Here is a 144179-nt window from a genome sequence, read left to right as displayed (position 1 = left end):
GAAAGGATTCTGAGGGGCAGAGGTGGGAGCCAATTGTGTCCTTGCTTCTCCCATTCAGAATCCTGTATATTTCAGAAGCTTCAATTCTGTGAGTCTGGTTAAAAGGAGTATGAACTGTTCTTCTGCTGTGCATGTTCTTGGAATACAATCTGTTACCTTTATCCCACTTTGGATTCTATTCCTTGGATTGTATGCCTAATTATGGTGTGCTCAAGGACATGACTCTCTAATATTAATGTCTTTTTAAAACTCAACAGACCTTCCAGGTGATGGCCCAAGCCTGTAAGCCCAGCAGCTCAGGAGACTGAGGCAGGAGGATGACAAGTTCAAAGCTAGCCTCAGCAAAAGTGAGGAGCTAAGCAGCTCAGTGAGACCCCGTTTCTAAAATAAAATACAAAATAGGGTTGGGGATGTGGCTAAGTGGCCGAGTGCCTCTTAGTTCAATCCCTGTTACAGCCACCACCCCCACCAAAAAAAAAAAAAAAAAAACAAAAAAACAACTCAACAGACCCACCAGCAGGTAGGATCCTGCCCATCACTCCCACACTCTGATTTGGTAGATATTCCTTTTACATACACACTGGGTAATTCTGAGGCTTGTGGTCTATGCTTTGAGAAACTGTTGAAATAGATACAACTTTTCAATAAATAGCAGGTCTAGTTTTGCTTCTTTCAATCTAGACGTGTGTATCTCAAAGAAAGAAGGCTGAATTAAAAATTGAGACAAGTCACTTGTGAATGTTTTTTTATTCCATATTTAAAAGGATGTATGGGTGCACACCCATGTCCATAGCAGTCCTATTTACAGTAGCCAAGAGGAAGAAATAATTTAAGTGTCCACTGAGGCATGAATAAGCAACATAGGTGGATACACACAATAGAATATTATTCAGTCTTAAAAAAGGAGACCCCATCACATGCTACAATCTGGGTGGACCTTGAGGATATTACGTTAAGCCAATCACAACAGGGCAAACATATATGAGATATCTATAGAGAAATATAGACATAGATATAGATATAAATATAGATATCAGAAAGAGAAAGTAGAATGGTGGTTACCAAGAGTTGGGGGAAGAGGAAGCAGGAGTTGTTCAATGGGTGCAGTTTCAGTTTTATAAGATGAAAAATTTTAGAGGTCTGATGCCCCGTGGGAAAATACTGTTGCCGAACTGTTTCCTTAAAAGCAGTTCGATGGTAATTTTTATGTCTTTTTTAAAAATGTTTTTTTAGTTGGTGATGACCTTTATTATTTATTTATTTACATGTGGTGCTGACATCGAACCCAGTGCCTCTCACATACCAGACAAGTGCTCTACCACTGAGCCACAGTCCCAGCCCCATGTCTTTTTTTTTTTTTTTTTTTTTTTTTTAACTGTAATTTAAAACATCATGGTGAGGTTTTGGGGGAGGGAGGGAAGGATGTATTGACAGGATAGATGGAAGTTCTGATTAAAAATGGGGAATTTGCAAGTTTTTATGCATGTGAGACAACACATACATGATCAGTAAAAACAATGATCACTTTAGAAACATGGTTAGCTCTAGGAAAGTAGGCCTTTGATAAAATTGAACATACAAGAGCTGCAGATGGGTTGCAGCTTGAAATCTCTAAACTAAGGAGTTATTCTCCCCCTGCTGGCCAGACTTGGAATTTGCAGTTTGACATTTCCTTTCTTAGAATTCACAAAGAAGTCATTTCATCACACAGAAGCACACAATTAATTGTCAAAGATCATTCTTTCTTTACTCTGGTGCTGGATTTTTTGAATCAGGCCTTTCATTTGAAATAATTTCAGATCCAGAGTTGCAGAGAGAGCGCAGAGGGGGCCTGTGTTCCCTTCACACAGTTACCCTGGCAATGACGTCTTCAAACCAGAAACTAGACAATGGGATAAAACGGGTGCACAGTTCTGTCTTTTTATCTTATGTTTAGGTTTGGTGAGCACCACCACAATCAAGATAGAAAATTATTCCCTCATCACGAAGGTCTCCTGGTGTGGCGCCCTTATCATCATAGTCTCCTCCTCCCTCTGCCATCCCTAAGCCCCTAAAGCTGACAGTCTGTCAGATGCCTTTGGCAGAGGAGCATGGTGGTGGGGGTGGGGTGGGGGGTGGAGTGGAAGCTGGGGCCCAAGAATTGAAAGTTCAAAGCCTTAACAATTTTAGCGAGGCCCTAAACAACTTATAGAGGCCCTGTCTAAAAAAATAATGAATGAATGAATGAATGAATGAATGAATGAATGAATGAATGAATGAATAGATCAGAGATGTGGTTCAGTGGTTAAGCGGCCCTGGGTTCAATTCCCAGCAGCAGCACCACCACTCCGCTAAAATACCATTAGCTCCAGAAATGACATCTAACTAGGAGATATAAAGATGTAAATTAAATGCAGAAAACACACTAAGGTACCTTGTGGAAAGGATGTTATATAAATGGAATGTTATGTAATTGGAATTATTTGCATGTAACCCTTTGAGATCACCCCTCACACACACACACCCACACTCAAGGCGCTTTCCTCATGATCAATCCAAGTCATTTTATGTATCAAGTTTGTTGCTGTTTTATTGCTGATCAATATTCTTGGTATGGATATATACAGTTTATTTAATCATTTACTTCTTATAGGACATTTTGGGTTATTTCCAGTTTTTATTTATTACATATAGAACTACTATGAAAAATTGTGTGCCAGTTTGGGTGTGGATGTAAAATTTTCCTTTCTGTGGGTTTAATGACCAGGAAGGCAATTGCTGGGTTGTACGATAAGTGTATTTTTAGTTTTTTATTTTTGAGAAACTACCAGACTATTTTCCAGAATGGCTGTAACATTTCACACTGCTATATATTGTTTTCATTTTTTATTTTCACTTTTTGATAGGTTTGCAGAGATACATTGATCTTACTTTGCATTCATTTGTTAATCACATTGAACGTTTTATGTGCTTATTTGCAATATGCCCATCCTCTTCAGTGAAAAAATAAATCTCATTATGTCTTTTAACTGTTTTCTAAGGGAATGGCTTATTTTTTTTTACTGTTACTTTGAGTTTTTACAAATTCTAAATATGAGTCCTTTATCATGTGCATATCTGGCAAATAAAATTCCAGACACTTCGGTTTGTCTTTTTCACCCTCTTAATAGGATCTAAAGCAGAACAAACGTTTGCAATTTTAATAAAGTCTAACCTGGGTTTTTTATTTGTTTGTTATTGTTTTTTAATTAATCATGCTATTGGAGTCAGTTCTAAGAATTCTTCACCAAACCTTAGGTCCTAAAGAGTTTCACTTGTTTTTAATATTTTTAAAATTTCTTTATCATATTATACCTTCCCTTTGAATCTGTAATCAGAATTGTGGGTTAATGTTTGCACAATGCTTGTGGCTTAGGTCAAGGTTCACGTTTTTGCCTGTGAGTATCCAATAGTTCCAGCACCATACACTGGAAATGCTTCCTCTCCTCCAGCACCTACTTTTGGACCTTTGTCAAAAATCAGTTGAGTGTACTTTTGTGGGTATTTCTGGGTTTTCAACTGAGTATGACTGATCTGTATTTCTATCCCTTCCATACTGTAGTCTGTTTACCTACCTGTATGGTAAATCTCCAAAACAGGTAGAATGAATCCTCCCAATTTATTCTTTTCATATTTGTCTTAACCATTCTAGATTTTTTTTTAGTTTTATTGATTTTATTATTTTTAAATGCACAACAGTGGAATGCATTACAATTCTTATTACACATATGGAGTACAATTTTTCATATCTTTGTATATAGAGTATGTTCACGCCAATTCATGCCTTTATACATGTACTTTGTTGGTTTTTTTTTTTTTGCATTACAATTCCTATTACACATATATACCACAATTTTCATATCTGTTTATATATAAAGTATGTTGACACGCAATTTGTGTCTTCATATTTGTACTTTGGATAATGATGTCCATCACATTCCATCATCCTTGCTAATCCCCCGCCCTCTCCCTTTCCCTCCCATCCCTCTTCCCTATCTAGAATTTATCTATTCCTCCCATGCTCTCTTCCCTACCAACTATGGGTCAGCCTCCTTATATCAGGAAAAACATTTGGCACTTGATTTTTGGGATTGGCTAACTTCATTTAGTATTATCTTCTCCAATGCCATCCATTTACCTGCAAATGCCATGATTTTATTCTCTTTTATTGCTGAGTAAAATTTCATTGTGTATATTTGCCACATTTTTAATCCATTCATCCACTGAAAGGCATCTAAGGTGGCTCCACAGTTCAGCTATTGTGAATTGTGCTGTTATAAACATTAACTATCCTTATAAATTTTTAAATAATCATGTCCTTATCAAAATATCTTTCTTGGATTTTGAAAGGAATTGCAGTAAACCTACAAATCAACTCTGGAAGAATTGACATCTTTATTATATTTACTTGCAATCTATGACTATTCATATCTTTTTATTTATATCTTTAAATCTTTCATCAGTGTTTTTCAGTTTTTAGTATATTTTCTTAGTTTTTTTAAAATCTAAAGTTATTTTTGCAATTATAAATGATATTATATTTTTATTTTGGTTTTCAAATGGTCATTTAATATGCTGAAACACAACTAATTTTTATATACTGATCTTATATCTTGAACCTTGCTGCATTATTTTATTAGCTTTAGTTTTGTGTTTTATTTCTTTGTTTTTGTTTTTTGGTACATTCCTTGGGATTTTTGAACATAGAAAATCATGTCATCTTTTCCAATTACCATGACTTTTTTCTTCTTCTTGCTCTACTGCACTGTCTTGAACTTACAGTACCATGTTAAAAGCAGTAGGGAGTGAACATCTTTGCCTTGCTTCTGATCCTAGCAGGGACACAATGTCTTTCATCCTGAAAATGTAGGGTTTTTTTTTTTCCTCCCTTGTATTCTCTGTTGGTAGAAGGAAATGTAACATTTTAATTTACCCATCATTGTGAGGCATAAGAAACACTTTTAATTGTCTCTTAATGATGAGCTTCCATTTCTTCATGTAATAATAGTAGTTGCTTTTTTAAAAACACTTAGAACAAATAATAAATAACATAAGAAGTAATAATACAAAGAAAATAGAACAGAAAAGAACTTTTACTCTTGGTAAAATTTTATAATAATCATATGAGCATTGTCATAAATAACTTTAAATTTTTACCTTGTCATTGTATGCAAAGCAGCAATCACATTAATAATTAACTTAATAAAGACTCTAAAATATCTTTTGTGCCTTCTCATTATAAAGTGTTCACCCTTGTAAATTAAAGAGAAGTAAATGTCACCAATTATGATTGGCTCTTGCAATTGTTTTATGTAGAATTGAAAAGCTATAATCACTTTGCCAAAAAACTTAGCTGTCATCTTACTGACAGGATAAAAATGGATACCCTAAAATCTTTTTCAGTATTTTAAATATCAGTAAAATATCAGTCTCAAACATGTTTAGCTTAGGAAATATTAGGGGCATTTGAAATGGAGTGATCATGAGCTAGACACACAGATGCTGTGGGAATTCCCTGGGAACCAAGGTCTGGGCCTCTCCAACTGGAGCATCCACTGAGCGTGCTCAACACAGTCAGGCGCTTCCTATGGGCAGAAGTTCCTTTCTTTGTTTCTCCAGGGTCACTGAATGTAGTATCAACTGCTGGAGTGACTTCGCAGTACTTCCCATGCCCTCCCCTCCTTCCTCTGGAGTCCCTTCCTTTACTCTGTTGGTCTCCTTTCTATTTTTGTGAAATTCCTCTTTTATCCTTTCTCCTGTCTCTTTAGCTTCCACATATGGGTCAGAACCTCACTTAGATATACAATTATAATGCACTAATTAAAATGATAATGATAATAACAGAAAGGAGATCAGGAAAGTTGAGCAAGCAGATGGGGGAGGGAGGAGGAAAAGGGGAAAGTTCCAGGGAATGAGATTGATCAAATTATCTTAAGTGCATACATGAATATGACCTAATGAATCCCAATATTATGTTAATTATAGTGTACCAATAAAAAGTTTCAAAAAATTAAACTTTAATAATAATAATAATAACAATAATAATAATAATCATAATAAAAGGTCACTGGAGTCTGGGCCAATGAGTGGGACATTCACCAGGTAAACGAAAGCTCTCAGAATGACTGGCAGTAGCAGGATGTTTCTCGGAATTGTCTAGACTGTTCTATTTTTAATAGGCTTCCTTTGTAACAACTACAGAAACTCCAGAGGACAAAGAACTGGAAGTTTTTGCTGCTTAGGCTTATTGGTTCTTAATAGATTTCACCCTTAAGTGCTACCTCGCTCTACCCAGCAGGTGGCAGTAAGCCATTATGAGATATACTGGGACACACACACACAAAAGTAAGGGACCTTGGAGCTGGTTTACTTAGGGCTGCTTGGAAAAGCAGCTCCAAGAGCATACTGGATAGACTGTGAATCTGAAGCTAGCTTTTAATCCAGAGGGCAAATGAACTACTGTTTTATTTGGTGCTTCTAAACTGACGAAGCTGTACCTACTGTTTGAGAATAAACAAATTTACAGTAAGTTTGCTCTTGTTCAATAGGGCCTTGAGGCCTGTGCCGACCTCTCCTCAAAGTGTTGCCTTTTGAGATTTTGAAACAGACCCTGCTTTGGCTCAGATTGTTACTGGGACAACAGACATGTGACTCTTCCTAGTCACCCCCACTCCGATGTCTGGCAGTTATCTCAAATTCAACACATTCAAAGCAAGTCGAGGTGTTGGAGCCTGCCTCTACCAGCTCCCAAGAGCCTGTTGATAAATTGTCAAAGATGTTGTGAACTGATTGACTTACAATTGCTAGTTTGAAACTGGCCATGGCAGAAGCATTTGCCATAGAAATCAAAAGCTGCAAACCAAGAGCTTCCTCCATTTTTAGCTGGTTAGGAAATATTTACCAATATATTCTACTGACCCAAGCACATGGGCTTTCTCCCTTAAGAATACCCCCTTTACAGCCCACACTTCCCATCCACACCCCAGACTCTCACTATCTCACTACAAAATCCAGTCCTAATTCACATCCCCCTGCTGTGGTCCTGGATGTGCCTAGCCTGCATTCCTTCTTCTTCCCTGCCCTCTTGCTTCCCAAAGCCCTTTGTTTATGACACAAGGTAAAATGCTCATTTCATAATGTGTGTTTCTCTAGACAGGACACTATTTGTTCCAAGAGGGAGCTTTGAACCCTGTGTCTGAGGCTTCATGGTAACCTTACTTGCTGTGGTAGATCTCGGTACACAGTAGATGCTCAATAAATGACTGTGGTTTGGGTTCTTATGTTAGAGTAACTTTCTAGTTCATTTATGTTCCCCCCGTCTGCCCCCAGCCAACCTATTAATGTTATTTTTTATTTATCCTCTTCATTCATCTGGTTATATTTAATGTTCTTGATTCCAGCCATGACCCTTGGCATGCCCCACATCTACCCCACATCTTCTCCATCTTTGTGTGTGCTCTTCCTTCCCCAAGGAGTACTTTCCCCATTTCCTTCAAGGTCTTGCTCAAAGTGCCATTTTCTCTGTGGAGCTATTTGCTCCTGATCCTTTCAATCCTGCCAGTCTAAAGAATCTGATCTCTCAACAGCGTGAGTCTTTGAATTTACCCACTAACTTCTAAATTTCCATTAAAAGGGGAAACTGAACTAATCCGCTGTGGCTGAGGAGACCGCAAGGAGGAATGCCAGAGTTCATGAAGAATATTCTGAGACCCGTGCCAGAGTCACTCCCTTGTCCAGACCAAACACAGAGTGTGAATGATGGATAGAGATTTCGGATGTGGGGTATGATGAAGGGTGGAGGGGGCTAGGCTGGTGGGCTGGAGTCTCTCTATTTAAAGTGGCTGCCAACATGTTTGGCCTGCTCCCTGGAGGTGAGAGGGCTGTTTGTGTTCTGGTCCATATCAAAGGTGCCGTTAACACCCCTATAGTCCAGGTCTGTTAGCTCTCCTCGTAAAACAGTGTTTGGAGAAATATCTCCTGGGAGAGAATTTGGGTTTGAAACTGGAAGAAAGAAAGCTTGAAACTTAATTGGGAAGTAAGAGATATATCAAGGAGGAAAAAGTAAGAATTTTGAAGTGGAAAACACCTTGTGAAGAGTAAAAATAGTGTCTTTTAGGTGGCATATGAGGTGGTTCAGCTGCTAACCCTTTCATTAGCTGACTTCCTGTGCTCCACTGGGAAGGTCCTCTGAGGGCTGATTGCCACCCCTGGTGCCTCTAACCAGCTGGTGTCACCTCTCATGCCTCTGATTCCAGGAAGACAGGTTGCTTAGCAAACAGTAAGCGATGTTACATTTCGGGAAAGGTGACCTATCCGTCATCAAGAATTTATTGAGCACCTTTCATGTACCAAGAATGGTAACAGGTGCTGGGGTGGGGACGGTGGGGGGGGTGGTTAGATATAAAGAGAAACACATGACATCATTTTGTTGTTGTTTTTGTACTTTGGGTAAAGTACAAAATCATGTGATTTTCATTTGTTTGGGGAGACTGACAAGAGAGATTAAAAAAAATGAGCAAACCCTTTCAGTAGGAAGGAATACTATATGGTCATAGGCTCTTCCACTGAGCCATTGAACCTGGGTACTCTCAGGACATAGCTCTGGGAGCCACTACTGGTCATTTCCCATTAGTGCAAAGCACAGACCTAGTTCTCACCCCATTCTCATCCCTAATTTATATTCTGCTTCACCTTTATATTAGCTCTTGGGATGGTGGTCTAATATTCCTGTGTTTTATGTCTGAACAGACTCTCATGAAAGATTATTTTAAAATATGCTTTGTAATTTTGATTTGTGAACTTATATTATGCCCTATCTGGGGAAATTCTCCACTACCTGCCTCTCGAAAAATTTCCATTGCTTCAGTCAGGCACACTGGAGAGACTAGCGTCTCTGGACTAACTTCTATAATCACCTTCTGCCTTGAGGTTCCCAGACTAGATAGGTGGTGGTGCTTCAAACCTCCAACTGCATTGTGGGAAGGCACAGCTATAAATTCCAGTGGAATTTTTTCCCCCTATCTAAGCAGATGAGACTATTTCTCCATGTATTTGTGGGTGGATTTTTTTCTAGTCCACCCCTTTAACAAAGGTGTATGTTAGTGAGTGTCCTAGGTTTATAGGGAGGGTGAGTAAGGGGTAACGTTTATAATTGCATTTCTATCAGCTGGGTTTGGAGTTTCATATGTCCTGTTCATGAAGGTGCTAAGATCCTAGACTACTGATTATGGGAAATGGAACCTTCTTCCCTTCCAGGCAGCCTCAGTGTTATTATTTACCACTTATGGCTGTAATTTTTAAGTTCTTGTTATGTGAAAGTTCTATAGAATCCCCCATTTTTCTTGAAAGCTCAACAACACATTTTAAAGAATGTTGACCATATTTTACTGATAACTTTAACAAAGATTGCTGGTCTCCATCCTCAGAGTTTGTAATTTGAGGCAAAACCTGATCATTTACTTTTAATGTTGAGCATATTTCTAGGTTTGTGGAAGGAGAATGTTTATCTACAGCCCATGAACAGAAATGTATACAGCAAATCTTAATGTTGAAAATAATTCAGGCAGTCCTTAGCATCTACAGACACTGTTGCAGAGCAGGACCCCATGATAGCTGCTTCTTCTCTGGCTCTTTGGACCTTACATCAATCTCAAGAAAGAAGGTTGAATCCTGTCTGATTCCCCATGGCAGAAATAAATTATATATTAGAGACATGCCCCATATCACCATTTTTTTAGTGAGCAAATATGTTTATCCTTCTTTATTTTCCTGTGTAACATCTTTAAGTCCATCTAACAGTTTTGAGGCCCCATTTTTTCCTCATGATTGCTCACTATGAAGGAAAACCTCTTCCAAGCCCCGCTGTTGTCTCTCAGTGCAGCTGTACCAGCCACTGCCACATGGAGGCGCTGCTAAACACAGCAGCCTTCTGGTCCAGGTTGTTTGGTGCTCCCTGGTAATCTCATTTGGACAGCAAGCTCGCAACTCTGCAAGGCACTCCAGATTTGCAGCAATCCTACTATAAAGCTATGATGACGCAGTGGCTGGTCCTGATGGCCTGTTAGCCTCAGCCAACTGCTGTTTCAAAGGAATTCATTCTCACTCTCCTGTCCTGCATTGCAATAGTGTTCAGACTGCATATATTTCCTTCAAGGATACTAGGCTTCCCACATCCTTTTTGTTTCTCACTTAAAACTAATAATGATACTCACTTTCATGGATAAAATGACTGTGCATCTAAAAATTGTGCATCAAAATTCACGTATGTAGGCTAGGCATGGTAGCACATGCCTGTAATCCCTGCAACTCAGGAGGTTTGAGGTAGGAGGATGATATGTTCAAAGCCAGCCTCAGCAATTTTGAAAGACTCTCAGCAACTTAAATAAAATCCTATCTCAAAATAAAAATACACTAGAGGACTGGGAATATAACTTAGTGGTGACGGCCCATGGGTAATAAATGCCCACTACAAAAAACAAAACACAATATAACCACCCACCACCAACAACACTCTATTTCCCTTGTCAATGGTCTGAGATTCTGAGCTAACTGATCAAGATCTGGATTCTACCAAGTGCTAATGCACAGTAGTTCTCAATGAGTCGATGGACCAGGAATGTCAGCACTACTAACAGACTTGTAAGAAATGCACATTTTCAGATTCCACCTCAGAGCCATAGAGTCAAACTCTGGAGGTGGGATCAGCAATCTTTGTTTAAACAAACGCTGCAATGATCACTCAAGTTTGAGAAGCCCTTCCATCCAACACATATACCATTTTATCTACTAGGTTCTCTGGATTGTGTGCCTGGAGATTTTTGAAGACCTACAAAAATGAGTGCCATTTGGAAAACAGTTTTGTCTCCAAGTCAAAATGTGGAAATACTAAACTGTTTTTCAAAACAAATAAATGTTTTATTATCCACAGTACAAAACAAAATGTCAATTAATTCAATTAATCTGAATTTTTATAATTATCTCTACAGTATGTTCAAAGTCTCAAAAAGTCAGTGTATATTTGAGTCTTGATTTGTTACTTAATTATTGAATACAGAGACTCAACTTCTCTTATGGCATCTCTGCAGATGAAGGTTAAAAATGTGAGAATGACAAGGGTCAATTTCCAGGGCTATCTTCAGATGACCATAAGATGTCGATGTTATCTAAATGAAAGAGGAAAGGACTATATTGTAGTGGGCTTCCATTAAAAAGCCTTTAATGTATCTCTAAGCCATGTACAACAACAAGAATGAAAAATTATACTCTGTGTATGTATAATATGTCAAAATACACTCTACTGTCATGTATATCTAAAAAGAACAAATTAAAAAAAAAGTTACCTAGGGCCTCACTACGTTGCTGAGGATGGCTTTAAACTTGCGATCCTCTTGCCTTGCCTCCTGAGCTGCTGGGATTACAGGTCTGCACCACCATGCCTGCAACATAATTAATATTGCACTCTTAAAACAGTACAACAGTTTTAAGAGTGCAATATTAGAAACTAATTGTTTAGTAATAACAAACTATGTTAATAAATTGTAAAAAAAAACCTGAAAAATGCCTTTAAAATTAAATCTGTGTAGGTAAATGAAATAAGAAAGATACCTTCCAAAAATACATAATCCTATTAGTTTGTTATATCAGGATGTCATGTTTCATTTCTGTTTTCTTCCTATCTCTTCTCTTTTACCTGTGAACTCTGTAATGTAATCAGGTTAGATGTTTCAGTAACATAAGGTGGAAAAGAATAATAATTAAAAAGGTTTACTAAGTGTTCATTATATACCAGCTAGTGTGTGTCTAGCACAACAATATTTAAAAGAATGCATTGAATCAAATACTAAACTTTTTATGCACATTGACACAAAAGGCATTTGTTATTGTTTTCTTTTACAGATGGGCAAACAGGAGAGACTTAGGAAGGCTAAATTACATTCTAAGGTCATGCAGCTACTCAATGTGAATCTAGGATTCAAGTGCAGGTCTTCGTACACCAAAAACCTAATATCACGCCTCCTCTCTGAGAAGGCATTACTTGGGGATATTGTCTCAGGACAGTTTTGACTATGCAAGGAGTTTCATTAACTATTTCTCAGGGATCTAGAAAGTTGTGAAATAATTTAGCTTTTCTGCCAGTCTATATAGGCCTGTGTACAATAAAAGTATTCCTTGAGGATGAAAAGCCCAGATTTGCTATATTTGAACTGAATTTCAAAAGTGGATTTTAAAGGAAAAGTTTTAGTAAGGCAGCCTATTTTGGAGACTTTATTACTCCCGCTTCTCTTATAAGACTTTAAGAGCAGCAGGTCCCATCAATCTGTTTTGTGTTGGTTGCTTAGAGGCTATCTGTGGCTACTGCCTGATTTGTCAACTATACAGTCACCTCCTAAAAATAGTATTTATTGCCTGATCATAAGTCTGTATGAGAGACTAGCCCACGGATACTAATGACAGATGATTGTCTGTTATTGTTACTGCAACTAGGGCAAATATGAAAGGTTTAGCTCACAAACACTCCTTTCATCCAAGTCCCTACTCAGATTCTTGGAAACATGTCTCATCCAATGGTCCAGGGTACCCCACCTGCTAGTTCTCTGCACTTGGTATTTTAGGAAAAAGTCTAAGAAATGGAACTCTAACACATACAATCTGCTCGCAGTTAAGCTGATTCCAGGAAATAAGGATCTCTCATTGATTTTAGTCCTTATGAGGCTGTAGATGAGTATCAGATGTAGCAAGACGCTCTTGATACATTGAGAAGTGAAACAATGGTTACCAAATATTTGTAGGGTATTTGAGCATTAATATTATAAATTATGTTACTTGTAAATATGATTTATAAGTGTAATCTAACAAATTATGTTTGTTAAATGATCTAGAAGAATGTATACACCTACATGTAATAGAGTAGTGCTGTCCAAAAGAAATATATATGTCACATAGGTAATTAATTTTTTCTATGAGTCTCATTAAAAGAATAAAGAGAAGCAGGTAAAACTAGTTTTGATGGTATATTAATATATTCTTATTACATGAAAGTATGCATTTATATATTCTCATGTACTTGAATATATACATTTACATATCTATATTTAAATATAAAGTCTATTGATAATATATTTTAACACCACATTATTGCTAATGCTAAATAATAAAATAAGTTAGTGATATTTTACTTAAACCAATATAATATTATTCTTTCAACATATAATCAACATGAAATTATTGATATATTTTGTACCTCTTTCGATTTTCATCTTTGAAATTAGGCATGTATTTTACACACACAATGCATCTAAATTTGTACACTAAATTTTCATGCAAAGTATTTGATATGTGTTTAGATCTCATAAAATTTATGGCAGAAAAAGAGATTCAAATACCTCTCATTCTAGTCCTATATAAAACTTTTTCAGTAACTTACATCACTTTTTAAAACTAAATGAATTAAAATTAAATATAATTTAAAAATCAGTTCCTTAGTTATTCCAGACACATTTGAGATGCTCAGTAGCAACATGTCACTAGAGGTGATGGCTTTGGACCATTGAGTAGAAAAGTATTTACATGAAATCTCAAATCGCGTGACCACGAATAGAACCCAGCAATGGCTTTTCCTGCTCCTGCTTGCCTGATCCGTTCCCAACACCCTTGTCTCTGTCATTAGGCTCAGATCCCTGCATAAGATTTCCCATGTACAGTGACACAGGTGGCACACTTTGTAATTTCAGTGGACACCACTCACTGTGTGCTATGGCCTCCAGATAGTAGTGCTGCCCTGCTATGTCCAGCATCCAGCACCCTCAGTGCCAGGCCTCTTCCTCCATCAGCCTTTGCCATGATGGACTCTGTGTGATTTCCTCAACCTCCTTCCAGATCTGCTCAGGACAGAGTGGACACCCATGTGTCCTTTGGTGAAACTTCTCTCCAAAAGAGCTCTTCACCAAGAACTAAAACCTTCCATTAAGTGCTATGATCAGAGACTACTTGAGAAAGTGTCCTGTCAGTTTTCATGATCAAGAGATGAGAACAGGCCTGAGGGTCAGACTTTAGATTTTGGTCCTTGTCCATTAGGGCATCATTACTAAGAGTGAAAGTATATTTTTATTAAAAAACAAAATAGTAACTAAATTCTGAAAGTTCTCTTCTTGGATTGGGTGTAGACATACCTGAGTTTATCATTAGGGAAAGCTATGGAAACAATTTTACTGGCTGTTATTGTTACTGCAACATTATATATGGTATAACAGTGGCGTCTGCTTCAAAATCAAATGGAGCCAGGAGCGGTGGCACATACCTGTCATCCCAGCAGCTCAAGAGGTTGAGGCAGGAGGATTGTGAGTTCAAAGCCAGCTTCAGCAAAAGTAGGTGATAAGTGACTCAGTGAGACCCTGTCTCTAAATAAAATACAAAACAGGGCTGGGGATGTGGCTCAGTGGTTGAGTGCCCCTGAGTTCAATACCTGATACCTGTCCCTCCGCCCCCCCCCCAAAAAAAAGAAAGCCTTCAATCAATAAGGTCATCAGACTCTAAGCATCATAGGATCAGAAGTGCAAGTGTAAAGAGAATAGATGTGGAAATCACTTTGAATCCCGGGCAATGTAGCTTGATTTAAGGAACCTGCCATAACAATTAGACAATTTGCTTTGGACAAATCAGGTCAAGAAGAAAGAGACACATTCGGAAGGATACAGGTCTCTCATGGCATGAGAGTCAGAGCCCCTTCACTAAAAGTTCAGTTTAGAACAGTTTAATGTCTTGGGGCCACTAAGGGAAGAAAGAGTCTCATGCAAGGAGCTGTCATGGGAGCTGCAGAGGCCTCTGGGAGGACATGAGTCTGAAGAAAATTTTGTTGTCTTGGGGTGGGGATGTGGTAGACTTATTTGGAGTCACAAAGTAAAAGCACATTTCTGGCCCTAGATCACCACAACAATGTGCTGTTTGATAAAATCAGCTCTTCAACAAGTCCCACGTCCAAGAGGCCTTGAGGGGTGCTGATGTGTACACCTTAGTACCCGAGCACCTGTATTCCTTCCTATTCTTCCTCCCTTCCCATATTCCTCACTTCAGACTCAAGTTCCTGGCTTTCCCCCCCATGTCTCACATTCTTCACTCTTTGCACAACATGAGTTCTGTTCTTTTTTTGAGGGAATCTCACTATGTTGCCCCAGCAGCTCTTCATCACCTGGATTTCAAGGAAGATTCCCATCTCAGCCTCCAGGGTCATCTACAGGTGTACACCTCTGTGCCTGGATAATACTAGACTTGTTTTTTTTTTTTTTTTTTTTTGGTGCTTGTGGATTGAACTCAGAGACATTCAACCACTGAGCCACATCCCCAGCCCCTTTTCTGTATTTTATTTACAGACAGGGTCTCACTGAATTTTATGGTTTGGATGTGAGGTGTCCCCAAAAGCTCATGTGTAAGACAATGCAAGAAGGTTCAGAGAAGAAATGATTGGACTGTAAGAGTCTTAACTCAATCAGTGATTTAATCCCTGAGACGGATCGACTTTAACTGAGTGGTTACTGAAGTGGTAGGATATGGCTGGAGGAGGTGGGAATTAGGGTGTGGCCTTGGGGGTATATATTTGTATCTGGAAAGTGTAGTTTCTCTCTGCTTCCTGATCACTGTGATGTAAACCACTTCCCTCCATCACACTCTTCCACCATGATGTTTAGCCTCATTTTGAGTTCTGGGGAATGGTGCTGGCCTTCTATGGAACTTTAAGACCTCTGAAACTGCGAGCCCTCAAATCAACTCTTCCTTCTCTGTAGTTGTTCAGGTCAGATCCCTTAGTCACAGCAACGAAAAAGCTGACTAAAACACTAAGTTGCTTAGTCCCTTGCTAAGTTGCTGAGACTAGTTTTGAATCCTTGATCCTCCTGCTTCAGATTCCCAAGCCATTGGGATTACAGTGCACCACCATGACTGGCTAATACTAGACTTTTAATTTCAGTTTCTTCTTAAAGCTTTGTTTCTGGACTCCATATTTTAGGAAGCATTTTTCCTCACCCAGAACAGCTCTGAGATAAAGCATCTTCAGGCCTATTTTATCCATTGGGCAGTAGATGCACATATTCTGGAATCCATGAGTTTTTCAGAGGGCTATGAAAATATTTCAGTTCTGAAAAAAACATGTATTGGCTCAAAATAATATGAGAAAACTGAAAAGCTGAATGTAATAAAAGTTCAATTAAAATCTACATATATAACACTGTCAGCTATATTAATTGCCAAATTTAATATTTCTACAAATTTCATCACTTTTGAAAATAACTTTGGAAGCAGAAACTTCTTATTTTGAAAGAATTCCTAAGCATACATGGTAATAGCTAACAGATCATGGCCAATCATAAATCAAAAGCTACTTGTAGCCAAATAATTTGAAAAGCAAAATTATTAACATCCTTTCAAAAAAATTGACAGCCAAAAGCTATATATAAAGTGAGGTGAGGGTTTGTTTTGATATATTTTATATGATATAGAGTGGGACTTCATCATAAAAGTACTCAGGGCCCACCAAGGCCTTAAAATAGCCCTGACAACTCATTTCCACCCATCCCATACCTGGTTTCCTTTCTGGGTAGGGCAATTCCACATAGTAGGCAGTGTGGTGTGTTGGAAAGAGTCAGGAGAGTATCACTGGACATATTAGCTTCTAGCTAGCAGTGAGAATTTTGATTTTCCAATCTTTTCATTTGTTTAAATACACAAATATTCCTGGAAAGATTATGGAAGATGTCGAATGGGTCTGGTAACTAGTAGATGGGTAATGTCTGAGAAAGAGAGAAGATGGGTTAAATCCTTGTATCCTGGGGAGAATATCACTGAACTCAGAACTGAGGACTTAACTCGGGAGTTAAGAACTGTAGGAGGTTTCAGAACCTCATATCTTATAAATGTCAGTAACATCTATCAGAGGAAGGATGTACTTAGGATGAACATATTGACTGGGTCTTGTGGTATAGATCATATTGCTATTCCCAGAGATTGACTCCCTTCTGCAGGGCAATTACACATTCTCTCCCATTGCCCTGAGAAATGCAAAGTCCCATTTCTACCAAGTCCACTTCTGCTCTGTACCAGCTTGGCCATGTGATTTGCATCAGCTAATGGAAGTGCAGTGTTGCACCTCCAAGCCTCCACTTGAAGGACAATTGTGAGATGTCGCTCTGCCTCTTACTCTTTCCTCCCTGCCTCAAGCATGATGTTGTGTCCCCAAGGGGGGCTGTTCTCATAGTGTGGTTCCTGGAAAGAGAAGCTACCTGGAGCAAAGCCACAGCAAAAAAAAGGACAGCTGCTAGCATGTAACTGGGTGAGCAATAAACTTAACAAGTCACAGAGATTTGAGTGTTGTTTGTTACCATGGAAAAGCTGATTCGTATAGGTTCAGGAGAAAACCTCACCCAAGTGAGGGGATTATTCTCATAGTTCTTTTATTGATCTAATCTGAAAGAGACTATCTCATGCATTAATCAGCAATAAAGAAAACCAGCATGTTGACTTTCCCCAAAACAGTGTTTTGCATACTTGATGGCAACCAGCATTTAACAGAATTAGAAAGTCAACCTAAAGTTAATCCCTGTGCCACCCTGCCACAAGGTCCCATGACAGGATTGTGGGAGAAAGTTTCTGGGACATCAGGAGATAGATTCTAAGTGGCCAGTAAAGTTACTTAAGTTATTTGCCCCTAATGACATCTTCTGGGATTTACTGAAGTAGGCATTTCACCCTTTTCAATTACAAGCGTGACATTTTCTTATTGCCAATTTTGCTGGAGTTAAAAATTCTTTGCAAGGTACTTTCTGTACTTCATAGAAAAATCAGTGTTAAATAAATCAAGTCATTTCCCAGTGGTTTAATTTAGCACACCACTTATTTCCACGTGGTGCAAAGCTGTTGTTTCTTCTCTGAGCACTGGGTAAACGAAGTGCTTTGACTTAGACGAACGTTAACCTTTTCCAGCATTTCTGCATTATCCTGCTGTCTGTATCTGCTCTCTTATTTGTCTTAACACATAGGTCTCATTCATTCGTTCAGCAAATATTCATTCAAGCCTACTATGTATCCAGTGGTGTTCTGTACCCTACAGATAGAGTGAAAAACAAGAGAAACAACCATATCTTGTGCTCTCAGATTTAACCTTCTTAGAAATTCTTAGGAAAAAAGATGAGACTAGGAAAAAGGAGTAGAAAGCCTGAGAGCCATGAGGCAGGCCTGAGCTTGGAGTACTCAAAGAAGACCTGGAAGGCCATATTGCTGACCAGGATTTCTGAAGTTAGATGAGGTGGGAGGATGGAAGGAGCCTAAATGACGGGGCCTTGTGAGCCACACTAAGGAGACTGGATTTTGTTCTAAACCTAATAACAAGCTACAGAGTGATTTATATTTTAGAAAGTTTGTTTCAGCTGCTGAATGGAGCATTCTCCATTACACAGAGAAGTCAGGGGAAGGAGGGACTGTGGGGAGGCTGTTAAAGAAGTCCAGTAGAGGGACCTGGTGACCCGGACTCTAACTGTACTCTTGGAGGTGGGGAGAAGTGTCGTGTTCATTAGGAAGGTTGCACATGAAACTTGCTAACAGGTTGATTGTGGATGAGCAAAACAAAATCAAGGATGTCATCTCAGCTTTTGGCCTGAATGACTGGAAAATGTGTGGTTTGGTGTGGTGCTATTGGGCTTGGGAAAGACTGGGGAAATAACAGACTATTTTGGAAGTGGGGAGGGAGAATATGTATCTTGACATGTGAAGGTGTTATGACCACAGGCAAATTATTGATGCCAGGGCTGCCATCACCCACAGTTTTGTTCCCATGAAGGCTGACACCTTTCCTCCTGTATTTCAAGCATTTGCCACCTGGACACTTCGGAGGCCACTTAAATTTGAGGCCAAATGAACTCTGGAGAAAAGTAGCCCAATGAAAGTCTTCATTGTGGTTCTTATGATAGAGAGGGAAAGATCTGGGCTGAGGATGTGGCTCAAGCTGTAGCGCGCTCGCCTGGCATGCGTGCGACCCAGGTTCGATCCCCAGCACCACATACCAACAAAGATGTTGTGTCCGCCGAGAACTAAAAAAATAAATATTAAAAATTCTCTCTCTCTCTCTCCTCTCTTACTCTCTCTTAAAAAAAAAAAAGAGAGAGGGAAAGATCTAAAGAGCCACAGAAGCACTCATATCTACATTGTATTACCCATGAACACTTGCTTCTTTTGGTTTTTATTGCCTGATTGCATTTCTGATAACTCTCCTTAATTTCTCTTTAGTGCAGCAGTTGGCAAACTATGGCCTTTTGGCAAAAACTAACCTTCCTCCTGACTTTTGAAGTTTTATTGTTATACATCTATGCCCATTTGTTGATGGATTGCCCATGGCTACTTTTGAGCTGCAAAGTTGATCAGAGACAGTACAGCCTGCAAAGGCTAAAGTACATATTATGGGTCCTTCACAGAATAAGGTGGCAGATCCCTGCTCTGGTGGAACTGACACGCCCAAGCTTTCAGCTCCTGTGCTGTAAGTAAAGCTGACCCCACCCAGGGGTTTCAGGGGTCACCTGGATTAAATCATTCTGCCCCTTACCTCCCACTGGCATAGCTGATTGGTTCAGGGGTAAGCATTGGTCCCAGCTTGTCTAATCTACAAAAGCTCAAGAATTGTGTTTGGAATTCTGGCTTTTCATACGGGTTCTGCTTTTAGAAAAATGTAGTCCTGGGAGTGCCTGCCGTCACCTTGGGACAGACAGATATCCTCACTTAACTTTTGAGACTGATGTTAACACAAGGCAGAAAGTAGAGCAGTGCAGAGAGACAGAGAGGGCAAAATCCTGGTGAGGTATTGTGAATTCCTTTATCTTAGCTGGAATCAGACCACCTTAGGACTTTCAGTTAAATTCCATTTTTCCCAATAAATTCCTTCTCCAGGTCAGACTGATTTTTTAAAAAAAATCATTTTCAATAGAGTCCCAAAGAACAAAAGTGGATATAATGCTGGATTGTAATGTATGATCTACGGGAAATGGAGATGAAATTAGGACATGCATGCCTTTTGGTATTATCTTTCCTACAAATCCTAGCTCAAATGGTTCTTTTTCATAAAGTCTAAGCTGAAAGTGGGTTTTCTTTCTTTTACCCTCCTATGGGATATTTTCCCTCCATAAAACTCCTAAGATATTTAACATGTTTTACCTTATTTCATGATGATTCGAGGGAACTATTTCTGTAGTAAGATTTGTGAGCGCACAAATGACGTCTTACCTGACTTTACATCTCTCCTTGTACCTAACATGCATTGACTCACCATCATACGGACTAAAACTGTGACCAGCAAATGATTCAGAGTGCCTTGGTAACAGCTAAATTTGAAAGCACAAATGAAAGATGTGTCAACATGAGGGAGAACAAGGGGAGTGAAAGGAGAGACTAGTCCCCTCCCCAACTTTCCATCCTCACTTCCCTGAACTGAGGGAGGAGAAATTATTTAAATTAATGCAAGGTTCAATTTTTGATTTATATTGGACTATATTTTAAAAGTGTCTAAATGTGAAAACATTATAATAGCCAAAAATAATCTAAAAGTCATGGGATGTGCCCCAAATGTTTCCAGAAATGGGATTGGCAGATGTAGCAAAACATGCTTAATGTCTCGGGTTGGGCATGAGTGAGAAATAACATCAGTATCCTTAACTATAGTCTAACAAATATGGTCCTTTCCATAAACTATTTAGCCATATTCTATAGCTAATTGCTTTGTCTTATACTTGTGGCTTTGGAATTTAAATACAAAACATCAACTTGCTGAAAAAGTTTTTCAGTTCTTCAAGTAATCTACGAGGTATGTTAGATCTGGTAGATTAATGATTTAAAGAGACTACCCATCTATTCATGTGATAGCAAAATTAAATAAGCTGTTTATTGAGAATCTTCCACCTATAGGTTTCTGAGCTTAAGAACTTTGGCCCTGAAAGGGAGAGGAATAACATAAATTCATAATGAAGTAGAATAATGTTTTCAAGTCTAACTTTCTGTGATGACAAAATGTTCAGGATCTATGCCATGCAACACAGAAGCCACTAGTTGCATCTTGTGACTAAGCTTTTGAAATATTCCTAGTGTGCAGGGAAGCTAAATTTTACATTTTATTTCCATTTTAATGCATTTAAATTTAATGAGCACATTTGTCTGTTGGCTACTCGGGATAAAAAAATTAGATTGTGAATATAACTGATATTAAGTGATAAAATAAAGTTATAAATAGAAGTTTTGTTAGAGCACTTGAAAAGAAAGAGGGCTGCTATTAGGTTGGGGGATCAGGAGATAATTCAAGTATTCTTGGAAGTAGCTTCTGGGAAGGGCTTTAAAGGGCCTTTGATGAAAGTATGCACATTCTCATACACATACACACGTAAGGAAATCAGCAGGGGAAGAATTCTGCAGGCCAAAGTACTATGTTGGAGGTAAAATGTGGAATATATTTGAGAAAGATGAGAAAGTCCAGTTTGATTTTGGCTTCAGAAGTATGCGCTGGAGTAATTCGAGGTTATTCTAAGTCCTTTGAGGCCATGTTGCAGAAGATCTTGAACACCAGGAATGCTGAATGGATAGTATTTACCTTGACAATATTTAAGAGAGCCAATATTTAAGGTTGCTTTCTTTTTAAGCAACAAACTTAAGTGATCCGAGTTATGAATCTGGAGGCAGCAATTAAGAAGGAGACTTGAGGTGGAACAGGAAAGCTAATTAGAAGACTCATAGCAATCCTGCAGTCAAAAATAGAAATACCTGCAATAAGAATTATGGAAATGGAAAGTTGGAGGTGGTTTAGAAGAGATTTTCTGAGTTTAGAGTCATGTGAATGTACTTGTTACTTGTCTAGACGTTTATGAAGATGGGATGGCTGGCTGTACCAGAACAGCAAGAAAAGACTTTGGCACCTGGGAATAAGATGGAAAACTCTGAACCATTTGAGTTTTATGAAGTTTATTGAGAAAAGGAAAGAAGGCCTCAGCACTTCGATTTCTCATGGAAGCATATTGGAGGTCAGAGGAGCACAGAAGTGATGGAACCCTCTGGTGGCCACCTGATACTCTTAGGAAGCCATTCTTAGGAAGCCATACTGAGAGGAGGTGGGCTGTCTGGGTAGTTAGTGGGGTGAAAGAGAGGCATAACCTTCCATGGAGGGTTTCTCAATGATGGAAGAGACTGAACATCAATCAACTCAAGGAGAGTAACCCAATGTCTATGCAAAGTCTCATCAGCAGGAGTCATTAACAGCAGTATGTGGTCCCAATAGAAATCAGGGATACCTTCGTTCCCTGTGACAGATGAGCATCTATGGGAGTCAAATTTTCTTATGCCTCCAGTACCTTCCTTCAACCCTAGCAATGAGATGCAGAAAAAGACCAGGTGAACAGTAACCATCTGCCTGGGGGATAGGGGTTAGCGATGTGTTCTTCACAGACCTTTTGCCTCCTTCCAACTGCTCTGTTGGTACCACTGCCTGTGTGAACACTTTTTTTTTTTAATTGATAAACTTTATTTTTCAAGATTACTTTTGCATGATATCATCCAGGAAGTGATAAAGTGTGATTTTGAAAATGCACCTGAATTAGTTGTCAATATATATTGCAAATTCTAGCTCAACCACTAAATTAAAAAAAGAAAAGAAAAGAAAAGAAATATAAAGAAAGGAGTGAACTCCCTCAGTCTTTGCCCTGGGTAGTGGCAGCGGTGCTAGGGTGCACTCCATGGTGGTAGTGAGTCTGAATACAGTGTGGGAGGCCATGGATGTTCTACATGATATTTCAAGAATTTTGAGTACTGGCTTAGATATGGAAACACTGTCTATTTATGTATGGTGTTGTGAATAAGGAATTAACCCAGAGGCTTTTTCATCCATTATTAAGGAACTTCTCAAGGCTACTGAAGCACTAAGGCTGCTGAAAATATGACAAGCTGGCTTTCTGGAGAGATCCTGATGAGATATGTCAAAGTCCTCAAGAGAATTTGAAGGTTGCTTTTTAGTAAAGAATATGCAGTGAAATTACTTCATGCAGCAGTTTTAGAGGAATTTTCCTTTTAAAAAGAATTAGAAAACATTGCTTTATAAATCAGTGGAAAGTGGCTTACAGAGACCTATCAAATGTGTTTGCATTGCATATTATTCACTTTTTTTAATGGCCCTAATGTTTTAGCATTGTTATGTTTATATTTATGTATTTCTTATTTATAGCTCTGAATTTATTTATTTCTTCTTATTTATAGCTTTAATTTTCTAAGCAGTCTATCAGATATGCACATCTGCTATGCATCCTTGAAGTAAAATGGAACCCATCAGTTGAAATGTGTAGTAGTTATAACTTGTTGACATTTCTATTATAAACTTTAATTTTGAATTATTTATGCATAATAACTGTTGATCTATGTTGAATTAGGTTGAAAGTTGACAGGATTTTAGCCAGCAGGTATGAATTTATATTTAAATTCCTTATCTATATCAGAAATATTTTCCATGCTCTTATTTTTTTAAACAAGAGTTTTAAAAAGTAGTTTTAGAATCTGCTTTTTAACAAAGAATATTTAGGTTTTTAAACAATTTTGGGGCAGTTAATGGTGTGGCTAGATCATTTTGTTTTGACTGAAAAATAAAATTTCTAAAAACTTAGATTTTAAAACTAATAATAGCGCTTAGCTTAGTATTGTTTGTAGTTTGAGTCATTTACATCTAATGAGAATATTAACTGAGAATGTTATTCTAAGTTTTATATCCTACAAATAAAGGCCTAAAAATAATGTGTAAAATGACACAGAGCCAACATGCAAAATTCCTGTTTACTTTTATTACATAAAAGTAATGGGAATGTTTATCTAATAAATATAATGTGTGTATATATATATATATATAATAAATCATTATGTAGGTGGTGTGTTTCAATGAATATGTAATATTTTCTGAAGAAATAAGGATTTCTAGTAATTAAACAAAAACCAATGAAATATGTATCAAGAATTATAAATATGTCTTTCTGAAATTACAAAAAAGAAAGGAATGAAAACGGAATCATACAAAATGTTCAACTAGTGCCATAAAAATGTGAAGGACAAAAAAAGGCAACAAAGAAGAAGGTTATTACATAGAGAATAGTAATACATAAAGTAGATATTAATGAACGATGTCAAAAATCACTTTAAATATCAGTAGTCTCAATATAGCAATTATGAGGAGATTGTCAGAATATATTTTTTTTAAAAAAGAAAAAGAAACAAATAAACAAGAAGTGTAGATCCACTGTCCACAAGAGATCAACTTTCTTGATTGATCAAATAGGTAACATATTGAAAAACCCCAATAGGTTAGGTTCTGGTAAAACAGTTGCTCTGAGGGCAGGAAGAAGAACAGAATGCTATGATGTATTTCTTCCTTTCCCCTTGCCTGAAGTCAGAGGAGATTTTTCTCCAACATTCATTGTGAGGACCTGGTGGAGTTCCTGGAGATAGAAATCCCCAAAGTCTGTGTGTAAATTAGGGATGAAGGAGGTATGATTGGGTCTTGGACTACTTGATACAAATTAATTTCTAAAGCACAGTTAAAATATTTGATTCTGGGTAAGAGAAAAACAGAGGAGTCAACAATAATGAAGTATTTCCACTTGCACAACCAGTAGATTAATACTGCTATTCATAGAAATGCAGGAGCACATGGAGAAGCTGGCATAAAAGAAAATTATGTTCTCTCAGTGTAGTGGGTAATAAGACTCACAGTCTTTCTCTTTTTCTCCAGGATCAAAAATGATTCATTTAAGCATATTTAAACGGAATAACAACTTCAAGAAAAACACCCTCCACCCAAAAACTGTTCAAGTAGCTGATCCACAGACCTAATTCTCTGCTAGATACACCCACTGTTGCTTCCAGTCAATAGCTCCCCGTGGATCCTCTTGGCCCGTGGGTCTGGCAATGGCAACTTCCACCAGTTACTACTTCCAGCCACCGTTAGCATGGGTTGCCATAACAACAGCTCTGGTAGTCACTCCCATTGGCTTGCATCCTTCCCAGCACCACCTCTCAGCAGCTGTTTCTGCTGGTGAATGCTGCTCCAAATGATTACCAGCAGCTCCTGACTTTTATGTCCCTGAAATTCTATCAGTTTCTAAAAGGTTCCACTTTATAGGACCTCAATCCCAGATATCTTCTCAAAAAATCTTGTGGATTCCCTCAATGGCTATAGGGAGTATAAGGCTCCCCACTGAACCCTTTAGGGGCAATTTCAATGCCACACTGCTCTGTCAAAATCCTTTATATCTCCATTGGCTGCTCTACATATCTCTGGTAGAAATTTTGCTTAGACAGAGATCATGTGCTTCCATCTTGAAAGATTAATGATTATTTTCTCATCATGGGGTACTCCATCAGCTGAGCAATTTGTGTGTGTGGGAGGTCACTAAATAACCATGTCTGGAAGCAGTGCAACAGAGACTATTATAATAGATAGTAGAATAAAAATACTCATGCTGAAAAGAGGGAAAGCCATCAAGAATTGTATGAATGACCTGTGGATATTTGTACATCCCACCCTACTTGCCTTTCTGACTTCTTGCTGTTTCCCAAGGCTAAATGCAGGATTTTCCCAGTACACACACCAGACTCCCATCCTTTCTACAAGTTGTCTTCCAAAGGTCACGTAGAAGCATGTAACTTCTCCCCTGAAATATCCAAATCTAGGAAACCATAGTGTTGGACAAAACCCCCACATGCCTCTCTCTATCTCACCACATCTGGTATTGTGGCATCTATGCAAACAGAGTTCTGGGAAGTGCCTCTGAACTTCTGGAACTCTTTAACATAAATTTGTAAACTTACCCAATAACCCTGGGTTTAAGATGATGAGTGACATGACATACTCTTTTGCACTGGGATTCACCAGCCCAAAAAGATGGGTGAAGTTTAAAAACAAACAAATAAAATGAGAGAAAAAAAAAAGAGTTGTAGAAACTTCCTAAGACCTTGATTTAATGTCATTTTCATTACTTGATGGTTCCTCCCTAGAGAGGGTATAACAAAAACTGAACAAGGATGACATAGACTAGAAGGAATTTAGCCAGGGAGGAATTCAGATTGAGATGAAAAATAAGGAATTGGGCCTACTCACATTAAAAAACAATCCCTCTGGAATGACATAAAAGAACATTTTTTTAAAAAAAAACATTAAAAGAAGAACACTTAATTTTTAAAATATTTCTAATGCTAAGGGGATTCAATTCTAAAAGACTTCAATCTCAAACATAGAATAAATCAATATAAGTTGGACTGCAAACTAGAGAACATTCAACATTGCTAACAATGAATGAAGATTTATAAGTTCAAAATGTGGATCAAAATTTCCCCATTCAAATTACTTTTCTGATCTTGGATTACATATGGTTTGTGTTAAATCTGTCTGTATTTCCTAAGTTCAAATTTCTTGCATAGCACCCACCATGTTGGCAGTTAAATTGGGGTATTTTATATGATTTTATGTATTATTTTCATAAAGATGATGATAGATTTGAGGTTACTTTAAAATACTAGATAATGAATACAAGGTGGTTCTCAACCAATTAGATTCATGAGCCTTATTATCATTTACTTTATTACATGTGGATTAAAAATGTAACTATTATAATATATTTTTATAGCCCAATCTTTGCAGTGAATGATTCCCTCTGTGATATTCATCAAATCTGGTTTCTTGTATACAGAGTAAAGAAAAAAATTAGATCAAACATCTGGGTTTTATTTGAAACATTTATTTACCTCCTCACCTCATTTGGTTCAGGATGCTTCTATGTTTGGGCTTTGCTAGTTGTTGTATTTTTTTTTTTTAAACTTAGGTATGGGTGGAATGAATGATCAGTTTTTTTTTTTTGTTATTTGTAAATGTGGTATTTTCTATTCATTTTCCCGCTAATATCCTGCTGAAATGTACATATATTGATGAAATGTGCTTCTTACCCTTACTGCTAACATGGAACATACAAAGTGAGATGTTATTTTCTACTTGGTACTCCAGGAACCTTAAAATCTTGTTGCACTATATAAAAAATTATGTTTACTGAGATACATTAAATATACATCAAGTATATAATTTCACAGTTTCTACTTATTAGTTACATTTTTGGAATTACATTTTATTGAATGAACCTGTTGAGAAGTTAATGCAAAATCAGTGACTATAATCCAAGGATGAGGTCGACTTGTACTGTGAGATTTAATTAAAAATTGGTACAAGTCCATCTAATGTTAAAGGGAAACTCAATACCTCCTTAAAATATTTGTGTATTTGGGGGACTTTCTTCTCATAGGTACTTTCAGCTTTGAGCTTCTACCCTCCTCAAATGGTCCCTTTCATTTTCCATACATATGAAGCTCTAGTTAATTATGCAAAGAGGCTTGTTATATGTATTATCTTTCAGGAGCTCATCATCTGAAATGTTAAAAATAAGTTCATTTTTGTGATCATAAAGTAATAACTATTCTTTGTAAATAACTTGGAAAATATAAAATATGAAGATAAAAAACTCTCTGATAATTCTTTTTATAATAAGGCATAATTCTTTCTAAAAAGTGCTTGAATTTATTTGTTTATTTTTAAACCTTTAATACACAGTAAATGCATTTAATAATATGGCCCAATTTCTCTCATGTCCCCACCTCCAGAATAATCACTGTTCTTACCTCTATCACTGTTGATTAGTTTTACCTATCTTCATTCTCATACAGATCATACAAATGAATTGTTCAGAATATACAATTTTGAGCCTGGCTTTTTTTTTTGCTCAACATAATAGCAATTCTTTCTTTCTTTTTTAAAAATCAGTGTATAGGGGCTGGGGATGTGGCTCAAGCGATAGCACACTTGCCTAGAATACGTGAGGCACTGGGTTCAATTCTCAGCACCACATAAAAATAAAATAAAGATATTGTGTCCACCGAAAACTAAAAAATAAATATTAAAAAAAATCAATGTACAGTATTCCCATTGTGTAAATATTCTCCTCTATCCATTCTTCTATTGTTAGACACGTGGATTGTTTTTATTATGAAGATGGGCAAAATTGCTTTGAAAATTTCATACATGTTTTTTTCTCATTCCTTTTGGATATATAACAAGGAATAGAAATTTGATGTCATAGGTATGTGTTTAACTTTTAGTAAATACTACCAAATTTTCCTGAAATTGTGTATTTATATAGACTATAAACGTTAATTGTGCTGACAAAAAGAGTTTATTGACCTGATGTAAGTCTTAACATGTTTTATATTCTTGAGATGTAAATGCTAGTGAATCAATGATAGTTAACATTTCTTACTAATTCTTCTTTGACTATCTTTTAAACATCTAATATAGAAGATAGGTCTACATGTCTATTGCTGTGGATCCTATATTTAGATTTGGAATCTGACTTAGTATTTTAAGAATACATTTTACTTTGTTTACTTAATTCTTAGTCATAGTAAAAGTTTATATATAATAAGTATGATTCATGAGGTTAAGAATAGTTATAGACTTGTGGACTAAAATCTTCCACAATTCTATTTATGGCATGGGCAAATGGGATAAGAGAATTCATCGGATATACAGTGAATGTCTGAACTCCATAGAGATTGTTATGTGTGCTGTACACACTGCACATGGTTAATTAAGGTTCAGTAGCTTAATAGCTAAGCTATTTCTTTGTGTATTATGAAATATTTATCAAAATTTTATGAAAAATTTATCAAATCATGGACAATCCTAACAATTTTGGCATATTTGCTATTTTAATCAGAAGGTGTAATATTCTCCATTCTTTCCTTCACATTTTATGACTGTATACCACTCCTTTCGAGCAGAGAATGACACCACTGTATCCAGTACTTTCTCTGTTTGAACCTTCTTTTCACCTGGGTTGTGAAGATAGAATCAGTGCTAAACACCAGTCCTTGTGTTAATGTGTCTCACCTTTCTCAGGACCAGTATGTCCTGAGTTCTTTTATGTTTTCAACAGCTTGACTTTATTCTTTGTTTTTCTTCTTAAAAGTCATTTTGGAAAAGTACAATTCTTTGGCTCACATTTTCTTTCCTTGGTTATCCCAAATGTGCTATTTTTTTTTTTAGCATTAAAGTATTGCTATCAAAAGTCTGACAATGAACTCACTATCATGTTCTTTTTGTCTATATGTCCAAGTGCTTGTTCCTCTTCTTCAAATTCCAGCAATTTTGCTAGGACATTACTTGGTGATGCATTGGTTTTATTCGGTAGACAGTATGTTCTTTCAATATGTACTTTCCATTTTTTTAATTTTCTTGATTTATAATTTTTTCTCCAAGAGCTCCCACTATCCGTATATTGTATCTTCTTTGTCTACTTACAATATTTGTCACTTTTTCTCAAAGTATTTTTATTCCTTATATTTCTATTTAATTTTTTTCCATTAGTCTGTTATGGTTAATCACTATTAAGTTCCTTCTAGTGCATTATCTTTCCTTCATTTCCAATTCCTTCATCTCATAGTTAAGTTTTACCAATTCTGATTTATGTTGCTATTTTATATCATTGGTTGTTTTCTTATCATCATTTCTGTATTGTATGATTTTCTTAATTTTCTTTTGGAATAAGAAGTTTTAGCTTTGCAATGTTTTATGGACGCATATTTCTTAGATGTTTTTGTTATATGTAGAGATGTTTTTCTGCCCTCTATTTTCTCTTTTTCATGTGGTAACTTTGTGTGGGATTTAGCTTCGATAATTTTGTTTTCCTAATTTATATGGAATCAACTTCTCTTAACTTTGTCTAGTAAGGAAGCTTGCTATAGATAGCTCTTTTAAATTCACAGAGACGCCTCTTTTGTTGCAGTATTTAAAAAAAAAAAACATGGCTGTTTAGTGGGCGTGGTGGTATGCACCTATAATTCCAGTGACTTGGGAGACAGAGGCAGGAGGATCCCAAGTTAGAGGCCAGTCTCAGCATTTTAGTGAAACCCTGTCTCAATCAATCAATCAATCAATCAATAAAAAGGACTGGGGACATAGTTCAGTGGTAAAGCACCCCTGGGTTCAATCCCCAGTACTAGGGTTGGGGGAGATTTTAAACTTCTGTTCTTATTTTTATCTGAATCATTTTTCTCAATGTCTGCTCTCTCTGACCTGCTTAATTTTAATTCTACTCATAAGAGTTGTGGGTATCCTCTCGTGGAAGAAGCTCTGACTTAAATGTTTTGTTGGAAATGTCAAACTCCTACTGGTTTCAGTGCTGTTCTCAAACTGGCCACCTGTACTTGTATTGAATACTTGCTGGCTGCTTTGGGGACTCTCATTTTTTAGAAGCATCAGATACCCTGTGTGTCCTCTGCTCTTCCTCACACACATGCTGACACAGTGCAGGCCTTTGGTGGTTGATTGTCTTCATTCCAGGGGGTGTCTTATCTCCTAATTGCATTGTAAATATTGCTTATGGGATTTTGGTTATGCAATCTGGTTACCCTGTTTTTAGGTGGGGGTTTGGAAAATCTGAATTCTATGCTTCCAATACTGCTTCTATGTTTCCAGAATTCTCTGATTTCTTTTGGAATAGTTGGGCTCATTTACCACAACCCTTCATTTTTGCAGCTAGTAATCAACAGAAAGGAAATGTGAACTAACAATGTACTCTGTGTGTGTGTGTGTGTGTGTGTGTGTGTGCGCATGTAGGTTTATTTGGGGAAGGAGTTCTGCTGCTGACAGCATTGCTATATACACATGTGGTTGTACCCTGAAAACCCAGTGTTGTAACCAGAAATACCTTTTGCATTTTGAACAAGGGAAGTTTTTCCTTTGGTTTGTGCTGTGGTCATTATTTGTAGAACTAGTCTTTATTTTCAGGTGTATTTTTGTCTCTCAGAATGACTACAACATTGCTAATTACCCTGGGACAGTTAGTCTGTCTCCAATTTTTTTTTCCCCCTTCCTCCCTGGAATCCACAGCTAGTCTTATCTGAAAAAAGAATTGGACTCCTGGTTGCCTTTGAAGCATTTCTTTAGTTTGCATTCACTTTGGTTCCTCTTTCAGTAGAGGCCTGGGTAGATCCAATACAGTTTTTATGTTAGGGTTCTTGAATAATTTCATTTTATCTCTTATAAACCATTTGGTAATGTAGGATACATTGATCTGGAGGTCTGATAAAGTCAAAGACTTGGGCAAATTAAGAAATTGCTCTTAAATGAAGACAAATTTTAACTAATGTTAATGAATGAAGACTGACTTTTCCTTTTTTACATTTATGCCATTATTTGTAATTGGTTACCAGGACAGCTGGAAACATAATTATGCAAGATGACTTATTAAATGTCTCCATTTTAATATATATTTCGTAGTGTATTTTAAATATTTAAGAGTAAGATATTAAAATTCATAAGTAAACCCACAGTAGAGCATACAATTTAGGAAAATATCTTAATATTTCCATATGCAAGGCAAACTAGTTTATAATATGGAATTATTCCACAATAATCAGAGACATACTAAATGCAAAAAGGACCAGTTATAATACCACAAGGATTAGAGGAGACTAAAGTCATCCATAAAGAATTGAATTTAAACTGTTCATGATGTACTGTGGAAATAAAAAACAAACAAAAAAAGCCTGTGTCCTCAATATGATGTGTGTAACTGCAAGCCTGTGAAACTTGACTGAGTCTGAAGTATTTTTGTTCACAATTCTATTGATTAACCAATTTATTATTATATGTGATAAAAGGTATTTAGAAAATTTTTGGATAATTTTGTTATCTTAAGATAAACCAAAATTGCCCATTTATACTCAAGAAAATTCAGAACCATTTCCAAGAATAAACCAAGAGCCAAGTCCTTTGTAGAAAAAATATATACTTTATTTTCAACTGGAAAGGTGCAAACATGTAACTTTTGGTCACACTCTCAACAAATAAACTGTCCAAAAAACAGTCATAGTCAAAATAACAAATGCTTCTAGGTGGAAAACTGACCTATAGAATTATATAGAGTCAGTCATTTTCCAATAAAGGCCATTGGTCACTGAAAGTGAGGCTACCACATTTCCTGTCTAGAAACCAGATTTCTAAGGACATTGCTACCTCACCTTCAGCAAACCATCTGTTTTGATGGACTGCCACTCTAACTGATTACAATTTCCACTTTAATATTCATTTCAGGCTTTGAATTATCAGATAAGCTTCACGTCCTACCTATGGTGATCAGAACTTGAGACTAACATTTGAAATATCAAAGCATTAAAACAAAAACAAAAAGGCACGAACAACTTTAAATTAACTTAGATAACTGTACAAATATATATATATAATATATATATCCACAATATTTACAGTATCAATAAAAAAAAAATCTGGCTTGTTACAGGCAAATTAACTTGCCACAAGCTGTCCAGTCTAATAGACAGGTTTCTGATTCCTAAACACTGTCATTTGAATCAGAATGTCGGGGCTGAATCTGCTATTCTGACTTAAAGAACAACTTGACTCAGCCTCATAATGGCTGGAGAATGCAGATCCTAGCTGTTGCTGGAGCTACAGGCAGGTCAGCAAGTATGCTAAAATTTTCCTTCTCAATTACATTCCAAGTTGCAGGCACATTACAACTTTAAGATGCAATCTGATAGTACTAGGCTTCCTACTGGTGTCTCCACATCTCCTGAAGCCACCCTTTAGTGTACATTCAGGCACTGTGTGCTACTGCAGTCCTACTGTCAAGTCTTAACTTTCTTCAAACCAGTGTCTAGGGTTGAGAGACTATTTGTATGACATGGCACAATATTTTGAATTTGGTGGGAATTTTTCTCCCCCACTTAGAAAAACAGATTTAAATTAACTTGTGCTACTGAAATCATTTTACATAAAAATGAGATGTGAATCAGTTCAAGTTACAGTCGAATGAGTTCATGTCTTTCACTCTCTGGCTTTACGCCATGTCTCCATACATCTTCCTGTAGTACAGTGACTCAAAGATGTCATTGTCTCCAGGGCAGTTGTAATGGCAGGCACAAGTCTTGATGAACATCATGCTCTTCTTCATGATCTCACCATCAGGACACTTGAACTCCACAGGCAGGGTGGTGGTTCTGTGAGGGGTGCAGCATCGACCATCTGTGCACACACCACAGAATTTGGCCCTGTATGTCTTCACACTGGTGCAGCCAGAAAGCTCAAACTTGACAGGCTTGGAGATTTTGGGGGTACGGATGCACTTTTTGCCCTTCTATGGAAGACAAGGAAGAGAAGAAACATCATTACTACAGGAAGAGTGGCTTTCCTCAACCCTGTGTTCTAGCCTTAAGTTGTCTGAACTTATGTTTATATTTGAGGACAGAAACTTTGAGTTTCATTTGCCAGTTTTCCAAAAATAGTCATGGAGTCTCTTGGAATGTCTTGAATTAACTAACACTGGGGAGGTTTTTGTAGTGGAAAACTGGCGGCTCCTATTACACAATCTCTCATTCCAGCAAAACAGCTCCATGGTTAGATATTTTTGGAGATAACAGATCTATAATAACAAGGGTGGCAAGAGACCTAACTTTGGTCCCCTTCACTGTCATTCCATGAAAACGAGCTAACAGGAACAGAAAACAAACCTTGATGTTCTCTTCTAGGTCAGCTTCACAAGGCCTGACCATGCAGAGGCGACTCTGCTTCTCTAGCCTGCAGAAGGCGTTGTCATTGGTAACCCGGGTGGAGATGCCCATCCCACAGGTCTTGGAACAGGCGCTCCACTCTGTGGTCTGGACCAGGCAGTTGGCTCGCATCATAGTTGGGTCTGGGCCAAAGGTGTCTTCCAGACGGTAGGCTGTGAAAGTAGAGCACACAAACACAAGGTAAAATGCCCGGATAAGACAATTTCCCCCTTTTCTTGGCATTGTCAGCATTCAGCCCTGGAGGAGAATGACAACACTGACTTAGAGGAAGATTCAACTCACCAGCCAAGGCAGGGCCAACCACGGTGTGGTCCTTGGGCTCATCACACACCCACTCCTCACAGCACTTCCCAGGCAGCTTGACCCTTCTTGGGAAGGGGCAGTCAGGGCTGGGCAGGCGAACATCCATACTGCACAGGGGCACGCAGCCCACCGCTCCATCTAGGCAAGTGCACTGGTACTTGCAGCTGCTCTGGAAGGACTCTCCACTCCTGTACACAGTCCCGCCGAAGACGCATGGGGCACCATCTTTGGCTGCAGAGAGCAAGGGGGAAAAAGCAATGGAGGTGAGAGGTCAGGCTTCAGCTCCAGGTGCTCTAACAGTAAGCCCATCAGGGCTGCATGGGGCGGGCTGCAGAAAAAACTGGGTTGGAGCGGATTCTTTTTCCAGCAGGCGGGTGGGAGTTAAGGAAAGCCCACTACCCGCGGTCAAGGAAAGGGGCGGGGGCTGCGGATCTTACCGGTGCACACGCCAATCTTGCGGTTGGCTGGGGAACCAAAGTCACAGAAGAGGCCCTTGTGCGGGTCGCAGGGGTCGCGTTCGGTGCACAGTTCGCCCAGCTGCTTAGCGCAGACTCGGCAGCAGCCGCAGCCGTCCAACACAAGGCTCACGCCGGCGGGGCAGCGAGGCGCCGGCGCTGTCCCGCACTGGCACTGCCCACCGCAGTCCTGGCCGGTGGCCGGCTGCAGGGAGAAAGGGGCGGTCAGCCGGTGCTTTCTCGCTCGCTGGGTGCGCACGCCCTCGGCGCCACGGGGCCGGCCCTCCTCCCTCCATCCTTCCCTACCCAGCCGTCCGACGCCCTCCCCAGCAGCCGCGGCAGGGACTCCCGGTGCTTACCCGGCTGCACAGGGCGAGGAGGAGCACGAAGGCGAAGCGGACCGGTCCCACAGCGGCGGCCATGGTCAGGGCGCTGCGATCGGAGCGGGCGGCGGGACGCAGTGCGCGGCGACGGCGAGGGGCGCGGTGGGCCGGAGCCGGGAGCGAGCTCTGAGCGCAGGTGGGTGCCTGGACGCGCCGGCTGTGGTCTCTGGAGCTGTCGGCCGGGGCGGCTGCCGTCGGGCTGGAGGCGGTGGGTCGCCTGAGGTTGGAGTTGCACTGGCTGCCTCCTCTCAGTGGGGAAGAGTTGTTGTGTGAGATTGGGGCGGGCGGCCCGAGGCTTTTATACGCTCAGGACGGCCCTGCTCGCCAATGAGCTGAATGGAGTCCTACACAAACAGGGACATTCCTCGCATTCCTCCCCACCTTCCTGCCTCATCAACTCACACCGGATTGATCCTGACCCCTTGACACTCAGCATTCCTCCGTCTGAAAAAGCTGGCACACTTCAGCTCACCAGAAAAAAAAAAAAAAAGTATTTCCAGCACCAAATAGGATTTTTTCCCCGATCCTTTTCGCACCACTCCTGACTTGTATATCATTTAAAAACACAAGGGCTGTTATTTTTATGCCTTAAAGAAATTTGGCTTAAGAAATTTGCCCTATACTATCCACTAATATAAATCCTTTTTAGAAGGTAGGTAACTGAAAAAGTAAACACCAGGGATTCAAAAAAAAAAAAAATTCAAAAGAGTTTTCTTTCTCTTTTTTTTTTGCTGTTTTTTTTTTTAATAATGATTTATGTTTAAGAGGCTGTAGGCTCTTGAAACTCTATAGAGAGCAGAAAGTTGCTTCTAATCATTTGAAATCCCCAAGTTGCCTACCTGCAAAACCCTGAATTCTTTATCTAAAATAGAGGAATTTGATCCTTTGTAACTCCAGATAATAGTTTGGTGGCCCACAGCCAGACAAGAATAACAAAGCCAGGGGTCTGAGTAAGGATGCAAGTTCATGGGGGAGATTTTCAGCACTCTGACTTGATTTTCTCTTAATACATGCAGAAGTGTTTTTTTTTTTTTTTTTTTTGGTGGGAGGTAGAGAGGGAAAGGGGTTGATGGGCATGGGTATTTCCAGAAAAATGGGTCTATTGTTATATTAGAGAAAGGATTATGTGTTGGGTAGGTAGAAGCTCTGAGTGTTAGGAAGGGATGGGAGGTGAGAGAAGCAGACAGGAGGAGGCCAGCCAGAAGCTTGGAGTTCATTTGGGGCATCTTAAACACAGCTGTGCTGAAGTCTTGGAGAAGGGATGATTTTACTTACACTAAAACCTGTAATCTTCAAATGTGAGTTGGACTTGGTTTGTCTAGAAGCAAGAAAATTGATTATGTAACAAGAACACTGATCCCTCTTGTGTCTGGCTATAAACTGTCAGTGAATAATATATTTTTAGTGACTCCCCTCACATCTGTGACTAAGTGATTGTGACCTCTAATAGAGCGTGGCCTAATGCAGCAAGGTAAAATTATAGAAGGAATAAGTCTTATTTCTTCTGTTGTATGCAGATGTCAAACTTATCTCTGTTTCTTGATATTGCTGCTTAGCTTCAGTAAGGATCCAATTAACTGTGTATTCATTTAGAATTTATTTTGTTTCCTGGCTTTTTTGTTAATAGCTCCAATTACCATTTTATGTAAAGAGTGTGATTCTGGGGCCCTGCCATATCACTTCACATTGGTGTTATCAATGAGTGGATTTCTTTCAGTTGACGATGCTTCAGAATATAGGTGTAAGGTTAAGTACACCTATATTCTGTTTCTGATGCAAAGACATACTTTAGAAACAACACATGATAGAATTATAATTTGAAAGCAGCCTGTTTAAACTGGCCAATTATTTATTTATTTATTTATTTTTTTCACTTCATTCTATTGAAAAATAGCCAAGGGTTGGTTGGGGGAGGGCACTTCAACTTGAGCACATACCACATCATCTGTGCTCAATTACCTCGTTAAGCAAGCCACATGTTGTACAGTGCAGTTGCATGTCAACAGTGTGAATGGCCAGCAAGGGGCCTCTGAAGCTCAGGAAGAATTTTCATCATTGTCATTTAATGTTCTTTCCAAGCATTCCTCAAAGAGAAAAGGCCTGCTAGTTCCTATTTAAAGAAGGAACATTCCAAGTTATGTTAATAGCCACATGTGTATTAAAGGCAACTTGGCCCCCAACTTTTTCTTCCCTTGTGGATGATTTTAAAAGTTTGAAATATGTGGGAAGCCACAGTGAAATCTTTCAAGGCCTAAACCCCCAATTATATGTACCACTAATGGTTGGAAAGGTGGGGTGGACGGGGGAAAGGGAGGGATGTGAAGCTGTAGCCTCACCTAACATGGGATGTGGGCTTTGTGGTGAGCTCTCTAGCTTGCAGTGTAAGGGAGATGGGAAAGCAGTTGGGGAATATTTGAAACCTCAGGAGAGTCTGAGAGCCACCTCCAGTAGTTTCATGCACACAGCAGGAGACTCATTTATGAATGGGATAAGTTGCTGGACTGGGTTATAGGTGGGTGACTTGGGTGGTATTCTTGGACCTGCCATTCACTAGTCTGAGAGAAGTCACAACAAGTTTCCCTTTATAAAATGAAGGTAGTAAAAAATTTTTAATTTTTTAGGGTTCAATGAGAGTTAAATAGATTAAAATTCTTGAGATTAAAATTCTCAAGGAATTGATACAAATTTGCTTATTTTTATCTTTCTTAATTCTCTCTCTACACACATAAGTATGTTACCATTCTGCACCATTGTTAAAAATATCAAGACATTATAAAAAATTTGGTTTTACTACAAAATTCAAGTTGCCTCTCAAAGTCTCAATAAGTCTGTAGTGAGCTTCGGACTTATATAATACTGGCTAAGAGAAACTATGTATATTGAAATGTAGAGAACATGTGAAATTTCAGAATAAAATATAGATTGAGGCTTTATGATCGAAATTCATTTGAAAAGCGTTGATAGAAGAGATCATTATTAAGAAAGTCACAGAGAGACAGACGCACACACACCTAGAGAGAGAAAGAATGAGAGAAGACACTCAAGACATTCACAGACTAGAAAGTATGTTTTTATTGTGTTACAGACCATTGGGTGCCAGGAAACTCAGAGGGAAAGGCGGACACTCCGTCCTCAATTCATGCCATGGCATCTGAATTCTTGCACTATTATAAATGACTCAGCAAATGTTTGTGTGCGCCTGGGCGGTAAAGTGGAAATAGTGGCTTCTTATAACTTCGTCCAACTCTGACTTATCCCAACCCTTTTGAGTGACAGTAGGTCAGAATGGGAGAGAAAAAGCTCTTTGAATTTGGGTGTAAAATGGTGAAGATGCACTAATTTTGACTTGTAAGCCAAGTATTTAGTAGCAGATGCTTTTTTAGAAAGAACCCCACTCCCCAACCCCGGTAAAATGAGGAATTCACTAAACTGGCCACTGAGTCGTTTACCAAACTATATAAGGTATGTGTGTGTCTACTAGGGCATGGTTGATGCATGTCATTAAGCTAAATCTTGTAAGATATTCTGCTGTGAATGTACTACATTCCTTCCCTTATGCTTTTTTTGTTTTCTCTCCCTAAAAAAAAGGTTACTTGGGCTGGGGCTGTAGCTCAGTGGCAGAGGGCTTGCCTTGCACATGTGAGGCACTGGGTTCGGTCCTCAGCACCACATAAAAATAAGCAGATAAAATAAAGGCATCCTGTCCATTAAAAAAAAAAAAAAAAAGGTTACTTGATCAGATATCAGACAGAGAGAAAACCTGGCAGGACTACAGGAAAGTGGCCAGACTTGGAGTGTTTGTGTATTTAAAGAAGGAATCTTGCACATTTTCAACTTTTACTTGTAGACATTTTCTTATAAGAGCAAGCAGGAGTTAGTGCCAGCCCTCAAAGCGGAAATCAAAGCTCCCAGGGAAACATACTGGAGGAATGTGACTCAGAGCCAAAACCTGTACGCAATGCATACACTGAGCTGTCAGACTTATAGGAAGTCTGGCCATGTAAGGGCATCTGGACAATGAGCGATTTGTCCTCAGGGTGGGCTGGGAGTGGGCTTCCGATGTTTCTAGCATGCCTCAAGTTCAATCGTATAAATGCATTCCAACCCTCCCCCCAAAAAAATTATGCCAAAGGCTTTTTGAAAAATAGTAATAAATATTATTCTAAAATCTTCAGGAACCCTAGCTTGGTTTACATGACCTTTTATTTGCTGAAGATGAAGGTTAAGGAGAGGCCATCAGCCCAGGGAGTTCAGAGGCGGGAAGGAAGGACGGATGTTTGCTATCTAAATTATATTCATTACCCTCCTGCTTTTTCTTCCTTATAATTAGTTCTTCTAAGTTTCTTAGGATATTTTCTGTTGCAAAGGTATTTGTCAAGGTATTTGAGCCATCAAGGCTCCTCTGTGTGGTTTGTGTTTTATGTTTGCCTGCCCCATACCTTGCTTGTGGGTGGAGTTGGGGGCCAGAGGAATGAGAAAGGAAGCTTTGTTTTATAATAGGATATTTCCTACAGCTTACCATTTGTTTCACTTATTTGTTGGTTTAATTTGTTCTGTTAGTTGACTTAGGATTCATGCTGTCTCTGGTCAGCTTTTGTTAATGGGAGGAGGTGCCAGGGAGCAAAGGTGTTCCTAAAATCCATCCTGGTGGTCTCTGAGGCTTCCCTTGGCAGGTGGAAACTCAGACGCATTACAGTTTAGGAACCAGGAGTGTTTACAACCCTTTCAATCAAACTGAATGTTCAGGGTGTCCTTGATGATACTTAAGTTGATGTGTATGCCTATGTGTAGGTGTCATTTAATGGGCATGAAAGAGAGAAGGTCATTCTTTAAAATGTGTTGTTTGGGGAGATTCTTCAATAGGAGGAGAGAGTTAAGACTAGATAGTTTATACCAAAGAATGCAAATAAATGAAAGGATACATTTTGAAAGGACTGGTGTAAAAAAATTACATGATGTCCCTAGGGATTTGGCTGAGGGTGGGGTGGATGTGGGAACCTTAAGACAGGTCCATAATTCATCCTTGCAAATGTGCTCCCACCTCCAGCCAGGACACCTGAGGCCCCTACTAAGGACTCCAGGGCTCCCTGGAATACTTTTTGAAAACCATTAGATATAGACTGGAGGGAAGGCTAAGAGGCTGGGGGTGTGAGTTCCACACCTGACATTTGCGTTTCATGTGAACTTAGATAAGGCACTTATCTTCTCTGACCCCCAAATTTCCCACCTGCTCACAGTTATCATGCAACTCAAGGAGACAATATGTATGTAAGGAATTTCTTTTAAGATGTTAGTGTTTTGAAATCATCCTTCTCTTTGCTTTTTTCTTTTAGGTGGTACTGTCCAGTGAACTCAAGGCCTCTTATATCTCACATGCTAGGCAAGCACTCTAACACTGAGCTACATCCTCAGACCTCTTTCATTCTTCATTGGGGTCTCCTTCTTGCCCTTTAGACCAAGTCATACTCAGATTGATTTTAAAAACCCATCACAGTTGGGCATGGTGGTGCAGGCCTGTAATACCAGCTACTCTGAAAGCTGAGGCAGGAGAATTGAAAGTCTGAGGTCTAAATGACTTAGCAAGACCCTGTTTGAAAAAAAAAAAAAAAGTAGCTGAGGGTCTATCTCAGTGACAGCGCACCCCTGGGTTCAGTCTTCCTTAGTGCGAGTTTAGAGTGTTGGGTCGGGGGACATTAAACTCATCACAGTCTGACTTGATAACATCTCCCAATTTCACAGGAATTTGGAAGCATTGAAATTAGATGAGAGCTCAGGGAAAATGAAATGCTGCTTCTTCAATTTTTAGATTAGATGCTCAGAACTGATAAAGGTATTTAACAAATGCAACTTTGTCTTATGCTTCTTACATCCCTTAAATATGATGGAACACAGCACGGTACTTCCTGTTTCATAGTTTTCAGAATACGTGAAAGAAGCTCCCTATCCAGCTTCTCATAACCGGATAGCATCTACTCCCTTCATTTCCATTATATGATTTTCATTTGTTTTTGTGGAGAGAAGGTTAGGGAGACTCTAAATAGTCTTTTGCTTCTTAAGTGAAAATTGTAGAAGTTACACTAATAAAAATTTAGTGTGTCAATAATAAGCCTGTGTCCCTGACGTTTTCTTTAGGTTTTGTATCTCTCAGACGCCACACCGGTGCCTTTTGCTTTACAAGGTGCCAAAGACCTTACACTTGTCTTATCTTTGGGTGACAGTTTTCTTACATTTCATTTTGTAGTGTGAACTGTGCTACCATGATGGTGACAAGTAAAATTTCAAATTACAGGCAAATCCATTGCTAATATGTTTGAGAACACTGAAAACTAACTAGTTCAAGTTTTCTAAAGAGTTGCTATCTTCCTATGTGTGAATTTTTAAATAGCTGTGCCAATTGAAATCATATATTAAAATCTGAACACATGAGTCAGAATTCTTGAGAAAATATTTAATCTCTCAGATCAAAGTTTTCACCATGTATGAGGAAGATGATCACATTCTAAACTCTCGAAATCATCAAGTTTGAAGTAAAAGTGAACTATTTTTTTACTTTGACGTTAGAATGCACAGTGCTGATTTTATCTGATCAGTTTAACAGGAATTCTCCTTAGGGCTCTGTCTGAGTGCATGGAATAGAAACCTGATGTTTCTTCTGTCACCCTGCAGTTTATGTGGAAATTTTAAATTTACAGAGCCCTTTACAGACACCATCTTGCCTTCAGAACAAACTCATGAGATTTGTAGGTGAGACATTGAGGTCCAGGAATGCTAACAAAATGTAAGTGTGGTTAGAGATGGAATAGGGATGTGTGAATTTGAATTTGGTTCTTCTAAAAAGAACACCCTTGCTTTTCTTTCTAAACTTCACTGCTTTTCACTGCATACTCTCTAGATGGTTGTCTCTGAACATTGTATGTGCTTAAGAACACTTTAATCTCAGGTCTTCTTCAACTCCAAAAGTAAGACATAAAAAATGCCCCTCAGCTAATAGGTGCTTTATGTTGTGGTCTGTGATAAACATGAACTAGAAAGATAATGTTTACTGACCTGAATTAGGAGAGAAACTTGGGCTTAGAGAATTTTTTTTATTAGTGTAGAAGCTACACTAATAAAAATTTAGTGTGTCAATAATAAGCCTGTGTCCCTGATGTTTTTTTTAGGTTTTGTATTTCTCAGCAATTAAGATTTTGTGATTTTGCTATGCAGACAGATGTGTTGCTCTTTATCCACTAGTGAACTTATAAACAGCTAAAAAAGGAAAAAAATGAATCAAGATGATGCCTTGGGACTGTTCATATCAGGGCGTGCACTGCTGTGACATCAGCTTCAGCCCACACCGAAAAGTTTCTGTGTCTCGAGCTGTGTAGTCTTGTTTAGGCTGAGACTGGGACCAACCACAGACTTCATAAAAGTCTTCTTGAATAATTGCATCATTCACTGATAAGCTACCCTTATGAATAAATATCATGACACTGTAGGACAGGCTGTCAACACTGAGGCAATATCTACTATAAACCTAAGTTTTTCATGAGTGTCCTTTAACAAACACGTCCCTGTTTGTTATTGACATGGTGTTTATTTTATGGATTTGTCTTTATTGAAGATGCATTTTTCCTTAAACTAGATGCACTCCATATTCAGATTTTAGATTTCCTCATCTCTCTTTCAGGCCTGGAATGGTTTGGTTAGAATTGAATCATGACTTGTTTCATGTTGTTAATGGAATGTGATCTATGTCATAAGCACACATGGTAGGGCTTGGGAGTGTTGTCTAGGAATGGCAGGCTTTCTTACTGACTCATGCGTGTGTGTGAAAGTTGACTACTATAGCATAAAGTTTCATAGAGCTATGGACTTACTAAAGTCTGGGAATATTTCACCATCAAGCTATTTCTCATGTTAGATGTTGGATGCTTCTTTTGTCCAAATGAATGTTTTACAGCATTTTCATCATTTCAATGTCTCTATGTCAGTTCTATTAAGGTATTTTGCCCTTCTTTTTCCATAAATAGCTGATTCCTGAGGCTCCAACTGCTTGCTTTCAGCCGGGTAAGTAAGCAAGCAGACTCCCAGTCCAGCTTCAGATAGACTTTGAACCTATCTGACTTTGCAGTGAGGCTGGGCATGGCCACAGCCAGAGTATCCCCTGTTGGATCTGACAGCTTTCCAGACATGCTCCTCCCTTTACCAGTCAAGCAGATTTTTCCTGACCAGCTTCTGAAGTAGCTGTCAGAAGGGGGACTACAGCATGGGAGTACCGCTTCTGCCTCTCATGTGTTCTCATTTTCCTCACTGAAACCTGACCTTAATATAAAGCGGACTCAAGAACTCCAAACTTCTATATTTTTCATGCATCACATCCAACTTCCCAGTAAAGGAAAACGACCTTATGTTAAGCAGCCATGGCCATCTGGAAGCCATTTTGTCTACAGTAAGTGCCAAGGATGAGGGGAATTCTTAGACTGCATGTGAGGGCAGGAGACCACAAGGCAGCAGGAATGAGCCAAAGGCATTAAGAAGGCAGTCACCTGGCAGCCTTTGGAGATGTGTTGCTGGGGTCATTCTGCTAGGGGTTCCCCAGGTGTCCTAGCAGTGAGGTGATAGCAAAATGCTACTGTTTACTCTTTCAGGCAATCCAGTATTCAACCAGGATAGGCTCACGAAGGCAAAGGGGATGGAAAAAGATACCAATAGATCATTAAAAAAAAACCAAAAAAAAAAAATCAAAACAAACAAACCAAACAAAACTTTTTCAACAGTGTTTACATTTCGTTTTAAAATTTGGAGAATAAAGCCTTACTAAACTTGACTCATGTTTCATTAAAGAAGATTTTAAAAACAATTCTAGTTTGAGATTCTATTATGAAATTGTATGACTTAATAGTTCATTTTTTAGTTTAAAAGCAGTTGATAAAATTAGCCACCAATTTAGATTTAGCAAGGCCAAATTTTTATCTTTGAGTTCAAATGTTCTGTAAGATAACAAGGTAGGATGGATCTGAACATTGAATTTGCTGGATTTGCATTTCTCTTTCTCACTATTTCAGGAGAGATCTTTTTTTCTCCCCTGTTTCACTGTTTATACATATTATTCAGTGTGTGACATTAAGCAAACCACTAAGTCTCTCTAAGCCTTGTTGGTTTCTCTTAACTTTAAGATAATAATAGCACCCACTTCCTAAGATTTCATAACATTGTTTTGACAATTTAAAGGATTAAATACAAAAATCTTGTAAAAAAAACTTAGAACAATGCTTATCACAGAATAAGCACTCAATGTTCCTTAAAGATTTTTCTTTTAGTTTATCTCAGATACTCAATTTCTGCATTAGCACATTTGCCAAATATCAACCCATAGCTCAGTAGCTTTCAGATTCATAATTCATGCAGATTACATTGAAAGAATGTTGTGACAGGTCATATGACATCTTTTTTTTTCTTTCCCTAGCAAGACCCATGCCCTTGTTGTTTAACTTGCTAATGATTTATGACATGTAATTCTGTCTTTAGGATGCCCTTTTTCTATTTTTTTTATTTTTTATTTTTTGTCATCAGATTGCCACAGGGGGGAGTATAACTTCTTGAAAGCAGCAAAGCATACAGTTTAGGGGATTTTGGTGCTAGTTATTAAAAAACTTTCATCTCTAAATCATCTAAATAGATTCTGTTAATACCCATGGGAGAATACAAATATTTATGGCAAAATAGCAAATGAGGCCACTTCAATCTTAGATTTAATTATTTTGAGATAGTTACAAAAGCAATGCCCAGGAAAAAGTCTCTGCAACATGGAGGAGGGGGGTGGGGAGAGAGAGGGTGAGGGAGAGTATGGGCAGTGTTGGCACTGCAGAAGGGAGCAAAAGGAAGTTTCTAGTTTCTGCTGGTAAAATCATGAAGTGAAAGAATGAGGAGGAGGAGAGAAAGAAAGTGGGAAAGTCTATATAAAATGAGGATGAGCTTGGTTTGGATACAATGATGTCACAGTGACAGCCTCATGGTATGAATGACTTTAAACCCATTCTGTACATATGGGGATATTTAACCTTATGAAATCCAATTGCTACATAAGATAATTCCAAAATGGGAAGAACTGATAAGTGGTAATGAAAACATCCCTTTGAATAATACAGTTGTGTTTAATAGCTGCAAAAGCCATTACCTAATTTTATAATACTAATGATAACCAGAAACATGGTCATATCCTCTACCTTTCTGAAGAAAGTAAAGCACCAGAAAAGTCCTAGAGAAACTAGGAGGATTTCAAAAAATAGGCAGTTTGATTATGGTACCAACAGAATGCTTCCCTGATATTCTTACAGGGTTGGAGCTTTCTGGGAAAATGATGCAGCATGAAGACCCCCCACACCCCTCACCTCCCCGCCCGCCCACCTTTCAAACCCTGATTCTTGCAATCAGGTCAGGAAGATTTCGGACATATTGCTCAGAGTAACAGGCACTGAGTTTATTAGAAGGGATGGGCAAGGGGGAAAAAGGGACACTTCAAAGGAGAAAATGAGTCCTTTCAGAGAGGAGAGGGACAGTGTACTTCTCCTGCCTCCAGTTTTACTGGGGACCCCAGAGAAGTTTCCAGAAAATCCCACCCAGGTCCACCTCTTGACTTTTGACTGGCAGCAGGATGACATCAGACTTTCAAATCTCCATTGCCACAACAGCTCTAGGTCACTTTGGCCTATACTGTCTCTAATTGGATTCTTGGGAAGAATTTTCCTTGTCCCCCTGAGTTCTGTGTTCTGGTTTGTGGAAATGGTCACCAAAGTCTCCCCCTTCAGGGTAACTTGGTTTCCTCTTATCAACGTTATTTCAGGCCTGCATTTATCCTGCAGATAACAGGCAGTTTGCTGAGAAATGTGACATATTCTGTTCACTTCAACCAGGTTGGGCTGCAAGTAAATTGCTTCTTGGAAAAGAAATCATGTGGGAGTCAGCACAATGGACCCATTTTATGGAGTTAATTCCCTTGGCCTCCCATTCCCACCACTCACATCTGCCTGTCTTCTGTCAGTGTGAGCGGATCATCTTTGTACATGGTGATTCAGCTTGCTTGCTTTCTGCTTCTCAGCAGTCCTTCCTCAGGGCCTTCTGATCACCCTCACTCAATGCTGCGCTAGGCACATTCTTTTTCCCTTTCCTGCTTCTCTTTCCCCAGTTTGCTGTAGTGTTCTGAAGAAACCACATCCTAAGGATTCTTTTTCTTATGAAATTTCCTCACATGTCTCTTCCCTAACTGTTGGCAGCACACAAACAATTTATTTTTTGAGGGCTTCATACCTGGCTCACCTTCTTCCATAGCACCCTGGGATGGTTGATATTAAATAACTGGACTGGGTCACAGAATTCCTAGCTATTGAATTACAAGTGACTTCTGGGAGTGTCTGTAAGACTGTATCAAGAAGAGATCAGCATTTGAATTGGTGGACTGAGTAAAGAAGATCATCCCATTTAATGTGCGTGGGCATCCCGTAATCCACTGAGGGTCGGAATAGATTAAAAAGGTAGAGAAAGATTGCTCTGACCTCCCTCTGTCTGACTGCTTGAGCTGGAACATGGATCTACCTCTGCCCTGGGCCCTCCTGGATCCAGGGCTTTCAAACCCTATGGGGACTCTGTACCATGAGCTCTCTAGTTTTCAGGCCTTTGAATTACCTCATTGGCTTTTTTGGGTCTCCAGCTTGCAGAAGATGGATTGTGGGACTTCCCAACCTCCATAATAACACCAGCTGATATCTTATTATCTATCCATCTTTCTGTCCAGCTCTCTAATCTCCACTACTCACTCCCCAGCTGCCACCTTGGGTTACCCCAGTAATCACCAGAACAATCCTAAAAATTCATTCTTAATTCCTGTGGCCTGCTCCTTTTAAGCCAATCAGGACTTGCCACTGAATAGAATCGCTCCATCCCCTGGAAACTCACTTATCCTTCACTGATCTCTTGGTTACTACCTTTTATGTCAACTCTCTGACCTGTCTGAGGCTTGGAGCTCTTGCTTCCCTTCTTTCTCCTGAACACATAGCTTTGCTCCTTCTCAGGCCATGGCACAGTGTTCTATGTCATCAGGCTCTTAGCTCTTAGCACCTTTGGGACTGGGTTTCTCAAGCTTTTTTAAAGCTACCTCCTGTCTGATTTGTTTCTGCACCACAGACCCTATGTCTGCAGCCTTCCGTCTCAGCTGGGTCCTCAGTTCTGTAAGTTGTGCTTTTATTTGGTTCTGGTTAGTTATTTGAATTCCTTTTAAACCTTACTGCTCTCCTTGAGTCTCCTACCCTGTGGCTTTTCTTTCTTTCAGTGAATCAGCCTTCCACCTGCCTCAGAATGGCAAGCACTAACAACACTAGCCATCCTCCCTAGGATGGGTGGGTCTTAGCCTCTTATTTGCTCCTATAGAATTGGAGTATTCATTTTTTTTTTTTAGCCACTAGCCAATGTGGCTATTTAAATTTAAATCAATCAGAATAAAAAAAAAATAAGTCGTACCACCTGCATATACCTAGGGATTATCATACTGAATGATTTGGAGAGCCTTTCCATCACTGCAGAAAGATCTGCTGGGCAGTGCCAGTTCAGACAAACCTCCACTTGTGCTTTGGATCCAGCTTCCTTCTATCTCCCGTAGAATCAGATTCTTTTTTTCCCCCTTTCTACTGTGTTTTAACTAATTTTTCCCTCTTGGCTTCTTCTTTTTAACATATAAATGTGTCTACATTCTACAAAAGAAAAACAGCTCAACAAAGAAATGTTCCCTTTGTCTCACATATTCCTCTAGCTGTTGCTTTTTCACACCGAGTCTCCTAAAACACATCCTCACACACACAACGACATACACACACACACACACTGCTCTGTATTTTTTGACTATAAATGCTCAACTTTTAACTTGCCATCCAACCAATTGCACTGAAAATGTCACCAAATAACTTCTTCATTACCAAATCCAGTGTATTGTTCTCAGTTCTCATATATCTTATTTCTTTTTTCTTAAATTTTTAATTGATTTTTAAAAAATATATGATAGTGGAAAGCATTACAATTCCTATTACATATATACAATACAATTTTTCATATCTCTGGTTGTATATAAAGTATGTTCACACCAATTCATGTCTTTATGCATGTACTTTGGATAATGATGTCCATCACATTCTGTGTGAATTTGGTAGTTGAATCCTGTTCCCAGTCTCTTTGACCATGTCCTTTGGTCTCTTTTGCAGACTCATTTCCCTTTGCCTACCCCTTTGATGTGGATGACCCTTACTCTTTTGTCCCTGGTTCTGTTCTTAACTGTGGTGTTGATGTTTCTCTGTTCTTTGGATCATGACCAGAAACTGTTCTGAGTTCATTCATGCTGTGAATAGGACAGTAACTGGAATATCCTGCACAGATCTTAAAGTAAGCATATTCAAAACTGAGTTAATCTCCCCGCTCCCTGAGACTGTGATCTTTCTATGCACAGACTTTTAGTGTTTGGAACCACAGATTTCCAGTTACTCCACACCAAAGCCTGTGCATTATCTTCTCATTTTTCTCTTTTACTTCCTATATTTAATCAGTTATAAAGCTCTCTGGACTCTACTTCTCAATGTATCTTCCCAACATATTCCCTCAATGTCTGGTCCTGTGTTGATCTTCCTGTTATTTATTTATTTTTTTAAGAGAGAGTGAGAGACAGAGGGGGACAGAGAAAGAGAGAGAGAGAGAATTTGAACATTTATTTATTTTTTCTTAGTTCTTGGCGGACACAACATCTTTGTTGGTATGTGGTGCTGCTGAGGATCGAACCCGGGCCGCACGCATGCTAGGCGAGCGCGCTACCGCTTGAGCCACATCCCCAGCCCCCGATCTTCCTGTTATTAACTGGTGTTTTGATGTGTATTATTGCCTTCTCCATTTTATTCTGTCCACTGCTGCCTGAAGAATCTGTCAATTCGAAGTGCTTAAAATGCTTATGTACCTGCTTAAAACCTTCATGTGGCTTTCATTGCTCGTCAGATGTAACCCTTTTTCTGGTACCTGGATTCTCCATTCTTGTCCATCACTACCCACTACCCTTCCCCACACCTTGTTTTACACCTTCTATATCACTTTGGTCTGTTTAAGTAGATTATAAATTTATCATACTTTGTCCAGTCTCTATAACTTGTTTACATTGTTCTTCTAGTATTTGGAGGAGCTGTCAGAGATGTTTACACCAATTAAATTTTAGACTGTAGTTGGAAATTTGTTTTATATTTGGTCAAGTGCATATACCCTCACATGTATACACACACATACAGTATAACAAAATTTGTAAAAACACTTTTATTCTTAACTATGTGTTGATATCCTGACATTTAAAAATCTATTTTTTTTCTATTTTCTTAAAAGAAATCTAGTCTTTATCTCCAAGTTTATTTTACTGTGTCCCTGAAATCACGTGTTGAAAAAAAGATCTGTAGACATACATACCTGTACACATGCGTGTACACATACATATGTAGGTACACTCACATGTACCCGTGTGGCCTTGGAGCCCCACCTGATCAGGAGAGGCTACTTGATAAGCAATAGAGGGAGATGTGTTATAAGGATGTGAGATTTGGGGATGCTGTGGGCATTTTGGGAACATTTGTGTTTTACGAAACGAATGTGTGATGTCCAAGGCTGAAGGTACCTTAGCAAAATGCAGAGCAAAGACACAGAGAAAACCTGGGCTCTTGGGGCTATATCAAGCCTTGCCTAAAGATAGCTCCATTTCTTAACTTATCAGTGTTATGAGCTGGAATATCCCTTCATCTTTAGAAGAAATGATTTCTGGATATTGTATCATAAATAATCCTATCTGATAAGATTCACCAATGTGAGAGAAATAACACTTTATTTTTATGTTAATATTTTCTGATGTAAATACTTGATGTAAATACTTGTTTATTTCATTGTTTATTTCTAATTCTATCATAGCTTTAGGATACAGCAGTGTTTCCCAGTTCCTTTTATAAAACAGTGGAATATATAGAAAATGATAACCTTTTTTATAGCATTTTAAAGTAAAGGCTTTTTGAATGGTTTAAGACTCTGAAGGGAACGGGCATAGACATTCCTTTGGTTTAAAGATATCAAAGATCATAGGGGAGTTTATGGGAAAATTGCTGTTCTTTTTAAACTTTCTAGGTAATTTAAGGTATTTCTTGGAAGTTGACTTCTGAGTATTTGTGAATACCTCTTACACAGCATTGAATACAAACAAATCCACCACTGAATGAATACCTTATGTAAAGTTTGGGAACTAACTTGAACTTCAAAATAGTCTATAAATGTCCCAAATTTAGCTAAAATTACATAATATCCAAGGTCTCAGGAACTATGATAATTAATATTATAGCATATTTATATCAATCCAAGGGTAAATGTTTTGTATTTATTGATTATATGAGTAAAATTTCTGAGGTTTATGTAATCATACCTGAAAAGTTTATATTTTTCAGAATACTAGAGAATATAGTGTTTATATTACTTAAAACATAATTTTACTACAGTAGATAATTCTCTATAAGATTGGAGAGTGATATTAATAGGTGGTCAGGAAAAACTGCTGAACTGGCTGAATGGAACTTAGAAAGTTAATACAGTTATCAAAATTGCCTAACTTCAGTCATAAGAATATTATAGTGTGAAACTCTCAGGCTAATAAATCTATTAACATGTCCGAATTAAAAGTTAGTCATTTATTGTTGTTTACTCTCAATGAAATAAACAATTCACAAATATTTTAAGCATCGGGTGTATTCCTGACATTGTGTTAAATATGGAGGGATATAAAAGGATAACTATTCTTGCTTAGAAGGAAGTTATGATCTGTTCGCAGAAGCAAGACATATATGGATGAAAAATAAACCAGTGTCCCTCATAGTTGTATGACTTGGGAACTATAGGACACTGGAAACCCTGAAAGACTGGTTTAGTAGTATAATGCCATGACCCTGAAATGGGAAGCTTTGTGGATCTTGAGGAAAAGATTATGATGGAGCCATATGCCTTGAGCCTTGATAGCTCCTGCTCAAGGGCCAGTTGAATGGGTGGTGATCCAGCAAGTGGGCACAGAGGGATGGAGCCCTAGATGTCCCCTGAGTGGTGAGTAACCTCAAAACACCTGGTCTGGCTTTCTTCGTGGACCCAAGCTGGGTTAAAGGATGAGGAAGAGAAGAACAGCACAGGAATTCCAGACCTTAAGAATGGCAGCCATCTTGACTTTGGGAATTCTGTGGCTTATATGGAAGAGAATAGATGCACTGATTTAACCTGAGTGGATGTGGGGATGAGTTGGAAAGATTAAAGAAGATAAAAAAATTAAAGACTGTGGTGTAGGATCCAGAATCCCAATTCCAACTTCTTTCTTTCTTTTATTCTAATACTGAATATATTGATTCATTTTCAGTCCTTCAGTCATTGGGATATATGTATGTACATGTGTATGTATACATAAGTGAAAGATAGCTTTATAATAGTTTTCAGAGCTTAGCAAATGTAAAGATGTCATTTACTGATTTTGAGGGGAAAATTAAGAGGTCTTCACACTCAGAACTAGCAATGTCTAAATTTCTGTTATGCTTCTATTTCTCCTCTTTAAGAAATAGTATCTGCTATTTTTTTTTCTTTCCGTAACTGGTAAAGTTCCATTCATATGGAAAAAATACAAAGCTCAATAAATATATGTTGAATTATTACATCTTCTTGGGGTCATGGATTATATTTCTCTCTTTTTTAGAGAGAGAGAGAGAGAGAGAGAGAGAGAGAGAGAGAGAGAGAGAGAGAATTTTTAAAAATATTTATTTTTTAGTTTTCGGTGGACACAACATCTTTGTTTGTATGTAGTGCTGAGGATCGAACCCGGGCCGCACGCATGCCAGGCGAGCGCGCTACCGCTTGAGCCACATCCACAGCTCCTATATTTCTTCTTTTTATGGTTTCTCATGACTCCTAATATGTGCTTTGTACATAGTGGACATCCAATAAGTCTAAAATATTGAAAATATTAATTTTAATAAAAATTTTAATAAAATTTTAATAAAAATTTTAATGTTGAAGAACCAGCAAAGCTAAAGCCATTGCTTGGCCAAGCTGTCTCCCACATTCTTTCATCTATCTATTCACTCAATGAAGGTGCATTCGCTAGATGCTGAATTAATGTGGAGACTCAGTCTGATGGTGATTTTTAGCAAGAATGTCCTATCTCTGTGCTTTGGGGCACGCTGGCAAACTCTTACCCATTTTCCAGTTCTCAGCTCCTGGATCACCTTTTTCTTGTAGCTCTCCAGACTGTTTAAGTGTTTATCCTTCTTAGCCTTTCTTTAACCATGTGGTGATTTGTCTTGATGACTTACCAGATGGAGCTCCCTTAGAGTAGAATTAAGCCATTCATCTCTGTGTCCCTAGTGCCAAGCCCAGTTCTTTGTTTTTAGATGTCACTCGATAATTATGTGTTGAGTGTTTGTAGAACAAATATAATCTTTAATCATGGTGTTGTCAGATATGTGGCTTTGAACTGGCCACTTGACATTTAAGTATTGTGTTCTGAAAATTAACTGAGAAAAACCTCTAGACTTACAACAGTTTGGAAACAAAAGATGAGTTCAAAAGAGGTAAAACTTGAAAATTCACAAAAATGCAATGTAGAATAAAGAGGGAATGCATACTATCATAAATGAACTATTCTTATTGCGTAGGTCTATAATTTTTTATTGTGGAAAACTTACCACATGTTGATTATTTTTAGTGGAACTTTCTAGACAACCTTTGCACTATACTTTGGACTGTGAGAACAGCAGGGAAGCAGGGACCTTAGAGATCATTCAGTTCAAACACTGGTTAGTTGAGGACATTTAACTATCCATTTCAGAAGACATAGAGATAGGCAGATGTCAGAGACTCAGTTTTGTGAGTACTGCTGCAGGAAGCCCTTCTGACCACCAGTCTCCCATTTCTGGCTACTTTCCCAGCACACCAATGTGCAGTTCAGGAAACAGCTGTGGGGAGTTCTGTGGATGGCCTCACTATCCATTCACACTATTTTTCTTTAGGTATCTAAGGACACTGGAGGAAGAGGGGAGTTGCCATAGTATAGATCTACCCACAGTCTTCAAGGGTGACCCTCACCTATGCGAATGGTAATATAGATTGAACATCTCTAATCCAGAAATCCAAAATACAAAGCTCAAAATGTTCTAAAATCTGAAACTTTTTGAGCATTGACATGACACTGTAAGAGTATGGAAAGTTCCATACTGTGAAACTGTTTCTTGCATCAAATTGTTAAAAAATATTGCATAAAATTACCTCTAGATTTGTGCATAAGGTGTGTATAAAATTGTTAGGGTCTGTAAACAAGTCAAGATGGCGCCTGGCATTTTGTCAGAGGGAGTGGTTTGTGAAGTAACGCCATCGAGCCATTAAGTGTGGAGATTCCTTATTGGTTGACTGCTGTATCTAGTTTATGTTAATTAAGATAAGCTGTGTGGAATGTATATATACCCCTCCTGTCCTACAATAAATGGCTCCCACTCCTGCTATATCAATGTACACAAGTTGTTCGTCACCCCCTGGTTATTTTGCTCCAGCCGGACTGCAGCATAAAACAAATGAATTTTGTGTTTCAACTTGAGTCCTATACCCAGATATCTCATTTTGTTTATGAAAATATTCTAAGATCTGAAAAAAAAATCTGAAATCTGAAATAATTCTCATCCTACACACTTTGGATAAGGATGCTCAACCTTTAGGGTCACCATTAATTGATGGCCTGTGCTAGACTGATTACATAAGCTTAGGTCAAATCTTCAGCTAATCCTGCACCTTATAAAATTACTCCCTTTTAAGAAATGGGGGAGGGGCCTGCAGACATCATTTATGTATCTTGTATACATCTCAGAACTAATAAATCGTGAAGCCAGAATTCTCACCAGGTCTAACCTAAATTCCATAGGTTTTCCAGACACCATATCACTTTTTGTAGAGCAAAGAGTATTTGGTGGCCTATCAATGTTTGTCAGGTCATATGGTCTATAAAAAGGAAAAAAAGCATTGAAGTACCTACTTCTTGTTACATAAATGAATGGATATATGATTCTGAAAAAGAGAAAATCACTCAGTTTGTCACACACAACACAGACATAAGATCATGATAGTAAGTTAAAATTTCATGAAATTATGAAAAAGGTTGAACTCAGGAATATTTTTTGTTTTAATTTGTTTAGTAACTTTTGCCTCAATAGAGCATATTTTTTTTGTATAATAGGAAAGATTTATAATTTTCCTGGTTAAATTTACTTGGAAGAAATTATAGCAGTTGTGTAATGTATATAATACTTTCCTTTAAACCAGCATAAATGCTACCACCTCACTATTTTTCCATTAAGCTCCTTAGAGACACCTACTTTAAAAACCTAATTTAAAATAATTATGTTAATAAAGGCATGATGTTTATTCAAAATTTAAGTTAATAAAGAACTTTCTATATAAATACTTGGCTAACACTCAAAAAATTTTTATAATTTGTACTCCCAGAGCAAATAAGTGATGATTAGGTGAAGTATTTTTAGGTTAGAAATGGTGACTGATTAGTTTTAAAATGTTTTCCAAGAACTGAGCAACATTGTTTGTAACAAATACAGTGGAATGTGCCACCATTTCCGAATTCATTTGATTATGAGTTTTTCAGTCTCCTGAAGAACTTTTTGATTATACACAAAATTTTTATATAAGACAAAAATGGGACAAGTGCTTCTATGTAGTTGGTGGTTAGAAACAAGTTCACATATCTCGCTTTGGGTGATAGCAACGATGCCATTTGGTCCTCACAATGCTATTTGGAAGAGAAGTAAAATATAAAATGAGAGGGGAGACTAGTTGGTCTTAGCACAAATGGGTTTTTGTCTCAGGAGGAGATTTTTGGAGTGTATTATTTTCCCTAGAAATTCCTTAGCCTCAGCTTGAAGTTATCTTTCTTGTCTCCATGACCCTAGCAGAATGCTTAGAATCTTAGTTAAGTATGAATCGGCATGAACTGAACTTAGCTTGCAGAGATATATCATGCCTTTTCTCTATCATGTAGAACTATTTCCTACTGCATATAACTCTTGGAAATTCTCTCAGTCACAAAAGTTGGAAAGTACCTGAGTCTTACAGCAGAACTTTGCAGTCTCTTTTCTCACATCTAGCTTCTCTGTGACCCAAAATGAGAATATTAGGAGTTACATATGAACTTAAACTTTGTGCTGCAGTGCTCCTAAATTCTGCAGATTTCCTTAGGTAAATAGCTTTTTTTTTTTTAATGTGCAGTATTTATTTATGTATATGGGTAGTGGAGTCACTTTCATTGAGAACATAATAAGATAGAGGATCCTGTAACCGAGTGTTATAAAGGTAGGAGATTATTGTCAAACAAGCAGTAGAACCATAACTGGAATGGAAGATGAATGGGTAAAACAATGTAGAGTCAATGATTTGTGAGTGAATACACAAAAGACTTAGCACATTAAATTGAAAGCAAACTGAAAATTCCCTGAAATTGGTAACTCTTTTTTCTTTTAATTTTGAACTATTTGATTTGAGGACTGATCTTCAATGCTTATATTTAAACAAGAATTAAAAAAACAAATGCAAGGCTGGGGTTGTGGCTCAGTGGTTGAGTGCTTGCCTTGCATGTGTGAGGCTCTGGGTTTGATCCTCAGCACCACATAAAAGCAAACAAACAAACAAACAAAAAACAAAGATATTGTGTCCATCTACAACTAAAAAAAAAAAAGAGTAAAAAATAAGGTCAAAGTTCCACCTCCTCCCACCCAAAAGGAAGTTGGAAGTGTTTAAGAGAAAAATTTTATTGGGTTAATTTATTAAGTCAGAGTTGACATATATGGTTAAAAAGTTCTGTATATATAGATGCTAGCAGATATTATTATATGGGTAAGTCTAAATAGAAAAACAATATAATTTCAACTTTCAATATACAACTAGTTAATTTAGGAATAAGAGTTCTCTTTTTAGCTTGTTGTGAAAGTAACATCATGTACTTTGGTTTCAGGTAGTAAAAAGAAGAAGTAATGAACAGGACTTGACTTCCAAATCTGAAAAAGGTAAAATACGAAACAAACAATAATTAAAACTTTAAACATGATACACACTATATCCTATCATTTAGTATTTCCATTTGTGAACTAGATTTTTCTTGCATATAAATGCAGCAAAATTGGGGTTTTAAGCTTTATATTTCTCTTTTCTTAAAATAAAAGCCAAGGGGACTGGGGATATAGCTCAGTTGGTAAAGTGCTTGCCTTTCATGCACAAGACCTGGTTCAATCCCCAGCACCAAAAAAAAAAAAAAAAAAAAAAAAGTCACAGTATTTGTCCTATCAAATGAATACACTTTAAATGGGGTTTCTAATTACCATATCTGCTAAATTTGGCCTCTAGAGTTTATATCTTGGGGTTTTATCTTCAGGAAGCTGGAGAGTAGTGAAGGAGAAGATCAGACAGGAAACTGTCAAGTGACAGTTTATTTTTATCTATAGGGAAGTCCCATAAGACAAAGAAACCATTTCTAAACTGCCTTATGATCATTTTTTTCTTTTGTTTAAACCTTGGTTTATGACAGTGTAATAGAAATTAAATCATGACTGTTATTGGCAGTTATTCCTTGAATAACAATAATTTTAACAACATTTAGTGATGCAATTGACATAATTCCTAAAACACATGAACATTTATGTAGATAAAATTGGAGGGGTTTTCCCCCTTAAGCCTCAGGATATATATTTAAAGACTTATCTGAAGTCACAAAGCTAGTTAGTGGTAGAACTGGTGTTAAGAACAAGTCTCCTAATAATAGCTCTGTCTCTTGCTTTGTTTGTTCTTCTGTACTCTCCTCATTTATCATTTCTTTTCTAATTACATCATTGTGTCCTATTTACTGTCGAGAAATATACTCTACATAAAATAAAAATAAATGGAAAAGAGTAAATTGAATTCTAACTTTGGTTTTAGTAATTCTCCACATCTTGGATGATCTCATATTAATTGACTATAGTGAATGTGCATCGCTGGGCACAGGGGTTACAAATCTGAGCTATGGAGCCTGACCTCTTGGTGAAGCTGGTTCTGCCCCTCATTATTGTGAGAGTTTGTGTCTTAGTTGTCTCTCTGGAGTATGGGGAGTGTAGAAGACCCTACCTTTGAGGATTATTCTGAGAATTCAATGAAATGTCTTTGATTTAAAGTATTTACAATATTGTTGCTGTATGTAATAAGTATCTCCAGAATGGTAGATATTATATTTACTTTAATGGTTAATGTTATCAAGGAAGGTGAAAGATTTACTATCCCAAATTAAAAAAAAAAAAAATCAGAGCTGACATGATGGAGTGTTGGGCCTATATTTTCTTCTAGTAGGTGCAGGGTTTCTGGCCTAATCCCTAGGTCTTTGATCTACTTTGAATTGAGTTTTGTGCAGGGTGAGAGATAGGTGTTAAATTTTATTCTGCTATAATGAGATTTTCAATTTGCCTAGCACCATTTGTTGAAGAGGCTAACTTTTCTCCAGTGTATATTTATGGCATCTTTGTCTAGTATGAGATAGATGTATTTATATGGGTTTGTCTCTGTGTCTTCTATTCTATTCCATTGGTCTTCATGTTTATTTTGGTGGCAATACTATGCCAGTTTTGTTACTATATCTCTGTGGTATAATTTAAGGTCTGGTATTGTGATGCCTCATGGTTCACTTTTCTTAAGGATTTCTTTGGCTATTCTGAGCCTCTTATTTTTCCAAATGAATTTCATGGCTGCTCTTTCTATTTCTATGAAAAAGTCATTGGAATTTTACTAGGAATTGCATTAACTCTGCATAAAGCTTTTGGTATTATATTAATTCTGCCTGTCCACAAACAGGAAATCTTTTCGTCTTCTAAGTTCTTCTTCAATTTAGTTTTTTTTTTAAGTGTTCTGTAGTTTCCATTGTAGAAGTCTTTCACCTCTTTTTGTTTGATTGATTCCCAAGTATTTTATTTTATTTTGAGGTTATTGTGAATAGAATAGTTTTCCTAATTTCTCTTTCAGCTGATTCATCATCGGTATATAGGAACACAGTTGATTTATTGGTGTTAATTTTATATCCTGCTACTTTATTGAATTTGTTTAGGGTCTCTAGAAATTTTCTCATGGAGTTTTTTGGGTCTTCTAAATATAAGATCTTATTGTGGATACATAATTTGAGCCCTTCTTCTTCTTCTTTTGTTTTTCCATGTAGAATGATGTTGGCCTTGGGTTTAAATGGATGGATCTAAAGACTCTCATGCTAAGTGAAATAAGCTAATCCTAAAAATAACAAAGGTTGACTATTCTCTCTGACATGTGGATGCTAACACACAATAAGGGGCTGGGAAAGAATAGAAATTCAATAGATTATGAATGATGGAGTAAGAATGGGAAAGACAATGGAATAATGAATCTGAAACAACTTTCCCATATACATATATGAATACCCCAGGATGAATCTCTACATCATGAATAGATTTTGCTTCATCTTATCTTTTGATGGAACCTTTGACCTTTCTGGTAAAGAATTTCTGTAACTCAGCCCTTAACTGTCCAGATTTTTCTTGTTCTCTACTTTTATTAGCAAGAGGCTCTGTACATAAGCAGGTTTCTTAGGGCAAGAATTTCAAGAAGACCAACACAAAAGATTATATGGACATCCATACAGCTGATCTCAGGTTTTTGCAACCACATGGTGCTGGGGAAAGATAAGAATTCAAGTGTTACCAAGGTAGAGGACCACTGGTAAATAACCTGGCTTTCAGTACAGACCATGTCTGCCAAGCCCCAGGAGGAGGGAACATACCCAGAAAACTGAAATAGACAAGCCCTAACAGACTTTCTGATTAAGTCTAGAAAAGATCAAGGTTGTCCACCAATATTTGTTGTTTGACTTCCAGAAAGAAAATCTAATCCTCTTTTTGAAGGAAAGTATTATTCATAACCTCATAATTTTTCATCCATGATATTCATCATTCAATAAAATGTTTTAAGGTATGTTGTAAAACAGAAAGAAATGACTGAAATACAATATTAAAAGACATTAAACCCATACGTGATTTAGGTATTACAACTTTCAGATAGGGACTTGAAAATAACAATGATTAACAAGCTTGAGAATATGATGGACAAGATAGATAATATGGAGGACTTCAACAGAGAATTGTAATGACCAAATAGACATTCTAGAAGTTAAAATAGATTAATATATAAAATTAAGATACAAGGGTGAACTCAGAACACAGGATTGTGGAATTGGAAGACAGGTCAATATGAAACAGAAAAAAAAGATGGAAAAACAGAACAGAACCTGAAAAACACGTGGTACCCAAACTGACTTATGGACTCACTGTTCTCTGGACAGGATTTCATACTTGACTGTGTGACTCACTTTTTTCTAGACCATTTGATGCAATTAGAAACATACTTAGACAAATCTAATTTCAGTGCTTATTCAAAGCATTTGAGTTTTCAAGAGAATTTAGGGAAGGGAATTGATTTTTTTTTCACTTGAATTTTAATGGAAAAATTTGTTCTTTTAAGCCATATCTTTGCCAAAATTCTACAACTTCTGAAAAAAAGATTGAGAACAAGATTCTGAGGAATGGGAACAATCTGGATCAAGTTCCTAAAAGAAATAGTACAGTGTCATAAGAATTTATTCATATTTTCATGTTTTAGTTCTTTTCATTCTTATTCTTTTTTTTTAAATTTCAAAACTATTTGTAGTAGTGGCAGATCCCTGTTCCCTTCACTTTCTTCTGCTTTCTTTTTTTTCCCATCTGACCAGTGAGTACTTGTTCTTTTTCTCCTTTTACTATATTAAAAGTCTATAAGATTTTCCACTGCTGTAAAGTTAGGCAGAAATTAGAATTCTTGATCCAAATCTGTATAATTTGTAGCATGAGAACTGTTTCATCAGCTGCCATGCATCTTTTATGGGTTTTAAACTACTTCTCCTGAAACCTTTGTGGACTGCCTATAAATGCACTCTGACACTGTTGGGGAAAGATAATATACTTTGACAATAATCTCTTTGGTTTCCTAAGAAAAAGATAAAAACATGACAGTATATTTATGAAGATGCTAATAAAATGTGGATAGTATATTTTTTATCTTTCCTACTCACTGAAAAGTTAACCAAAAGCCAAGTTTGGTGTCATAAAACCTTAGCTATTTTTATGCATTTGGAAATGGCTTATGAAATACCATTTTCTTCTCCTCCCTCCCCTTTTTACCCTACAACCTCCTTCCAGATCCTTGGTGGTAAAAAAAGATTTACCTGGACATCTAATAACACAGGCATCCAATTGCAAATAACTAACCACATACAACTCTGCTTAGTGCATTGCAATGATCCAGTTTCTGAAGGTGAGACTAAATTTTCTCTGTGTCTGCACTCACAGCCATCCCTGAATGTGTGAGCAAGCTTCAGGAAATACTCATTATAGTATTAAAGTACTTTCATGATCCTTTTTTGACTATAAAATGCCTTCACTTATATTATGTCATTTGACTTTCTCTAAAACTGTGTGAGCTGTGAAGAGTGAATTGTATTATCCCTATTTCACAAGGCAGAGACTAAAGTAGAGGAAGGAGAAGTGACTTACTCAAAGCAGCAGCTAGGAAGCATTAAAGCTAGGACTCATGCCTCCATTACTATCCAGCATTAACAAGCTTACTTAGGAGGTTTGGGAGGCCTGGTAGGGGGATGCACAGAGCATCATTATTGAAATGCACTGAGTCTACAATGAGACTATGCCTAACCTCAACCCATGATAGCCATGCACCATACCTTGAAATATTATTTTAGTGCTAGTGAAAGAGAGATGTTCTCTCCTACAGAAGCCTTTTCTATCATGAATCCCAAAATTCTAAAGACAAAATTTCTGAAATTTATGATGACCTTAAAAACAAGGGAATGGATACCATAAATGGTTGAGAAGCTCAGGAAAATGTTCTTGGGAATATATGATAATGGTTTATGCTGATTAGATGAAAACCTGAATAAGAAAGGGCTTTGAAGATCCAGAGACATTCAAATTGTCTTCAGTCATGATGCCAAGCACCTGAGACCGTTCTGTGAGTGCTCCGAGTGTTTTGGTCATGTTGGCAGACAATAATCCATGGGTTTCTCACATTTTTAAATGTCTTGTTAACAGAGGAGCTAACTTTATTACATTCTATCATTTTAAGAATTTTTGTACAGTGAACATTCTAGATATAGACTCTACCTCCAGAGAAATGGACAAGCATAATTACTGCTCACCATAAAAGATTCAGATTTCCTAAATTCTGCGGATACTTCTCCTATAGTCCTTATTTTGTGTACAAATTGACCCTCTTTATGTTGCCCTGTGGGAATTAGTGTTCTAAGAACTAGTGTAAGATAATGCTGATACTCAGGCTACTGCTGTTGCTGAGTGTAATAAAGTCAATTGTCTCTGACCCAGGAATGTTATGTCTTCTTCCAGAGTCCATAGAAGTCTAGCAGGCTAATTGTTAGCTTGTAATTGGACTTCAGGATTCTTGGGAGATTGCCTTTCTCTTTTTCTAGCCTTTCACATGACATGTGGAGTCTGCGTATATGCAGTTTTCTGAGGCTTTTGTGTTAGCAGTAGGATGGTTCTGGCATTTCATAATGAACCATTTTCTATGAAAAACAGAAATTGTAGTTGGTGAAATCAGTCAGCAAATAACAATAACTGCAGACAGTTTGGGGAATTCCAGATACTTCACTGCCGATCCTCCATGGCCAGCTTCAATTTCTTTAAGCCTAACCATGAGGAGATATAGGTCTTCAGTCTGAGCATTTGGTTTTTCTTTCATATTTTATTGCTCAGCACATTATTCTTATTAGGCTGGATTTTGATTCCTAACCCAGTGCTATGTATCCATTTCTGCACAGACCTTCAGTTCATGTTTAGAAGATATTGTCAGTGTACATATGTTCTGTTCATTAATTTTTTATATGATAAACCAATAGCATATCAAACCATATTGAATGAAATTTATACTTATTTAAGACTGGGAATTTTTCTTTAGGCTTCTTGGATTAGGGTTAAACAGGGCCTGTCTTAGGTAAGAAAGTTTTCTAAGTTTGGATTTGCCTCTTGTTAAAGTTTAATGTGATTTTCTGAGACTTAACGCTGCCAAGTGACCCTGATGTTTATTTCTGCACCTGAACCCTTCAGACTTTATGGTTACTGTCCTCAGAATTTGAACCTTAGTTTGGTCCCATTAATAAGTGCTGCATTTGTTTTTCTGCAGTTCTACCCTCTCTTAGCCTGCAGTTTGTCACCCATATGAACCAGGAAGCTAGCCCTGAAACCCTAAAGAAGCTCAATAAATATTTGTAGAATGACTGAATGAAGATACTGGACTTTTTTTTTTTTTGTCATCTCCTCAGATCTCTTCAATCTAACTAGAACCTAGATTTCTTCAGTAAGAAATACATGGAAAGAGAGATATAATGATATGAGTAATACAGTAATATTGGTCATAATACCAACATTTTCTGGATTCTTACTGTATGCCAATATTTCACCAAGTGCTTTACATGTATTTTCTCATTTAATCCTCAAAAATACCCATATGATTGTTAATATTTTACAAATAAATAAGTGGGCATTGAGAGGTTATATTATTTTCCTAAAGTCACAAAATGAGTTAATAGAACTAAATTGCGCCATCTTCTAAGAGCTAGGGGCATTTGTAACACACTGCTTGGTTAAATAAGTAAATGAAAGCTTTGCTTTTAGATAAGGCTGGTTAAATTGGCTGTACAAATGTCATCTTTTTCCCAGTAATAGATGGGTCAAGCAATATATGTGATTTCTCAGAAGACCAGAGCCAAGCTTGACAACTTGAACAAGTTATTGAACACAAGTTGTGGATGTTCCAGCCCCAATCCTCATTTACAGATCCCCCCACATCAGTTGGGTGACTGATTAGTCTATTCTAAGAATATTATTGACACTTGGTTGGTGCACAACTTGGTCTCTAAGGAATTCTGACCAAGGGAAGAGAAATAATTTGCTTCAGGGGAAGGTGAACATCTCCTGTGGCCCTGCCCAAGACCAGAGTTTACTACATAAATTAGGAGGAAGAAGAGGAGGCAGAACAAGGGTGTGATGAGAGACTGGGAGCCTTTCCTAGGTGTATGCTTTTGAGAGCAGGGACCCTTCATTTTTTCTCACTGCTGCTTTAGTGCTGAGCTTCCTGCCTAACATGGCAGTTGCTTTGTTAATATAGTTGGATGAATTAAAGCAGTGGCCCTTTTGGATATTTCTTTTCGCCTTAATCATTCTCCTGGAATTCTGCTTATTAAGTTGTTGATGAGAATAATTGGATGCTGTACACTGGCTTATTATGAATATTTCTGTATTAGATTAAATGTGACTAATTTTGGTTTCTGCTTTTTCTTTTTCCTGTAACCAGAAAATAACCTCATTATTCACCAGATCTCATATTCCTTAGTATCGTATTTTGGATCAGAACAGTATTTCTCTTTTCTTACTCCCAAGGTACTGAACAATGCCATAGAAAAACTACTTACATATGGCCAAATTATTAGGTTGACCCTAATGAAATTTATGATATTTAAGAGTTTTAAACCATAAATTTTAAAAAAATCCTTTAGGCTAAAATTAATGGAACATATTTTAAGTAAATAACCTAAAATGCCTAGAAAAGAATAAATGTTTCCCCACAAACATTTCCATGGTATACGCCAGGGTTGATATTTGTGTTTTTCCATTTCCTTATCAGAATGCTTCCTAGCTGGATGGTCTGCCTCTCAAAATATTGCTTTCCCAAGCTCTGACTATTATGTGAGTATGTGCAGAATAATTTATTTCACATTATTTGAGGCCTTGTGAGTATTATTAGAATGAGAGGAAACCATGGAAATTATGGGTTCTTGGTTCACTACTAACAAATATTTGCTGAGTGCCAACAAAAACAATAATTACCATAGAACTGAAAAACAAAGGGACACAGTCCTTCCCTCCTGGGAATTGATTGTTTGGAACTTTTTCTATCAAAGAGCTCTGTAGGTGTAAACGTATAGGTGCCATGAGTGATTACAAGGAGAGGGCATGAAAGAGTGAGTACTGGGGAGACCTGGGAGGTTCTTTCAGGAAGTGGCAGCTGAGCCAAGGTTGAGCCAAGGTTAAGTGCAGCTGTTAACCTGATGAAAGGGCCAGAGGTGGGGATAGGAAGCGAGACAGTTCAGTTCAGTTCAGTGCGTGTTTATGGAACGCCTACCATATGCCAGGCACTGTGCTTAGAGGCTGGGAAATAAAAATGAAAAAGACATGGTCTTTGCCCCAGTAAATAACTCACTATAAGGGTTTCATTGTCATATAATTTATAAACTAGGAGAGGCACTTTTTATGTATTTATTCGGCTTCTGAGTAGTTTTAATTTTGTTGTCTCAGGATTCCCTCAGCAAGGCAAGTCTTCCTCAAGGAATCAAGCACAGCCCTGCACAGTTTAACAAACAAACAGACACAGTTTGCTAGATTAAAGTCCAGCCACCCTGTTCCCAGTTTTTCCATCAACTGACTGTGGTCCCACAGTGTAGCTCAGGCCTGTTTCAGAGTTTGCCATCAGCCTGGCTCCAGGAAGGAAGCCCGACTGCCACCAAACAAGAGACCCATTATTACGTTCTTTTTTAAAAAAAAAAATTAACTAAAATTGCTAAAATTTGAACCCGCCCATAAAAACAAATTGTGAACATACTGTATGTGTTCTTGATTAATCTGTTTTCTTGCTAAGCATTATTTGGACCCTGGTATAAACTCCTGGGAAAAAACACAGTGACATAAGTAGGAAGTATCAAGAGGTATAACCCAAGCAGAGATGCAGGAACTGTGGTAAAACACCCTCCAAAAAAGAACAAAATGCCCAAAAAACCTCTTGCCCCAGCCTCCAGGCTGGTCCTCATTCACTGCACCTACCAAAAGCACATTCTAGGTCTCTTATCATTACTCCCTACAAAGGTCAGTCCCTCTCATTATCTCTGTTTCTGATTCTGGTGTTGCTCCTTCATCCTAGAATTTATTTCCTTGTAGCCTCCTTGGTTGCCTGCCCAGATCTTGGTGGAGAACTTGCCAAGGCTAGTTCTGAGTTGCATACCTTCTGCTCTTTTGGTTTGTGTTTTGTGTGGGTGGCTGCACCACCAAATCCCAGACCTATAGGTTGACCAGCAGGCTGAGTGGCCTCTTCCTTCACTAGTCTTGAGAGATCTCCAAGAAGGAGTGGCTGGGGAAGCCAGTGACACCTAAATCTGTGTCTCCATTCTGCTGTCTCATTTCATTATTTTATTATTTTTTACTCTTCTTTGTAGGGGTTCGTAAATTTCCTTCAGAGGTTAGTATCAGTATAGAGTTGACCCTCCATATCCATGGATTCTGCATCTGTGGATTCAACCAACAGCAGTTAGAAAATAATCAGAAAATAATTGTGTCTATACTGAACATGTACAGACTATTTTTGCCATTATTCTCCAAACAACAGAATATAATAAACCTACTTATTAGGTTTATTATAGTAAACCTAATAATAAAATATAGTTAACCCCACTGACAGAGGGTTTATGTTGTATTTAGATATTATAAGTAATATAGAGATTATTTAAAAGTACAATGAGTTTATAAGCTAATACTACATCATTTTATATAAGATACTTGAGCATATGATGGATTTTTGGTATCTCTTGGCGCTTTCTGGAACTATACCCCCAAATACTGAGGGATGACTGAGGGATGATTGTGTATTTTAAACTTTTAGGGCTCTCTCATCTTGGCTGAAAATCCTAAACACTTGTTTTCTTTTCTTCCTGTGTTTGTTTTGAGGAGGGGAGGGTGGTGCGCTTTATCTTTGGGACTTCTGTACTGGGGAGAAAGTAGTATTACCAGGTTGTAGAAGGGGACACTCCCTTACTTCATCAGTAAGTGACTCATTCAACTTCACATTATAGCATTCATTTATGGTACATTCAAGCAATAATTCCCAAATTTGGTTCCTTAATTGAGTTTGCAGTTTTGTACAGATCTTATAAATATACTAACCAAATGGTTGAGTATTAGTGTTTTAGCTCATTGGTTAGGAAGTTTTGAGACTATTTTAAGAAACGAAGTCAAAGACAACATTCCTAAGTGGGTTTTTGGAAAATATAAAACATCCTTATAGTCACAATCTATAAAACTTTTGAGACTTTGCCTTTGAAAATTCAGTGTGTGTTCTGTTTTTAACAATTCCACACTCTTCCTGTGAAGAGTTATTATCAACCCTGTTGGTGGTAGCTGTGATTTTTGCCTAAAATTTTTAAGTGAATGTGGTGAATAACATTATCAGACTATCTGTCTAGCAGGTTGTTTGTGCTATCTCATTTCCAAATTATTTTGCAAAAAGGAATTTATGTGAGTACTTTTACCCATTAAATAACTGTTTCTACTTAATTCTTTCTGGAAATATTATTAAAAATATACTCCAGCAATGATCTAGCCCAAAATGTTCTTGTATTATTTTGGAGCAAGTAGCTAGTGACTCATAGTACATTGGGTGTCCAAGCTATGGTTAACTAGTGGTCAAGTTGGGAAATTCTGTTCCCATTAACTCTCCTTTCTTAGCCCAGAACACCTCTCTACTCAACTTTTTTTTTTTTTTCTTGTGATTCGTCACACTCACAGACTCTGGTTGGTGTTTTCAGACCAAAAGCAGAAGCGGTGACATACCATAAGAAGTATTGTTCCTATTGCATTTCCAGTTTGGCTAAAAACAGGAAGTATGGGCCATTTAGTGGAAAAGCTCGTTTTGTTATATTTCCAACCCAAGAGGTTTTGGATCAACTTTGGTTGAATGTCTGAACTTTTGGCTTCTGAGTTACAGTAAGCCTTCTAACTTCAGAATTTTAGCACAATTACTGCTTATAAGAAGATGACAGCCATATTTAGTTATGCTGACACATGAATCAGTTTGCTTTTTACTTCATATTAGGATGTAAGAGTAGCCAAAAAGGTTAAATAAGAAGACTGTGTGCATTGTAAGATAAAAAGCCCAATAGTGGGAAAAAAAAAACCACATTGTTGTTATAGTTTCAGAAACTTACCTATTTATTGCATACTTTGTCTAAAATGAATCTATTATTATGAACTTCACTCATTAAGTGAATTTTTGATGAAGAAATAGGAAAATGTAAACAATTTTAAGATAGGGAATATCAGGCCCTACCAGAAAATTAATCTAAATTGCTTTGCATTCTAATAATCATTCGGCTGACTTTTAGTAAACCTATGAGGTAGAGGGAGTTTAAAGTTAGAACTTCATATAGATTACATCTATTTTTTTTTTTTAGACCCATGCGGGTCAAAATATAATGGATGGATTAGCAAGAGTAGACAGATATGGTTACATCTGTGTGATTACAGGCAAGTAGGTGGCCTTGGACAATTCATTGTGTTAATTTTTCAGCGTCCTCTTCCTTAGTCTCTTCTATTTTGTAACTGTGTAGATTGGCCATAGTGAATTAAATGGATTATACAGTTTCAGTTGTTGTCTTCTGATTTATCCATTTAATGTGGTCCTAGGCATCATTTATCATGTTTTTCAAGCATAATAAATGGCAAATGAACTGTTATTCAAGATTAAGTTGTTTAAAAATAAATGTATTTCACTTGCCTTTGTAAGTTATGAACTGCTACTTTTTTTTAATCTCTGATTTTGTATTTAAGGCAAGTCATCTCAAGGAAGGAAGATGAAAACAAATAATGTCAAGGAGTACAGAACAGAGAGATAAGGGAAACATATTCAGAGGAATCAGAACCCTTCAGCTTTGACCCTTATTGAAGAAGGAATTTAATTCATTATTTGTTAAAGTTTTGAAATGACAGAATAGTTTTTTTTTTTCCATGTCTTTTTGCTTCCATCTAACTGGAATGTACTGGACAGGATTAGAAATGGCTGTTCTTCTAGTTTTTTATGGTTTAGACTAAAAGCAAAGTGCCAGAGTTCTTAAAAGTAATCTTTCTTTATGAGATTCCAAGCCTTCAGACCCAGAAAGTGGAGGCTTTTTGTTAAAAGAGTTTATTAAACTATCATATACTAATTTAAAACTTTTGCTTATGGTTAGTGGATGATATAGAATTCCATTTCAGGTCAGTACCCTCCCTTCAAATGAAAAAGTAAAATCCCCACCCTCTTTCAAAGCAAGAAAAACAGAGTAAAAGACAGCTAATACCTGTTAAGATGCTGCTTATGCCAAACATTTTTCTATTGTGTCTGAATCACATGATATCCATTTTCCTCCTTAATTCTTGGAATAATATCATTCATACTTTAAGATCTTACATTTCAGAGTTTTTAGCTCCAGCTGAATAATACTGGATGAGTTAAAAAGCCCTAATGGTGAATTTATAAAGAAAATGTGGACAGAGCTTGGATTCTCATAGTGCCGGTGGGTACCATGATTATAATAATGGTTTCCTTTAAAACTCTTCCATTAAATGTTCCAAATGGTGGAATCTGTAGTTTTTCCTTTGGTCCCAAGATCAAAAACATGAGCAATTTTACATTTCTAAGGTTGGATAGCATCTGTGTTTCCACAATTTCAGTGGGAAAGTCATCTACCCTTTCTCACTTTTATTAAAAACCACCATCTTGGCTCCAACATGTGCTATTACAAGCACTTTCATTATGTCTTGCATCTCCTTTTAGGAAGTAGGAGGCTGTCTGTTGCTCTCCCCACCTTTTACTTTTCTTACTGGCTTTCAAAGACTATATACAGCATATGAAAAGTGGTTTACAAGTTGAAAAGGATAATGGCAAGGTTTAAACAGATTGAATTCAAATCTTCACTGTACGACTTAGTTGCTGGGTGACTTAAATTATATAACTTCATGATTCTCTCTCTTCTTCCACCTGTCATATGTAGGTATTATTGGTATCTCCCTTAAAGGGCTTTTGTAAGAATTCAATAATGTAACACATGTGAAGCAAGTGGATCACGGCAAAATACCAATAATCAGTGCCACCATTAGATGTTTTATTTTACGTGGACAATTTGGAAATATTTTTCAGTAACAGTTATTATCTAAGACAATTATATTTTGTAGCAAGCATGTTTTGGTGTTTCCATATTAAAATAAAAGTAATTAAACTGATTCCTTCATTGGACAACTTTCTATGGAATGCCTACTACATATTTGCCAGTTGACAGCTTCTCCCACAAGGATTTTATATCCTAATTGCTGTATTTGTGCTTTGGAATCATCCTGAGGTCAGAAAGAAAGAAGTTGTAAAGATCAAGAAGAATGTGCATGAAATTTTGTTCTTTGTATTTTGCAATCTGATTCTTGAAAGCAGAATTCCATTATTTCTACTATGAAGACTATAAGGTTTAAGTTGCTGGAAAAGATTCATTTTGATTTAAAGAACTCAAATCTTAATGCAATGATTAGTGTCCTAGGTTAATAACTAACTCTTATGTTGCTTTAGAAAGTATTTTCTTTATTCACAAATAATCTTTTTTTTCTTCTTACCATGTCTACCAAAGTAAAATGTGAAGGGAATTTTTGCCTAAAATTTAAATATCTACATTTGAGAAAGGCTTCTAAATTTCTTTTCAAAAGGAAAACTGTATACATATCTATATGTATATGATTTATTGTATTGGTGCTGGGGATTGAACACTTGAGGCTCACATATGCTAGGCAAGCATCCTACCACTGAGCTAAATTTTCAGCTCAGGAAGCAATAATTTTATATGGAAAAGAACAATGTCTTCTAGGATTTGGTATTATTTAGATATTTTTCTTAAAAGAACAACTGAGGCTACAAGAGAGACCTTGTCAGCAGGGTCCTACCTTAGCCATTTTTTGTTTTTATACTCCTTTATTCTGAGATTATCTTCACTATGGATTGAGGTGACATTTTTTTTCTTTTCTTTTTTTTTTAAATAGGATAAAGTCAGGCATGGTGGTCCATACCTGTAATCCTAGCAGCTTGGGAGGCTGAGACAACAGGATTGCAAGTTCAAAGCCAGCCTCAGCAATTTAGCAAGGTTCTAAGAACCTTAATGAGACACTGTCTCAAAATAAAGAATAAAAAGGGATGGGGATGTGGCTCCATGATTAAGTGCCCTGGGTTCAATCCTTGGTACCAAAAATGAATACGTGAATCAATAAATAAAATAAATAAACAAGAAGAGTGATAAAATTAAATTGAGAATACATAACTAAATTCTTATGAGCTAAATCAATGAGTAGAATTTAAGAGAAAGGGGAAAAGAATACAATTATGCAAATTATAAGTCTGTATAGTTGTTATTGCCCTGCTTAAAAATTTTCATTTAATTGGACAAAACAATATTGGAATCACCCTGATTCCTGAGGAGGAGGATTGTAATTCTGAAGTGGTTTTTATGAAATAATACAACAGTCATTTGGAACACTACCCTGTACATAACAACTAGTTGTATTATAACATCTCTGTTGTTATTTCTCAACTCTATCTGGTTTGGTTTATTAATTAAGACATATTTTTGTATGTCTGTTGATGCAAGAAAGTGAGGGTGAGGAGTTGGTTGGCCTTTTTCTATTTCAACACAAAGTTTGATGTTTAATATAAGTTTTTTGTTAAAAGAAATCTCATATCAGATTAAGGAAATTACTGTATATTCCTTCTTTGTTAAGAGTGTTTTTCTATCATGAATGGATGTTGAATTGTATCATATTATGGGTTTTTCCGATATCTTTTGAGTTGTTGTATGCTTTTTTCTCTTTGTTTTGTCCTCCTGTAAATTGTTTAATTTTATTAATAGATTCACATATTAAATTCTTTTATTTTCTCAAAGAAACCTGTTAGAGTCTGTAAACAAGTCAAAATAACACCTGGTATTTTGCCAGGGGAATGTTAGAGTTCGTAAACAAGTCTGATTGGTGCCTGGCAAAATGCCAGAGGGAGTGGTTTGAGAAGTAACAAAAGCAAGCCATTAAGTGTGGAGATTCCTTATTGGTTGACTGATGTATCTAGTTTATGCTAATTAAGATAAGCTGTGTGAAATGTATAAATAGCTCTGTTGTCCTACAATAAACGGCTCCTACTCCTGCTGTATCAACGTACACAAATTATTCGTCTCCCCCCCCCCTCGCAGAAACCCCTCTTGGTTATGATGTTTTATTCTTTTTTTATACCTCTGAATTTTGTTTGCTCATATTTTGTGTATGAGTTTTACAAGCATGCTCATGAGACAGATTGGCTTGTGTTTCTTGTAAAATTCTTCTCATATTTTGGTATCAACATTATGTTGCCCTTATAGAGTGAGATTTGCAATATTTCCTTGTTTCTCTTCTCAGGAAGACTTTGTATAAAACTGGTGTTATTTCTTCCTTAAATATTCTGTAGGAATTACTGATGAAACCAGCTGGGTCTCAGGTTTTCTTCTTGGGAGAAAAATTACAGATTTATTTCTTGGTAAATACATCTATAATTTATTTCTTGTGTCAATTTTGCCTGCCTTCCCTTTGTTTCTCCTTTCCTTTCCTCCTTCCTCAGTTCTGTTTCTGTGGAGTGTGCCCTCACCAGACTCTAACCACAGTGGCACCTTAATTTTGGACTTCCAGCTTCTAGAAGTGTGGGAAATGCCTGTTGTTAATCCACGGTCTCTAGTGTTTTTGTTATAGCAAACTGACTAAGACAAAGGTTGATACAGGCTATGCTGTGGGCTACTAGGAAATAAACAAGAGTGATGTGATAGAGTGACTAGGATGTGAGGGGTGGGGTATTATTTCAGAGAAGGGGGACATGAAAAAGAGCCTGTCTACAGAGGTAACCTGTAAGTGGAAGGATGAGAGTGAGCCAGGCATGAAAAAGGAGAGGAATAGACCTGTGGACCCAGAGGCAGGCTAGGGCAAGAAATGAGGGCCTGAGGCAGGTGCTTGCTGTGTTAAGAAAAGAGCAGGGAGACAGCATGCTTAGAGAGGTGGGGCCTTTGCATTCAGACTCCCGCAGGCTGTAGGGCTGTTAGGGAGATAGTGGAAGGCCTGGAGCAAGTGCAGGTGGGGGTTGATTTTCCTTTTCAGAGGTCCCTTTCACTGTCATGGGAGGTGGAGTGGAAAGAGACTAGAGGAGATGCAAAGAGCCGTGAGGAGAGTTATGTTCTAGGAGAGAGTGGATGTTGATTTGGGCAACAAGGGTTTCAGAGAAAGTGGGCAACAACTGGAGATATGCAGTGGAGCAGGAACTAACAGGACTTGCTGCTGCATTATATTTAGGAAAGAAAGGAAAAGCTAGTTTCTAAGTATTTTTCCAACTTTTTAAACTTTTTTTGGGGGGGAGGGAGGGGGTACCAGGGATTGAACCCAGGGTTGCTTAACCACTGATCCATATCCCCAGCCCTTTTTCATGTTTTTATGTTGAGATAGGGCCTCCCTAAGGTGCTTAGGGCCTTGCTAAATTGCTGAGGCTGGTTTTAACTTAGGATCCTCCTACCCTCAGCCTTCAGAGCTGCTGGGATTACAGATGTGTCTAAAAATTGTGCAAGAAAGAATTTTTAAAGGAATAATCATTCCTTATTCCAGCTTAGTATTTGTCCATGAAGATTCCCACCTAAGGGAAATTCCTGCTTTTCTGGTTTACCCAGTTCAAGAAAACAAATATCCAAAAAAGGAGATATACTGATAGGATATTGTTGCTGTAGTTAGAATAAAGATGGAAATTAAAGTCTCTCTAGGCTTTCCTCACCTTCCAAAACCTTATCACTTTAAAAATAGGCTAATTATAAAAGATCCCTGATTATTTGATTATTTAAATGTTATTCTATTTAGGGTTTCAGGAAAACATTTTGAGTCAAACAAGTATACCTCTGGTTAAAAACAAGGCAGCAAAAAATGCTTCCCAGGACCTGGCAATTACTCATCTTTCTCTAACCTCCATCCATTTCTGTCTTCTACATTTTAATAGATGGTTTTATACACATAAGATATGATATGTAAACATAAATAATTCATGTGACATATTTTTAAAAAGAAAGCTTGTGAATATATCACCTCTTTAAGATTTAGAAGAATACCAACACTTTCTATTCCTTACTTAACTGTCCTGTTTTACCCCCAGGCAATCTCTATGCTAAAATTTCTAATTTGTTATTCTCTTTAAAAATATAGTTTTACTACATAGCCATAAGGATTTAATAATGTATTATGTTATTCCTTGTTTTCATATAGTATTTTTGTGCTTGGTATTGTTCCTGATACATATTGATGTCTGTTGTGGATATGTCAATATTTGTTCATTGTTTTTAAAAATAGTAATTTGATTTCCTAGGTTTTGTTGTTTTTGTTGTTATGAAATAGGTTTCTCTAAACATTCTAGGACATTATTCCTGGTGTATAAGTAAGAAGATTTTTCTAAGTTTATATCTTTTGGAATGAAACTGCTGGGCCATAAGGGAGGCAAATATTTGATCAACTTTTCAATGTATTTTACTCTTGATGTCAGTTTTATATTTCCACTGCAGTACACGAGAATTTCTAATGATCTGTATCTTGGTTTTATTGTCTTAAATTTTGTCAAAAATGAGTACAGTAGAATTTATCATTGTTATCTTAATTGAAGTTACTTGTCTATTCTTAAACTTTATCATTGTTTTTATATGTGTATTAGTATTAGTTGTTTTTCCCCTTTATGAAATCTTTGCTTATTCTTTTACTTGTTTTTCAGTTGAATTATTTTTTCTTAGTATATATGATTTTCATTTAAGGCCTTTATTATTAATAGATTTTTAAAATTACTTTCTAAGCAAAGGAAACATCTAATCCTATGTTAGATGTTAATGGGTTCTCATAGTAGAGAAAATGTATAGCTCAGATCAGCTTATCTTTCCATAATGATAACAATGATACATGCACATGCAGTATACCCACATATAGACATAATTATATACAGACACCAACACATATGTGCATAATTTAACATATGTAAAACAACTCTCTGAAGCTACTGGAGGAAAATAAAGGCAATTATGAAATACAACAACATTGACCCTTGGAAGAAGGGCATAGCACTAAATGAATGTCACGTGTTTAATACTTTTCACCTGAGAGCAGACATCACTCACCACCATATTCAGCACTTAATGTCAGACAGTAAGGATGAATATCTCAGAAAGGAGAGATCCACAGTGGAAAGAGAGGAATCTGAATTTGCCAAGTTATCTTCCTGCTAAAATAAACAATCAGTATTCTTCAGAGAAATAGAACATATTCTCTATGGAATTCAGTGTACAAAGCAAATAATAAGTATATGAAAAAAAAAACCAGGCAAATGATACCCATTCATATTCAAGAGAAAAGATAACAAGAAATTGGAATTAGCAGATAAAATTTTAAAGCAGCTGTTATAATTATTTAAAACTATAAAGAAGAATATGATCACAATACATCAGTAAAGAGAATTTCAGCCAAGAAATTGAGACTCTAAATGAACCACATGGAAATTATAGGATAGAAAAGTAAATATATGAAATTAGAAAAATTCTCTAGATGAGCTTAAGAACAGATTAAGAATGGCAGGAAGAAGAGCTTGTGAACTCAAGTTATAGGTAATAGTATTTATTCATTCTATGTAATGAATGTCTATTTGTCTTTTCCCCTTTATGATTTTTTTTTGCAGAAGATTTCAACAGAAATGAATAGAGAGAGCCCCTGTCACTTGTTGGACAATATCACATCTAACATAGATGTAGGTGAAGTCTGAAGAGGAATTAAAAGAGAAAATGAGTTGAGGAAATCATGATGTGAAACTTCTTAAATTTGGTGAAAGATCGTTGATACTGTTGCTAAATCCTGTCAGGTCTATGGCCGGAGACATCTCCAAGTCCAGCCTCTCTTCTCCACTGTAGTAGCGCCATTCATTTGGACGATGGCCACACCACCTGTCTTGTCACCTGGAGGCCTTCCCTCTTTGTGTTAGTCTAGCCTCCATATTGTCACCAGAATTACCTTGGTAAAAACCAGTCTTTGTCAAAATCAAAGTGATAATGATTTAGAAGCCAGCTTTGTATTGAATCGTGCCTTCCAAAAGTGATATGTTGAAGTTATAAGCCCCAGAACCTGTGAATGTGACCTGGTTTGGAAATAAGAGTCAGAAGATATGATCAAGTTAAGATGAAGTCATACTGGATTAGTGTGGGTTCTAATCTAATGATGAGTATTTTTATAAGACTTTTGAAAATCTTATAAAAATTAGAAATGTGGTCATCTATTTCAATGGATGGTGAAGTAATAGAAAGTAAAAGACTAAAGATATGGATATATTATCTGGCTTGATTTAACTATTCCACATAACATTCATAAATCCTAACATTACTTTGTACTTCATAAGTTTGTACATTTATAAATTGTCAAGTTAAAATTAAAGAATTAAAGATAAAATGACCCTAATAATTTACAACTCTGCACAAATGAACTGTAGTACAGTAAATTCATTTGCAGTTTATTTAATTAGCTTTTTTTTAAAAACAATTATGAATGTTATGTAAATTCATATGAATACAGATTTTACTACTAAAAAACAACTTTGGATTTGAATTCAAAATATGAACAAACTTTTAGCCACTTATGTTCTAAATTACTGCCAGATATGGAGTTGGTGCCTTAACTTTGGGTGGGATGCATATCAAGTCATCTCTGTCCCTGTGAGCTTCAAAGTTAACATTTTCCAGCTCAGTAATCCTGGGGGATGATTGTGATTCATAAGAATTTAGTGACATAGTCCGTAACTGTGGAATGACTCATGAATCTTCCTTTCTGCTTCCCTGTGAGGGTAGCTCTTAAACATCAGAGGGTTTTCTTCTATTTATTTGCTTTTTAATTTTTATGTGGGGCTATACACTTTTCTCAAATATTTACTAAACCTCTGATATTTAATGGGCATTGTTTTAGATACACGGACACAAATCAAATAGATACCCAATCCTCATTGAGCTTAGAATTTAGGAAGGCAAACAAGCCCATTTGAAATGAATACTTTTTACAAATTACTAAACAAAGAATTTGTTTAGTAAATTTATTTTTTTAAGTAAAAAACAAAGAATATATTGCAGTTGTGGCATATTCCACCAGCTGTTATTATTTATCCTGGGTGGATGTAAACATAGACACATCCTGAGATAGAGCGAAACTCTGTACTGGTGATACGTTTACCCATACATTTGAAATGTTGAGGTTCTGAACCAGCAACTAAGACACTATAATTAAGCCTAACTTTTTCATTTATTTTTAATTTAAAAGTGTTTTTGTTGCTTTTTTGTAGATTTTGTATTAAACAAAGTAAAAAAGTAGAAAGCTGTCACCATTTCTAAATATGTTACAGGATGGGCCTAACATTCTTCTGGTACATTTCTTTTGGCCACCTGAGGAAAAACAGCTCAGCCACATCACACCCCCAACCCCCACCCACCCCATGTAGGTGAGAACCAGAAAGCTCCCTAGAACTCTCAGCTGTGCATACTTGCATAAGATTTTGAAGATTATTCAGCTGAATCTGAACAGTGCCCGAGGGAGAACTTCCTGAGGGATGAAGTAAAGAGTGACGTAACGCAGGACAGGTTGTCCTAAAGGTTCAGTTTGGATGGGTCATCACTTCTGGTTATTCCTTTATTCCTTTTTGAGACTGAACTCTAATACTGGCGGAATCTGGACTCTAGAGGTTGGAGCCTGTTTTTTCCAGGCATTTGTAGAGTTTCAGGCTGCTACCTTCTGGAACCCAGCCCTCTTGTGCCTCTGTCTATCCTTAGTTTAGCAATTAGGTCACTGGATGGGCCCAAACCACTGAATGGTGACAAATGCAGCTTTTTGTCTCAAGCGATCTAGAAGCCAGCTATGTGTTTAACTGTCCCTCCTCCCACCTCTCACCTAGAAGATCCGTTGAAATTCTAACCCCAGAACCTGTGAACATGATCTTATTTGGAAATAGAGTCTTAGAAGATGTGATCAAGTTAAGATGAAGTCATGCTGGATGAGTATGGGCCCTAATCTAATGATGGGTGTCCTTACAAGAAGCGGAAGATGTGTGCACAGACACACAGGGAGAAGGCTTCATGAAGATAGGTGCAGAGATTGGAGTAATGTATCTCCAAGTCCCAATGTGTTAAGAATCGCTGTCAACCACCAGAAGCTAGAAAAGATAGGGAAGGATTCTCCCGAAAGAGGCCTTCAGAGGGAGCAAGGCCCTGTCAACACTTTGATTTTGGACTTGGACATCCAGACCCATGAGAGTATAAATTTTCATTGTTTGAACCCACAGAATTTGTTATGGCAGTCCTAGGGGACACATCAACCATTAGAGAAGGAATCATTCAACACTTATGACCCAGACAAGGAACTTTCTGCTCTCAGATCCCCTCCAGGTCTAAGCAGGAACTCTTTCTCAGGCTCTACAATAGGTATGTTTGAGGCTTCCAGGATCGCCCTTCCTGTATAGGTGTTCAAGGACAAGTCAGGTGTAGCCTGGTGGAACACCAGCAGGCAGCCTCTAGCCTGTCTTGAAGATGTCTATGGGTCTCACGAGGCAGAGTCTTCTCCATGTCCTATGGCATCTGGTCATCAGCCCCTGCAAAGCAGGCCTATGTTCCAGCTTCCCAGAGGCCTGACATCAACAGAGTCCCCACACCCCCAGCTCTTCTCATTTGCCCTCTGCAGCCAGATACCATCTCCCAGAATGCTTTTCATTGTTTCTTAAAACCCAGAAAGATTTGAGATTTCTATGTATGTAAGAATAAAATTATTGATTGAGTAGAAAGAAGGTATTTTGAGCAGTCTTGTACTTTGAGATACATAAACACACACACACACACACACACACACACCCCTATGAACATGTATGCTTATGTATATTTGACTCCCCTGTTTAAATGCATTTATTGGGCTCTCTATTCCTTGGTGAATAAAATCTAAAATAAACTTTTAGCTTAGCATTCACAACAGACTTCTCTGGCCTGACAACTCCCGTTATTTGTTCTGTCATCTAGTTGAACTCTTTATTAAGCCCTTCCCATCTGTTAAAACCCAGCCTAAGTCTCAACTCCCACAAGAAGACAGTCTTTTCTAATTTCCACATTGTTTTGAGGAACCATCATACTTTGTTTATATCTGATCACAGTATGTGTCGTGTTGTAGATTTTTGTATATTTGGTCCCCCTTTCCTGATACTACACTGTAAATGGAAGGTAGAAAGATCATTATTATTAAATACAAAATTGATAGCACAATATATTAATGAAAACCAGAAGCACAGAATTTTGGGATTGCTTCATATTTAGGAGTCTTCACTGATATTGTTGATAGCTGCTGCCACCAATAAAGACTTATTCTATGCTGGACTGTGAACTAAGCATACTGCATAAATTAATCTAAGCTATTTCATTGGTGCCTGCTGATGTTCTTATTTATCTTAGTGTCCAGCATGGTACATGGCACAAAAGTAGATATTCAACAAGTTTGCTGAAAGATGAATTTGGGAGGTAAATTCATGTAGAACTTGAGACTTTTGAACCCCCTCTTCTGATCTTAATAAATGTATCATTAATAGAAATTATGACTGAAATAATTCATAATTCCACAATAAATCTAGTATATTCTAAACAATAGAGGGTATTTATGAATCATGAAGTGTTAATGAAAAATCCTGAATCATAATTTCAAAGTGTTTCTTGTTATGTTTATGTCACACAGTGAAAAATAACATTTTGATTTTTTTAAATCATAGACCTGTATGTGACACATGAAGAAAAACATACTGAATGCAAACTTCTAAATTCAGAGCATGAGTTATCTCATAGGTTTACTCTATCATTTTATGTATCAACTTTTGGAAAAATAAACTACAAAAACTCTACAATACCACTACAGATATTTTCTGTATAAGTTGAATTTGAATGTTTAAACAACAGTGTGAAGAACTAAGTCTGTCTGATTTTTAATAATGGTTTGTTCCTATAACATCCCAGCATAGTATGCACAGTCATCGGTGATAGTATACATCTTAGCACAGCTCACAAGTGTGCCCTAAAAGTCAGGCCACCGTGTGGACTTGGCTTTCAATTGAGATGACTTTGAAAAGCAGTTCAGACCTTGTATCCTCTCCCCCGTTTCTTTCTTACTTTGTATTTCTTTCCATAAGAAAGTTGAGTCTGAGCTATTTTAAGGATTTGGCCCATGGACTTGAACTTAGTGGTTTTAGTTTCACTGTTGTTGTTTTTCTTCTTTTAGGTAAAAAAATAAAGCACAGGAGACCTACCTGCCATGACCAGAAAAGCACTAAATCTTTCTTCTTTTAATTATATACTTAAAGATGTACTGGGATAGGTGCTGCTTTGTGTTTCCTGGAAAATGTGAGGTGTTGGTTCCCCTAAGCCCTTCTAACCTTTTCCTTTAAATAACTCACTGACTTATAATGGCCCGTAAAAGATGACATCATCAAGGCACCCTAAAATTAACCTACCTCAATATTAGTTTTCATTTTGTTTGTTGGGATTTTTCTTTTTTTGTAACCACAAGAATCGTATTTTTCCCCTGGTCTTACCCTCCATCCTACTCTTTGTCTATCATAGAATGCCCTCTATCTCACTTTAGCTAAAGAAGATTGACATAAACTTCTTTACCACTCTTAAGAGGTTGATGTGAACTTGAGGGAAATCATTTGACACTGAATTTATCCCATCAGAATAAACTGATCTTCGTTTACTTTCTCCATTCTCCCAAGTCTCTTTCAAGTTCTTATTGAAGTAGGTGCAAGAAGAAATAAACATTTATGTTCAAGTGCTTTCATTACTCAAATTAATGAATACATCACCTATGTAGCCTTGACCTTGTTTTCAGGTGTGGCAGGGTTTGAAGGCTGTTAAGTTTCTTTTACCTTAAGCAGACATAGTATTTCAGTTCTGAGAATTCAGATTAGAAATATAAGGAAGACATGATAAGCAATTAAAATCTTTAATCGTCAGAACTCTAGAAATTAGGACAGATGTACCATATCAGCACTTGCAAGCTACCAAAAAATAACTACCATTACTTTTGTTCCAAAGTTTGTTTTAGAGATTCAATAGCATCCACTGAACTTTTCCCCTGACTATCTTAACACATCTTTTTCGTATTTGAGAGTCTGACCAGGATTGGAAACAGAGGTGTGAAAGAATTACAAGAGTGGTTGTTTTTGCAGTACTTTTGGCTAGCAGTAAAATAAGCAGGAAATTCTAAAATGTCTTGGGAAAGTTCATCCTCAAGAAAATTCAACTTGATTTTTTTTTAAACTAGAAGATTGAGAGAGGATAATATTTACATGAGAATAGGAACTTCTATAGACAGCAACAGTAATTGTAACTAACATCCTTAGGCCTATCCTATATGGTAGTTTCTAGGGTTCTTAACATTCCTTTACCTTTTTGTTCTCCTCTGGAGCCACAAACAGAAAAGTTTGATGGTGTTATTTTCATTTTCCAAACAAGAAAAGTTTATTTTGTCTCCTTCACCTGGTAGGTGCTCAGGCACATACTTTACAATTTCTACATCTAGTTATAGATCAAGGTTACCCTGAAAAACAACAGTTTTGAGCTGTGTTCCCATTATATTTTTGAGTCCAAATGAAGCCCCTTACTTTCTGAATAGTATTAAAAAGTATATTAAATGCTTTAATATGCATGTTGCTGCACTACCCTGTGTAGTTTTCTAGAATCAAGGTATTCAATACATTGTTCTACTCTTTTCAGGCTTTATAAGAAATTAAAATTTGATGTTTATTTGAAAGTACAGAAGCAATAGGCTAATCCCAACGGCTAGAAGAATGATTAGTTTGTGATTAAAATGAAGAATGATTTGGATTCTAGCAGTTACAGAATGCCTATAGCTGTAATAAGTACATATAAACAAAAATATATTTCTTATTATTCAGAGTTTGACTAGAATGAACTTGTTGACTTAAAATCTAGTTTGTGAAAGCTGCCTCACACATCTTTATGTGATAAAGTTTCAAAGATATTATTACAAAGTCCAAGTGATAATGCTATGTTTGAATCAGTATGATGATCCTTTCTAAATATTTAATATCACCCTCTACAAAGTGTGCACATATCACATAACTTTTACATACTTAAAATATATCTTGGGGCTGGGGATATAGCTCAGTGGTAGAATACCTTCTTAACATGTGCAAAGCCCTGGGTTCAATCCCCAGCACCAGTAATAATAACAATGTATAATAATCTTAAATAAAATTAAAACAAATATACACAAGACCCACATGAAGATGCAAATATTATATGTACTTAATAAACACAAGAGTCCCTTATAACACGTGGATAATTCTTGTTATACTTGCTGGACTGAAGCTCAATGTAAAAGGTAGAACATAGAGTATTTCAGAACTGTATAACTAAAAAAATGATGTATTCATTCTTCAGCTATAGACATATACAAATGTTTTTAAACTCATGCATTTTATTTTAATGCTTGATAAGGAAGTTGTCAAATTTTATAGTTAAATCCTGATATAGAGGCATACATAGAGTATTCCACTTTCATGGTTTATATATAAAACTTTCCAAGAGAGTTATGGTTAATTTTATATGCCAGCTTGATTGGGCTGCAGAGTGCTCAGACTAAATATTATTTTGGGGTGTTTTCATTTATGAGGGTTTCATTTATATTGGTGGACTCAGTAAAGTAGGTTAAGGGAGCACTGTCCAATCTGTTGAGTGTCTGAATAGAAAAAAAGATGAAGAAAGGAGATATTTTTCCCATTTTCTTCCTGTTTTATATGTTTGAACTTGGACATCTCATCTTCTCCTGCTCTTGGACTGGGATTTACACCATTGGCTCCATTTTTTAACTTGGAATGAAACTACACCATTGGCCCTTCTGAGTATCTAGCTTGCAGATGGCAGGCTGTGGGATTTGTCAGCCTCTGTAACTACATGAACCAATTCCATATATATATATATCATGTATATCATTCTGTTTCTCTGATGAACCCTAATACAGATACATTTCAGTTTAATGTGAGGAAGAATCTACTACTATTAAAAATAGCTACTGGAACCTTGATTGGACTCCCTGGAGAGGCAGTTTCCTGTCAATAGGGATGGTCCTGTGGATGCTGTAGTGGGGGTCTAGCATTGGATAAGTTTTGCCTAGATTATCTTGGAAATCCTTATGGTTCATTGCTGATGGATGATATAAGCTTTAAGAAAGAATCTCAGAATATTATATCTGGAAAGAACTTCAGAAAGTACTTACTCCTACTCATTCAATTTTTAAAGGAGGAAAATGAGCCTTAGAGAATGTAGAAGTCTTGTCTAAGTTCATCTAATATGTTTTAGGGAATCTGACAGGAGGATATCTATTTGTTTTTATTTAGAATGTACTATCTCATTGAACTATCTGCCTATGTAAGAAAATTAGACACCTACTGAATGCAGAGTTTTTTTTTATTTCACATTGATTAACCCTCATCTCACATGTATAACTCACAAAGAACCTGTTTTATATAGGGATAACTGGAAGTTAACTATATTTTAATTTTCTATTCCTTTGTTTCATATCTGTACATTTACAGCAACGAGAATATATCTCATGGGGTTCATCTTGTGAGTCTTCTAGGAAAAGCAAAAGGGAAAGTCAACTTTATGCTACAAATGAGAGGTAAGTATAAGAGTTCTCCATTGACTTCCCTGTATTATTACCCATTTCTTATGAGATATGAGCAGGATGAGCAGGACTGGCATTCAGTCAGTAGGCACCAGAAAATCAAGTGGGCTGGTAAAGTACTGATGAGTTCCAAGCTAAGTGGTAATTAGGCACTGCTCTGAGCCTCTGAGTAACCCTACTCTCCTCACCCCTCCCAATGTCCTGACTTCCCGACTCTTTTCCCTACATGCGTTTCTTGATATTGTATCAACTGAAGGGTTAACATTTTCTCAGTTGATTGGGTACTGGAAATTAGTTCCTAGCCAAAATGATGTAAGTTGTTTGACAAATTTCTTTAGGCCATCTGAAGCAATCTCCAGGATCTATTCTTTTAGTGAATCAGGTTATTTGGTAATGACCATGAAGTGGTAGGAAAAAAAATTTGTCTTTGCCTTTGTTGCTATACTGTTTGGGGAAATATTTTTTTTTAATATTTATTTTTCAGTTGTAGTTGAACACAATACCTTTATTTTATTTATCTATTTCTGTGTGGTGCTGAGGATCAAACCCAGAGCCTTACACATGCTGAGCCACAGCCCCAACCCTGAGGAAATCTTTATGAAGACCTTTTGTTAAGTCTTCAAACTATCTTTTATTGTATTAAAAATATTTTTAAGCATTCTCATATGTGTTCATAACCACATCATTTATTTATGAGAGGGTTTTTCTGGTTAATTTGAAGGGATGGATAAAGTTAAAATATTTTCTCTGAGCTGGGTATGGTGATTCATCCCTGTAGTTCCAACTGCTCAAGAGACTGAGGTAGCCAAATTATTTAAGTCACAAGTTAGAGATTAGCCTGAGCAAAATAACAAGACCCCATCTTAACAACAACAAAATGATATTCTCTTGAAACCTTGGATATTATAGATATAAGGTACTGAAACACTAAAATAGTCATCATTTATGGTGTGCTCATTAAGACTGTGTTTAGTCCTATACATGTATCCTCTCACTGAGTTCTTATAACAACCCTATGAAAAATGCCCTTTTATTCTTCCCATTTTAGAATTGAGGAAATTGGATGTTCAGAGCAGTGAAGTGACATATAAATAACATCAGTTTGCAAGCTGAGAACAGGATGTGACTCTCCCATCTTTTTGGTACCATCAAAGGTTGTATTGGAATCAGAAGCTAGATTTTGGCTCTGTCTTCCTAGATCACTTGGGCTCAGCTTTCATCACAGGCTGTCACCCAACCAAGGCCATCTCTAGCCCTGGACCAAGGCTATTCTTGTCATGGGACTTGTTCCTAAGATCCTTAGCTCTGTAAACTCAGCCTTGATCCAAAAAACTCCCACATTGGAGTGCTGTCTAGCAGCCACGGAGACAGGCAATAATATAGATGACACTAAGTAGAGCCTTCTGAACTGTAGAGTCCGGTAGCAGCTGTATGACTAGGGGAGAAACTTCTGCAACTCAAAGCCAGGGAAAAAAAATCTTGGCTCCATCTCACCTTCTTCATTGGCCCATCCTTTCTGTTTCCACCTGTTCCATTGTTTCATTTCTGCCTCATACACATTCTCTTCTTTTTTAAATCATTTTTCTGGATCAACATAGACATATATTATTGCAATATATAAAGCACTCTTTGAATTATGGAGCTATTAAATTATGAAAATTAATTAGGAGTGGGCATCCAATATTTTTTTTCTTTTTCTTCCTCCACAGGATTATTTCAGTACTTTGGACATAGTGGGCAATGAAAAATTTATGTAAATGAATTGATTTTATACTTTTACAAAGAAATATGTCATGGTGTGCTAGTGATGTTTAGGGAACTCTTTAGAAAAGCTTTTTGATTGAGGAAGAAGATTCTAAAATACTTAGTAGATTCATTACCAATAAGAGCAAAAATGGAAAGGAAAGCTTAACTTTGATTTAAATAATGAGAACAGGTTCTTATTCACTGGAAAACTGTATTTTGCTTCATTTCAGTTAGTATCTAAGAAGTCATTTTTTATTCCTAGGAAGCCTTAATTTACCTCTGCCATTCTGTGGTAGCCCAGGAATACAACAGATGCCAGCCAGGGTACCTGCGTGCTTGGTAGAATATTTGTTTTACATGCACTCCTGGAGGCCATGCCTTTGATCGGACTATGTGCCATTTACTTCAGTGGGCACGATTTCTGGGATTGTACTTAAGATATGTATGCTAAAACAAGTTTCCAAACCCCGACGGCTTAACACAACAAAAAAATGTATTTCTAACTCACAGCAGAACCAAAGTGGATGTTCCTTGTCAATGAGCAGTCTATCTTGTGGTCCGCAACGGACTCCAACTTTTTCTACCATCTTTTAGGGCCCAAAATCTTCTGCTGGCTCTTCCACATCCATCCAGTAATTGAGGGAATAGAAACACATGAGAGTTTTCTTAATGTTTCAGCTTGAACCATAGAATAATAGCATAATGTGGGGATCCAGTCATACAGCCACATCCAAGTGGATAAAGGCAATGTCACCCATCTGTGTGCTCAGGGGTAGAAGGAAAGAGTGTTGGTGACCACATGTCGATCTCTGCCATGTGATGGTCTGGCAGGCACCAGCCAAGCCTGTTTTTCAATAGTGTTTAGCTTTGACAATGCTTTACTTAGAGATATAAGACTTCAGAATCAAATAAAGCAGTTATCTTGTTAAGTAATTCTTTGCTAATGGTGCTATTAGTTTTCTTGTACTTTCATTATGAGTGATTTTCCTTCAACTTTGAGAGAAGAATCAAACAATTTTAGAGGATGCAATAAATGCTCTCTAAAGAAACATCCTATGTAGTTTCTTGCCAAGAAGTTTACAAAATTCAGGATTCTGGTGCCAAAAAATATACAAAAGCTCAAGTTACAAGCATTGAAAAAGTAAGAAAGTGGGATTGAGTTAGTTTATAGAGTGCCTCTTTGATTTGATTACCAAAAAAAAAAAAATAATAATGATAAAGAGGGCTTGTTTTTATTGTTTTCTTCTACAGATTTTCTTAGGAAATATACTTTAAGATGTTCTGCTTTTTACTGTCAGGCAGATCCACATTGATATCAGCAACAAGGTGCTCTAACCTGGCCATTCTCTGGGAAACAAGTCTGGTAATAAAGATTTTGCTTGGTATGGTTTCTAGAAAGAAAAAAAAAAAAATTCCAGAGATATCCAAATGGGAAATTTTGGCTTCAGAGAAACCTTAATGAGTCAGTTAAAGGAGCAAAACAGCACTATACCTAGCAACTAGCACACTTCTGGCCATATTTATTCATTTAAAATTATTTTATTAAACACTCTGTCAGGCACCATTTCAAGTGCTGGGGATGCAGCAATGAATAAAATGGACAAATATCCTTGCTTTCATGGAACTTAGCTTTGTGCATGAACTGTAAACAATATTCTGTGATGATAGGTTACAGAGAAACCCAACAAGAGGCGATTAGAAGGTTTAGAGGGCTGTACTTTAAAATAAAGGACCTACTCCTTTTTAGTGAGGACTTGAAAGAGCTGAGGTATGAGCAGTGTTTACATCTCAGATAAAGGAGGCTTCTGGCAGAGCTAATTGCGAGTGCAAAGGCCCTGATAGGAGTGAGCCTGGCTTCTTCCAGAAATAGCAAGTAGGCCAGTCTGCCTGGAGCAGTCAAGAAAGGCAAAGAATTAGGGCAGGAGGTGAGAGAGGAGACTTGGATACTGAAGGGGGCAGGACAGAGAAGTTCTTGGAAGATTATAGTAAGGACTTTTTCATTCACTTTGAGTGACACAGGGAGCTAATTAAAAATATTGGTCAGAACGTCATTTTTCAACAGGGTCAGTCTTTCAGCTAAGCTAACAATATACTGAATGAAGGGACAATGATGGAAACAGGAGTCTCCTGCAATAATCAAAATCAAAGGGATAGTGGTGTGGACCAGGGTAAGAGCCAGATTCTGGATATGTTCTGAGACTAGAGTCAGCAGGACTTTCTTATGGAATTAAAATAGGGTGGAGGGAGGTGAAGGAAAGAGAGGAGCAAAGCAAGACTCCAGGATGTATTGGCCTGAGCCAGTGAATGGACGGAGTTGTCATTTACTGCACTGGAAAAGACTACGGAAGGAGGAGTTTGGGGCAGATGGGGAGAAGCTTGGTGAAGAGCAGTTGAATTTGTGGTACCTATGAGATATCCTACTGGGGGTGGGATGTGCAGTGAGTGTGGAGGTCAGGCAAGAGGTCAGACTGAAAATATAATTCTGGGAGAGCTCAGAGGTGATGTTGAGAGCCATGAGCCTGGGTGAGATTACTAGACAGCATGCCAACTCAAAGAAGAGGTCCAATGACTGAGTCCGGAGAAACTGCTGGCTAGGAAATGTGAGGGAAACAGAAAAGGAGACTGAGACGGAGTGACAATCAGGTAGGAGGAAGGCCAGAAAAGTAGTCCTGTTTTAGAGCTACTCTAAGCTAGAAAGCCTGTTTCCTAAAGAGGTAGCCACTGTGTCAGTTGGCAACTAACCAATTAAGTGAGAATTGGGTGAGGAGCTTCTTGGTGCTCTTGCTAAAGCAACTTCTATAGTGTGCTAAAGTGTGTGTGTGTGTGTGTGTGTGTGTGTGTGTGTGTGTGTGTGTATGTGTGTAAGGGGCTCTGAAGTGAGATGGAGAGAGACTGGGTAGAGGGAATTAGAGGCAGTAAGTGCACATAATACTCAGGAGAGTTTTGTGATAGAGGCAAGAGGAAACAGGACAATACCCAGAGCAGGTAAGTGACATGAAGAAAAGGTTGTGAAAAATAATAAGAGGAGTATGTTTGCTAAAGAGTAGACTGAGAGAGAATTGAACAGTGTAGGAGAGAGGGATGATTTGGGCAAGAGGGGATGGGATCTGGGGCACAAGGGGGAGGTTTGGCATAAGACAGGGTCATAGATTCATCTCTTTTATTGGGACTGATGGCAGAGGCCTTAGGAGGCATTGAAGTTTAAGAAGAAAACTGTACAAAACAATCTTTTAGGAGAGAGAGAGAGAGAGGAGGAAAATCTACAAACTAAGGAAATGTGGATTGATTCCAGCACATTCAAGGGATTCTCGGAGTCGGACATCTTGAAAGAGTAAGCTGAATAGAGGATTATTTAGAGAATGATTATCTGCTTCCACCTGAATTGTGAGGAGAAAGGGGATTGAACATTTTCGGAGATTGGAAAGGATCAAGAGATGTTTTTGGGAAGCATATATTTGTGCAGTTAGGAGGGCGTAGGACCTTATCCAGGAAGACCAGATGAACATTGACATAGACTTCCGCACAGTATGTGGCAAGACTTAACGGTCTTGTCCAGTAGATTTTGCACTTAAAATATGAGCCGGTAAAGGGAGTGGGACTACTTGGATTAAATACAGCCCCTAGGGAGAGCTGGAGCAAGAGACCTGTGCATTATGCCTTCCAGACCTGAAACGGGAAGTCAGATTTTAATAACTTTGACTTACAAAATTAATACCCTCCAAAGAAAATTCACCTGTTGCCAAATCTAGTGCCAAGCTTTAGATGCTCACAGTTCCTCCAAGCCTCTTGTTTGTTTTTGTTTCTTTCTTCTTTTTCTTCTCTTTGCCAGTGTCTTCTGACCTTTTAGGCATGACTACTTATGGGCTTGCTATCTATCTTCTTGATGAATTATTTAATCAGAAGAGAGAAAAGGAGAGACGTTAAACATTCTGGTCTGAAACACATTTTTCTTGCTTTGAACACCCTAAATTCTTTGTGTACATATAAATACACTGTTTATGTCTCGCAATTTGGCCCACATAGTTTTGAAATCCAGCTCTTCAAAACATTCTTTTTTGGTTGGGTAAGGCTGAAAATCAGTTCTGTCAGAAGTAGTTCTGTTGACCTGAGTGTAAAGGACTTCCTTTTTCTTCCATATACCTTCATTTTTTTTGAGTTAGATACCCCAAAGTTGCTAAACTCGATCTATCTCAGAGTTAGATGTCAGTATTTAGCAAGTACTATTTCCACTAATGGTTGTTGCACTTGTGTTTTGCAAAATTTACTTTCAAATTTTATGAAGTAAACTTTTCATTCAGTATTACTGAAAGAGGCAGGAAATATAGGGATAGTTTTATTATAAAGAAAATATTAAAAAATCATACACACACACACACAGTATGGCTGGTGTTAAGAGGAAATGGTTTTAAAGAACAATTTTAAGAGTTGGCTAAAAATGTGAATGGATTTGGATGCAAAGTTGTTAAAATACATTTAATTTCATCATTATTGAATGTATTTTAAGATGAACTGTTTTCTTAAATTTATTCTATATTCCTTTGAGTTTTTTTTTGTTTTGTTTTGTTTTTGGTACTAAGAATTGAACTCAGAGGCATGCTTAACCATGGAGGCACATCCCCAGCGCCTTTTGTATTTTAATAATCTTTTTTAAAATTATTGTTTAGTTGTTTGTTAGGGTCTGTAAACAAGTCAAGATGGCGCCTGGCATTTTGCCAGAGGGAGTGGTTTGTGAAGTAACGCCAGGGAGCCATTAAGTGTGGAGATTCCTTATTGGTTGACTGCTGTATCTAGTTTATGTTAATTAGGATAAGCTGTGTGGAATGTATATATACCCCTCCTGTCCTACAATAAACGGCTCCCACTCCTGCTGTAGTTGTTAGACACAACACCTTTATTTCACTTGTTTATTTTTTTTATGTGGTGCTGAGGATGGAACCCAGGGTCTCGCATGTGTGAGGTGAGCGCTCTACCACTGAGCCACAACCCCAGCCCCCCTTTTGTATTTTACTTAGAGACAGGGCCTTACTGAGTTTCTTAGGGCCTCGCTAAGTTGCTGAGGCCAGCTTTGAACTCTGCCTCGGGCTGCTTGGATTATAGGTGTGCAAGTTTCTTTTGAGTTTAATTAAGCCTAAGAATGGAGAAGTTAAGATGTATTGTTATTATTATTATCATTTTTGATGAAGAGTTTCTTTCTACTTTTATTCTTAATCATGAATGTAATACATTAAACCATTAATTTAGAAATATAGAAATTACAAAGAATAAGTCCCTCTCACCTCCCAGAGAAAAGCAAACTTAGCTATTTAGTTGTATCCTTTCTCTCTCTCTTTCTCTGTGTGTGTATGTGTGTTGTGTGTATTGTGTGTGTATGTGTGATTATCTCTGGTTTTTAAAATATGTGAGCTCTAAAATAGTCATTTTAGCCTCTGTATTTTTAATTTTGTTAACTTGAAAATTATAAAAATATTTTAATATTTCTTTACCTCATTTATTTTGTTATATGAATGGAGATCTATTCATTTCATCAATTAAAGATCATTTAGATTTCTGGTTTTTATCATTGCAAGCAGTGCTGCTACTCACATCTCTATATATCTGTGCACAGATATCACCTATCTCATAGGTTAATTGGAATTAATAAATATACTAATACATGATAAAAGAATGCATGGCATATGAGTACTTCAAAAAATCATAAATTCATTATGTTCTCTATTACTAGTGAACTCCTAGAAGTGAAATTATCAAATATTGTTAAGTATTACCAAATTGCTCTCCAAAGAGTTTTTACCAGGTTATACTCTCTTCATCAATGAATAAACATTTTTTGCTTGTCCATACTATTTAAAATTTTTAATTGTCATAAGCACAGAAAAATCCACATGTATTATATATAAGTCTGGGTTCAGCAATGTGAACCACAATGTGAAATCCACGCTCAGATCAAGACAGAGTATATCCGCATTACCCCAGAATCTTCCCTTGAGTTTCCACCCAGTTCTTATTTCTTTCCCCTACCCCAAAGTTAAATGCTACTTTGTTTCTGGCACCATAAATTCATTGTATATTCTTTCATGTCCAGCTTCTTTGATTCAACGTGATATTTGAATTGGATGATGGAGACCATTCATGTTGCTGCAGGCATCAATAGTTCATTTCTCAGTATGGTATTCTATTGTCTGAATATTGTAAATTATCCATTATACTATTGAAGGGCATTTAATATATTTGTTTCAGGTATTTGAGTGCTACACTATTATCCTGTGTGCTTTTTGTTATGTTTACATAAACATTTCTGTTGTAGAGTCATTAGTTGAATAGAATTGTTAGTTCATAAGATAGTGGTTCATTCATCTTTAAAAGATAAAGCCAATTTTCCAAAGTAGTTGTGCCAGTTCATCACAATGATAACAATATAGGCTTAGTACCACTTATACATCCTTGATGATTCTTGGTAGTATTTATTTTTTAAATGTTGGTCATTCCAATGGGTGCATAGTGTCATATCATTGTAGTTTTCATTATATTGTCCTGATGATAATTAGTGAAGTCTAGCACATTTTCATATGATTATTGATCATTTGGGTATATTCTATTGTGACATACCCTTCAAGTCTTTTGCCCATTTTAAAAATTGGAGTTTTTTTTTCCTATTTATTTGTGTAAGTTATTTCTTTTTCTGGGTATGTGAGTATGGATATTTTTTCCTAATTATATTCTTAAATAAGCAAGTTCCTTAATTTTAACAAAGTCTGCTCTTTCAACAATGTCCTTTATAATAAGTACCTTTTGTATCTAGCTTAAGAATCTGGGCCTACCTAAACTCATGAAGGCATTTTCTTATGTTTCCTACAAAAAACTTTATTGTTTCAACTTTCTTTGCTTGGTCTACAGTCCATTTTAAGTGTTGTGAGAAAGCAGTAAATACTCAGGTTTCCCCCAAATAGGTATCTAGCTGAGGCTGCACCTTTTATTAATATGTGCTATACTGCCACTTGTGCTATAAATCAAGTGGCCATATATGTTTGGTTTTGGTGACTTTATGTTATATTAGTCTGTTTGTAGATTTTTAAAAAATCAAAATCATAGATTTCAAAATATATCCTCATTCCTGATAGTGAAATTCCTTTACGTTTTTCTCCTGCAAGATTATCTCTGCAATCCTTTGCATCTCCCTCAACTTTTATCAAAGTATGGATATTACTCTCTTAATTACTTGCTAATTTGATAGCCTACCCTACTAAGAAAAAAAAAATCAAATCTTTGTTTTCAAAAATTATATGGCAGCCGCCATCTTGATTTAAATTGACTCCATCTCTTAAGCCATGTTTAATTTGAAAGTTCAGGTTTGGATATCCAATTAGAGTGTGTCAATAGAGTTCCTTTCTTGGTGTCTTTGGATTTGGAACCAGAGAGGATTTGAAGTTCTAAGTATAAAATTCATGCTTTCCACCATGTGGAAAGTGCAGTATCTGGTAAAGTTAAAACTAGTTATGTGGATATATGCAATGAATAGATGTGGAAAGAAACCCAATTGTGCTGGAGTTCTTGATCCTCATTATTTAGTGATCCCAGACGAATCTCTGTGTGTCCTGTGATAGTTTCATTTTAATGTGGGAAAATATACATAACACAAAATAGACCTTTGCAACCACCATTCTACTTTCTGTCTCTATGAATTTGATTACTTTATATAACTCATGTAAGTTGAATCCTATAGTATTTATCTTTGTCATTGACTTATTTCATGTATCATAATGTGTTCAAGATTTCATGTTCATGATTTCATTCTCAGAAAATTTGTTATTGGTGCATAGAAAAAAACTACTGATTTTAATATACTGCTTTTGTAACCTGCTACTTTACTGAATTCATTTTCAATTTGAGTGTTAAAACTATAATCAAATTATCTTCCAGAAAGATAGTATAAATCTATGTTCCCAAGAGGCAATAATTGACGCATGTACCTTCTTAAAAGCTCAAGAAGATTATCATTAAATTTTCTGCCAACTGAACCAAAACAAGTAAGAAAATCAGACCAAACCAAAACAACAACAACAAACAGAAACAAAATCAAACAAAAAACTGTCATGGTTGTTTTAATTTTCATTTTAATCATTATAGTATGGTTGAATAGCTTTTATCTCATTTGGCCATTTGTATATCCATGCCTGTGAAAAGCCATTTTATAAGCTTTTCATTTTTCTATTTGTGTCAATGGGTCAATTGCTTTTTAGCTAATTGATTTGGTCCAGATAACATACTCATGACACATTTTGAATATTAATATTTTGTCTGTAATACACATAATTGAACAATGCTCCCCTGGCTGTCAGTTCTCTTTTAAAATTGAGTTAAATAACATAACTTGTCATTCAGAAATTTTAAGGCCAATAGGTAGACCAGTTTTTTTCCTTTATTGCTTTTAATTATATATCTTATGTAAGAAGGTGTTTTCTATTCCAAAGATGTACATATTTTTTCCTTCCTTTTCTTAGTAATTTTATTCTTTTTAATTTGCCATAACATTTTTTGATATACAAAATTAATAAGTATTTTTGTGCAGATTTTAAGGCTGTTATATAATGTACTTGTCCCCTACTTCTCTTACCACATATGTGAGTTATCTGACCATATTTTCCATCCTATTTTAATATGTAAGTGAAGACTGTATTCTCCCCAAAAGTTTTTAGAACAGCTAATTCCATTCTTCTCCTTTCCTTGTTGAACTGAAATATCTTCTGTATCATAACCAGACTATTTTTTTACATGGTTCTATTTATATACTTTGTTCCAATCTACTTGACTACTGTGATAATGCCACACTATTTTTATTACAGTATATTTAAAAATATTTTTCCTTTTAAAAAATAATCTCCACATTTTTAATGTATTTTATTTTGACATATATTTTGAATCACCTTGTCAAGTCTCGTTTATACTCTTATTGACAATTTATTAAATTTATCGATTAATTGAAGGCAGTTTACAATCTTTTACCCAGGAAATGATATCTGCATTTATTCAGAGCTTTTTGTGTGTGATTGATTAACATTCTATATTTCTTTTGTTATATTAGTTTTATCTCATTCATGCTAAGCTTATATGTAAATTATTTAAATTATTTTCTAAGTTATTTTGAATATTATGTTAATTTGGGGCTAGAAGTTATTGGCATTAAATCACCAGTTACTGGGGTATAAAGAATATTTATAGTCAAATATTTATCATAAACATGAATAGTTTTTTAAATCAATTTTTATTTGTTTCTCATAAATTTTCATCCTGTATAATCATAAAGTTTGCAAAAGTGACTTGTCTTTTTTCCAGTATTTTTGTTACTTTATTTTACATTAGTCGGAATATCCCAACTAATGTTGAATAGAACTGTTGATAATTTGTTAATGTCTCTCCCCTGTATTTAATGGGACTACCTCTAACACTTCATTCTTAATGTAGTGGGGTTTTTTGTTTTGTTTTGTTAAGGTTAGCTTTTACAGTTTAAATCTGAAATGTCCCTCAGAGGCTCATGTGTTAAAGATTTGGTCCCCAGTTCATAGCATTATTGGGAGGTGATGGAACTTTAGGAGGTGGGAGAGGTTTTAGATCATTGGGGGCATGTATTTGAAGGGGATCATAGGACCACAGAACCTTTTCATATCCAACCATGAGATGAAAAGTTTTGCCATGTGCTGCTGCCATGATATGCTGCCTCTCCACAGGCCCAAAAGCAATGGAACAAACCAAACATGAACTGGACTCTCCAGAACTGTAGCCCAAATAAACTTTTCTCTTTATAAATTGATAATCTCAGGTATTTTGTTATAGTAACAGAAAGCTTATTAATACATTGGCCAATAAAGAATTTTTTTTTTTTTAAATTTTTTTAATATTTATTTTCTAGTTTTCGGCGGACACAACATCTTTGTTGGTATGTGGTGCTGAGGATCGAACCCGGGGCCGCATGCACGCCAGGTGAGCGCGCTACCGCTTGAGCCACATCCCCAGCCCGCCAATAAAGAATTTTGAGACTATAAACAAATACAAATTATATATGTTTTAATATAATTGTGGTATATTGGGCATGTCAAAGTCTGTGGTAAAGAACTGAACACAGTATACTGGAAAGACCCAAAATTTGGGGATAACTAGATGGAAACCCTGACTCCATCATTTAACCAGAAGTATGACATTGAGAATGATACTTAACTTCTGTGACTTTGTTTCTGCAACTGAAATAGAAATATAATGCACACAAGAATAGGATTATTTTTTTATAAGGAATGAAAGCTTATTTTACTCTTCCTGGCCTCACACTAGTTTATAGCACAGTATCTGTATACTTTGTATAGTACATTGAATTTTACTAAAGTGACACTTATGGAATCTTTAAGACTGGACCCACAATGTAACAAAATCAAGGATATATCAAATATGTGACTCTACTAAGGTGAAAACAAAAAGAAAAATCTTTCTTTGAGAGTTTTATAAAGTTGATTAGTTCTGTCTATGTAGAGTGGGTGGGAGGAATCTTATTACACTAAGGCTTTTTCTTTTAAGGGCCAAAATGTTTCATCCAGATTTGAGAAGTCATTCAGAAGTGTAAAAAACTGACACAAAGACCCCTTTACTTACAAGTATGGTTTATTAGTGAGTGATGTAAGAATTGAGTTACCACTAACTTATTAAATAGAATTAAAATACAAACCAGTGAACCCATTATGAAGTACTTTGTACATTTTGGATTCTGATAACTTTGAAAAGTAGAGGTCAGTCACCACTTGGACAATAAGAATTTGTTTCTTCTACATAGCTCCCATCAGAGCTAATGATCAAAATAGTTTTGAATGTCCCTGCATAGTTTTTCAAATTTAGGAAGGTCCTACCCTGTCATTACAATCTGGCTGCAAATATCTGCACACATATTTATTTACATTTTAATATGTAAATGAAGACTATATTCTCCCCAAATGTTTTTGGAACAGCTATTTCCATTCTTCTCCTTTCCTTGTTGAACTGAAATATCTTCTGTATCTTAACCAGACTATTGGTTAGTTGTAAAGCCTATAGCTTCTGTGAAGATGTTCAATTCATATGTGTCTCAGTGCACAATATAAACATAAAACAAGTGAAATATATCTTAATCTACCCAGGGAGAGCTGAGTCCTTTTATAGTGGGGTTGTGTTTTCTGTGACTTGTACTCTCAGAGCAGTCTATGGAGCATTCAGAACACAGTGTGTGCTTCCACAGATATTGTAATGCAGTTAATGAAGATAATACGTGTGTGGTTTAGAGACTTCCTTTAACATTTCAAAGTCTTTTTTTTTTCAAATAGATTCTGTTTCTCGATGATAGACACTTTAATTACTTATATTTGTAGCAGCAACATTTAGTGGGGATTCTATAAACAGTGTTAAAAAGGCAAATAAAAACAATTTGACAGTTATTGAAGCCTATTAAGGAAACTTCAACCAAATAAAAAATAGTATAAAGGTATAACTAAATATAAACAATGCTGTTATAAGAAGATACATTAGTCAATACTCAGGGTAGTAGAATACACTGACTTCTTTTTGGGAAATTGTTATATAAATGAGTAGCATCTATAATGTTGATCATCTTTTTTTAAAAAACTCCATGGGCCAGGCAGGGTAAGGCACGCCTGTAATCCCAGCAACTCTGGAGGCTGAGGCAGGAGGACGGCAAGTTCAAAGCCAGCCTCAGCAAATTAGCAAGGGCCTAAACAACTTATTGAGACTCTGTCTCAAAATTTAGAAAAAAAGGGCTAGTGATGTGACTCCATGGTAAAGTGCCTCTGGGTTCAATCCCTGCTACCTAATAAAACAAAACAAACTGTGTGGACAGAAGGAATGCTTCTAGGGAGGTTCAGAATCTATGTCTGGTAGGCTTGATAGCCTTCTCTCTTGGTGGTAGGTACATTTTCTTCTGTTCTCTCCAGGTAGGATCGTACATTTGGTGATTAATCACTGAGATTAGTGCCTCTGTAAGAGGTGAAACCAGAGGCCGATAATAGATGTCAATATGTTCAAAACCAAATATATTTAAGGCCCACAGGGAAGGGTGGCCACAGAGCATACTCTTAAGAAAAATGAGCAAAATCCCCAAGGGAGAAAGACGTGGTTTGCTTTTTCACATATTCCATCAAAGGCCAATTTTGCTGCTTCGAAGCAAATCTAAATTATTATGGGTGACTTTCTGCTGCAAAGATGTGTGTGTGTGTGTGTGTGTCTGTGTATGTGTGTGTGCGCGCGCGCGCGCATCAGCAAAACCTTTCTTCTTTTTAAGGGAAAGATATTTTTGTATTCATTTAATCGGAGCCTTCTGTTTCCTGGATTTGCAGTCCGACTGGGGAGTTACTTTTTTCCCCCTGTGTGGAGAAGGATGTGGGAGAGTGACGCAGGCAGGGCCTGGCTGGCAGGTTCCCCCCTCAGTGCCTGCCTCTGGGTCTGGCCTGCTGTGTGGCTGCTGTTTATACCTGCTCAAGTGCTTTCTGTGTTTGAGTTGGCGCTTGGAGCTTACATGCTAGAGCCCCAGGCTGCTCATGATGTGTGTCCCAGGACTTTGAAACCTATGAGCTGGCGGCTGGGGCAAGAGAATGTCTCTCTCGGTTTTTGGGTGAACTCCATGTTTTTTTCCAAGAGGTTAGATCACTGTCCACAGTCCAGGCTTGCTAGACAGAATGTAACAGTTACTGTTGGAGACATCCTGAACTTTTAAAGGCAGAAGGCGGGAGGGGGAAGGGGGAGAGAAAGCCCTGGGTCAACAGAACAGCTTGAAAATGAACATTTTTTTTTATGTCAGGTAAACAAAGGTTTTCACTGAACTGGAAAACTTTATCATAAAAAAAAAAAAAAAAAGGCAAAAAGGATCACATCTTATTATGGTAAGAGGGACAGATTAGTATAAATTTCCCAGTTGCATTCCAGGTTATATTTGAGACCAGACCAGATTAATCAGTGGTTGCAGCAGGGTATTAGGAATGATATGATTTTTGTAAAAAAAAAAAAAAAAAAAAATTTACCTGGCAGTGTCCCTGGTCCTTTCATCAGTCCATAAAGATCTTTGGAAGATTTGACTTTTTTACAGGGTGGCAAAGTTAGGAAACCTCTGGCCCTTGCTTGTCCCTTGCCACCGCTGTTTGCTCCTTCTTCCATTTCCCTTTTCCGTCATATTAGGAATATCATCATCTATTTTTTTTTCCCCCTCGGATTTCTCTCCCCTCATCTTTTCCTATGATAAACTTTGGTCTGTGGGTGAAATTTTATTTTGGTTATATAATCTTATGAGTTGTTAGAATTCTACATTTTATTTCTGAGCATGTGTGTATACATAGATGGACATGATAGATATGTAAAAGCCACCAGACCTGAGACACTAGCAGGTAAGGAAAATGTTTTACACCAAAGAATAGTAACGTCCTGACCAAAAAATAGCCACATGGAGGGATTAATTGAGAGCTGGATGTGACTGATTTTCAAGTTCATAGCAACTTTGTTTACAGGAAAACATAAGAGAGCCCTTGTCACATCCTCCCCCTACCCCTGCCACCTCAATCAAGTACAGAGTCTGTGTTCTTATAAATATGTGAAGAATTTCATCTGTAATGTTTGTCTATGAGGGACATAAAAATACCTTTGAGTGGAGTGAGTGCCAGCCTTATTTCACCAAGCCAAGGGAAAGACACGCTGCTCTTGGGTTTCCACCTAGAGAAATGCTAGTGAGGAATGAACAGACTCTAGCATATTTAGCCCTGGGTGGAACTCAGTGGTCTTCTATTTTACAGTGATGTCTTTTCTCTACCTCTCTCCTCAAACCTCTTTCCCAACCTAATTCATGCATTTGCCCCGAGAAAAGTTAAAGGATATTTAAATTGAACATTTAATTTGATCCTATCAGGAAGCAATGGCATTAGGGACAGATGTATGCTATACGAACTCTGATGTGATACAGCTGTCCCAACATCTGGGATGGCTTTGTTTGTCATTCAAGAGGTTTATTGATGCGATGTGCATTCCCTGCTTCTCTTCATGAAGAAATGTTTATACCTGTGGGCATGTCCAGATGGCAGTGAAAGGCTTGCATTCATGAAAGCAGTGTTCCGCGATTCATGGAGGCCAAGGAATGCAGCAAAGGCATGCCTCATAAAGAGCCAGTTTCTAAGGTGACAGATGAGCACCCTTGAGGCAGGAGGTGGGGAGGGGGGGACAGAGAGACAACCAGAAATAATACCACAAAAAACCCCACTTTTTGTTATTGTTCTGGCAATTTATAAAAAGGGAGTGTGGGAAGAGGGGGAGGGGTTTGGAATTTTGTTCTTTGGGTCTCAGTAGAAATTTAATTTGGGTCTGCCCTGTGCATTGGGAGCATAGTGTCCCTTTCATAGGTTAATTTCAGTGATATAGGGCACCAAAGGTCCAAGGCGTGACCAAAGGAACAGGCTGATCTCAGGCTGTGACTGTCAGGTAGTGAATTATCAGGAGCTCTGCATTCTTGGAATTTTTTTTTTTTCCTGTAGTATGTCCCTTTAATGCTATCACTGGAATGGTAAAATTTCAGCTGCATAAGTATTCTCAAGAGGGTATTTCTGACCCCGATTAACAATCTTGATGGGAAGAGTTTTCTCTTTGGACCACCTCCAAGTTCAGAGAAAGCTCAGATGAGGACTTCTAGCTATTGCAGCCAGTTGGAATGTAGACTGTGAACCCAGAAGGTAATATAGAAGGATATTATTATGTCTCAGAGAATTTGACACATTGTAACTCCTTAAATACATGATATACTATGTGGGGGTGGGGGAAGCCATGGAAGTAGAAAACAGCTCTAAAAACTAGAGAGGTTCTCAGGTTAAAAGAGGGGAATGGTTTCTGACAACCGAGTTAGTATTTCCATAATTTCTGTGTTAGTGGAGAAAAAGAAGAGTTCCTAAACTTTATAATAGGAGCCTGAAGGGCAGAATCAAAATAACTTGCTTTTGCTACCGATGGTCTCATTGATATTCTTCATGTATTGCTGAAATGGCATGGATGAGGAAGGGACTGGCACGTACGTTACTTTCTAAACCTAAATGGACGTACCTAATTAGATTGGCACAATGTCAAAATCATCCTAAATATGAAGTGGTAAGTGAAGGAGGACAGATTAACAAAGAATGGGTCGGGGTTAGAACTGGTACTTGTTCAAGTTCGTTCCATGTAGTTTACCAGGCAGTATGTTGGATGTTTGTAACAGACAGCTCTTTGAAGTGACACAGCAGAGGGCCAGTGTGATAGGGGACAGACAGATGTGAGTGGTGGTAACATGAGGTTAAGAGAAGAATTCCAAGAAATGGGCGCACTGTGCTGACCCCCACATGCTTTCTTTTCCATGAAGCAATTTGCCTGCATCCCTGCCTAGCTTAAGTGAACAAGATATGTCACATTCCTCAGCAAACCTCCCATTCACTGTAGGAGAAATGCAGGCCTGAAATAATGTCGATAAGAAGATCACAAGTTAGCCTGAAGGAGGGACTTTTGTGACCCTTTCTCAGGCCTGATCTTGGAACTCAGGGAGATAAGGATAATTCTTCTAAACCACAAAGTTTGTAAGAACAGTTTCCAACTAGAACCAGTCAGCATGGACCAAAGTGACCTAAAATGGTCAGGGCAGCAGGGACTTGAAAGGCTGATGTCATTCTGCTGTCAGTCAAAAGTTAAGAAGTGGACCTGGGCAGGACTTTCTGGAGACTTCCATGGGACCCCAATAAAATGGAGGGCAAGAAAGGCACACTGTCCCTCTCCTCTCTGAGAGGACTCACTCTCTTTGGGAGTGTCCCCTTTTCCCCTTTCTCAACCTTTCTAATAAACTCACTACCTGTTACTCTGAGCGACATGTATAAAAATCTTTTTGAATTGATCACTAGAATTGAGGTATAAAGGGAGAGCCTTTGCATAAAAAATGGAGCGTTCGGTGCAGCTCCCTAGGAACCCCACCAAGTCACAAAGGCCATGACATTGCCTTTATTTCTTTAGTCCTTTGAATGAGGTTAATGCAGACCCCTACCTTTTGGACCCATGGTCTGGGAGAATCTACTGCCAATTTAAGTGATTCTTTGTTGTCTCCCATTAACATACTACAGGGGTCTCCTCACTACCCTCTAGCTACTGTAGGCCTCGCTTACTTTTGCAACATTATATTAACTACAAGAAGCCCTGGAAACAATCAGACACTTATTGAATGAAATGCTATTCATTCTTTCATTCCCTAAAGAAAACATTCTTAGGTAGAAAATGGGGTAAGCTGAGGGCAAGTTTTCATGGAGCCTGTCAGGGAAGGCCATAGAAATACCCATTTAAGAGACTGATCACTATAACCTATACCACAGTAGATAATAGGGCTCAAAGGAAACTGTCAAGGTTCACTTAAGTAATAGTCTGCCTTTAAGCTGGTGAATTTTAATTTACCCAGAAAAAATGAGCTTGTTATTCTTTTTTTTTTTTTTTTTTTTTTTTTAAAGAGAGAGTGAGAGAGAGGGGGGCACAGAGAGAGAGAGAGAGAATTTTAACATTTATTTATTTTTTCTTAATTCTCGGCGGACACAACATCTTTGTTGGTATGTGGCGCTGCTGAGGATCGAACCCGGGCCGCACGCATGCTAGGCGAGGCGCTACGGCTTGAGCCACATCCCCAGCCCCGAGCTTGTTATTCTTTTCTTAATATTTTCAGAAGGAAACACACACATATTTCTTGGAAGTTAATTCCATGCTTTGGTCCCCAAAGATGCCTTGTGTCAAAATCCTAGCTTTTTAAGTCAAGCTAATTTCTTACTATTTCCAAGTATGTATAAAAAGAACAATCTATCGTTCTTCTCAGTTACAACTTGAACACATTCATATAATGTCCTTTCAAAGAAATTTATAGATGTCTCCAACTTATGTACCAATTCTAGTTCATATGAATATTTGGAAATTTGCAGTTTCTAGAAATATAATAACAATAGTAACAATATTTGTTGCATCCTTAATATGAGTCAGAGAGAGTTCTGTGTGCTTAATGTCTGTTGACTCACATATTCCTTTTAAATAACCACATTAGGTGGGTATCTTCCACAGATTATAAAAAATCGAGTCATAAGAAGGCTAAACGACTTTTCCAAGATCAGACCAATAGCAAATAGATGAGTTGAGAATGAAATGGATCCTGGCTTGAGAACACATGCAAGTGATTCAGGCGTTAGGTCAAAACTGAGCTTTTTTATTAGGTCTTCCAACCTTGCTCAGAAAAGCCCCCAAAGTGGAGAACTCTGCTCACAGAACTGAGAGCTCATTCATCACTTTTGAAACAATGTGCAGTGTACGTGTGAAAATGTTCTCATCAGATTTCCCCAGCCCTATTTCAGTTTGTCGTTTTGGGTAGTTGTGTGTGTGTGTGTGTGTGTGTGTGTGTGTGTGTGTGTGTGTGTTTCTCTCTAGAACAGTGTAAAACTCAAAAAGCATCCAAAAAGCTTTTCTTATATTCCCCTGATCTCTGTTTTGCTTGTTTATTTGCTTTTGCTATTTAGATCCTGAAGGAGAGAGAAAATTGCAGTCTGCTGTGGGTTTGATGTGGGGAAGATTAAAGGAGGAGAGTCAACTGATGCTTCAGGCTCTTCATTCCTGGGACAGCAAAGTCTGGCCTGGGGTGTGGCCGGGAGACCTGATGGCAATGCTGGAGAAGGGGCAGCGCGGTGAGCAGGAGAGAAATAGCGTATCTGAGCTCCTATTTCTTTTCTCTTTCCATGTCTTCCTGTCATGCTGTCATTAGGGTTGTCACACCTACTATGTCTTGGAGAGAAAGAAATATAATAGAAACTGGAGATGTTTAGGCATCCTCACAGGCCAAAAGACAATCTGTGGAAAGAAGGAGTTTGAATGTAGTGAAAAGCATCAGGGACTATTTCAGTGAGGAAAAGGGACTGATGTGACTGGATGGGTGGTTTCCCCCATTTCTCTAATCATCTGTTGCAGCTTGGAGGATGGTAATGTTTGGAAATGAGAATCCAATCCCACTTGCCAAGAAACAGCTTTTGTAGATCTTTGGTTTTTGTCTTTGTCTTTTGTGGTGCCCTCATGCATGCTAGATAAATGCTCTGCCATTGAGCTACATCCCTAACCCTTTTTATTTTCTATTTTGAGAAAGTGTCTCTATAAATTACTGGAGCTGGCCTTAAACTTGCTATCCTCCTGCCTCAGCAGCCTAAGTAGCTGGGATTACACACATGAGCCACTACACTTGACTTTGGAGATGTTTAATGCTTCGCAAGTATTACTTTATGTAGAGTGTCCCCAAAATAGACATTTTAGAATTAATCTGAAGTACAGTAATAAGGATTATACAATAGGGTCTGTATAGAAAGGTTAAAGCAAATATAGCTAGAGAAAATCTGATGGCTTTGGAGTTCTGTTTTATAAGCAGGGAAACATCTTACTAAAAAGGTACATCTGATGGTATTGTTCTAGCCCAGGAAAAAAGAAAGGCAATCCGCATACCCCTGGAATCAGGAATATAGTTACTGATATAAATGACTGGATAACATGACAATTGGAGAGTACCAGGAGATTCCCCTTAGTTCTAAATATATTTGACTGAAAGCTTAATATTAGTCATTCATTTTGACTGAAGTCTAAGAAAAGAGGAACAGAGGATATAATGAGGAGGCATAAGAACTTAACTCTCTTCTTCATATTTCTGTCTAGAGGTGTGCATTAACATAAAATATGATTATTGGCATAGAATACCATTTTTAAATAAAAAAAACAGGACTTAGTTTTGAATGTGTGTTAATATAGGGCTGGGACTGATATAGGTGAGTTTATATAGAGTTGGGAATGGTTGACATCAAAAGCTGTTTTTTTTTTAACATCAAAAGCTTTGATTGATATCAAAGCTGATTTTTATCCTAACTACTAAACATGGGTCATTCCCAATTACAAATGGCAAGAGACCTTGGTACAAAAAATATAGATTCTATAGTTTTGTTTAAATATTATTTATTAAACTAAATACTATTTATTAACATTAATGAAAACTAAAAGCACATTCCTTCAAGTTCAAGTCATTTAAATTGTATTCACTGGCCCAAATTAAAAAGGGAAAAAAATTCCTAGGTTTCATTTCAAATATGAAGCAAATTCCTCTTTGGCTTTAGAGAATCCTACATGAATGAAGTCATATCATATTGGGGAGAATGTGATAAAATAAATTTTAATATTTCTCCTTATATGGTTGCCTTGCTCAAGATCAGGCATTAGAATAAGTGCACTGAAATTAAGCAATAAGTATTCATATTAAATGGATTGCATTTGAAACTTCATATGCTTATAACATTCTTTTTCCTGTACTTTCAGGTGTCCCATTCTGAGTGTGGACTGTCAAACCAAGTTGTGTATCTTTTCCTTGACAGTAATCTTACCTGCTTTGTAGTCTACTGTTTTCATTCACATCTTCAGATATTCCAATTTTTTCCCTCATTTTTATTCTAAAGCCATTGGACTATAGGGCTTCCAACTTTGGTGCTTTCTGTTCCAGTTAAAATTAATGTTCAAGAACTACCAAATTTTCACAAGAGATCCTTTATTATTTATTCACATGGGCTGAGTAGCATTTTTTAGAGGTCCATGTAGCCTGAAAGATAAGTGAGTGGAGTGTTCTTATCTAATCATGCTTTTTTATGCTCTTCTGTTAAAGTAAAGAGAACATTCCTTTATAATATTATTATGATTATTATTATTATTATCAAGAGATGTGTACCCATTATGCTGATAATAACAATCTATTGTCAGTACTAAAATAACATATTGCCATATTTCAAATTAATACTTTAAATAGATATAAGTGAATATTCCATACTAAACTGAGATTAATCTGTAGGGCACACTGGCACACATCTATAATCCCAGGTATTCAAGAGGCTGAGGCAGGAGAATCATAAGTTGAAGGCCGGCCTAGACAACTTAGCAAGATCATGTCTCAGTAATATCAATAATATAGAGGATTAGGAATGTGGTTCAGTAGTAGAGCACCCCTGGGTTCAATCCCCAGTACTGTAAAAAATAAATAAATAAAAATAGGTAAATTTATGCTGATTAGCAAAATTATTTTGGGTACAACTTAAGAATTCTGCTCCTTCTTTAGTTTCCAGGAAAATCCAAGCCTATCTCACTTATAGCCCACTTGAGAGCTTATCTAATTGGAAAATATTTCCCCTCTTGGTAAAGTTGTATCTACTATGAGGCCAGCATTTTTTTTTTTCATGTAGAAAAAACAAACAGACAAACAAAAAAACCCAAACCACTTCTTACTTAATATACAGTCTCTTTCCAAAAAGTCTGTATTTTTTCTAGCGTTTTATTCTAGAAGGAAGAATAAATACATTGGACCAAAACAAATTATGGAAAAGACTATCCATAATTGGACTCCATCTGTCCAAAGGGGGTAAAGCCTTCCAAAGGCAGAAAAAAGATTTGAGTAACTAAGTGAGAACTGTAAAGTTGGTTCTGATGTCTAAGGAGGCATATAATCTTCAGTTAAACTTAAAATATCTGTTTAGTTTCTTAACAATTGAATTAATTTAGTGTAGAAAATCCCTCCTAAAAACCTACTAGGGCATCTGTTATGCTCATCAGTAACCTACACTCAGAGGCTATATCTACGAGATCATGAACAATGGAATGAGAATGCAAAGATTGCTTCCAAATAACTAAAATATGCTCTTACTCCACTCCTGCTGGTTTTCATCATCAAATGTTCTGTATTAAAATTTTTTATTATGGTAACATGTGTAACACTGTAAAGTTTACCGTTCTCACCATTTTAAGTGTGTATTTTAATACTATTGAGTCCATTCACGTTTTTGTGCAACCATCACTACTATCCACTTTTTTTTTTTATCATTCCAAGCTAAATTTCTCTATTCCTTGAACAAAGTAACTTCCTGTTCCCTCTATCTTTCTTCATTCCCTAGTAACTACTGCTTTTTATTTCTGTCTTTATGTATTTCACTCTTCTAGGTACCTCATACAAATGGATGGTACAATATTTGTCCTTCGTGTCTGACTTGTTTTACTTACCACATGGCTTTAAGGTTCATCCATGTTGTGCTGTGTCAGCGTTTTATTCTCTTGGGAGGGTAATTGTCCATTAGATGTATGTACCACATCTTTGTTCACTCATTCATCCACCTATGGACATTTGTATTGTTTTTACCTTTTGACTACTATCAACAATGAGTCTGTGAACATTGGTGTACAAATATTTGAGTCCATTTCCAGTTATTTTGTATATACCCAGAACTTGAATTCCTGAATCATAGTAATTCTGCATTTATTTTTTTTCCCCAGAACTAACATACTGCTTTCCAAAGCAGCTCCACCAGGCAAGGCTCCCACCTATGAGGCACCAGCATTCCCACTCCTCCACATCCATGCCAACTCTCCTTCCTTCCTTCCTTCCTTCCTTCCTTCCTTCCTTCCTTCCTTCCTTCCTTCCTTCCTTCCTTCCTTCCTTTTCTTAATAATGCCATCCTTTGGGTGAAAAATGGCATCCCAGTGCATTTCACTTAGGTTTATTGATGTTGAGCATCTTTTCATGGCTTGTTGGCTATGTGTGATTCTTCTCTGGAGAAATGTCTATTCAAGTCCTGTGCTCATTTTTGGGTTGTGTTTTTTGCTTGTTTGGGAGTGCTATAATTTTTTTTTCATGTTCAGTTCAATGTTTCATGGTCAATTTTCAAAAGAGATCACTTGGTTCCTTATATAATATAAGGCACATTTTCTAAGGCCAACTCCTGAGAAAAGCTGAATTAAGTCTAGCTCTTTTAGTCAGAAAATAAGCCATTTATCTAGTTTCAAAAACATTAAATATCATGTATGTTTTATTCTCTATTTTGTGGAATCATCGTTAGTAATTGTTTTCATAGTACCTTACTTTTTAGCATTGAAAGGCCATGATAACATTCTCTAAACTCTGTGAAATAAAGAATCTTGATACCAAGAAAGTTCTTGTGTAAGAGATGAACATATGACTTGATAATTGAAATAGTTTATCTGTTTTGGCTTCTTGAAAAAACAAGGATGCTGGGGCTGGGGTTCAGTGGCAGAGCCCTTGCCTAGTATGTATGAGGAGCTGGGCTTGATCTTCAGCACTGCATACAAAAATTAATAAAATAAAGACATGCTGTTCATCTACAACTACAAAAAAAAAATAAAGGACTCTGTAACTATGTTTCAAGATCAACGTCCCCTTCTTTCCTTTACTTCCTTCAAAAGAGCAAGGAAATTCACAATTCACATTTCTCTGGTAGAGCAACATAATGAAAACCATGCTTCAAAAAATCAAGCAAAGCTGAGAAGGATAGATTGGTAATCATCATTATTAACAGCATCATCATTATTATAAAGGAAATATTATGTCCACGTCTTTATGGAGTGATGTAAATTTATGCTACAAAAAGTTTATAGATAAACTTCTATAATATGAAAAAAATGCAAAGGCCATGAAAGAAAATGACCACATGGTATGAAAATATGTATTAAAACTGCTTATGCTGTGTATTTTGTAACAACATTCAACTAGTGAATAGTGGATAGAGTTATGAATAAATAATAATAAACATTATATTATGTTAAAATTAAAGGTTGGTAATCATCATTATTAACAATCATTATCACTAGCATCATCAACATCAAAAAATATAAATTTTGTCCATTTTTTGTGGAGTAATGTAAATACATATAATATATATAGTTTTAGTTAGCTTTTTGTCTCTATGACCAACATACCCAACAAGAACAACTTAGAGGAGAGAGACTTTATCTGGGGCTCTCAGTATCAGAGGTCTCATCCTTGAACAGCTGACTCCATTGCTCTGGACCCAAGGTGGGGCAGCACATCATGGGGGAAGGTTCCAGTGGAAGAAAGCAGCTCCATTCATGGAGTGGTCAGGAAGAAGAGAGAGGGAAAGGGGAGAGAAGGGGCCACAGGGAAGTTGCAGCCTTGTAGGACACTCCCCCAATGACTCATCTCCTCCAGCTGCCCCACCCACCTGTCTACAGTTACAACCCAGTCAACTCATTCAAACTGGATGGACTGACCAGTTTACAGCTCTCACAATCTAATCATGTTACTTCTGAACATTCCTGCCTTGATACAGGAGCTTTTGGGGGAGACCTCACATCTAAACGATAACATTCTACCCCTGGCCCCAAAAGCTCATGTTGATGGACAGTGCAAAGTGCATTTAGTCTATCTCAAAGGGTCTTATAGTCTCCACAGTTTTAACATTGTCCAAAACTCGAAGTTCAAAGTTTCCTCTGAGACTTAAGGCAAACTTTCAACTGTGAACCCCTATAATAATCAAAATCAAGTTTATATATATATATATATATATATATATATATATATATATATAATATGCATTAGCACAGAATAAACATAAAAGGGAGAAATAGGGGCAGAGAGAGAAGGCATGGGGCCAAAACAAGAACAAAACCCAGGTGGACAAACTGGTCCTGTAACTCTACCTGTACTTTTGCATACCTCATCAAAGACACGTGGTAGAGAGATGTTATTTCGAAAGGGCTGGGGCAGGCCAACCCTTTTGGCTTTATCAGTTGAAGCGCGTGTGGGTTCTCTTTTAGCCTGGCTAGCTAAACCCATATATGTCAAGCAGTATGCCAGGTACTAGGAATTCAGAACTGATCAGGAACGATGTGGTCATTGATTCATGGAGTAAAGAATCAGTTCTACACAATTATGGAGGCTGAGAAGCCCCAAGATCTGCAGTTAATAAACTGAAGAGCCTAAAGTATATTTGAGTCTTAGGAACTGAGAACAAAAAGGTGGATGTTCTAGTTCAAAGACAAGCAGAAGGAACATTATTTCTTATTCAATGTAAATTTTTAAAAATTTTATTCAAGCCTTAAGGAATTGAGGATTATTTGTACTAGGGAAGGTATTTCGGTTTAGATATGAGATGTCCCCTAAAAGCTCATGTGTGAGACAATGAAAGGTGTTCAGAGGTGAAATGATTAGATTATGAGAGTTGTGACTCAAGCAATGGACTGATCCATTTGATGGATTAATATTTTGAATGAATTAATGGGTGATGACTGTAGGCAGGTAGGACATGGCTAGACGAAGTAGGTCACTGGGGCCATTCCTTTGGGGGTTATATTTTGGCCCTGGCAAGCAGAACTCTCTGCTTCCTGACCCTGGTGTGATACCCAGTTGTTGAATTAATAATGGAAAATCTGCAAAGACAAATTTGTATTATAAGAGAAGTAGGCAATTAACTCCAAATTTGAATTTTTAAAAATGAAAATCTTGCCTTTCAACTTATAGGAAATAACACAATAACCAAACCAATGGTGTTGCCAGTGAAATATGGGCTTGACTATTAATTCTGAGGGTATCCCTTTACATCATTCATGCTGAACTTCCTCTAGGAACTCATGATTTCTGAAGTCTCTTGATAATTATCAAAGATATACAAATTGATTTGTGAAAATAGTCATACTTAAAGTGGGCCAAATTCAGTACACTTTACATATTATTAGGATTTTCCTTCTCTACTTCCTAGCATTCCATTTACTTGTAGTCTTTTGGTCAGACTGAAAAGAACCAACTCACATTGGCTGAATTGTTCTCAGGGATTCTGGATGGACCAGAAGTAGCTACTTCAGGAAACTTTGGACCAATTTACATAACTCAGAAGACCCAGTTAGGCATCTTGATTTTGAATATTTATCTCATTCACTTCTCAAGTATGACTTACCTTATCTTTACTCATCTACTCCATACACTAATTTTGCCTTTTTAAGGACACTTCAGGTAATAGTATGAAACTACCTGTGAAGAAAAAAGTTTTAAAGAGTATAATCTAAAATAAAGCAAAACAAAAAGACACGGAAAGTTGGTGTAAAATGAATGTTGAAGAAATACGTATTTTCAACTTCTATATTTACTGTTTTTTTTTCATTGTGATAGAAATAACAGGAAGAACAGTACTCAAGATTGTTTCTAGGCTAACCTTCGATGTCAGATGTTAAGCATGCAAAACATTGCATAGCACATAGTAGCAGCTTAATTAAGCATCACAGTTACTGATGTTCTGCACAGCTGACAGAGGTGGAGGGAAGGGCACACATGGGATCCATGAGCAAAATGGTTCAGAGCCAAGAAGGTGCAGGTTGCATTCTAAAAATTGTGCTTAAGTTGATCCTATCGAGGTAGCTTGATTTGGGAACGAAGTGAAAGGTCAGACCATGGAGGATGTTTCAGGGCAGAAAGAAGGATTGGACTTTGTATACCATGAAATATTAGAACTTTGAACTTGAGGGGAAAGGGACCTGATCAGATCTGTGCTCACAACAAGCTTAGAATCAAGTTCTGTGTGTGATCTTTCACTCTTTGATATGCCTAGCTAGTTCTTTTTTTTTAGGCATGGAGGACAGAAACTTTAAGTCACTTTCTGTATCCCCAATCCAGTGTGAAGTTAAAATTAGCACTCTTATTTCTGTTTTGCCTCTGGGCATACTGAAGGCCATGATTGGCTAACTTGGTTGTTGACTCTTGTAGCCTCTCTAAGCGGCAGAGTCACGTCTGGTCCTCATAGACCCACTCCTGGATTTAGATGGTTCATGAATTTTAAAACTGTCATCTAGGGATTCAGAGATTAGAGGATAGTTTTTAAAGGGGAGTGGGGTTTGACAAGGACAAAGACAAAGGCAGACCCTGGGAAAAAATAAACAAATAATATGCATTCAGAAGGTATTTAAAAAAAAAATTCCCTTGGTAGGATGAGAAGCTCCTTCTAGCATTACCAGAGCTTTCTTGCAGATCATTCAGCCAGACCCCAAATAGCAATCTGCCTTAACCGTAATTCCTGCATTCGTTTGCTTGTGCATCGCTTTTTCTTCCTCGTGGTCAGCCTTTAGCCTTTGAAAGTCTGTGGTATGTGAATAGCTTTAATACTTCAGGCTTACTTTGTTTATAAGTAAGTCATAATTTAGCTTTATTTTGAAAACCTCCCAATGGCCTGAGGAGTTGCATCTTTATTACCTCAAAGGGATGTTGTTAGGTTAAAGTGAGATGATACATGTAAAAATGTGTTCGATTTTTATATAAGGAGAGGTGGTTTATGTGTTTAAGTGCCTGTGTTCCCATCTGTCTTTAATAGTCTTCAGACTTCAAAGAAAAGCAGGTCTACACAATAGGAGTTTCCAATTGCTTTAGAAACCCAAACTGTATCTAAATTCCATGGAACAAACTGAAGGGCAAGTTTGCTTTCTTAACATGGTAATAGGTTAGAGTTGAAAGAAGCATAACAGCAGCTGTAGACAGGAATGTTTTAACATCCTTGCCAAAGGTAAAAGTAAAAAGAAAGAACGAAAAGGATAATTTTCTCTTCATAAATCTTTCTCTCAATAGATGGGGACGGGAGGTCTGAAACTCTGGAAGTTTCAGTTGCAGCAATGGCAATATGGTGCTCTTGAGGGAGGTCTTCAGTGGTATTTTGGAGAATGTGCTAAAAGTCATGTTTCAGATGCCTAAGTAGGGAAGGAATTCTGTAACTGTGGCAGCTTCTATACATAACTGCAGCTCTCACATTGCTGTGACTATAGTGAAGGCCAATTAGTACTAGCCAGAGAATGCAATTAGAAAGGCCAGTTAGGCAAGAGGGTTCAGATTATTCTAGTTACATCTGGAATTTTCTACCCAGATAGTACTTAGTTATATCAAGGTACACAAAATTCCTACCAATATTTTAAAATATCTTTTTAATGATGAGAATATTTTATATTTTTCTTCTCTGATTATAAAAGTGACCCATTTTCATTAGGACGTTATAAAGCACATAAAAGTCTAAAGAAAAAAAAAACATTACTGCTTCTTACTAGGCAGGGATAATCACTTTGACCTTTATATTATTTCCTTCTAATTATTTCCATTCATCTGTTTTTGCTTGTTAGCAAAATTGGGATAATGCCACACATACTTTTATATGGTGATTTCCCCCTCTAATTATAATGTAAGCTTGTTCCCACATCATTAGTAATTGAAAATATTTTAATGAGTATAACATTCTGTTATATAGACAGATGTGTGACGTGATATGTGGAGGAGCTAAAATCTAAAAGCCAGACTGGATTGGAACCCCAGCTCTGCTGCTTGCCCACTGGGTCCCTTTGGAAAAGCTACATAACCTCTTTGTATCTCAGTGCCTTCAACTCCAAAATGAGATTGAGAAAAGGTTCATAGCATTGCTATAAAGATTAAATGGTTTGAGGGCTGGGGATGTAACTCAGTTGGTAGAGTCCTTCCCTCACATGCATAAGGCCCTGGGTTCAATCCCCAGCACCTCAAAAAAAAAAAAAAAAGATTAAATGGGATGATAGTGTGTTCCTGAAAACATTCATAAATGTGAAAACATTTAGAATAGTGCTTGGCCCAAAGTAAGTTTTAGATGTTGTTATCACTGTAGCATAAATGTAATGGTAGATTATTTTTCATTTATATCATTAAAAATTAAGCCATGGTGAATAGTCTATACCTGAGTCCTTTTTCCATCTGAATATTTCCTTAGGATGATTTCCTTAGAGTGGAACTAGAGAGTCGAAGGAACTTAATATATGACTAGATTGCATTTCAGGAATATGGCAAGACTTTTGCTTCCCACTTTCAACCTATGAGCTTATCTATTTCACCACACTATGACAGTATTGAGAATTTGTATGTAAAACATTTCATCCTGATATTATATTTATATCTCTTCACTTAAATGTGCATTTCTTTGATAGTATTTTAGAAGTGTTTGTTTATGAGCTGTTTTTGGTATTGAGGATTGAACCCAGGGACGCTTAACCAAAGAGCCATACCCCCAACTCCTTTCTAAAAATTATTTTTATTTAGAGACAGGATCTCACTAAGTTGCTTAGGGCCTTGCTACATTGCTGAGGCTGGCCTTGAACTCACAATCCTTCTGCTTCAGCTTCCTGAGTGGCTGGGATTGCAGGTGTGTACAACTATGATCATCTAATAGAAAGGAGCCCATATGCATCTGCATGGGCATCCTACATCCTTGAAATACATCTTAAACTTCAGCTTGTGAAAACATCTGAGTACCAGAGTTTTAACTTTGTTTCGAAAGATGGTATGTTTCATTGTTTTGTTTGTTTTTTTTTATTTTCCCTCTTATGTTGCCTCATAATAGAGTGCAGCATGTTAAGAAATTTCTGCTTATAAGAATTATAAGCTATTTTATCTCACTGCATAAGTGAATAAAAGTATAGGATGTATTGGGCTTGGTAACTCCTCTCAATAATTACAAAACATGCTCTTTAGTCTTTAAAAAATGAAATAACTAGTTAAAAATCAAAATAATATGGAATGGTTTATATTTAGTTCTTAAATAATTTATCATACTGTATTGATTATTCCACATATATAGCAATTACAGACAATATGTGATTACAGCCACAGGTGGTTTCCTGTTTTGATGAAACTCCTAATCAGAGAGATAGCACCCAAGTGGTCTTCCAGGGCTCTCACTGTATTCACATATCTTTTCTCTTTTTCTGTGAGTTCCATCATGCTTCCTTCCTGCCATCCACAAGCAATATTTCCAGTCCAAATTCTCCATCTCTGTTTGGCTATTTGTCAATCACCATTGTTCACAATCTCTCTCTCTACAACAGGCAAACTTCAGGTAAACAATTCCCATTTGTTGTGAAACCCATTATATTATATTATTTGTTCTTAGATTTTTTTTTCTATGCGAATTATATACTGCTGGAGAGGAACATGTTTCCCATACTAAGTAATTCTGGCAGAGACGCTTGCTGCAGAATTCCGGGGCATTTTACATGGCTTGCCATGAGCTTTCATGAATTGGATTTCCATCCCCCCAGGTTGGGTGCTCCCGGGAGACTTTCCACCATGACTGTAAAAGCTCTGTTTCTATAAAGAGGTTTTCATTTTGTCTCATCCCCTATTCTTTTTACTGCAGTAATTACAGGTGAAATGGTCTATTTTCTGTGATACAGATACTTAAAATGCTAAAATTCTAGATTTCAGAGAACCAGGTTTTATATTAAGGACTTTATCACTTACATAATGAGGTACTTAATCTGTGATCCCTGGTGATGTCCAGAGCAGGGCCTGGGAGAAGGCAGATCAAATGGCCATCCATTACTGTGGGAAAATAGTGTTTGGCCAGCCTTACTATAATTGACAAGGTTTGGAACATAGATGCCATTGCCTTTGGTTTCACATAGTTGTGCAAGGATAGTGATTTGTTAGATTTCAGAGGAAAATGTCATTTAATGTAGTGTGCCATGGATAGGACAAAGTTCAAGAATTTATTGAATATGCAGTGTTATTGAATTTAAGGAAAACCCAACAATATATGCATATTGTTGTATTTTTTATAGACTTAATAAAGTAGATGTTTCACAAATTAGGTTCTATAGGAATAAAATCGTAAAGAAGAAAGGAGCTCTGCTTATATTTTGGTGTGGATTAAAGAAATAAAAACACAGTAAAAATAGGAAAACTAAAATTGCTGTGGTGGATTGAAATAAGGTAAGGCAATAGAAAGTGCCTGATGGCTATTTAAATTGGATGGTCACAGAAGGCCTCTCTGAACTGGTGTCATTTTAACCAAGATCTGATGACAAAAAACAAACCAGTTATGAGAAATCTGGAGAAAGAATTCACCAGGTGGAAAAAGAAGAAAAAAACAAAAACAAAAACAAAGATGAAGTTCTAATGGAGGCTAAAAGCATGACCAGAAAGAAAGCTAGCAATGTAGGCAGATGCTTGCTCGTACAGGGCTTTGTGGGTATAGAGAAGAAGTTGGCATTTTACATTTGATAGGAAAACATTGGGAAACTGAAACAAATTTGTGTTTTGTGACCTGATCAGACTCAGATTTTACAGCGGTCACTCCTGCTGCTGTGTGGGAAGTAGTGGGACAAGAGGGGACACAATATCCTTTAGTGGTCTGGTTGTGAGATCTTGTATTCAGAGTAAGGACAATGTCAGCAACTGTCACCATGGCTACTGCTTATTCCACACTAAGTATTGACACCAGGCCAGGCCCCACATGCATCATCTAATTTAGTCATGTGTGGACTATGTTTTGAAGGTATGAGAGCTTTTGTGATCTAAAATACAAATTAAAAAATTCTCCCTATCAGGATAGCTTTTGTCACCCAGCAAGTCATGTATTAAAACTATAGTGATACCCAGAGATGTCTAATTTCTTGACCTTCAAGTGAACTTTATATTTGGAAATACCAGGAGTGAATGTTCTAGACAGAGATCAATATTCATCCTTAGTCAGTACCTACCAGGAGTTACTCTTAGGAGTTTACACTGCAGAGTGGCAACCAGGAGAAGCTTAAAGGGACTCAGTTGAGCAGAAAGAAGAAAGGCAGACAGGGCCAGCTAAAGATCCTTACCTCAACAAAGGCAGATAGGGCCAGCTAAAGATCCTTGCCTCAACAAAGAGACTAAACCAAAAATTCAGAGAGTACCACAACAACAAGAACAAATCAGCCTACTGGGATATAAGAGCTTATTTGAGGTTCTGAACTATGGGCAATGTTTTGGAGGATTTTTGGTAGTAGTCAAAGCCTGAGACAAGGGCAGTATGGGTCATTAACTGGGAAAAGTGGTTTAATTTAGAGTAAGAGGAATTGGAGTTAGATTTTAACACTAGGCTGCAAGAGTATAGTGGAAGTAAAGAAAGCAAGCAAACTCTGCATCATCCATCTTTAGGGACCATGGGACACCACCGATGGCAGCTTTGGGACCCCAAGGAAGCTCCAAGGTAGAAGAAATAAGAGCAGAAAAGGTCAGAAAATTCATCCAGACTCTTCAAGGTAGAGCTGAGATCCTCCTTCTCACCCAGAGCTGATCCCAGTGCCTCAGATATCATGGTTCTTCAGCTTGTCCATCACTAGACAGAGCATGAGGCACTGGACCCAGTCACCCTGCAGAGGGAGGGATACCCACTAATGACACATGCTGTTGAGATTTGGGTGGGTTGGTTTGAGGAATGTGCTGGATCCAGTTTGTAGCTGAGTTCAGCGACCTCATCAAGTTGGTACCATGGAATTGACATGATGAGGGTATTTACTCTTATGGTTAAGAGTCAGGAAAAACTAGAATTAACCTCTTTCCTCCACCCCAAAAGCTGCCTTACCACATACACACCAAGTGGCACACTTCACAGGTGACTGGATTCAGCATTGCAATGGTACATAATTCCAGGAGGTACAAATGTATGGAGGAAATTGCTCCATGGAGTTTTGTAGACATAGTCTTAATGCTGATTATAGATGGCTGGTAGGGAGTTTTGACTGTGCAGCAGAACCAATGATCCATTCTAGTTTATCTTGAAAACATATAAGAAATCTACTTTCACATCACCTTCCTTGAAAGAATTCAATGAAAATATGTTACAGGAATAAAAATCAGTAATGTAGAAATTGATGGAACTGCACAGTCTCAACACTGTATCTGTGGCCACACCATATTTATAGGTTGAAATAAAATGTGACTTTCCAAATTCACAGTACTAACTGATGTTGCCACAGTTTTCAATTTTTAGAGCTGGCTTAACAAAAGATATAAGATGCCATATTACTATACAATTGAATATTTTCACAGTAGTGTAAAAGTGGTGTGCTGCCCAGCTTTAAATTAAGTTTAAGGCAAACAATAACCTGGACATTAAAGCATTGTGAAAGCCCTGGTAAAGGGTAGAATTTCCCAGGATTGCGTTCCACTCAAGAGTGTTATTCGGGTGTAAAATTAAAATTGAAATACAGCTATAAGAAGCAGTATTGAAATGCTTATTTGAGTTCAGGTATGTACATGTTTTCTCCTTCACTTGAAGTATTTCAAACAAACTGCTTGATCATAAAACCTTTCCTATGATGGATTTCTATAGGGTGTGGTCAGCTTTCTGGGAAAATTAGATCGAATTCAAGAATTTTGAAATCTGAACTTCAAACTTGCTGGATCTCCATCTGGTTTCATATTTTCTTCCAAATGTTTTATAGCACACTGACTCAGCATTCTCAAGAAATCAAAATATAAGGGTAACAGGTATACTATGTAAAGCATCCCCATCTGGAACTTATTTTATCCCCAGAGAATATATATTTAATGTTAACCAAGTAGAAAACATTTCGATATCATTAAAATTCTGGGAAATCTTCTGCATGAATTATAATTCTTAATTATTTGAGTAGTTTTTCTTCTCCAAACCATTTTAAAATTCCTCTTGATATCCAGGGTTGTTCCTTGGAAATGTAATAAGATTCAGGTGTCTTTAGTCTCTCATTTGATGCTCAAAGAAAATGTTTTCTTTCCCCCCTCTTCTTTCTATCCTTCCTTTTACCCTTTTTGAAGGCATACCACTGAAAGCACACATTCTGAAAGCTAAGGCAAGGCCCAGATCCACACCCTCCAGTCCTTGATATCGACACCAAGGCTAGTTTTCCCATCCAGATTCCTTTTTAGCCGCAGTAACCATAAAAGTTTAACATCCATCTTTAACTTTCTCTGTTTGGTCTTCAAGCCAGGCATGAACTATAAATTGAGGTAGAATATACAGCTGGGTCAATAAAGGGTAAGGAGGTGGGGGATGAAATGGGTTTCCTATCATTTTTCACCACATTTGAAAAAACAGAATTGGCAATGAGGAAAAAAAATAAAACAGGAAGCAGGATTGCACATATAAATTAAATATTTTCACCCAACACTTTTTAGATAGCCCAGGGGTTTTAAGAGCATGTATGTTTTGGATGGGCTCAGCAAGCATTCCAACAGTAAATGGCTTCCTGTTCAGCGTGTTCGAAGTCAGGCCGTCTTTTGGGGTTGGTTTAAAAATATGTGTGAAATATGTACTTTTATTCCAAGCCAAGTCAAATGTTTTTAATCAGCCCCCTCTCCTTACTTGCTTCTCCTCTCTTCCTATCCTGTCATATTTTGCCCCCCAGACAGTAAAGTATACCCCCAAGTGTGTTTTTATTTTTCAAAAGGAAGTTTTAGTGATTAATGATGAGTTACAAGTAAACATATATTATTGCCCTCAAAGGTATTCACCAAAAACCTGTCCAATGTCATTCCTGGCCAACATTCTTCAGTGTTCGATCTTGGCTAGCAGAAGTTAGAGAAGCATGCAAAGAAACCCAGCATTTGGCTCAAGCACAAGAGGGAACCAGTGGATAATTGAGGGTGAGAAATGGTCTATAACTTTTCACCCCAGCGGGGATGAACCTATAATTCCCAAATTGTTTGTGTAATTTTCTATTTCTACCACATCAGTGACAAATATTATTCTGTACTGCATGTTCCTTTTGGATTTTTTTTTTCATCAGCAAAGTCCAATTAAGATGCCTGAAAGGAAAATAACATACCTAGGGCCATCATACCTAACAAGAAATGCCACAGATGTACCCAGGAGGAAAAATATAGACTTCTGGTGGAAGCCACAGAGCCCCTCTGAAAAATTCTGCTCTGATGTTGGTAGATTTTAAAAATATATGTCCTGTGATCTAATTAGAGGAAACTCAGATATTCACATTTGAAATCAAGCTCTCGAGGAACCTTTTATAGTTGGCACAGACTACGGAGGCTGTAAATACTCCTCTGTACAGAGGCCTTGTGTTCCCACTCCCCCATTTGACAGAGTCTGCTGAAATTCAGGAATGTTCTTAGACAACTATATTTGCTAATGATAGTGGGTGTCAGAGTTAGCCTTTTCCATATCTTAAAAACTTATTTAGTGTAAGAGAGCATTTTATTGTACTCTTATAGCTTGTGTGCAAGGGGAAAAAAAGCCAAGCTTTCCAAATAAATCTCCAAGGATAATTTATTCAAAGAATGTCTCTTGACATGTGATTCCAGGTTTTTGGTGTTTGCTGTTTTCAAATCAGTTTAACTCAGCAAACACTTATAAAATTATTGACTCTGCAAAGCTCAGTGCTAGGTGCTGTGAACAGCTTGCTAACGACGTGGAAGTAGTTTACTCTGACAAAGTCCAACACCCTATCATTATAAAAACTCTCATAAAAATAGCACTATAAAAGAAAATTTTCTCAACATCACAAATATCATTAGTTAAAAAGTAAAAAACAAAATAAGATGTACAGCTATCATCATACTCAATGGTGAAAGTCTAAAACTTTCCCCATAAAAGGAATGGGATAGGATCCCCTTTTTTTTATCACCGCTATTCAAAATTATTCTGGGAATTCTATATAGATCAATTAAACAAGAAAAAGAAATACATAAATCCTAGTTGAGAAAGAAGTAAAACTATATCTGTTTACAGAGGACATAACCCTATGCAAAAAAATACGAAAGAATCCAAAATTAGTTTCCAAACTAACTCAGCAAGGTCACAGTTGCTCCATTCTCGGGCCATAGTTCAGCATTTTAGTGTTCTCACTAGTGATTTATTCTCAGAATAACACTGAATGTTTTCAAATGTGTACATGGAAGCTCTCCCATAGCATGATCAAAAATAACTTTGTTACCAGGTGTGGTGAGTACGCCTGCAATCCCAACAGCTCAGGAGGATGAGGCAGGAGGAGCTTGAGTTCAAAGCCAGCCTCATCAAAGTGAGGCACTAAGCAACTCAGTGAGACCCTGTCTCTAAATACAATACAAAATAGGGCTGGGGATGTGGCTCAGTGGTCGAGTGCCCCTGAGTTCAATTTCCAATAACCCCCAAACCCCCCAAAAAACCAACTTTGTTTACTGTCCCCATGGTCATTTTAATGCGTAAAATTCTCATGAAACTATTTTGGCACTAGGTCAAATTTTGGTAAGATTTGAAATACATATAAGACTAGCAGAACTTTGTTAATCTGTAAATCTGAAATCTTTTTGAGTATCACTAAGAAGTGATACTCAAAAAAGATCCAAATCTTCTTAGTGATAGCCTCCAAATCCAAATCCTTTTGAGTATCACTAAGAAGTCACAAGTAGGAAATTTCACATCTTACCTCATGTGACAGGTTGCTTTCACAATACAAGTGGGCTAACAATATTGTGTGAAATTACTTTCAGGTTAAGTGGATAAAGTCCATGTGAAGCATAAGTGAATTTAAGATGCCCAAAACATCTCAGAATGTAGTCATAAAATTCCAAAATCTGAAATCTAAAACATCTATGGTCCCCAAAATTTCAGATGATGGATACTTGACCTGTAGCATATACGTCTTCTCTACCTTGAAGTAGATGCGTTCCTTAGGTTGGTTGTCTCCTGAGATCAGATAATGCTGAGGAAAAGAATCAATAGAAAAGAATGGGCATTACTTGCAATGTGGGGTCTGGAATGAGGAACAGAGACAGGAGAAAGGCTTCAAAGGAAGAAGGAAGAAGGGGCATAGGAACTAACGCAGAGATAATTTTGTAGACCTTTGCTACTCCTCGTGGCAACCATGAACCTCATCTGATTATTTAAACTAATGAGAAGTTTAAACTTATGCTAAAGCAAATTTAAAAACTAAGTCCTTTATCGTATTAGCCTGTTTCAAGTGTTGGTTGCCATGGGTGGCTACTGACTATCATATGGACATAGGGATGTGAAACATTGTTTGTTACTACAGAGTTTGTAGAACACTGCTGTAGATAGCGTTTTGTCCACATTCCACTCAACAATAGATAGTGAATATATTTTCTTGTCAATGACTATGTCAAATTTAATTTTAAATGACACATAATTCCTGATTATATGAATCTACTATGAATTTTAAAAATCAGCTTTTTGTAACTTTTTGTTATTGTAAACATGTTTGTAAATTAAAAAAAATATATATATATCAGAATATTTACATTTAAATAATTTATCTAGAGTAAGTGCTAAGAAATAAATAAAATGCCCAAGTTAAATGTTATAGGTATTTTATAAGGCTTTTGATAAGTATGGCTAAATTCTTCTCCAGGAAGTTTCTCCATTTATATGCTCTCAGTTGAGTGACAGGAGAGTCACTCAGTTTTGAAAGAAAATGAAATGAAGCAGAATGACAGCATACTTAACCTCTGAAAACTAGAACTTAAAATTTGGAAGAGAATAGCTATTGAGGATCTAATCTGCAAAACAACAAAAAGTAATAACAAGTAACCCCTTTTATAGTACTCCCATGAGGTGGGTGCTGTCTAGGTTTTAACTCAGTCCCAACTACGAACTTGTGAGTTAGGTGCTACTTCCTGATGCCTGCATCTGACAGAACTAAGGCGCGTGGAGTGGAGTGAAGAAATAGCATCACACAGCTAAGTGGCGAAACTGTATTGAATCCACCTGGCTTTGTCAAGGATGATGAGCATTCCAGAATCCATGTTCTTACCCCCTCTACTGCATTGCTTCTTAACCATTTATTCACATCCAAGGGAACCAATTATTATGGGTTCAATTTTTATTCTTCCACCACCACAAATAAATGAAAACCCTAATACCCGTACCTCAAGATGGGAACTTATTTGGAACTTATTAGGATACAATTAATTAAGAGAAGGTCATATTCAACTAAGGTGGGCTTCTGGTCCAATAAGACTAGTGTCCTTATGAGAAGATGATGTGAAGACACAGACACAAAAGGGAGGATACCACATGAGGGCAAAAGCAGATGCTGGGGTTACATAGTTGCAGGTTTTCAGGAACTAGAAAGGTTCAAGGAAGGATTTCCTAGGGGTTTTGGAGGAAGCATAGCCATGCTTAAACCATGGTTTTGGATTTTCTAGCCTTCAGAGGTCTAATTTCCTGTTGTTTTAAGTCCCCAAGCTTGTGGTATCTTGTTGCAATGGCGCTGGGGTTCTAATGTACCAAGTAACTTAGAAAGACATTCCAGTGTCTGACCAGATGCACAGACAGCCTGTGAGCACATCTCACCTACTTATCATATTCCCCTATTATATTCATCAGATGCCGACAAAGAATCCAGTCACAGGGGAGGAAGGCCAAAGATAATGTTTGCAATTGCTCCTGTATGTTTTAGAAATATCAAATAGCACCCTCACAAAGTGACTCACAAAGTGAATATTTTATTGAATATGCCAACATAGTATTCAGTTTCTGGGAAACTAATAATTGTATATTTTTGTTCATTTTGGAAGGGCAGTGATTCACTAAGACAGTATGAACTGTGCTGGTTTCATGTAACCGTATTTAGATTTGTCTACCTTGCAGGAAAAAACGGTCAGGGCTTAACATATCTGTCAATTGTCCATGAATTTTTCCTTTTGTTCTGATTTTCATTTTCATATTCTGTTGGATTGTGGTTTGTCCAGTTGGAAAATAAGTATGCTTAAAAGAAAGTATAAACCATTTTTTTTGGGTTCTGATTACTCCAAACTTGATTTAAGAAAAAAATCTTTGCAATAAAATAATATGGAAATTATCTCATCTTGAATGAACACTCGAAATATGTGTGTTAGTCAGCTTTTCATCACTGTGAACAAAGTACCTGACAAGAGCAACTTAGAGGAGAAAAAGTTTATTTTGGCTCATGGTTCCACAGGTTTTAGTCCACGGCTGGCAGAGTCCATTGCTCTGGACCAAAGGTGAGGCAGAACATCATGGCAGAAGGGCATGGCAGAGGATAACTGCTCATCTAACGGCATTCAGGTAGCAGACAGACAGAAGAGGGAGGGGCCATAGGGAAAAAGAACCCTTCCAGGCACACCCCAGCGACCCGACCCACTTCCCCTGACTTGCCTATAGTTACCACCCAGTCAGTCCTTTCAAACTAGGATGGACTGATTAGGTTACAGGTCTCACAATCCAATCACTTCACATCTGAACAGTCCTTCACAGGAGCTTTGGGGACACATCAAATATCTGAACCATAACAATATGATTTCTTAATTTTCCTTTTATAATAGTAGAAGGAGAGAAGAATCTATAATCTAGAAGGAATCCCAGGAAGTCTTGCTCTCTAACACACTTTTTCCTCCACCATCTATTTATATCTCTCTTTCTCTTTCATTCTCCCTTCCTGAGCCTGTGACTAGAGTTTGAAACTCTAAAAGCAATCTTTTTTTTTTTTTTTTTTTTTTTTTAATTCTAGGTATTGCTACCCTCTGGAAGACATGTTTAGAAAGCAAAACTGATGGAAGCTCCTTTGCAATGCCTTTAAAGTGACATGGAATTGAGCTAAATGCCTTTACATGTCTGTTGTGGTTTAGATAAGAAGTGTCCCCCAAGAGCTCATGTGTGAGTTAATGCAAGAAAGTTTGGAGGTGAAGTGCCTCAGTTATGAAAGCCTAATTAGTGCATTAATCCCCTAATACAGATTAAATGTAGGCAGGTAGGGTGTGGTTGTAATTCTGCGGATTACCAGTTATCTTGAGGAGTAGAACACCAGAGAAGCACACCAAGGCAAGGGGAGAGTAGAGAGTAAGAAGCTTTATTGAAGGATAGTAAAATAGACTTCTCCCAGGTGGAAGAAGGGGACCCAAAAGTGAAATCTGTGGGATGAGGAAGTCCTATCCTTTTTATATGTGTAAAGTTTCTCTTGTTCTCCTGCATTCTTCTCCCTTGTCTTGTTCATTTCCCCTCATCCTGCATAGTGACTGGGGGACGTGGTGGAATGGCCAGGCGGGTGGGCAGGTGGGCGGGAAGGGCCTAGGTAGGGTGCTAGGCAGGAAGGGAGCGGCAGCCCAGGGGGCGTTGATTAGCAGCTCCTTGTCCTCTCAGGTGTTGCTTCATTAACAACCTTTTTGGGAAGAGGAGTATCAAAGGGCTGTGGAGACAGGAACATTTCTTCTCCCAAGGGCTGTTTTCAATTTTCCAGGCTTGAACTGGGCTCCATTTTCTCCATCAGACCCAATATACCCAACTACACTAACTACTTGTCTTTAAATCTGGCTTCAGCGGGAGGAGGTGGGTCATTGGAGGCAGGCCTTTGGGGTTTATGTTTTGTCCCTGAAGAGGAGAAGTCTCTCTCTCTGCTTCCTGGTGTGATGTTCTGAGCTTTCCTACACCACAATGTCCTGCCTGACATCAGGCCCTAAGGAATGGAGTTGGTCGTCTACAGACTGAGACCTCTGAAGCCATAAGCCTCCAAATAAAGTTTTCTTCCTCTAATTGTTCTTGTCAGGTCTTTTGATCACAGTAGAGAAAAAGCTGACTAAAACAGTGTCACTGCACAACTCTAGGATGAATGTAAAAAAGGAACTGATGAGAAATCTGAAGCTCAGGTGAGGCATGCTGTGGAGGTCCTGTGAATGGCACTTTGGGTTTCAAATGGCTGAATCAGAATGTATTTCCAAGCCCTGGGCACGCCTTGTTTCCCAAGATGGAGAATGGGCAGAGCTAAACCGTGGTGGGACCTGAAAGGGGAAATGGAAAGGAGCCTCCATGGAGAAAGGGAGAAGAGGAGCATTAAGGAGAAGATTGGAGCACCTTATGCTTTTACCTGGGCTTTCCTTGAAACCTTTTAATGCTGTCTAACTACTGCCCAAGTGGACTATTGAGCAGTTGAAAAGAGGCTGATACAAATTGAGATGTGCTCCAAGCATAAAATGCACAATGGATTTTGAAGATTTAACCTGAAAAAAAAATGAATATAAAATGTCTCATGAATATTTTTTTTAACTAATTACATGTTGAAAGGTGATATTTAGAGATATTGGCACAAGGAAAATGTGTCACTAAAATTTATATCTCCTGTTTCCTTTTACTTTTTAAAAAATGGCTTCCCAGAATTTTAAATGACCCATATGACCCTTATTATATTGTGTTAGATGGTCAGATAACCTTGACAACCATGAGAAATTTTTAATTTAAATGAAAAAATAAGATTTACCTTTTTTGGGGGGGAAAGATAAATAGTATTCAAATATAAAATTAGTAACTTTTTTCAAAGTATATAACATGCTATTCTTAGTTTCAAGATAATTCCATTGTTTAAACTTTTAAACCTAATTACTGAAAAATTATAAAGTGGTTCTGTAATTATAAAAGGTAGAGGTGAAGGTCTTGGTCTTTGTGGGACTTTGTTGGCCAAATTATATTGTTATATCATGTGCATTTATGAATACATAGCAACAAATCTTACTTTTACATACAACTATAATGCACCAATAAAAAATGTGGGAAAAAAGTGTACTGGATTTTCCCCTCCTTTGCAGGCAGGGGACATACCAGGGATTGAGCTCAGGTGCACTCAACCACTGAGCCACATCCCTAGCCCTATTTTGTATTTTATTTAGAGACAGGGTCTCACTGATTTGCTTAGTGCCTTGCTTTTGCTGAGGCTGGCTTTGAACTCGCACTCCTCCTGCCTCAGCCTCCAGAGCTGCTGGGATTACAGGCATTCACCACCACACCTGGCTTTCCCCTCCTTTTATTTGAGTTATTTTGCAGCTCCTGTCAGTAATAATTGGATTTGATTTCCCTACTCTCCTTCAATCTACCCATGAGAAATTGGCAGAAAGGATTGTTTGCCAGTTCTGGGCTTTGACGTCAACAGACCACACTCTGCTTGCTCATTGTCTTGGTGTGCTCTCCACTTTTCCTGTGAACAGGCCCCAGGCTGGCCTGCTTGAAGATGAGTGACCCTGTGGAGCAGAGAGGAACTGTCCCAAATGAGGCTGTCTGTGCTAGTTTCCTGTACCTAGTATAATAGACTACCACAAATTGAGTAGCTGAAATTAACACCCATTTATTATAGAGTGGTTCTGTAAGTCAGAAGGCTGACAGGTCTACCTGGATGACTATCAGTGTTCTTTGGGGAGACTCAGAATCCATTTCCTTACCTTTTTAGAAAACTGAGTCAGTCCTTGAAAAGGCCCAACAAATGTGAACTGTCTCCTTATGTTTATATAAAATATGCCAGATCTAATTTCTTTTTAAAAAAATCCTATTGAACACTCCTTTTTTATTTCATTGTTTCATTATTAATTTTTTTAAATCAATGTGATATTCTATACACCATCAGCATTTCTTGACTTCTGGGCCCTTCCTGCATCTTCAAAGCTGGCATCAGCAAGGACAGTTTTGTCATGTCTCATAACTGACCTCCTATTCTGACTCTCTTTTACACGTGTAAGGTCCTTGTCTTTATAGTATGTCCACACAAATAATTCAGGATGATCTTATTTTAAAATAGACTGATTAGCAACTACAATTCCATCTGCAATTGTAATTCCTCTTTGCCATGTAAAGTAACATATTCACAGGTTCTAGGGACTAGGATGTGGACAGCTTTCCTGTTTTGTTTTTGCTGAATAGGTGATTATTATTCTTTCCATACCATGCTTGACCAGCGGGCTCACCAGGGGCTGATACAAGAGTGATTCTAGCTCTGACCAGAACTGCCCAGCTGAATGCAGCTCTAATTGCTGACCTGCAAATGGTGAATTAAATAAAGTGGGTTGAGCAGCTATAAAAAAGGTTGATTTTTTTTTCTTTTTAAGCAGAAGAAAACTGAGACTGTCTTTGAAAAGTCCCAATGGAGACAGTTTTTGAAAAAGAATGTGAACTGACTCCTTTTGTTTACATAAAATATGCCAAGATCATATTTCTGAAACAATAACGATAATTTGAGGCACTCCTTTTTATTCAACTATTTTATCAATAATTTTTGTCTTTAAAATGTAACTTGATATTGTTGGACAACTGTCTCCCTATTGAATTTTTTTAAATATAGGAAGTCACAGTGTAGTGTTACCCACCCTTCCCTACCATCATTCTCAACTCTGCTCTTGGATGACCCTTGTCAACTCCAGGATAGGCTTAATTGTCAGTCTTTGCTTTTTGGAATAATGATGACTGGTGGCCTGGGCCAAATTTCTATTGGTGAATAAAATATATTTTTAACAACCTCTTGAGTTAATTTATACTTTTTGTTCTCTTTTAAGCAGATTTATCATGCAATAAATGACTTATGGCTTGCATTCCATGGCATACATTTCAAATTTTCAGCCTTTGAAGATGAAAGTTTCGCTTATCTCCTTGATAAGGTTCATGATAAAAAAAAAATTCTCTGTTTCAATTGTGAAACAGACAAGGAAAAAATCAAAGTAGCTTTCTGTTAGACATAACATTTTAGTATCCCAAGTAAAATCTCAGGGGAACTGGGACTCTTAGGAAAAGTTTCAAATGGAAAATATAAACCCAATAGAAAAATTTCTAACTAAAGCACATAAAGTTTTTACCTTGCTGTATTTTCACCTTGTCATGCTTCACTGATGATTTCAGGATTCCCATTTCAAGTCTTTACTTGCATAACATGAAGGGGCCGTGGGTCAACATCATCAGTTTTATGACAGTTTCATAAAACAAGACCTACCTGCCTCTTAATGGGGGAGGGTAAAGAGGCTATTCATTACCAATACAATTTTATACTAAGGACCCCCAAACTGGAAATTAATAAACAAAGGTAATAATTTGGCAACCTAGCAAGATCAACACATTCAGAATGGAAGGCACCTGCTAATGGTCACCAGCATAGCAGATCAGGGGAATATAATTAAAAATAAATAAATAGGTTGCATAATTTAAATTTCTTGTTTATTATATCAGTTTGTTTTCCTCTTCTCTTGGGATGTTTTGAACTTTGTCATTATGAAATATCCTGTCTGAGAAGGATATAAAAGAATTTATTTTCTGTATTTTTCCTACAGAGAGCAGAAAGGGTCTAAAGTGACCTATGAAATTTGGAGATTCTTGTGCATTAGGCTAAGTAAGGAGGTATATATATATATATAATTTCATTATTACTGTCTTTCTTTGGGGAATCAGATAGTCATATATGGCCTCAGAAGGATATCATATATATTTTGAGCTGCAAATTATATAAGAGCTTCTTGTTTTCATATCTGCCTAATCACGTCCTTGGAAAATTACATAGTTTCCAGCGCAACACTGAGGATGGTTTTGCTGCTCACTAGCAATTAAAATAGAAGACATTTCACAAATCTATTTGAGGCACTGGGACCTCTGAACAACTCTGTAGTGTTGCTGCCTGGATCTGCTTATTTTTAATGTCTGGAACCAGAGTAGGTAAATGCAGGTCAGTGTGTGTGTGTGTGTGTGTGTGTGTGTGTGTGTGTGTGTGTGTGTGTGGTGTGGTCACCTCCACTCACAGGCTTATTGGAAAAATAAGTAAGAAGAGACATTATTTTCCTGCATATAGAAAATAATGTCAATGTATTTAGTTGGGTTTTGTGGAAGTGTGTTTACTGCACATAAGAAGACAATATTGATTTGATTTAATTAGCCTAATAAGTGCAAGCAATGGAGACACAAACTGAGCTTCTATGTATGCACTTGTAACCCTCATTGTGTTGTTATCCCACAATAGTGGCAGCAAGAGGATCTGTTTGCAGTTCAGGAAGACCAATCCACTTTTTATGTCAAAGCTAGAATTCAGAGTCCAGTGGTATTCCAGTCTACTCTACCATGATGCCTCTTCACCCAAAAGAAGTTAATCATCCAGGTCAGAGTAATGTTTGTGAGCATTTATGGACACTGTCTTGACATTTATGTAAAGAGTTTTTATATACAGTTACAGAAATGGTGGAAGAAAAAAGTGAAGTTTTTAAAATTATCTTTATGGAAATCGTTATCTCTTACACAGGTGCATAAAAGAAGGCTCCTAACTATGTTTAAAAGCTCTACTACCACTTCTATCTTGTGAAATTTATCAGGACTAGAATAATCACATCCTTGGAAAATTGCATAGTTTCCAGCTCAACACTGAGGATGGAGAGAAAATGCATCACTTAAGGAAAAAAAAAAACACAGAGAAAAATAAATCACTTAAGATCTAAAGAGATTTTTATTAGTTCCCTGTATACATTTAATATTGTGTAATTTATAAAATAGACTTAGGAGAAAAAAGTTCTAAAACAGCTTTCAAGAATAAGACCATAAATATTATCATTTGTAAGATGTCTACACCTTATTTTGAAAATGCAAATGTTCAGCCCCAGATAGCTTAATTCTTTTAACAGCTCTACATATTAGGCATTAATTAACATCTAAGAATTTAAAGTGAGAATCTTATGAATTACAAGATTAAGTAATTCGTTAAGTATTGGCACCATGGATTAAACCAGCCTTACTTCAAGAAACCAGCTCCCCAGTGCCACATGCTGCTTCCTCAAGTACAGATCTGATTAAGGATCATCCTTGAAGACACTCAGGGTCATTGTTTGTGTTAAATTGAACTAAAAAGCCAGAGAGTGATGACAGAATGAGGAACACAAAAGTGCTGTTTGTTATCACTGGGTAGAATAATAGAAGGAAGAACACAGAGAATGAAAATTAGTCATGAATGGTAATCTGCCAGGCATATCAAGAGTAGCTATGGGAATGATATTATGGGGAGGAAAAGAGTCAATATTTCAGTAGACAATTAATCTATCTCAAGGTTAACAAATACAAAACAAAACCATCCTTGATAAAACTCCATTTCCTCTTTTTCTGACTGAAAAGAGCTACATGAACATATGACTTTCAATGGTTTTGCAAGCCAGGTGACCTGCAGCTGGTTAACTGCCAGAGCCTCACCGGAGATGTAAATACTGACATTCTTTGTGGTTTCATGGCATACAGCTAAACAGCAAGGACAAATATGGGGTGAGTCGGAGCTCAGTTAATTTCTTGTTGCCTTAATCACATATGCATCATGTAAATACTGAACAACAATGATTTGCATGGCAAATCTAATGACTGTGAAACAGAACTGCATAGTGGTGGTGAGCTCTCGATTTGGTGAAACCTAGAAATGGATACTAATCCCTTTTGTCCCACATAATGGCTGTGTCTGTTTTTCTATCAGTACAGTGTACCTAAGGCTCTTGGAACAAGGTTATTGTATAAGTGAAATAAATAGATGTATATAAAACTCTTATCATGGTGTCTAGAACAGAGTAAAGACATCAAACAGTGACTGTTATTGTGTTGGGCTGTCCATCTCCTCTGAAATAGAAACTAACACCCAAGTTTGCATCATGGCAGTATGGGTCTCATATTATGGACCCCAGAAGACTACTAGCAATACCAAATGGGAGAAAACCCACTGTATAACTTATACCCTATTGTGAATATGCAAGTATTTAGGTGGGGGCTGTTATTTTTCACCCCTTTCAATCTGATCCAACCCCTTGCTTCACCAGCATAAAAGTTCCTCCCACGTTTTTCATTCTCAGAAACAAGAAGACTCTTGAGGCCAATAGCTACTTATTTATTTTTAAATGTTTTAAAATGAAAAATAATAGTGTGGGGTTTTTGCTTGAGCTTTCTTTCTGAAATGACCCTTGATAGGAAGTGGAAATAGTTCTTGTCAATGCAGCCATTATCTCTTGTGACCAAATGGGATGTGGGAGGTAGGATGGAATTTCTGAGTTCTTTGTACATAGGAATGAATGTCTGTCATTTAGTTAAAATAAATTATTGATTTTAAAATCAAATCAAAATATTGGGTCAAACAAGCAGGCAACTGTACTTGAATTTTCCCTTATTTAAAAGAGCTGTTTTTCACTCTTTTATGAATAGAGGGGGGAAAATAAGGGGTACTAAATAACAAAATCATGTTTTGGGCTTCCTGAAACCCAAGAGGCAATTGTAGGACGTCTGAAAATGAGTTTAAATTACCACCAACTCCCAGAAAAATAAGTGATCCCTTTTTAACTTATCAGGTAAGCAAGCTGACAAAATGCTTTAAAAACAATTTTAGAAAACTGTTCCCTTTCCCCCAGAGGCCGGGTCACAAAGCTCAAATTATTCTTCCCCCATGCTGTGCTTTCTCCTTTTCCTGGGAACATGGGTTTTAATTTTCCTCAGTGTCACTCAGGGCTTGAACTTGAGAAATTCTTAATTGCAAATGACTCTTTTTGCTGAACAAGAGATACAGAAACCCAGGCACACATTTACATCAAATAATGACAGATAGCTTTAGCAGATTACATATTGATGTTTTCCAGGAATTAAGAGGTGACATAATTTGGGTTACTCAATTGTTGCTTCAGATCTGCAAAATTTTTGTGTGCATGGCCCAAGAGTAAAGGAAAAAAAAAAAAGAATGGATTATTACACATTTGTTTTCAAAATATCTCTCGATTTCCCCCCATCCCTGCATTTATCATACTATGTTGTGATATCAGTTTTACTGTGCACATCTACCTGCAAACCAAGAATTTTTATTTCATTCATATTAGGTGGGGCCTGGTCAGTGGTCCATTTTAAAAATTCACTGGTAATTCTGGTTCATAGCTAGGATGACCGCTGAACTTGATAAACAGCTCCACAAATATGGATGGTTTACAGTCATATCCCATTTTCTCACTCAGTACCAGAAACACATGCTCAAGATACATGTATGGACCGGATGTCCTGGTATGCCCAATGCTCGGTACAATGTTAAGTGTTATGGCAAGTTTGTGATAAATCACCAAGTTGATCTTAAAGCAAGAGACAGAATCATCTTTATTTACCAGCTGGACAAGGTCAGACTCCTAGTCTGTACTCCTTGACATCCTCCAAGGGTTAGAGCATACATTTATAGTCCAAAACCACATTAATAGTTAGTGGCTGTGGCTATGATTTAAAACCATAAACAAACATCATGAGATCTAAAATCATAAGCAGAAGGGGAAGTGGGTCAAAATGACCCTAGTTGAGTACAAGTTACTAATGTCTAGACAATCATCCTCTGACAGGGTACATTGTCCAAGAAAAATGGGAAACAAAAAGAGAACAATTTTACATTGTATTAGAAGAACAGAAACATTTATGTTTCTAATCAGGGTGGGCTAAGCAGGATCAGGATAGCAGAGGTGTTTTCTCATGGGAGTAGCATTTCTTACATGACATGGAGTCTCAGGGCAAAATCAAGTCTGTTTGGTCATTGCTCATGAAGCCTGGCCCATAACACAAGTACGATTGTTTCTTGAATGAGTAAATGAGTAAATATATTAAATACCACAAAATTACATACATCATTAAAGTCTTTGATTTCAAAAAGTTATAGTTGGATAGGAGTGAAGGAAATTGAAGAAACACACCAAAATTCTGATATCATCACTCCTAGATATCATTGGTGAAAATATTCTCAGAGGTTGTAATGATTTCTTATTGAGAATACTTCTCATGGCTAGGATCTTTCTCCTGTCTGAATGCAGAAATTTTCTAAGTAATGTGGCAAATGTTCAATTGATTGAAGCTTTGCACAAATTCTGTTTAAGGTCTTCTGGAAGCTGCTAAAGCCTTCTGAGGTCATTCCAAACCATTTTCCTTCCTCTGTTATGCACTGAGGCAGGAAATGTTTTCTTCTTTTTGAAATGAGCAATTCAAGGGGCCTGTAAAGAATGCACCAGTGCAACATGCTATCAGCTCCCTCCAGCTGTTTACCATAGTCTTTTTCATTCTTAACGGGGACATCAAGTTCTTTTGGATATTAGTGATGGTTTTATACATAAGACAAAATAAACACTTCCTGTAGGGCTTCAGAGGGCAACTTTATTTAAGTCTTATCTTTCATTTTCCTTCAACCAAAAGAGGAAGAAACAAGATTTGAAAGAGGCCTCCCATTTATCAGGTAATGCTGTACTGGGTACATTAAAAACTTTTCTTTTTGGATTTTGAAAGCAATAAAATCCCTCAGCTTAACTTTCTCCGTCTTGCAGCGTTTAATTTTTTATACTTGTGAGTGATCATGGCCCCCACCCAAGGTCATCTGAGAACAATAGTACCTTGGTCGTTGACATTCTTAAGGTCTTGTTCAGAGGGGTTGTTTGGAGCTGTGGAGTCTGGTCTGAGTCATCCCAGACTGTGCCAGGGAGACTGAAGAATTGGACGCCCCCCAAAGAGACGGTTGTTATTGTTGCAAATCTCCAGGTTGAAACAGGCAGTTGGAGCCCAGCGCACATACACTTTGTCTGGAACTTACTCCTGAACAGGGACAGACCTTGACCTTTTAATCAGGATGAGCTTAAATTGGATTCTGGTAGAATCTGCCCAAGAGCCCACCGGGAGGAAGGAAGGTCTGATGGTTTGATGGGAGACCATGTGATTTGGAGGCAGGTTGACTTTACTCTAAGTCCCATTTCCTCATGTGCTGTGTGGATTGGTTAAGATCCTTCACTTCCTTGGGGCTCGGGTTTCTCATCTATCAAATCTAATAACACTCATGCTGTTGCCCTGAAGACCAAAAAAAGTCTTAAGATATGCCTCTGAATACACTCATTCCCTTTGCTTGGAAAACTGTTGATAGATTCCACTGGCTAATCTGCAGAAAGATTTATTTTTTTCTTTACTGAAAGAAGTGCAGAATCACTAATTTCATCAGATACATACCTTATTTAAATATATCTGTTAAAACTATGTTGTGTGTAGTACAAAAAAATAAAAGAGTGCCCTCCAAGTACCCAGGTGTTGTAATCAATAATAATATAAAGAACCATGCATTTGAGTAAGGTAGAGCAGAAGGGTATAATAGAGAAAAAGTAACAACTGAGTTGAAACTCAAAGATAGGATCTTAATCTCAGTCCTAGCTGTGTGATGTGAGGCTCATTTATAAAATAGGAATATGATCTACCTTAGTAGTGAGTATTGTTTAGAAATCAAGTAAATGGCAGAATGTTTGTAGATCCACCTTGGGAGTGTTTTTAGCATAATACCCACTTTAATTATTAGGGTTGTATTTTGTAATAGTGTAGACATGAGGTGTCCCCCAAAGCTCTTGTTAATGCAGGAATTTTCAGAGATGAAATGATTGGATTGTGAGAGCTGTAACCTAATCATCCCATCCTTGTGGGACTAACTGGGTGGTAACCATAGGCAGGTGGGGACTGGCTGATGTGTCCTGGAAGGGGTTTCTTGTGTTGGGTACGATGGTCACAATGATGACATGCTAACTAAAATGTGTTTCTTTCTACTGTTTACTAGAAACAAACTATTTTAAGTGTAGGGATGGTTACAATTGAGGAAAATGTTTTTCATAAGCCAGGGAGGATGATGGTGGATTTGGTTACAGTATGCTGACAGCAATTTTGCATTTTCTCAACTGCCCAGTGGAAGCAGGAAGCAGAGGTAGACTGCATGTAGGCAGACACAATGTTTGCTCAGGTGGGGCTGGGATACAGACCTGCCTGGAAATAGGATAATCTTGATAAACCTTGAGTAATGTGCTTGTGAAAAGGACTGTAGATGGCAAGACAGAGGACTTAAAGAAAACAGAGTTTCATGGGAACAGCAATAAAAATAGCGTGCATGTTGCTTATTTGAAAATCACAGTTCATAAAAGGTCTCAAAGTCAGCCACTACTAAAACAAACTAAATTTATTGGTGTTTTAAAAACTGCTGCAACAGGTAATCATTTTCCTGACTGTCCTTAATTGTTCTGGAAATCTGAACCAGATTCCTCCATGAGTTGCATGTTTTGCAAACTCATTGTAAAGTTTTGGGTCTTACTGACTTGGGACTTAACATTGTACTTGTGTAATTATTTGTTAATTTATTCAACTGTTGGCCAAATCTTTTGGTTACTGCTTTCTCTGGTCTTGGTCTCCATCCCACACACTGAGAAGGTGGAAACCTAAACAGCTCTGCCTTTTATACTATATGCCTCTGTTTCTTTGGAACAGGGAGTGTATGCAGCAATCGATTGCATTTAGATTATTTTGTTTAAAATGACTGAATTACACAAACCATAGGTTGAAATACTACAGACTTTAAATTGTCAAACACAATACTATATATTCTTATTATAATTTGAAGCTCACATCCACCAAGTCACTCATTTCAGTGACATCTTGGAATTAGGTATAGTATGTGTTTTAGTCAGCTTTATTTGCTCCTGTGACCAAAAGACCTGACAAGAGCCATTAGAGGAGGGAAAAAAGTTTATTTGGGGGCTTATGGTTACAGGGGGTCACAGTTTCAGAAGTCTTAGTCTATAGGTGGCCCACTCCATTGTTCAGGGTCCAAGGTGAGGCAGAACATCAAGGAGGAAGTGAGTGTCAGAGGAGAGTAGCTGGGACATGGCACCAGGAGGCAGAGAGAAAGCTCCACTCAACAAGGACAAAGTATATACCCCAAAGGCACACCCCCAGTGATTTAGCCACACCCTACCTGCCTACAGTTACCACCCAGTTAATTCTTATCAGGAGGTTAATTTAATGATAATCCAGTCATTTCACCTCTAAACTTTCTTGCATTTTTTCCTCGTGAACTTTTAGGGGATGCTTCATATCTAAACTATAACAGTGTGTTATTGCAAATGGCTAAAACACTGAGTTCATCATTCATAAACATTCATCTTTTAGTTTATCAAACGAGCAAGTTGTCCATGAGGATATGGTTCAGCAAAGTGCATTGAACAGGGAAGTTTAGGGAAGGTGCTCTCCTACCCAGGTATATTGATGTTCAAGGGGTACCCAATGGGGGTCCCTTTTGGTTGGGTGAGAATAGAGAAGGGTTGAATGGATGCAGATACAGACAAAGGCAGTAGCAGAGGACACTATTTTGACCATTCCTGTTTTGTGCTCAGAACTGACCTTGTTTAGAAGCAAGCCACCCCTACTGCTGCTTTTGCCATGAAGGGGAGTTTGTTTGAAAATGATAGATAGAGCCTAATTAATTACTGTAGCAATAGATAATAACTTTCCTCATACTAAGCTGTTAATATGGGTCTTCACATATCTGCAAGACTGATAGGGTACGTAGCCTAAGTCTTCATGTGTGAATATTGGCTTATATACTCCATCACCCCTTTAGAGCTTCTGTATTTCCTGGTCAGATTTATCCTTTGACCACTTAAAAACAAAGCATAATCAAGTAGAAAGAGATGAGAACAAAAGACCATGAGAGTTTGGAGATGATAAAATTATTTTGGACCTGGATTTGGAGGGTGGGGGTCAGGGATCAAATAAGATCTTATTTGTCTGATGTGATGTACCTTGAAGGAAAGGTAGGATTTATGAGAAGAGTGATCCTGAACTAGGAACAGAAAGGCAAAGGCCCTGAGGCGGGGCAGTACGTTCAGTTTCTTTAAGTGGCAGAGTTTGGAATGGTTGGATTGCAGAGATGGAGGTGATTAGTAGACTGGTGACAGGTGACCGCTGCTTCAGGTTTAATCTCTTCCTGAACTCAGAGGGAAAACTGGACTAGACCAGAAGTTAATTGGAAGATCTTTTTAAGCGTTCTTTGTGCATGTTACTAATGTGGGACATGGAAGATCTACAAAATAGTGAAGTATAAGTTAATAAAAAATAACAATTTTCCTGTTCAAAACATTTTTTCTTTGAGTTTTTTAACTTTGTGAAGTGATTTTTTTGTATTAACTAATCCTGCTTTAGAAGTATTTTATTGAATATTTTGATTTAATTATCCATTTCATATTAATATTTTGATTTATATATTAATATTCTGATTTAAAATTATAAACAACGCTTTTTGGAAAAAAAAGCAGGATGAAAAGAACTTCACATTTAAGCAAGTATTTGTGAATTTTCGGGCTTTTTTTTTTTGTCTAATTCTATATTCATAGCTGAAAAAGAAACATTTATCTCACCAAGTTGCAGAAAGGAATGGATAAATATAAACCCAGCTACATCTTCAGATTTCAGTGATTCATCTCACTGAGCTGCTTTCTCTTGGCCTCCTTTATAAGGAGGCATTGGCCCTAGAGAGTTAGTTCACTCCCACAGATACCTTTGTCCCTCTTCATCAATTACTAGACTGTTTCTATAATTAGATAATTTAGAGCATATGTGGAATATTCTGACTATTTTAGACTCATTTTTTTGGTCTTTTTTTACGTACAACCTTGGTTACATACTAACAAATAATATTTTATTTAAGTACAGAAGCACATAAGACTGTGAAGTGGTATTTTTACAGTTCTTTTCCAAGAGAACTATATTTAATGAAACATGAGATTTAAAAAAGTTATTTCAACATCATTGAAATCCCATTCCAGATTTCAGAAGAGAACCAGAAGCCGGCCATGTCTCATCAGCACTTGATGATCTTTGATAGTAGTCTTTCCCAATACAGTTTGAAATCAGGCATCTTCAACCATATGGGTTATTTGATTCAGTGTGTATTGTACTGGTTCTTTGTGGATAACATGTGTAAATGTAAATGTGCTCTAGAATGATTTGTCTCTGTAACTAGACATGATTCTGGGTACTTAAGGATATAGTATATGGAGAGCCTATCACATAGAGGGCCCCTCAAATTTTGTTGTTTAATTAATGCAGATGGATTTAAATATATTCCAATGAAAATATAAGTAACAGGTAAAACTGAGCAATCTTACCTATTCAGTTCAGTATTGGAAAAAGAAAACAGTATGCTTGCCTCTAATGTCTTTATAGTTCTCAAGGCCTGCAGAACTTGAAATGCTCCATACATGATTTCTTGTCCTTATACATTATTATCTAAAGCAGCCAAAGGAGGGAAGTCTTGGAAATGTGATTAGTAAGAGACATTTGAGTCCTAAGGGGTATGGTCTGTGTTTTCAATCTCCTCCCTTCAGTGTTTTAAGAAATGAGTACTTTTACTTTTAGATTGTGCTTCATGTAAGTAAGGATGACCTGAGCCATAGTCAGATTACATTCATGGTGAGTGTATAGAAGCCTTATTTAAAAGTAATATAAAAAATTTACCTATATGAAATTGTGGAGGTTCCTCAGGTCTTTCTTGTTGGAATAATTCCTTGGAACAGAAATTATGCTATGTTATCCAGTTCTATAATTATGAAGTTAATATTAATTTTTAAAGCTATGGATGAGAAATTAGCAGAGATTATCTGACCTCAAAATTGAATAATCTCATTCCAGTACTGAGTCAAAGTAGAAGATGTTGAAATTGACAGATATTTAAATCAATTTGATATTGATCTAGCTTTGACAGTTCTCAACCTGATTTTCTAATGAACCTTCAGCTTTAATTTTGTATGAATTGGGATTTCAAGAGAAATTCCTTGTACATTAATGTCAATTCCTTTATTTGTTTTGTTTTGATATGTATAAAATCTTTTGCTGTAGACTTAAAAACATTTAGAAAGTTTTAAAAATTGAGAACAAAAGGAATTAGATTTTTCAAGATGGTTTTGAGTTGGTAGAAAACCATAGACACCTAAATATCTTCAAACTTTGGTAAGTAAAAACTAGTAAATTTGTTGTATCTAAAATTATGCTACTATAGTTACATTGTATGCTTTTAAAATAATGTGAACTATAGGTACATGGCAAGCACCATTTTGAACCATTAGCAACAGAACAAAAACATGAAGACCTCACAGTACAAAATAGGTGCTGACCTGGGACCAAGTGTACCCCACAGCTGTTGGGACATGTCAAAAGTCCTTCTATCTTTATAATGAACAGTTTTAGCCTCCTGTGTTGCACTGTGTTTATCTATGCTGAACAGAGAACAGTTTATGTATGTTTATTCCTAGCATCTAAGCAACTTTAGTGCCACTTTTATTTTACTTTCTATTAGCTCAGATGTTTCCAAGGCTATTTTCATTTAAGGGGAAAAGGGTCATGCAGAGTGGCTTTCTGTATTGACTAGCAGTAGTACATTTATTCACAATTATAAGTTTGTGTAATGAGTTTTTTCCTATAAAGATGCATATGGGAACCAACAATATATGGTTTTACCTTTTTTCAATAGTCACATTTCTAATAATTTGCCTTTTCTTTTGATGGGGGTTATTTGTCTTCTCAGCTGTAACATACCAAGGTCTTCCAAACTCCATACACCACCAATATTACCACCCATATTACCCAAAATTTTCAATTATGAATTTTGTCAAATCATATGTATTTGACTCATCTTTTCTTTTTAAATTCTGAAATAAATTTCCCATATAAAACTTAAACATAGTTTCTCCCTACACTGATTTAAGTTTATGTATCAGTAATTGGAATAGAACTGTCAAATTGAGATCTTAATTGTTTCTACTTAAAATTTATTCTAAGTGGAAAATTGCATTGAAAGTGTATGGTAGCTTTTTGTTCTCATGTGATTTTTAAAAGTCTACTTTCAGCTCATCTTCTGAACTTAATCTGTGTTAACTATATGACATATGAACTGAGAATGTATTTCTTCTGGATAGGCTATTGCATGCCTTAGTCAAGCATCCTGGGATATCATTTATCTAGTCAATACTCTAATTCCTTCTCTTGGGCTTTCTCAGACCCCAGAGGTAATATTAGGTGTGAACCCCAAACTTGCAATTCTGAATACCTTTCTTTATTGTACCTAAGAATAAGACTAGGAAGTTTTCTTAACATTTCTCATTTTGAAAAGAGAAATACTATCTAGACATCATTTATTGTTTCTTGCTAAGAAGGGTCCAACTTCACAGCCAAGGTCTCCATTTTCACTCATCACCTTGCAGGTATCTAAGCTAAAACTCAGTCCCTTCCTAGATCCTGGGAAAGTGACTGCCCTCAGGGAGATTTATCCTTACTGTTAACTGCTTCCTCTTCTTTCTTGGATGCTGGAGACCATCCTTTCTTGTTCAGCAGTGCTTTTCTCATGTGGAAAATGCTTACTTAAACACAATATGTATGCAGAAAAATAAGCAAATTACAGAAGTACAGCTGTATGTGTTGCTACAAATCAAATATGTATGTGCATAACTAAATAAATATAAAAATATTATCAGAGCCCTGGCAACCTCCTTATTTTCTCTAGATTACCTAACTCCACTAGGATAGTCACTAAGCTGATTTCTGACTTTATAGTTTTAAATGCTTTTGGATTTTATGTAAATATAATGATACAAGATGTACTTTTGGTCTATGAATTTTGTTTTGGCACAGCATCAAATTTGTGAGACATACCCAGGTTATTGTATGTACTAGTAGTTTTTTAAATTTATATTCTATGAATAGGCCACAATTTACCCATTTATTTATTGATAGACAATTGAATTGTTTCTAATTAGGGGTTATAATAAATACGCTGCTATGAACATTCTTATCCTGTCTCTTTATAAACATATGCATCCATTTCCACTTGGTATATAGTTATGAGTGGAGTTACTAGGGTGTGCACATATTCTTCTTTTTAAAGTGTTTACCCTTTGCATTCTTGTCAGCAATGAGGGAAAGTTGCAGTTGGTCAAACTTCTCCATTGTTTCTTACAACTTTAAATATTGCTAGTTTTTTTCCTCCCATACATTTTAATGAATGTGGTTTCTCAAGTTTAAATAAGTCAAATTTTTCATTATTTTCCTTCACAGTGAATATATTTTTTTGTCTTGTTTAATAAATCTGTCCTTCCTCAATTCATGAAGTTATTCTTCCATGTTTTCTGCCTGAATATTTATTACTTTGCCTTTCATATTTATACATCACCAATGTTCACACGGAATTGAATTTTGTGTAATGTCATAAATAAAGAGATCATATATCTAACCTACTCTTTCTGGATTCTGTCTTATCCTCCATTGGTCTATTTGTTCTTGCATCAAAATTATACAGTCTTACTTATTGTAACTTCACAGTCTTGAAATCTGGTAGTGTGTGATTTCCAATTTTGTTGTTCCTTAAGACTTGTTTGATTATTCTAGGCCCTTTGTGTTATCATGTAAATTCTAGTACCAGATTTACAATTTGAGTTGAAACATGTATTACTATTTTATTGAATTCATAAACTAACTGCAGGATATTGAAACTTTTTCAGTACTGACCCTTCTAATCCATAAAGTCTCATTGAAGTCTTTTATATTTCTCTGAGCAATGTTTTATAGTATTATACAGAGGTCAGACATGTCTTTCAGATTTATTGCCATGTCTTTAATTTATATTCTTACCAATGTTATCTCTTTAAAGGTATATATTCTAACTATTTTTCTAACATATAAATGCATTTTTGTATCTGGTAATGTTGTTAGATTTGTTTACTCTTTCTGTTGGCTCATTTGTAAACATATTTGGATCTTCTACATTCATAATTATGTTTTCCAATTCTTCCATGTTTGCTTCTTTTTGCCTTTCATTACTTAACTGGATAGTGAATATATGTGGTCTTAGTGAAGAACTTAGTTTTCTTTCCAAAATGTGGGGTAAATTTTCAGTATTTTACCAGTAAGCATTGTTTGCTATAGGAATTTTAGATGGCCATTTTCAATAAGGAAGTCCTCTCAACTCCTGTTTTACTAAGAGTTTTCATAATAAGTTGCTGTCACATTTTATCAAAGTTTCTGCTCAACTTTCTGTCTACTGTACTTTTATTGTTCATTTTCTCCAAAAGAAGAGACTTTAGTCCTGTGCTGGAGGCCATCAGCTGGGCAGTCATCTGTCTGGGCAGATGGTCGGTGTCTGTGTCTTTTAAAGACTTGTGCCTAATCCTCCTGGTTTTAGTGCCTGCTCCTCACCCCATGCACGTTTGTAGCCTCCACTTTAGGAGTATTTCGTGCTTTTGCTTCCTTGGAGTTTCCACATTCTGTATCATGAATCAGCCCTCTTTCTTCTTGGCTTTCTCATTCCTGTCCTGTTCATGTTTAATACTTAATTTTCTGTGACTTGCTAAATTGTGTTCCATTGTTTTCTCTGTTTTCCGACTTTTGAAATTCTTATTCATTCATTTGACAAATGTTTTTGAATTAGGATTGCCAGATTTAGCAAATAAAATTACATAACACCCAATTAAATTGGAATTCCAGATAAACAACAGATTTTTTTTTTAAGAAAAATACAAGTACAGTATGTTCCAAATATGACATAGGACATCCTTATACTAAAAAATAATCCATTCTTTTTCTGAAAGTCAAAGATAACTGGTCTTCACATACTTTACTGATAACTCTATTCTGAATACATACTCAGTTAGCTATTATTGTAGGTTTAAGTGACATAGATAAAAAATGTTCAAAATCTCTGCTCTTAGGAGCTTATGTTCTACTAGGAGGGACAAATACTACATATAACTAGTAAACTTATTGTAACTTCACAGTTGTAGGGAAATAGATGACATAGAAAAGAATTGAAATAAGCTATGTGGAATGGATTTCACTTCAGATGTGTTAGAGAGAGCGTCAAAGCAGAAGGGAAATTACAGCAAGAACTTGAGTTGCATAAATTTGTAGTGGGGGTGATCCAGGAAGAAGAAGCTCCATGTGCAGCTAGGTGCACCAAGTAGCAGTGCAGTCAGTGGCCCCACTGGCTTAGCAGGGGCACCCATGTCTAGATGAGTTCAGGATGGGAACAAGAGTCCAGACCAGTAGACATTATAGACCACTGTGGAAACTAGATCTCTCTGAGTGAAGCAGGAGGGCAGTGGAGTATTTAACCATGACTGATTTTATTAAAAGACAGGGAAGTATAAAAAGAAGTAATCTAGATAATGTGCTGAGAATGGACAATGGTGGTCCAGGGGAGATGAGGGAATAGATTATACAATCATCTATGTAGGAGATGAATGGTGGCCATAAGCGTTCATGATAGTAATGGAAGTGGTGAATATTTTGGTGGTAGATCTTACAGGATTTCCTAATGTAGTAGACATAAGTATTAGAGAGAGTATATTCATGGATAATGCAAAGATTTTTGATCTGAGGATTTCAATCTACATCTCTCATTTATTTTAATCCTGTCTCCCTTTCGTCTTCATTGCTTTATGATTGGTTATGTTCCTTTTATTATGGCACAGTGGGCTTTCATTTAGGGCAATGATAAACTTGTGTTGATATTTATTCAGATGTTCACACACATAGTTTTCTGATGTCTTATTCAGCTTTTATATAACTATGATGCAAACATTGACAAGAGGAGGAAAGGTATATTTTGGCTCAAGGTTTCAAAGATTCAGTCCATGATTTCAGTTCAAATCCATAATTCTGAACCCAAGGTAAGGTAGGGTATGGCAAAGGAAAGCAGCTCAGGACATGAAAGGAAGCAGAAAGAGAGAAAAAGAAGGAAGAGCTGAGCTCTCTGCTCACCAGGGACAAAATATAAACTCCAAAGGCCAACCCCAAGGGACCTACTCCTCTAACTGCATCCTAACTGCCTACAGTTAACCTCCCAGTTAATCCATTCAAGTGGATTAATCCACCAATTAGATTACAGCTCTTATAATCAAATTATTTCACCTCTGAACTTTCTTATGTTGTCTCACACCCAAGCTTTTGAAAGATACTATATATTCAAACCATAACATCTGAAAATTTTATTTTACTTGTAAAAGAAAATTTTGAAGTAATTTTAAATAAAAATGATCTACTTATTTGCAGGAAAGAAACACCTTTGAAATGTCACTGTATTGTGGCAATTTATTTTTACAAAGGTGATGGAAAATAAATGCCCATGACCAAGACAATGTGGCTCATATCCATGTAACACATGTGACTCAATTAGAATTTCCTTGTATTTTGTTTCTGTGATGAGAAGTCATTTTTTTTTATCCCTGTGTAACCACCAACATGATATCCACAAATTAACTTCTCTATAATTAAACTTGTCCATTTTTGTACTTTGGAACAACTGATGGCAATCATTCAAGAACTTTTGTTCCCCCAAAGAGATTCTGCATTCCCTGCATAATTCTACAAGGTGTTGGAAGACATCTAGTAAATTAGAGTAGAATTTAAAGCTTTTTATTGGGAGGTATGACAGGGATCCATTAAAAGAACTAGATAATGCATAAATTGTTAGCATCAGTATTCTGTCAATTAGTTTTTTTGTAGTTAAGCAAGGTAAGTCTGATTTTATGCTGTCATGCTATTGGTGGTTTGTTACTATCTTTCATTCCCTCTCCTGTTTTACAGAAGAAAGCTAAACCTAAACTGGATTTACTTCTTTTATACATTTTCCATATCTCCCTGTTCTTTCTTTTTTTCTTTTTTTAATATTTATTTTTTAGTTTTCGGTGGACACAACATCTTTATTCCATTTTTAAGTGGTGCTGAAGATTGAACCCAGTGCCAAGCACATGCCAGGCAAGAGTGGAACCGCTTGAGCCACATCCCCAGCCCTCTCCCTGTTCTTTCAATTGATCAAGATGATCAACAAAAAAATATTAAAGAGCAAATGAACATTCAAAAACTACCTACCATTAAGTAAGCTTTATACAAAAATGACAATTTTAATAAGATGAATTTGTCTAACAGTGTGATGACTTCATGTTGAGAATTATATGTGCTTTCTGAATAAATTTAAAAAATTCAATTCTGCAAATGAAAAATGATCTCAGCTGTATTTTAATTCTTTTTAAATTGTTGATTTACATGAGAATTATCAGAGAAACAGAATGCACAAAATCTGTCCTTTTTGTCCCTGTCTTATTTTATAACTGTGTATTAAATAATTTGTGTGAGTATTTCAGTGGCAGTATGTTAACTGAGAATTTGTTTGTGTCTCTTACTGGGAACCTGGGCCAGGTTGCTGTGGTTTATACTCCAGCATGAACAAGGTGAAACTCTGTGGGCCCGCAATCTTGTTAGGATTTGTGTGTGTGTGTGTGTGTGTGTGTGTGTGTGTGTGTGTGTAGACTTTCCATGTTTTCTGATATGTGTTAGTGTGGAACACAAAGTTGGGTACAAAGAAAACAATAACAAATAATTTTTCATTTGCCATAGGTCCCTTGGGCTGGGCCCCAAATCCAAGACCCTTGGTGTTCCATCTCCTTTATTGTTCAGGTACTTTGATATGAATTTTTAAGAAGTTATAAAAAGTTCCCAAGAGAGCCAATCCCTAAAAAAAACAAATGCCAAATGTCATCTTTGATATAAGGAGAGCAACTAAGAACAGAGCAGGGAGGAAGAGCATGAGAAGAAGGTCACCATTAA

The 144179-nt window shown here is 37.1% G+C and overlaps 2 protein-coding genes across 4 annotated transcripts; one reads left to right on the top strand and one right to left on the bottom strand.

Moving 5' to 3' along the window:
- Positions 1-31878: 31878 nt before the first annotated feature.
- On the bottom strand, positions 31879-35124 carry Ccn2 (cellular communication network factor 2). The gene is made up of 5 exons (XM_005329760.4): positions 34811-35124; positions 34434-34656; positions 33976-34227; positions 33634-33845; positions 31879-33260 (listed from the first exon to the last, which is right to left on the bottom strand). The coding sequence occupies exons 1-5, from the start codon at positions 34871-34873 to the stop codon at positions 32964-32966; spliced, it is 1047 nt and encodes a 348-aa protein (XP_005329817.1). The 5' UTR covers positions 34874-35124; the 3' UTR covers positions 31879-32963.
- A 7897-nt stretch (positions 35125-43021) lies between these two features.
- On the top strand, positions 43022-107032 carry LOC110598608 (uncharacterized). 3 transcript variants are annotated; one of them, XM_078019110.1, is made up of 7 exons: positions 43022-43265; positions 55905-55956; positions 63683-63744; positions 82526-82611; positions 94268-94338; positions 101922-102086; positions 103747-107032. In XM_078019110.1, exons 1-7 carry the CDS (start codon positions 43224-43226, stop codon positions 103758-103760), a joined length of 492 nt encoding a protein of 163 aa, XP_077875236.1. In that variant the 5' UTR covers positions 43022-43223; the 3' UTR covers positions 103761-107032. The 3 variants fall into 3 exon arrangements, 2 of the variants coding, with proteins under 2 accessions (XP_077875236.1, XP_077875235.1); XM_078019109.1 differs by having other exon boundaries at positions 101922-107032; XR_013424850.1 differs by lacking the exons at positions 63683-63744; positions 94268-94338 and having other exon boundaries at positions 43217-43265; positions 101922-107032.
- Positions 107033-144179: the final 37147 nt, after the last annotated feature.

This window comes from Ictidomys tridecemlineatus, chromosome 8 (genome assembly GCF_052094955.1).
Source record: "Ictidomys tridecemlineatus isolate mIctTri1 chromosome 8, mIctTri1.hap1, whole genome shotgun sequence".
NCBI lineage: Eukaryota > Metazoa > Chordata > Mammalia > Rodentia > Sciuridae > Ictidomys > Ictidomys tridecemlineatus.
The sequence above is the reverse complement of the archived record's forward strand: the minus strand, read 5'-3'. Positions and strand labels throughout refer to the sequence as shown.

Coding starts and splice junctions, on each gene's coding strand:
- Ccn2 (XM_005329760.4), bottom strand. CDS start 34,873: ATGGCCGCCGCTGTGGGACCGGTCCGCTTCGCCTTCGTGCTCCTCCTC. Junction 34,228..34,433: donor CAAGATTGGCGTGTGCACCG/GTAAGATCCGCA, acceptor TGCTCTCTGCAG/CCAAAGATGGTGCCCCATGC. Junction 33,261..33,633: donor ACCTAGAAGAGAACATCAAG/GTTTGTTTTCTG, acceptor TGTCTTCCATAG/AAGGGCAAAAAGTGCATCCG.
- LOC110598608 (XM_078019109.1), top strand. CDS start 43,224: ATGTTAAGCAGCCATGGCCATCTGGAAGCCATTTTGTCTACA. Junction 55,957..63,682: donor GACTTCCAAATCTGAAAAAG/GTAAAATACGAA, acceptor TTTCCTTATCAG/AATGCTTCCTAGCTGGATGG. Junction 94,339..101,921: donor CGGGGCCGCATGCACGCCAG/GTGAGCGCGCTA, acceptor TTTGCTATTTAG/ATCCTGAAGGAGAGAGAAAA.